Source organism: Vombatus ursinus, unplaced genomic scaffold (genome assembly GCF_900497805.2).
Source record: "Vombatus ursinus unplaced genomic scaffold, bare-nosed wombat genome assembly UNPS02000580.1, whole genome shotgun sequence".
Lineage (NCBI taxonomy): Eukaryota > Metazoa > Chordata > Mammalia > Diprotodontia > Vombatidae > Vombatus > Vombatus ursinus.
Window position 1 is genome coordinate 16,609,365 of NW_020940358.1, and position 107,506 is coordinate 16,716,870.

Consider the following 107,506-nt stretch of genomic DNA (forward strand, 5'->3'; position numbering starts at 1 on the left):
ACCTAGTAGAATATAATCTCTTTGAAAAGAAGGACTTAGTTTAATTTGTCTTTGTATCCTAGCACAATGTCCTTTGATATGGTTTAATTTTTTTTTCAAAGGCAACTAGGGTTAAGGGACTTGCCCAGGGTCACACAGCTAGTAAGTGTCTGAGGCCAGATTTGAACTCAGGTCTTCCTGACTTCAGGGCAGGTGCTCTATCCACTGTACCACCTAGCTGCGCCACAATGCCTTTTGAAAAGTGTTTATTGATTGAATGTCTAAAAGCATATAACCTTTCCCCTCCCCCCAATTTTTGGTAAGGCAATTGGAGTTAAGTGACTTGCCCAGGGTCACACAGCTAATAAGCGTCAAGTGTCTGCCGTTGGATTTGAATTCAGATCCTCCTGACTCCAAGGCCGGAGCTCTATCCACTGTGCCACCTCTTTGCCCACATACAGCTTATTAATGACAGAGAAACCATCCTGTATCTTCCTCCTCTTCTCTCCTAAGCTCCTTGAGAAAGCCACGCCTGGATTTCTCCAAAGTTACCAATAACTGCTTAATTGTCCATCTATGGCCTTTGCTCAGTCTTGATTGTTCTTGACCTCTCTGAAGCATTTGACACTGCTCGTCACTTTCTCCTTTTGAATACCCTCTCCTCTCTCCTGGTTCTCATCTAATCTGTCTGAGCAAGCTTCAGCCTCCTTTGTTACTTCTCCATTCTATGTCAAACTCACTCATCAAGGTTCTGTTCTGGGTTCTCTTAGCACTCTACAATATCTCACTCGGTAATGTCATCAGTTACATGGGCTCAATTTTCATCTCTATGCAAATGATCCATGATCCATATATTTAGCCTTAATCTCTATCCTGGGCTATAATCCTTCCAGGCTACACTCATGACTTTCCCTTACATCCTCCACAATGGCCCAGAAACTTCACCCCAAAAACTCATTCCATATCTACACTTCACACACTGCAAGTATCCTCCCTCTCTACAGTCCCTCCTCTGATCCGCTGGTTGCCCATAAAACTTCCATTTTAAGGAGGAGGCCCAGGCCAGCTGGGTTTTTATTCCTCTTCAGCCTGTACTCTTGACTCTCCCAGACTTTCTCTCCATTGACTAGCTCCTTTCTTTCATCCTTCCAACCCACTTTCAGCTCTGTTTTCTGAGTGGTCTTCCCTCATTAGAATATACATTCCATAGGGCAGGGACCATCTTTCTCTGTTTGTATTTATATTCTCAGGGCTTTGCATGGTGTCTGACACATGGTAGCCACTTCATAAATGATTGTTGATTTGACTAAACAGTCCTGTATCACCAGATGCCTTTTGACTAGCTCAAAAGTCTCAGAGCCATGTTAAATTCAACATACCCCAAAAAAGAATCATTATCTTTCCCCCAAAATCTTCCTACTATCTAGAGCATCATCAGTCTCCAGGCCTCCAAGGTGACTTCTTAGGTGGTATACTTTACTGCACACTCTCATTTACCCTACATATCCCACCCAGTGACAAATCTTCTGGATTCTATCTTTACCACATTGTTCTTATACGTTACCTTTTCTCCACTAACACAGCCACCTCCTTAGTTCAGTTCTCATTGTCTTTTGCCTGGACTACCAAAATAGCCTCCTAATTGGTCTCCCTGCCCAATGCTTGTTGATTGATTGCCCAAGAGTACACAGCTTATTAATGGAAGAGATATCATGCTATATCTTTCCTCCCCTTCTCTGTTAAACTCCTTGAGAAAGCCATGTCTCCATGCCTTGATTTCTTCAAAGTTACCAATAACTTTTTAATTGTCAAATCTATGGTCTTTTCACAGTCTCTTCTATCTTCAAACCATTTTCCACTCAACTGCCAAAGTGACTTTATTTAAGCATTCTTCTAATTATTTTAACCTACCCAATAAACTCTAGGGATTCCCTATTACCTCCAGAATCTGGTATAAAGTGTCAAATAAAGGCAGCTAGGTGGCACAATGGGTAGAGCACTAGACCCGAGTCAGGAAAACCTGAGTTCAAATCAGACCTCAGTCACTTAGTAGTTGTGTGATCCCTGGGCAAGTCATTTAACTTCTACCTGCCTCCGTTTCTTCTTTTGTAAAATAGGAATAATAATAATAATAGCACCTACTTTCTAGGCTTACTGTCATAATATTTGTAAAATGCTTTGTAAGCCCTCAAGTACTATATAAATGCTAGCTATATTACAAAGTCCACCTCTTGGCATTTAAGGTTCTTCATTACTTGGCTCTTTCTGACTTTCCAGTCTTCTTCTTTACTTCCAAGCACTCTACAATCCAGTTACACGGACCTGTTTGCTGTTCCTACAAAAGGACATTTTGTTGTTATCTTCATATCTTTGCAATGGCTGTCCTCCATGCCTGGAATGCTCTAGCTCCTGACCTCAGTCTTAGTTTCCTTTAAGACTCAGATCAAATCCCACTCTCAAGTGGGAGATTTCCTCATTCCCTCCACAGCTAGTGCTTCTTACTCTTTATGTATCTTATATGTACCTAGTTATTTACATGCTGTCTCCTTCATTAGCATGTTACTGTTTTTCTTGGCAAAAATTCTGGAGTGAGGGTTGGTGCTCTGTCCACTGCGCCACCTAGCTGCCCCCCCCTTCTTTTCTTTTCTTTTTTTTTTGGTTTCTTCTTTCTTGTGGTTTTTCCCTTCAGTTCTAATTCTTCTTTACAACATGATTAGTGTGGAGGTCTGTTTGATATGACTTTACATGTATAGCCTATATCAGATTACATGCCTTCTTGGGGAGGGGGGAATGAAGAGAGGGGGAGAAAATCTGGAACCCAAAATCTTACAGAAGTGTATGTTGAAAACTCAAAACAAATAAAATTTTAAAAAATTTTAAAAAGGAAAAGAAAAAAAATAAAAATTCTGGAGTGGTTCATCATTTCCTTCTCTAGCTCATTTTGCAGATGAGGAAACTAAGGCAAACAGTTAAGTGAGTTGCCCAGGGTCACACAGCTAGTAAGTGTCTGAGGTCAGGTTTGAATTCAGGTCTCCTTGACTCCAGGACCAGCACGCCATCCACACTTCGACACCTAATTGCCCCATTGTATCTAGCTGTCATATTTAATTTAATTAATTTAATAAATCCTTGTTGAGCAAACTTGAAAGAAGTCACAGAAACTAAAGTGGGAGGGTAAATGTTTAATAACCAGCTCTTTGTAGGGGGAAATGCAGGACAGAACACTTTTAAGTTTAATCTGCCTCCTTAACATTTTCTCCATCACTTTCCTAAGCCTAACAATCAAACTACCTACTCTTTGCAGAGTGGTCAGAGGTATAAATGCTCAAACTGAAATTTTAATAATTGGCTGTTGAAGACCCATTAGAGATGGCTATGGCACCCTCCCACACACAAGCATTGGTGAGAGCCTGTAGATCATCGTTTTGTGAATGAGGATTGCTTTTCCGGGAGAGTGGCGGGAGGAGTCACAGGGCATTGAGGTGGCACAGCAAATAGAATGTTGGATTTCGTCAGGAAGTTTGAATTTTCCACCAGTAACTCTGGGCAAGACACTTAAATTCTCTCAGCCTCAGTTTCTTCATCCGTAAAATGAGGGTAATCATAGCACCTACATTCACTGGGTTGACGTGAAGGTCAAACGAGATAACGTATGTAAAGTGCTTGGCAAACTTTTAAAAGCGTGGTAAATACTAGCTGTTATTATGAATGAGGAAGAGAGGCACTGAGCGGAGCTATAAAAGCACTTTGAGGAGAACGAGAAGAAGACCGGACTGAGAACAAAACAACTGGAAGGCTTCAATTACCTTTCCAGTTCAGTCGCCCATCCTGGAAAATCCCACTGTAGCTCCTAGAACAAAACAATGACTGAGGAAGAAAGAATGGAGCATTGTTTATGGTACCTCCCTCCTTGGTTCACCAGGCTGGGCTTACTTCTTTTCATTTGCTAATTCACCCCTGAGACACCGACTATACATACCCACTGTGGTCTAGAGATACAACAAAATTCCACTAAGGAATTTCAGTGGGATTGCCAGAATACAATTATGAACAAGAAGGCCATTCTCCTGGGAGAGAGAAAAAAAAAAGTCCTAAATTAAATCCCCATTATATTTTTACTTATGATGAAAATAGGACCCAGCATCTTTTTCCTCTATTCAAGAAATTACAACTTTCGCCTATAGAATAAAATCAAAAGTTCCAAATTCCTTAGAGATTCAACTCCCCCTTCAACCTGGCTCCACTCTATTTTTTTCTTTTCAATTAACAAGTACTTATTTTCCCTCCTACCACCTCCTTACCCCCCCACCCCCCCTTTTTTTTTAAAGAAAAACAAAAGTATGCAGAGTCCAGAAAAACAGATTCTAGGATTGAATGGGTCCAAGAAACTAAGTCCCATTCTGCATATTGAGTCCATCACCTCTCAGTCAGGAGGTACCCCAACCCTACTTCTTCAATGTTATTTTCCATTCACTCCCCAATTTGGAACTCTTCCCTCCATGTAAGGATGGTGTTATTATTTCCAGGTAAATATTCCATCTTTTCTTATACAACAAGCAATTTCCATTCACCGAAATGCTAACTTTTCAATTTGCCCTAGAATCTCAGAGATGGAAAGGATTTCTGAGGTCATCTAGTCAATTCAAATTCAATTTGTTAAGTGCCTTATGATAGGCAAAGCACTATGGAGGGTAGTAAGGATACAAAGAAGAAATAAAATTACCACCTACCCTCAAGGATCTTACTTGGGGGATGGGGATGGGGAAGAGAACCACATATATATGTGTTAAAAAAAAAAAGAAAATTTGAGATGGGAGAAAATATTAATAATTGGGGGGGTTTCCTGGGAAGGAAATCCTGGGAGGTTCCAGGAAGGTGACTGACCTGAATTGTAAAGGTTTGCAAAATGCTTTACATACTTAACTACTTATCTCATTTGAAATTCACAAAAACCTGTAATGTAAGTTCTACAGACTTGATCATTTCCATTTTATAGATGGGAACAAACCATTGGTTAAATGACCTGCTGCATTTAAAAAATTCTTGTGAGTGACTGCCTGAGGTCAGGCTGCTTTTGAGTGTCAGAGCTGGGATATGAACCTAACTCCGCCTGACTCCAGGCCTAGGATTCTGTCTGATATATCACATTGCAAAGGAATTCTAAGTACCGAGTAAGGAGGCAAGAGATGGAGTGTCAGTTTCAGGGAGAAATCCATAATGACTGGAACATAAAATAAGTGAAGGGGAGTAAAATGAAGTAAGGTTGGAATAGGAGATGTCTTAGCCATTTCATGAAGGAACATCTGTTTTATTGTAGAGGAATATAATGTGGTTGGATCATAGGCAGATGATTTGGGCAGCTAGGTGGGGGATAGCTTGGAAGGGGGAGTACCTGGAAGCAGAGAGAGGATTAAAGAAACACCAGGCAAGAGGGACTCACAAAAGATAAAATAGATAATTTTTATTACACAAAATTAAAAAAAGAATAATTGTTGTTGTTATTACTGACAGGTAGCTCAGTGCATAGAGTGTTAGACCTCAAGTCTGGAAGACCTGAATTCAAAAGTGACTTCACACACTTACTAGCTATGTGACCCTTGAGGCAAGTCACTTAACCTTAAGTTTCCTCATCTGTTAAATAGGGATAATAACAGCACCTACCTCACTGGGCTATTTTGAGGATCAAATGAGATAATAATTGAAAAACTGTAGCATAGTGCCTGGCACACAGTGAGTGCTATAGTTATTACTGTTGTTGTTATTATAGAATTAAGGCCCAAGACAAATTCTTTGTGAACATGTCGTACTTAAGAGGTGAGAAGATGGATGATGAAATAGCAAAGGAGAAACCAGTAATTTATTTATTTTGTATATGAACTAATCCAATCTGGAACAAGGAATTTAATTTAGATATCAATCAATATTTTTTTTCTTTTGTTTTATGGATGACCATCTCCAAAAAGTTGTTAGCCTACTTATGATAAGCCTCTCAATAAAGCCAACTCAATTCTGTCATGAAGCCTGGATTCATAGTGTGTTGGCCTCTGCCACAGCTTGGCACATAGTTAGGGAATACAGGGTTACCCTTTTGCCATATCATGGCTCTGGAGTAGAACTTTGTATTCTAGAGCCTCTGAAGATTTAAAACCAAGTAACTCTGGGACACACGAAGGGCTGTGAGCCTGCTACAATGCCTAACAACTAAAGAGCTATAAAGTGTTCTCCAGGATGGAGAGTTGTATGAGCTGATTCAGAGTGAAGTGAGGACCAAGAGAATAATTTATGTAATAAGATCGACATTGTAAATACAAATACACTTAACAGCTTTAAAAATTCCGATCAATATAATAATCAGCCGTGATTCCAGCAGACTGTTAATGAAACATAGATTATTGGATATGGCCAATATGGGAATTTGTTTTGTTCAACTGTACTTATTTGTTCCAGGGGTTTTGTTTTTCCTTTTCATTCTTCTTTTTTATGGGGGTAGGGAGATGGAAGGGAGAACAAAATAAATACTTGATAAGTAGGGAAAAAAATAAAAGAAAACCCAGGATAAAGAATGTCATCAAAGAAAAGTCTTACTTTCTGAAAAAAGATAGGTTGGTTCCATGGAAAGAGTGACATGGCGATGGACAGCCACTGGCATCTTTGTGATGTTACAAGAAATCGAGAAAGGCTCCCAACATGTTGAGTGAATCCCTTAGGCTGAACCAATGCACAAGAGTCCCACAGAATGGGCAGATTGTTGGAGGGAATATCCACATGGGTGAGATCACAGGTCCGTTTGAATATTTTAGACTCTCATAGTTGTGGACAAAAAGCTAAGCACTTAGTTTAACACACAGGAGAGACATATATTGAACTATAGAGCAAGAAGCAAATGAGAGAATATTTGTGAAGCACTTAGCATAGCACATGGCACATGGTAGGCACCTGATAAATGTTTGTTCCCTTTCTCTTGTCTTCTCTAAACTGTTCCCCTTTTACAGACAAGAATAGGAACAGTCAGGGTGGCTTTGTGAATTTGCCTTTACATAATGATGGGCGGGATGGAACCAGGGTGGAACGTTGGACCATGTGTTGGATTGTTGTTAGGTGAAGCTAGAACTATATAATAGCTTTTTCTCAGACCTCATTCACCTGGACTTCTCCTTTCAGCAGCTATTAATAATATTCAAAATATTCCATCTTTCTGGATTATTAGAGGGCAGGATGTTGGACCTAGAGTCAAGAAGACCTAGGTTCTAATTTCATCTCTGACACTTAGTAGCTGTGTAAACCCTAGAAAGTCACTTAATTTCTCTATGCCTCTATATGTTTACCTATAAAATGGACTTACAGGAGATCCCTTCCAGCCCTAAATCCCTAGTTCTATGATTCCTTGGCTTCCTTGACATTGTTCTTACCTGGTTCTCCTCCTACTTCCCTGACTACTCCTTGAGCTAGAATTTCATGTGATAATCAGATAATCAAGACAGAAGAGATCTTAGAGCTTATAGGAACATAGATTTATGAGGTGGCAGGGACGTAGTGGGCCATCTAGTCCAACCTTCTCATTTTACCACTGAAGAAACTGAGGCACAGAGAAATTAAGTGACTTACCCAGGGTCATGCAGCTAGTCTGAGGAGAGATTTGAAGACAGGTTCCCTAACATTAGAACTAGTTCTTTTTCTACTGTGTCAAGCCCCTCCTTTAAAGGTGAGGAGGAAGCAGACCTAGGGAGGGGAAACAACTTACCCCAGAGCACACAGGTAGCCAATGTGACTGATCATTAATGTTGTTGTTGAGTGGTGTCCAACTCTTCATGACCCCATTTGTAGTTTTCTTAACAAAGATGTGAGTGGTTTGCCATTTCCTTCTCCAGCTCATTTTACAGATGAGGAAACTGAGGCAAACAGGGTTAAGTGACTTGCCCCGAGTCACACAGGTAGTAAGTGTCTGAGTCCAGATTTGAACTCAGGTTCTCCTGACTCCGGGCTGGGCTGCTCTATCCACTGAGTCACCTACCTGCCCTGCTCACTAATTCACAACTATCTTTTCCTTTGGAAAGACCAGCAGTTGCTGCTCATTGGAATGGGCTTTTGCTGCCATCTGCTGGCAGAGTCTAGTTTTTCAGTGTGAACAATTATACCTTGGAAATCACCAAAGGCTACATTCATCGTTGTATTGACTCTGGACTTAAGAAAGTGATGGAGGGGCAGAGGTGGTGCAGTGGGGAGTGGATAGTCAGGAGGACTTGAGTACATATATGGCTTCAGACACATGATGCTCACCAGCTGTGTGACCCTGGGCAAGTCACTTAACTTCGATTGCCTTGACAAAGAAAAAAAAAAGTGATGGAGAAAAAGTTAATAATGAACATTAAATATAAAAGTGTGTCATGTGCACACCCCCTCCCCAGAGAGTTGGTTGTTTAGCATTTATCATCAGCACACTACTGGTGACTGTGTATGAAATGGGGGGGGGAGGGAGAAGAAGATCCTAAATCCTTGATAGTTGAGGAAGCAGTAGAAATAAAAATAAACTTGGGGAACAACAACAATAATATTCAGTATATAGCTTGTTTATGCATTTGTTCAGTCATTTTTTAGTTATGTCGGACTCTTTGTGACCCACCCCCCCCCCCCCAACAGGGGTCATGAAGTATCTGGGCAAAGATACTGGGGTGGTTTGCCATTTCCTTCTCCAGCTCATTTTACAGATGAGGTAACTGAGGCAGACAGGATAAAGGGCCGCCCAGGGTCACACAAGTAGTAGGTGTCTGAACCCAGATTCGAATTCAGAAGATGAGTCTTCCTGACTCCAGGCCCTGGAGCTCTATGCACCATGGCGCCACCTAGCTGCCCATTTGTATATAGTTGTTTGCATGTTGTCTCACCCATTAGACCCTCGAACTCCTTGAGAGCTGGGACTGTCTTTTGCCTTCATTTGTCGGCCCAACACTTAGCACAGAGACATTGGATAAACGTTAATAAATATTCCTTTAGAGCTTTTAGGTTTTCAAAGTGCTTTACATACATTATCATTTGATCCTCACAACAAGCCTGTGAGGTAGGTACTGTAATTATCATTTCCATTTTGCTGATAAGGAAACTAAGCTGGGAGAAGCTGTAACTTGCCCAGGGACACGTAGTTAGCACAATTTGAACTCACTTTTGTGTTCCTGACTGTAGGGCCAAAGCTCTGGCGATAGAGGAAAATATTGACTCCACTATTGCTTTTCTGGAAGTGGAAAATGCCAGGATCCCTAAGCTCATGTATGTGTTTGTGTCTCTGTGTGTATCTCCCATGCTTACAGGTGTGAATGTAACTCTATGGATAGACTGAGAAGGTAAGCTTGACGTTGTCTCCATCTCTGCCTTGTGCTGCTTGCTCTGTAGGATAAGAAGAGACAACAGCAGACACTTGATCCCTGCCCTTAGAAAGCTTGATTCTTCCCTTGTTGTGGACATCATAAGCTGAACAATAGAATCCAGTCTCGTTTGGGGAAGAGAAATGCACAGAAATAAGTGATAATAGTGTAACACTGATAGGGTTAGCCTGGTGTAAGGAACTCCCTATACCAATGCAGTTCAGCATCCTCTCTGAAACTTAGAATCTTAGAAAAAAGGGTTCTTAATCTTTTTTGTTTCATGGACCTTTTAGGCAAGCTGATAAAACTCTCAGACAGCTTCTCAGGATAATGTATTTAAATACATAAAACAAAGTAAGTAGGATTCAGAAAGAAACCATTTATAGTAAGTTCATCAAAGTGTTAAAAAAAAAGTTCACAAAGCCAAATTAAAAACCTTTTATCTTAGAGTAGTGCTTAGAGTATTGAAAGTGGCAGGACTTGAACCCAGGTCTTAAGGTTCTGAAGTGATTCAGGCTACCTCTAATAACACCGAAATAAGGGGAAAATTTCACGGATGGCCCATGTGTTCCTCTAGTATCATGCTAGAAAGTGAAGAAGGCCCCCAGAACATTGGGTGGAGCATCAAGGGTGAACTGTGTTCGATTATTGCTGTCCTCTGCCAATGCCCAAGCCTAGATTACACCCACTATCTGCTTTTCCCACTCCTACTCACATGCTAATGAACAAAGCTAGACAAAGTCACACAAACATGTTGACTGGGCAAATTATAAATTTATGTTACATTTCCAATGGGCCCTCATTACTGCAAAGCATTCCTTTATTCTTCCCTAATTGATTCCATCTCACTCTCCACAAAAGATATTTCAAACTTTCTTCTCTCAAGACTCCATACCTCTGGGTGCCGCTAGATGGGGCAGTGGTTTGGCCCTGGAGTTAGGAAGACCTGAGTTCCAATATGGTCTCAGACACTTACTAGCTATGTGACCCTGGGCAAGTCACTTAACCCTAATAGACTAAAATAAATAAATAAATAAATGGAAATAAAGACTCCCATACTTCCTTCTCTTTTTCACCTGAGAACCTTCCTTCTTGTTTTCTGGAGAAAACAGACTCTTCATTATGAACTCCCACTTTTTATTTGAAATAGTATTTTATTTTTTCCAATTACATGTAAAGATAGTTTTCCACATTCATTTTTAAAAAAATTTTGAGTTCCAAATTTTTTTCCCTCCCTCCCATCCCCTCTCCCCAAGATGGCAAGCAATCTGATGTAGTTTATACATGCGCAATCATGTAAACATATTTCCACATTAGTCATGTTGTGAAAGAAGAAACAGAAAAGGGAAAAGCCACGAAAAACAACCAAACAAAAGTGAAAATAGTTTGCTTTGATCTGTATTCAGAATGTGTCTCACTTTTCCCCTTCTCTTTGTCTCAAAACTTCACATCATGTCCCAAATCTCTCCTCCCTTCCCCCTAGTCTTTGATAATGAAGTGACCTTTCTCCTTTCTAAGACCAACTCATCAGCAGTGGCTCTGAATCCATCTCTAAAGCTCACAATCCCAGAGTTATCCTGGACTCCTCACTATCTCTCACTCCCTGTATCCAAGCGGTTGCCAAGGCCTGTCAATTTTACTTTCGCAACATCTCCCGAATATACCCCCTTCTCTCCACTGACGCTGCCACCACTCTGATGCAGGCTCTCATCACCTCACGCCCAGATTAGTGCAATTGCGTGTTGGTGGGTCTGCCTGCCTCACATCTCTCACCACTGCAATCCATCTTCTATTAAGCTACTAAAGAGATTTTCTTAAAACACAGGTCTGACCGTGTCACTCCCTACCCCCTACTCAACAAATTCCAGGGGCTCTCTATTGCCTCCAGTATCAAATTCAACATGCTCTGTTTGGCATCCGAAGCCCTTCATAACCACTTACCTTCCTGATCTTCTTACACTGTACATTCCCCCTACATACTCTTCAATCCAGTGACACTGACCTCTTGGCTGTTGTACAAACAAGACACTCCATCTGTCCACTCTGAGCATGTTTTCTGAAAGTCCTTCATCCTGGAATGCTTTCCTTCTTCCTCCTCTCAGTCTACTGACTCTTCTGGCTTCCTCTGAGTCCCAAAATAATCCCATCTTCTGCAGGAAATCTCCTCCACCTCGTCTTAATTCCAATGCAATCCCTCTGTTAATTATTTCCTATTTATCCTCTACATAGCTTGCCTTGTTTGTTTATTGTCTTCCCCGTTGGATTGTAAATTCCCTGAAGGCAAGGATTGTCTTTTGTCTCTTTTTCTCTCTTTAGCAAAGTGTTTGGCATGTGTGTGCTTAATAAATGTTGATTGATTGATTGATTGGTTGACCCTACCCATCTTCTCTAGCTGATTGCCTCCTGAACTATTTCGGGATGCCGCTGGCTTCTCCACCATACCCAGGAAACTCCTTAGTGGGATAATCTCATCATCCAGTTAAGATCTCAGCAATCTAGGTCCTCTACCTCATCACTACTCTCTGCTTCTCGGATTAGAGGGTGAGAACTTCAAACCTCCATTTTAAGAAGAGAACTAAGCTTAGACTTCTCTTTTCCCACCTGATTATACTATTTTGGGGCTTCTCTGACTGACTTTTCCACCACACCTTTCTGTCAGGTACCCCCTCCACCTCTACCTTTCAGCTTCTTTTTATGCGTTTTCTTCCCTAATTAGGTCGTAAGCTCCTGGAGGGCAGAGACGTTCTTTTTCCATATCCCCAGCCCTTAGCACACAATATATCTGGCACATAGTAGGTGTTTAATAAAAGTTTTTTGACTATTGAATGACTCTCTCTCTCTCTCTCCCTCTCTCTCTTTCTGTCTCCCTCCACCAACTTTCAATCTGTCTATATCTACTGGTTATGCCTCTCCTGCTTTCAAATATGCCCAAATCTCCCCCATCCTTAATTCCTCTCTTTTGTTTATGATGTCAATTCTTTATGTCTAGGTCCTGTAATCATTTGGAGCTTGTCTTGGTATATTGTTCGAGGTGTCAGTCTTATGCGCAGGGGAACCTGTGGTCTCAAGGTCACATGTGGCCCTCTAGGTCCTCAAGTGCAGCCCTTTGACTGAATCTAAACTGGGCCACATGTGGCCTCAAGGCCACAAGTTCTCCAACCCTGGACTCTATGCCTAGTTTCTGCCAGAGTGTTTTACAATTTTCACAGCAGTTTTTGACAAATAATGAATTCTTTCCCTAGCAGCTGGAGTCTTTGAGTTGACCAAACACTAAGCTAATAGGCTATGTTCATTGGCTTCTAAATGTTACATACTTAATCTGTTCCACTGATCACTCTATTTCTTAATTAGTACCAAATCATTCTGATGATTACTATTTTGTAGTATAGTTTGAGATCTGGTACTGCTCTGCCCCCTTCCTTTCCACTTTTTTTTATTATTTCCTTCAAGGTTAAGTTATTAAAAAACCATCAGTAGGCCCCACACATATGCAAGCTATTGCCCTAGATCTCTACTCTTTTTCTCAGCCAAACTTCTTGAAAAAGCAATCTATACTCATTGCCTTTACTTCTTTTTCTCTGACTCAGTTTCCAAATACTTTGCAACCTAACTTGCCATTTTATCATTCAACTGAAACTGTTCTCTCCAAAATTACCAACAATTTCTCAAATGTCAAATCTGATGGTCTTTTTTCGGTTCTTATACATATTGACCTCTCTGTTGAATTTCACACTGTTGAACATTCTCTCCTTTCTAAGATTTTGTGACACTGATGTTTTCAGCTACTCTTCCCATCTTCCTGACCTCTCCTTAAATCTCTTTCATCTTTTTTCTTGAGTCGTCATTCCTATCATACTCCCTAACTGTGGGTGTTTCCCAAGATCTTTCCCAGATTCTCTTCTCTCCTCTCTCTACACACTTTTCTGGTGACCTCATTAGTCCCCATAATTCAATCATAATTATATATCAATTACTCTCAGATCCAGCCCTAGTGTCTCTTTGGAGTTTTAGTCATCAGCAACTGCCCATTAGATATTTCAAAATGAATGTCCAAGTCAAAACTCATTCTCTTCCTCCCCATCTCCAAACTCCAATCTACCCTTCTGCCAAACTTCCCCATTTCAGTTGAAGCCATCACTGTTCTTCCAGTTTCTCTGGTTTGTAACCTCTTCATTGGCATCGACTTCTACTTCATCTCATGTATTATAAGCAATTGACTGATCTTGCCATTTCTACTTTTAGACTGTCTCTTAAATCCATCCTTTTATGCCTATTTACACAGCCCCTACTTTCCAGTCTTCCATCTCCTCTTGCCTAGACTATTACAATGGATTGTTAATTGACCTCCCTTCCTCAAGTCTCTCTCTATTCCAATCCACCCTCCATGTAGCTTCCAAAGTGACTTTTTAAAATTGTAGTTCTGACCACTTCAACCCATACTCAACAAACATCAGTGGTTCTCTGTTGTCTTTAAGATACAGCATATTACAATAAACATTTATTAAGTGCCTAAAATGTGCCAGGCGATGTTCTAAAAAAATGGGGCTACGAATAAGAAAAAGACAAGTCTCTGCTCTTAAGGAGCTTACAGTCTAATGGAGAAGTCAATACACAAAAGGTTACTGAAAAGGAGGGTAAGGTGGGGTGGACCAGAGATGGGACTTGAGAGAGGACTGTGAATGAAGATGGTAGAGTCCATTTTTAAATTTTATTTATTTATTTTACTAGACAATGGGGTTAAGTGACTTGCCCAGGGTCACACAGCTACTAAGTGTCAAGTGTCTGAGGCCAGATTTGAACTCAGGTCCTCCTGACTCCAGGGCTGGTGCTCTATCCATTGCACCACCTAGCTGCCCCAAGATGGTGGAGTCTAAACCAAGCAGAGCACTTGGCTTTGGGAGGTGGTTTTTTGTTTTTTTGTTTGTTTGTTTGTTTGTTTGTTTTTTGGTGAGTCAATGGGGTGAAGTGACTTGTCCAGGGTCACACAGCCAGTAAATGTCAAGTGTACCTGAGGCCAGATTTGAACTCAGAAATTCTTGAATCCAGAGCCTTTCTCTATCCACTGTGCCATGTAGCTGCCACCGAGAGGCGTTTTTTGTTCTGCCCTCCAGCCCTACAATCAAAGGGGCAGAAGCAACTGTGTGTTGATTGATTGTTGTCCTTCTGCTAGAAGAAGACCAAAATGACATCACTATATCAGGGTCAAGGAACAGTGTATCTTACTGTGACTGATCAGACCAATATGAGCTCGGAAGACTACCACAGGTTGGGCACAAATAGTACATATGAACATTTGGGTGGAGATGTCTCTAAATTTGCACATCTCATGTTTCTTTTGAACTAAGGCAATTCTGTTTTGCTCATAGAGCACACCATGTTGGGCAGTCCTGTACCAATGTCTTCCATGTCTCACAATCAGTTCCAAAGTTCTTCCGAGACCTTGAGAATGTCCCTGTATCACTTCTTCTGACCTTTGTGTGACCACTTGTCTTGTGTGAGTTCTTCATAAAATGGTCTTTTAGGCAGTAGAGTTTGAATGCTTAGCAGTTCAACTTGAGAAAGGACCTCGGTGTCCAATACTCTGGCTTTTAGAGCCCTTTTCAGTCTGTCCCTAACTTACCTTTCCAGCCTCTTTATACACTAATCCCCTATCTACACTCTTCAACCCATCCAACTGGAACCCTCAGCCTGTTCATCAAACGTGAAGTAGGTAGGTGTGCTTTCAAAATTGGTATTGTGTTGATCAGAGTTCTGATGCTTATTGGTGTTGTTTTCCTTTGTGTTATTATGATATTTGTATGAATTTTTCTCTTTGTTATGGTTATTTTGCTCTTCACCTTTTCATACAAGTCACTTTGACAATAATAGCAAGCGTTTATATGGCACATTTTTAAGATCTGCACAGCTCTTTACATATGTTATCTCATTTGATTCTCCAACAACCTTGAAAGGCAGGTGGGAACTAAGACTCGGGGAGGTTCAGTGATGTACCCTCATCACAGCTAATAAGTGTCTGAGCTGTATTTGAATGCAGCTTTTCCTGGCTCTGAGTCCAACATACTGTGTACAACGCTATCTAACTGCTTAGACCTATTTCTTGATTTGTTAGAACAGGAGGGTTGTAGCGAAGCCCCTTTTTACTATGATATTCTGTGGTTCCAATTCTATGAAGTCCAAGCACTTTTTCCAGAAAAGAAAAAAGCACTATTAGAAATTTGAGGAAAGAGAGAATACGTTAGTTGTGGGGGATATAGTTAATAAAGGAATTGAACATAAATCTTTTGATGTGTGTGTTTGTGAGGGGGCGAGTGGAGTGTACAGACACAATTAGAAGCAGAAGGAAGTATTTCACACAGAATCTCCAACGTAGATGGGATATCAGAAGCCATCTAGTCCAATCTCTATGTCCCCTATAAGTGGTCATTGTGTCTGTTTGGATATTGCTAGAGAGGGGAACCCATCTGCTCATAAGGCAACCTATTTCATTTTGAGACAGTTCTGTTAGGAAGTTGTTTCTTAAATCTGTCTCTCTACAACACCCATCCATCACTTCCTCTTCTATGTCAAACAGAGTAAGACTAATCCCTCTACCATAGGACTGATAGCCTTTGACAGCTAGCTATCTGGCTCTTCTTAAGTCTTCACTTCTCCAGGCTAAATGTCACTTATTCTTTCACCTGATCCTTCCATCTCAGGATGACTGTGGGGGACTGATGAGGGTAGGTTTGCTAGAGGAAGTGAGATTTGAACTTGATCTTGCCTTTGTCTCCTTTCCACCTATTGATATCTTAAAATATTTATTTGGGGGAGGGGGAAAGGAGGAGGAGGAGAAGAGAAGAATGTGAGCAGAGATATAGAACTGGGAAAGTGCAATATATCAATCAATGAACATATATTAAGAGCCTACTATATGCCAGGCACTGTGCTAAGCACAAAAATAGGCAAAATACAGTTCCTGTCTTCAAGGTGCTTACAATCTAATAGGGGAGACAAAAGGCAAACATCTATACAAAGTGAGCTATGTATGAGATAAATAGATAATTAAAAGAGGGAAGGCACTGGAATTAAGAAAGGTTGGGGAAGCTTTCTGTATTAGATGGGATCTTATTGGGCCTTAAAGAAAGCCAGGGAGGTCAGTGTCAGTTGTCAGTGTTCTGTTGAAGAGGAACCATTTTTTAAAAAAATTTTAAACAAGAAGTTTAATTAAGACAAAACAGGAAAATGATAAATGTTGGAGAAGATGTGGGAAAATTGGAACACTAATACATTGTTGGTGGAGTTGTGAAATGATCCAACCATTATTGAGAGCAATTTGGAACTATGCCCAAAGGGCTATCAAAATGTGCATACCCTTTGACCCAGCAATAGCACTTCTAGGGTTATATCCCAGAGAGATCATACAAATGGGCAAAGGACCCACATGAACAAAAATATTTATAGCAGCTCTTTTTGTGGTGGCAAAGAATTGCAAATTGAGAGGATGCCCATCAATTGCGGAATGACTGAACAAGATGTGGTATATGAATGTAATGGAATACTATTGTGCTATAAGAAATGATGAACAGGCTGATTTCAGAAAAACCCTGGAAAGACTTGTATGATCTGATGCTGAGTGAAGTGAGTAGAACCAGAAGAACATTGTACATAGTTACAGCCACGTTGTGCGATGACTAATATTGATAGACTTAACCCTTCTCAGCAATACAAGAATCTAAGACATCTCCCAAGGCCTCATGATGGAAAATGCCATCCACAAAGAAGAAAGAACTATGGAGTTTGAATGCAGATCGAAGCATACTATCTGCTATTTTTTTTCTTCTGTTGTGTTTTATTTCTTCTTTCTGGTGGTTCCTCCTATTGATTCTAATTCTTACTTATAACATCACTTAACGTGAAAATATGTTTAATAGGAATGTATATGTATAGTCTATATCAGATTGCATGCTGTCTTGGGGAGGGAGGTGGAGAGGGAGGGGGAGAAAAATTTAAAACTCAAAAGCTTATGGAAATGATTGTTGATAATTCAAAATAAATAAATTAAAAAATAAATAGAGAAGATAACAATTAGCATTAAAAAAAGAAGTTTAATTAAACAAACAGATGTTTGACTTGAAGGGAAAACTATTTAGGATCAATTTCTTTATAGTAATTTATCCTTACTGAGAGACAGAGATTGCCCTACATGCAACAGCTACGTACAAAAAAAGTTATAAAGTTATCCTTGGTTTTACAATGATAAAATAAAAACATCGAAATTATCCAGTCAAACAAGGTATGCAAAGACTTTTTTGTTGTTGTTAAACAGTGAGAGCAAAATAACTTACTGGAATATAAAAATAAAAGTTGAATGAGCATGCCACTAATGGCGAAAAGGGATATTTTCACAGAACCAGTTTGTTTTTTCCTCTCCCCATTTCCATTTGATGTTGATCAAAACATACCATCAGCCATTTGGTTTAAAAAAATGTGCATCATGCCTGTGCACATACATCAGGTACTTTATGTCCAATAAAGGAATGGGGGAAGGGAACCAAAGAAAAGAGAAAACTATACTGCAATAGTCAGGATGTGGATGAACCCAATCTTGGCTTTCTAATTGTGAATGTATTTTTTTCCTTGGGAACACAGCTTTGGAGTGGAGTTGCATGTTCTTTTTTTAGTAAGCACTTCCTGTCTGCTGCTGGAATACATCAATTGTATCTTCATCTTCCTTTCCAACTGTGGAGGTGTGTCTGTTTCATTAATTGGTTGCCCATCAAATTGGAATCTGATCTGCCTCATTGACAAACCCTGTCATTCACAATAGGTTTTCATTACTTTACTAAGTGGTTTGTGTCTCTTAATCTTAAAATGTACTACTGAACCATCTTGCCCTCCCACCTTCAAATTAATGTGGTCATTGTTTTTTTTCAATCTTGACTCCTTCCTTTGGCTTTTCATCAGCCATAGTGAGTTCCAGGGGTCTCCTCAGCCACCATGTCAAAAAACAGGCATCAGGATGGTCTGCTCCAAGGGAACGGGGAGAAGCAGCAGTAGAAAGAGCAGGAGGAGGAGGAAGAAGATGATGGTGGTGATAGTGAGAAAGAGGAGGGAGGAGGAGGAGGAGAAAGAGGAGGAAGACTGAAGAGGGGCCATTTTGACCTGAGAGAGTATATAGAGAAGTAGTATGAGACAGTGACAAGACTGAGGCTTGTTCACATTCCTTAATGTCGGAAAGGTAAACAGCTGTCGCTCAGCACTGTGTGTGTGACCTTAGGTTAGTCTCAAACCCACTAAAGCTCAGATCTAAAAAGAACTTTTTTTTAGAAGTGGGAACAAAAAGGGGCTAGGTGACCTATAACTTCTTATGATTTTATTGCTTAACCCTTCAGTGTTTCCCCATTGCCTACAGGGTTTAGTATTTGCTTAGTCTGACATAGAGGTTCTGGGTAGAGATTTTAAAATCAGCTTTGTAAATGGCACCTTGACCACCTTTCCAAGGCAGGGTAACAATCAGGCCTTTTGTGACTTACTTGGCACAAGTCAGCTTCCTGGGCAAGGTAGGCAGGAAAGAGAATCTTTGATATTGAGCCCAGCCTGGCAGCAGATCCTCATCTTCTTGGTGAAAGAGGGAGTGGCGTGAATGGGTCTCTCCCATCACCTCCCTCCTCAGCTCCACTTCACAAATCCCATTCTGGACTATCACAGTTGACCTTTCTCCCTCAAGTCTCTCCATTCTAAGTCACCCTTCACCCAGCTGCCAAAGTGATGTTTCTAATGTGTAATTCTGACCACTTCAACCCCTGCTCAACAAAATAGAGTGGATCTCTATTACTTTAGGATACAGTACAATAAACATTCACAAAGTACCTACTATGGCAAAGCCAACAGTGGTAACACCAAGGAAAGAACCTGGGGATTTGGCGAATGTGGGCCTGGAAATCTTGTGATCAGCAGGCCCACATTTTAGGCTTGAATGACAGAGAGAGGGCCTCTCAAGGATTAAGGCCCCCTTTTTTTTTTCCATTCAGTCATTTCAGTCCAACTCTTTGTGACCCCATTTGGGATTTTCTTGGCAAAGATACTACAGTGGTTCGCTATTTCCTTCTTCTGCTCATTTTACAGATGAGTAATTGAGGCAAACAGGGTTGAGTGACTTGCCCAGGGTCACACAGCTAGTAAGTGGGGTCTGATGCCAGATTTAAATTCAGGAAGAGAAGTCTTTCTGAGTCCAGGCTCTATCCACTGCACCAGCTAGCTGCCTTAAGGCCTCTTGGGTCAAGCTATTACTGCCATAAATGCATGCTATAGAAAGACTACAAGGGGGCAGCTAGGTGGCACAGTGGATGGAGCACCGGCCCTGGAGCCAGGAGGACCTGAGTTCAAATGTGGCCTCAGACACAATAACACTTACTAGCTGTGTGACCCTTGGCAAGTCACTTAATCCTGTTGTCTAGCCAAAAAAAAAAAAAACCAAACAAAACCAAACAAACAAAACCAAGACTACAGGGAATAAGAGCTAGAGAGTTTCAGGCTGACATAACTAGTCAAAAGGCAGAATTCTAAGTTTAATAGAAGGTTCATTTGGGGAGGAATAAGTTAGTCTGGTCTGCATCCCTGGAGGTATGGGAGGTCAGTGGTCATACTACCACTGTGGCTCAGTGGCACCAGCAGCCAGAGAGCTCTTTGGCTCCCAGGATATCCAATTACACCAAAGTCCCTAACACAGCCTAAACCTAATGAATACTGGTTTAGAAATCATATAAAGACCATGGGCATGACCCTAGTAGGCCTTGTCTTCCCTTTGGATGCTAGCTCAGATGTGGTAAGTTCAATTCAAAGAGATTCAGCCAGTGGTTTTGTGTGTGTGTGTGTGTGTGTGTGTGTGTATCTCCTAATTCCAAGTGCTATGCATTGGGAAAGGGATTAGATGCAGGGGAAGGAGGTTGTGATGATAAGGATAGGGACTACATCTGCTGATTCATTGGTTTTTAGAATTCCTGAATGAGGAAATTCTCTTTGTCAATGCAGGTGAACACCTTATTTGCAACTTAAAATTTTAGAGAATTACCCAGATGGAGCACTGAGTGGTAAAGTAATTGTCCAAGATCATACAGCTAGTATGAGGTCAGAGGTAGCACTTAAGACTGGCTCTCTATTTATTATGCCACAGATGCCTCTTAGAAAGGGGCTGGGGTGGAGTGCTTGAGGGATGGGGGCAGAAAGACATAGAAAACCAAATACAGTCATCGCTTGACATTCATGGGCTTCACATTTGTGTCAATAATCAAATAGGAATTTGCTGTATATGCAGAAAATTGCAGATGATTCAGTAAAAAAAAACTAAAACAAAATTTAGTTGAGTAAAAAATACATAAATATTGTATATTATTAATTTTATCATTTATTACCATAAGTATACATGTATACATTTATTAAAAAATTAAAATTTTGTTAAAAGTTTTAGTGGCTAAAGAACTATGGGTTACACACTTTGTTTGAGAAGCCTCCTCTTCATCTTCACCAGCCAGACTCAGTCACACAATTTTCTCCCCCAGTAATTGTTGTGTCTTGTGCTTTTTGTAGAAGGAAATCTGTGAAAAGTTGTAGCAGCTACACCAAGGCTTCAAAGATTCTACAGAGTGCAAGATACTAATGTGTCTCATATGAAAACTGTACCTTTTTTTTTTTCATGGGTGCCGTGTTTTGTTTTACTTGTTTTGTGTGTTAAATAAATATGATCAGAATTATTAAAATAATGTTTGGAGTGGGGCCTAGAGTTATTCATGGTTTTTCACATTCACAGGCGTTCTCTACCCTTAACACCCCCGCATATGTTGGCAGACTACTATCTAAGATCTAGGTGCCTCGTAGCTGTGTTGATCCCTCTTCTCAGGGAGGGAGGAAGGGAAAAATGGAAGGAAGGAAGGGAAGAAGGAAAGAAGGAGGGGTAAAAAGAAAGGGAAGGAGGAAGAAAGGAAAGAGAGAAAGGAAGAAAGAAAGAAAGAAAAGAAAAGAAAGAGAAAGAAAGAAAGAAGGAAAGAAAGAAAAAGAAAGAAAAAGAAAGAAAGAAGTGAGAGAGGGAGGGAGGGAAGGAGAAGGGGAGGAAGAAAGGAACCAATGAAATTTTAAAAAAATACACGGAAGAAAGCAGAGGGAAATTCAGAAGATAACACAAATGAGCATGACAGATTCGGTATTACATTAAAATGTGTGTGTATAATATATGTATATAACACACATATATGTACACACATATATGTATATACACGTGCATAACCTTATATGTGTATAATATACATTTTAAAAAACAGAATGTATTCAATAGATGAAAGATTTCATACAAAACCCCCTCTTCTGGCATTCTTTGTATATGGAAATGTTCATATTTGTTGATAATTTTCTCATTCTTGAAAATAAGTAAATAAATATTAAACATACGTCTTGGATTCTCCATTTCACTGATTTCTTGTCCAGGCTGCCCGTTTTCACACTCAGATTGTATAGTACACTTTGTCCTCCTCTTATGAATCCTTGTGGAGTGCTGGTGACTTTGAGTTCTTAAAAGCCATTCCTCAAAGACTGTCCTGAAGACAGGCCATGTGTCAATCATCCAAGGACCAACTTCAATAGGTAGGTTTAGAGAGGATCCTCATCAAAATGATGGCTACCAATTGATGAAATTTTTGGCTGTAGCATTTCATAAAGACCATCTCCTAATGCCTGGAGGAGGGGTGATCTTGCCCTGGTGGAAAGAACGCTTATACTGATGAAATCATGGATCTTTTAAAATATTGAAGGATTATCATAGATATGAGTCAGTCAAAATAATGCAAGTAATTTTGAAAGGATTCATGGAGGAGGCAGGACTTATAGTCTTAATCAAACTAGGGCCAGGCATAGGCCAATTCTCTAACAGACTTGTCAGTGTGCAATCTCTGGACTGATCTGATTACAGGTGGCTTGTCATGCCTGTTAGGACTGCCTTACACTGTCCCCACATGTCCCTTGGGGTGAGAGGAGTTATGAGAGGAGGGTGCAAGGAAGCAAAGCAAATCAGGCTCTCTTCAAAGCTTGGTTGAGAATCACAGAATTCCAATATAAACTCTTTACCTCTACTTTTGCACTCCATAAGAAAGAATGTTTTGCTTTTAGCCCACAGCTGACTTAATTTGCCTGGTGACAAGAGGCAGAACCCATCTGCCTCAGCTACTGGCCTTAGCTCCATGAGAGCCGGCTTTGCTTTCTAGCCTTGGGGTAACTTCTGCCTGTTTTGGCCCACTTCTGCCCTCTGGGGCTACATAGAACAGTCTCATCCCTTGCTCTCTCTTATTAGAAGCCTTCTTACACTTCCACATGACAGGTTTCCAATAATCTTCCCTCTTTTAGGCTAAATAGCTGAGCCCCGGCTGAGAGAGCTCTGGGTGAGATATGGCTTCCAGACCACTCTCTATCCTCAACACTCTAGGTCAGATAAATGGAAGCCTGTATTTCCTGGTGTGGTGCACAAGTACATGCCTGTCCCATCAGGAACTTCATTTCCTGTAAATCTCAAAAGTTCCAAGATTTGGGCCTTCAAATTCCTGTAGAAAACCGTGCTATCACAAGGAGTAAGTAGTATCACAAGGAATTGGGGAAGAAGGGAGAAAAGAGGAATCACATGGGAGAGATTGCAAAAGCATCCTGACTCATTAAGCTAACCAGAACCAGAGCCAAGGACAGATTGGACAAGCAGGCCACTGGCCCTACTGTGAGGGGGTGAGCTAAACATTAGTAGTACTGTTTTTTCTAGGTAAGAACCTGAAAAAAGGGAAGCTTCCTCTCTGGATTGTTCTAGGAAAGAAGAGATTGGAATTACATTCATGTGTGTTATGGTTATTGAGATGGTTACTAATGTTTGTTTCATTTTCTTTTCCAATTAAGTGTGGTACTAACACATTATACTTATTCTTGTTGAATTTCGTGATCTATTGCTTGAATGCTACGGTTTGTCCAAATTTGTTGTTAGCATAGTAATAACTATCTAGACACAAACTGACTCTAAAAGTTCCTAGTTTTATCCAGGGACTTGAGCCAGTTTAGGTAAACTTATTCTCAAAATGCCTCACATTGAACTCATTAATCTGTGGGAATGCCAGACTTTAGTGGAAAATGGGCCACATGTAACTCTTGGAAGCTCATTTTTTTTAAGGCAATTGGGGTTAAGTGACTCGCCCAGAGTCACAGAGCTAGCAAGTGTCAAGTGTGGTCTGAGGCCAAATTTGAACTCAGGTCCTCCTGACTTCGGGGCCGATGCCTTTGGCAGCTCATTTTAAGAAGAAGCATTGTCACAGCCTCGACATACTCTTGTGAAAACTTTCTATTTTTTTTTTCTATTCCTCTATTAATATGGCTACAAAAAAAGCTAATCTATTCCCTGCCAGAGTGGATGAGGACAGTCAGCTAGACCAAACTTAGGGTATCATAGCATATGGCTACATTTTACTATTGGTTCATTTTGACTCAGAAATCTTTTTGATGTGGACTGGTGTTAAGGGCTGTCTCCCCCATTCTGTGCTTGTGCAATTCCTTTTTTTTTTCCTCCCAATTTAACTGTAGAAGCTTAGCTAAAAATCAAAATCTAGAACTACTGCCTCATACTTCTTCCTAGTGTTTCATACTGTCATAATAGCTTGGGACTACTGCCTCATAGTTGCTTCCTTATTTAAAATGATTTCAATATTCCTTTCTCCCATCTGTGTGCCACAGCAGCATTATTAATCATAATGACTTAGATGAAAACATTCACCAATCTGCCACATTAACATTTTTATCCACCTAGGTGTTTACATTTAGTGGGTTACCACAGGACTCTTTACTCAGCCATGCCCTTGTTCAACAGTCTTAATTGTCTAAGCAATCATATCTAAATGTATTATGAATTTACCTGTTTATCTAACCTACAATTCCTCTTCCTATCCACAAGGCTATTGTGAGAGGCTTTATCTCAATCTCAAACACTCTATGTCTTTGACCTTCTTTGGTACCAATATTCAGTTTTTAGTGAACCCATGTTGACTCTTAATGATCACTGCTTTCATTTTCAATTGCTTACAAGTCATGTTAAAAATTTTGTTCATTCATTTATTCATTCACTCCACAGATTAAGCAACGCTTGTGTATAGATCACTTTGCTGTGCAATGACAGAGATGCATAGTTTAGGTACAAAGATGATCCATGTTGTTATAGAGTTGTTGTTGTTGTTGTTGCTGGTGGTGGTGGTGTGTGTGTGTGTGTGAGGGGGAGAGAGACAGACAGACAGAGACAGAGAGAGAGAGAGACAGAGAGAGACAGACACAGACAGGGAGAGACAGAAAGACAGAGACAGAGAGAGAGACAGAGAGAGAGACAGGGAGAGACAGAGAGAGACAGAGAGAGACAGAGACAGAGAGAGATTCTAGTAGGAGGATGCCACAAGCATAGTAACTACTTTTAACAAGATTTTGGATTTAATTCATTTAGAGAACTCTAAAGAGAGGAAAACCCTGTACCAAAAAGCATATTTGGAATTTGTAATCTGAGAGAATTATCTCACACACCAAGAGAGGCTGAGTGACTTGCCCAGGGTTCACACCCAGTATGAGTCAGGGATAGGGTTTACATCCAGGTCTTTCTGACTTTGAGGCCTTTTCTCTATTCACTCTGTCAGGCTGCCTCTCAGATGATTATAATAAAAAATAAATAAATCATAAGTGCATTAGAATGATGGAAAGTCATTACCAAACTTGTGGGGAGATAGTGGTGGGACCAGAGTGGAGAACAAGTTGGAGTACTGGGGGAAAGTATCCCAAGCTGACAAGTGGCGTCCTCCCTTTGGGAAGCGGTGTTGGACATTTCAATGCCATTGTCACCAGATGGTGGAGGGGTCTGAATGCTAAGCAAAGAAGTTTGAACTTTATTTGGTAGCCATTAAAGGTTGTCATGGAAGGTTTTGGAGTGGGAGTAACATGACTAACATTGCATCATAGAAACCTAGATTTTGAGCTAGAAGGGCTCTTAGAGATCAGCAAATTCAACTCTCTCATTTTCTTGATGAGGAAACTGAGGCCTAGGGAGATTGTGATTTGCTCTTAATAGTAAGAAATACTATTCTTCCAGTTCAGTGAAAAAAAAGGGGGGTTAGGAGAAAGAATAGGGGCAAGAAGACCTCTTAGGATATTGTTGGAATAATCTACGTGGATGTTCAGAGCCTTTACCAGGATAGTGGTTCTTGGATTAGAGAAGAGGATACAGGTACTAGAGATATTGCAGATAGCATCATAAGTGTTGTACTAGAGTTGATGGTACCTGGTAACTGAAGGAAGAGGAGATGAGAAAGGGGTCAAAGATAACCTGGAAGGTTTCTAACATGGGAAACTGGGTGAAAGGTGCTACTATAGACAGAAATAGAGAAGTCAGAAGGAGTAGCTGGTTAAAGAGGAAAACTAATTAGCTCCATTATAGATATGGTGAGTTTGGGGTGTATTGGGACATCCAGGTAGAGATGGAAGGGAGAAAACTAGTATTTACTGTGTGCTAAGTGCTTTTACAAATATTATCTCATTTGATTCTGGGAGGTAGGTGCTATTATTATCCCCATTTTACAGGTGAAGAAACTGAGGAAAACAGTGGTTGAGTAACCTGCCTAAGGTCACATAGCTAGTAAATGTCTGAGGCTTCATTTGAACTCCAGTCTTCCTGACTGCAGGCCCAGAGTTCTATCCACTGCAACACCAAGCTGCCTCTCCCTAACTAGAGACATCATGTGAATAGTTGGAGATCTGGGTAAGGAGCTCAGAAGAGAGATTCAGACTAGGGGTATAGATTTAGAAGTCAGATCTACACAGAAGGGATAGTGGAAGCCATGCAAAAAAAGATTGTGTTTTAGAAAAAGAGAACTTTTTTGATGTGTTGCTCAATTTTATAGACTTTTACTCTTCCTCTTCTCTTTCTTTCTTCCCTTACTTTTTGCCCTTAATATAGGTTTTTAAAAATATTTTGTTTTTTTCCCAATCACATGTAAAAACACTTTGGTTTTTACAATTTTAAGTTCCAAATTCTCTTCAATCCTCCCCATTCCCCCCTGCAATTTGACATGACTGATCATCTGAATAACAACAACACATGTGCAGTCATGTGAAACAGATTTCCATATTAGTCATGTTGTGAAAGAAAACAGATCAAAAAAAAAAAAGAATAAGTAAAATAAGTGTACTTCAATCTGCATTCAGATTCCATCAGTTCTTTCTTTGAAAATGGATAGCATTTTCATCATAGGTCCTGTAGAACTGCCTTGGATCTTAATGTTGCTGAGGATAGCTAAGTCATTCCCAGTTGATCATCTTTCAAATATTGCTGTTCCTGTGTAAAATGTTCTCCTGGTTTTGCTCAATTTTCTTTACATCAGTTCATGTAAATCCTTTAAGGTTTTTCTGAAAACTTGCTCATCATTTCTTTTTTAAATGTATTCTCAAAATTTTATCTTTTTCTTGATTACATGTGAACAAATTTTTTAACATTCATTTTTTCTTAATTCTGAGTTTCAAATTCCTTCTATACTTTCTCCCCTCCTTGAGAAGGCAAACAATTTGATATATATTATACATGTGCAGTCATGCAAAACATTACATTAGCCATGTTGCAAAAGAAAACACAGACAAAAAAAAACTCAACAAACTCAAGAATAATAAAGTAAAAGAAAACGTGTTTCATTATGCATTCAGACTTCCTCCGTTCTTTCTCCAGATAGTATTTTTCTTCATAAGGCTTTTAGAATTGTCTTGGATCATTGTATTTCTGAGAATAGCTAAGTCATTCTCAACTGATCATCATACAATATTGCTGTTACCATGTACAATGTTTTCCTCATCTTGCTCATTCCATTTTGCATCAGTTCATGTAAGTTTTCACAGGCTTTTCTGAAGCCATCCTGCTGCTCATCATTTCTTTCTTTTCTTTTTTTTTTTTTTTTTTTGGTGAGGCAGTTGGGGTTAAGTGACTTGCCCAGGGTCACACAACTAGTGAGTGTCAAGTGTCTAAGGTCACATTTGAACTCAGGTCCTCCTGACTCCAGGGCTGGTTCTCTATTTACTGTGTCATCTAGCTGCCCCGTTCTTTTAAAAAAAAAAAAGTTATTTTTAGTTTTCAACATTCACTTCCTAAGATTTTGAGTTCCAAATTTTCTCCCCATCTCTTCCCTCCTCCCACCCCAAGACAGCATGCAATTTGATATAGGCTCTACATATACATTCATATTAAACCTATTTTCACATTAATCATGTTGTAAAGAATTAGAACCAATGGAAGAAGCCACAAGAAAGAAGAAACAAAAAAAAAAGAAAAGAAAAAAAGAGAAAGAGAGCAAATAATATGCTTCAGTCGGCATTCAGATTCCATAGTTCTTTTTCTGGATGTGGACAGCATTTTCCATCATGAATCTTTTGGAGTTGTCTTAGATCCTTGCATTGCTAAGAAGAGATAAATCTATCAAAGTTAGTCATTGAGCAATATGGCTGTTACTGTGCACAATGTTCTGCTGGCTCTGCTCACTTCATTCAGCATCCAGGTTTTTCTGAAGTTTGCCTGCTCATCATTTGTTATAGCACAATAGTATTCCATCACAATCACAACTTGTTTAGTCATTCACCAATTGACAGGCATCTCCTCAATTTCCAATTCTTTGCCACCACAAAAAGAGTCCATATATAAATATATTGGAGAATGACTTGCATTCTTATAAATTTGACTCAGTTCTTTATATATTTAAGAAGTGAAGTCTTTATTAGAGAAACTTGCTGTAAAATCCTTTTCCCCTTGCCCCCCCCCAACCAGTTTTCTGCTTTCCTTCTCATCTTGGCTGCAATGGTTTTGTTTTCTGCAAAAACTTTTAAATTCAATGTAATCAAAATTATCCATTTTACATTCCACAATGCTCTGTCTCTTGTTTGGTAATAAATTTTTCACATATCCATAAATCTGTCAGGTAAAATATTCCACGCTCCTCTAATTTACTTATGATATCAACCTTTACGTCTAAATCATGTACCCATTTTGACTGGTGTGAGATGTTGATCTATACCTAGTTTCTGCCAAATTACCAATAAAATATATTTTTAAACGTAATAGAATATTACTGAACATTAAGAAATGACAGTTTCAAAGGAACCTAGGAAGATTTGTATGAAATGATGCAGAGAAAAGTGAGATCAATCAGGACAAGATTTTTGTTTTTGTTTTTTGCTTGTTCCTGAGTTAGTTCAACCCTCCTCAGGCACATAGTGCCCCTCACCACCAGAGCGGTTCTCTATTGGTCCATCTCTATTGGTGATGGACTTAGTTTGGACATTTAATCAGCTTCTGTAACTCAGAAATCCCAAACTCAAATGATCCACCAGCCTCAAACTCCTTAGAAGCAGGAACTGTAGGTCTGTACCACCATACCTAGCAACCAGAGAACAATTGTACAACAACACTGTAAAGAAAAATAGTCTTGAAAGACTTAGAACTCTGATCAATCTAGTGAAAAATTACAAATCCAGAGGACTAATGATGAAGGTGCAGAATGAGACAACATTTTTGGACATGGCCAATGGAGGAATGTGCTTTGCTTGATCACGCATATTTGTTACTAAAGGTTTGGTTTGGTGTAAGCAGATTCCAAGCATCTTTTGAATGCAACAAATTATGAATAAGCTAGCTAAGGAGGCACATAAAGTTTGGTAAAATTCTTTTGGTGTCAGAGGCTCTATTTATGGATTGGTTAGTTATTCTATCTGCTCATCTCTACCTGTTCCCCCTCCTTTCTCTGAGGGGGGAGGGCTTAGCCCAAGCAGACTATAGTATAAGTAAATAACCTGTGACATGAATGGAGAGCCTGAGATCACAGCCCCATCTATGTTCTCTTCTAACTTTTGTGGGGTTTTGTTCAACCTATTCCAACTGAAATGAGTTCCTTTCTCCTTGATGGAGATGTAGAGGTCACCCTACATTTTAATTCTCTCAATAGATGATGGAAGCAAAATACAGCCATGGCTTGGGGAAACAATGCCAGAAAGCAGAACGACTCAACCTTCTTTTTGAACAAAACTTTAATAGGCCACTTTGTGCTCAGTTTTTGTAGTCACATTTCAAAGGCTCAAACCCTGAATGCCTTGAGGCCACATGTGGCCCTTTAGGTCCACAAGTAAGGCCCTTTGACTGAGTCCAAACTTCACAGAACAAATCCCCTTAATAAAAGGATTTGTTCTGTAAAACTTGGACTCAGTCAAAAGGCCATACCCAAGGATCTAGAAGGCCACATGCAGCCTCGAAGCCACAGGTCCCCACCCCTGTCCTAGACTCTTCTTTCCATATTTAATTTTATTGTTGTTTTAATCTGAGCTCATTAGAAAGCTCTTTGTGCCCTTGTACTGGTTTCTTCACATTTACCTCTTTCTTTCTTTCCCTCTAATTCATCTTCCAATTTGCTGTAAAATTGATATTCCTAAAGTGCAGGTATAATGTCACTACATTGCCCAAGAAGCTTTAGCAGCTTCTCTTTATCTTTAGGATAAAAATACAAACTCCTCTCTTTGGCATTTAAAACCTTTCATGATCTGGCCCTAGCCTATCTTTCCATGCTGATGACATCTCACTCTTTTTCATGTACTCTTTCTGTGCAGCAGAAAAACTGGAATACTTTCCTATTCCAGGTCTTCTGATTCTACTACTACCTTGTGGAAGTGACTTCCTCTCTTGGTGCCAGTTTTCTATTTGTAAAAACGGGGATAATAATACAGCCTACCTCACAGGGTTTTTGGTAGGATCCAACAAGATGCTAGAGGTAAAGTTCATCTTGGTAAAAACAACAAGATGCTAGAAGTAAAGCATCTTGGTAAAAATTAACTCACAATTCTACATTGCTGAATATTTTTGAGCTCTGTAGTGTTGCACAAAGTTGAGAATTTTGGAATTGTGACATCTCATTAGTTTGGTGGTAACTCTTTCCCAACTCTTATTCTTCCAGTTCCCAGCCAAAGCACAATAAAGTGTGTATACATTTTTATATTATAGTGATTTCACATGAAATTCTCAAAATAAAATTCCTACCACCTCCAAGATTACCAGATACATTCAAGGAAGGGTATATATGAAAGGTTTGGGGTGGGTGGGTAAGAGGGTGGCTTGAAAAAAAATAAGTTGGGATGATTTGTCATATAGGGATTATGGTATAGGTTGGAGCAGCTAGCCAGACCCCCTTCACTTGAGGTCTGGACTGACTCATGAATTGACATAACAAATTAGCATATTTTTTGTAGACAAGAAATCCTAACAAGGATTAAAATTTTAACCAAATCTCTTTGGTATAATTCAGTTTAAAGTTCATTGGCCTTAGAGTTTGAATCTTTCCTCTCATGCTATCCTAGTTATTTTGCCCATCATTTAACCTCTCTGAGCCTTCATTTCCTCATCAGTAAGATGAGAACAATTAATGAATAGATGAAAAACGCATTTATTAAGCACTTACTATGTATCAAGCACTGTGGATACAAGTACAAAAATGAAAACAGTTCCTGCCCTCAAGGCACTTACATTCTAATAAAGTATACAACACATATGAATGGTGACCAGAGAGAGAATATTAAGGGTTATTTTGGATTGCTATGAGAATAGATGGAAGGAAAAATCACTTCTAGCCTTTGCAAAGCATTTTGAACATTTTAAAGCCCTATATACGTTAGCCACTATATATATATTATTGGCTTACTTGGTCAGGTAAGGGACCAATTTTCATGATTGAAATACTTTATCTTTTGCAGGAGTACTCCTTCTCTGTTTTAGAAATGTAGGTGGTGATCTTAGGTTAATGCAGCATGATGTTTACAATTTTATACCTCTCGAAGCAGCAGTGATATCTCATACTCAGTGGGAGAGTAAGCTGGAAGAAAGGTAGCAATATCGAGGTGGTTAATAAATCCCATTGAGAAGTTGAGAGGAAAGGCTGGAAAGATAGACCTTTAAGTGTTATTAAAGTGTCAAGTGCTTCATATACATCATTTTATTTGGTCTTCTCAAGAATCTTGTGAGGTAGGCAACATTATTGTCTTCATTTAAACATATGTGGAACCCAAGGCCCAGAGAAGTGACTTATGGAACCAAGGTAAGGGGTAGAATCAGAAGACCTTGGCTTGGGTTCCAACTCTAACTTCAGTGTACTTGAGACTGATTATCCCCTTAAAACTTCACATTCTTTTTTTTTTTTTAAGGCAGTTGGGGTTAAGTGACTTGCTCAGGGTCACACAGCAAGTAAGTGTACTCTTGACTTCAGGGCTGGTGCTCTACCCACTGCGCCACCTCGTTGCCCCCAAAACTTCACATTCTTAAAATGCCCATATTTTTGTTATAACTACATGAAGTTCAGATGAAACCTTGACATGACAGTGGATTAGATTCTTGAATCACATCCTCATTAAAATCAATTTATGTGGGGTAAGTTAAGTCTAACAGAACAAAAAGACTGACTTCACTCAAATAATATTTCCATCTCCACCTATACATATATACACAGAGAGAATGATAAAAAAAATCAGTCTTATTACCTGGTAAATACTTTGAAAGGACACTATACATTTTCTGTACCAACATCTAGAGACTTATCTACTGGACTGCCCCCAGAGCTAATTTAGGATACACACAAGAAAGCCATTATCATCACTTTATAGCCATAACATCTTGGATCCATATGATTTTTGGCTGTTTCCAAAATTAAATTAACATTTAGAGGCAGCATATTTGCTACAATTGAAAAGACTTAAAGGAATGGGAATTCTCTCCAGGTCACAGGTAGCAAAGCAATTTCTAGACATTCCAATGAGGGATCCATGCCTCAGAACATGTCATCTGTTAAAGGGGACTACATCATAGAAGACAGCAGTCATTTATTTTTAAAAATCCAATTATATATGGATAAATACATAAGAACTCTTAGTCTCATTGCTATAGGATCTAGACCTTATAAACGATTAAGAAAATCCTATTACTCAAAAATGAGCTCTTGCAATGCAACACGTGTAACTTGGTTGTTTGGAATTTGGAACATATTTTCCATCAAAACAATTTTACTGTTTTCTTTCCACTGCTAATCTACCCTTGTTCAGTTGTTACAATTCCCTTCATGATCCTATTTGGAGTTTTCTGGGCAAAGATACTGAAGTGGTTTGCCATCTCCTTCTCCAGCTCATTTTACAGATGAGGAACTGAGGCAAACAGGTTTAAGTGACTTGCCCAGGGTCACATAGCTAATATCTGAGATCATATTGGAACTCAGCTCTTCCTGACTTCAGGCCTGGCTCTCTATCCACTGCACCACATGGCTGCCCATTACTAGTTATAAAACACAAATGTTGGCTGGCCTACCAGGCTTTTCTAGACAATTTTGTGGCCAGGATGGTATGGGGCTATTCTAGGCCAATATTGTAAATCCAGATTTTCAGGTAGCATATATCAAACTCTGCCTCTCAAATTATATACTCCATAATAGAAAGAATCCAAAGGATATTTGCGAATTGAATCAGTATCAAATTCTGTTCACTTTACTAATGCAAAAAATGCTTCACTTTTCCTAAATCAGAGGACTGTGGTATATACACTTTACCAAAATTTCCTCAAATTTTCAAAGTTGTTACTGCTTGTTGTTCTTAACAGTTTACAACAATACTGTTGGCAAAGATCCTTTTTGGTGGGATTTATGATGCTCTTCAATATTTCAGGGGTTACTCATTTATATTCTATTGATGGAAAATAATGGCTGCATTTCATTTCAGTGTAGGAAAAGCTTTCACCAACCAAATGTTCTGAAATCACATGAACTTTATTAAAGGTTGTTGTATTAAGTATTCATAAACAAAAATACATTTGACAATTACTGACTTGGATGGAAATCTACTTCTTCAGCCTCCATAATGTGAAATACAAGAGGAAAAATGATTAAGTGCTAAAGTTTTTTCAGGCTTATAAGATCCACTCCTGAAGAACTTTATAACACCATCAATATCAAAAGACAAGGGGAAGGGAAGAAAGAATTTCCATCTGATCTGGCATTCAAAATCTTGGGAATGGTGAGAAGAATTATAGTTACATAACACATTCTGCAGGGTCATACATTCCAAAAGTTGTATTTGACCTTTGTCCAACTTTAATACAATCTCCCTAGAGATCATAGAAGCTCTTTGTGTAGGCAGCTATATCAAAAGCCACATTTCTAAGATATATAACATCAAAACAGAAATACTCTTCATAGAATATATATTTTTGTAATTGGGAAAGAAAAAAAGTTTGTATGAAAAATTTTGCCCTTTCTACAACAGCATTTTTCTAATAATTCCCCAGATTCAGTTAAAACATAGAAAAGATCATTAACATTATGGCCAGGGAGAATGTGTTGACTACTAACATAATTTTCTATTTAAATAAAAAACAAAACCTAAAGTCATCAGTCTCACATGACAGAGAAGTTAAAAGTTTTTAAAATATTAAAAAAGGTATGAAATGAGGGAATTATTTTCTTGGGAATAGTTTATTAGTTTGTATAGTGTTTGTCAATCATTCAACTTTTTTTTTTTCCTCTCCTACTTTGACATCCAAACCAATCTAATCAGAGTCATCTTCTCCCCATATTTCATATATCGTAACATTGTTGTGTGGATCCAAAGGGACCTCTGAGTCTGGAAGCTTGAGGGAATTATCAGTTGCGATGGCCACTTTGAGACTTCGCACTTTAGACACAAATGTCACCAGATCCATCTCCAGTTGGGTTAAGGTATTCAGTGCATAGTCTTTGTTAGGGGCAGCATTCTGATTTTTCTTTCGTAGGGGGCGGCACAAACTTCCGCTGCTTAGGTCCTTATCCTGTCAAAAAAAAATTTAGTAATGAGTCATATACTTGGGGTTGAGGACGAGGAGTGTGGATCAATCTAAAGTAGCTGTTGTTGTCAAAGTATAACTTAAACACACTATGTCGTTCCCTGTCCGCCCCCCAGATAGCAGGATTACCTATATTATCAGAATCATATTATATTTATAAATATGATCAGAATCATATTGTATTATAAAATTACATTATATGTATATTATAATTATAGAATTATTTTCAAGCTGTAAGTCACTAGGAAAAACATAGCTATTTTCAAATAGATAATGAGCCAATTTTCATTCAAAATAGCTAATGTTTTAATTTTCCTGACTTGTCATTAATGCCTATTATCTGAAGGAAAATCCATCTGAGGAGTTTGTGTATTTGAATCTGCTTGTGGAAATATTTTTTCCCAGTTAGTTAGCTTCAGAACAGGGCCTTTGGATACTCTGTCAGTTAATCACTGAAGAAATGATGGCTCCTTATGTTGTCAAGTTCAGAGAACAAGTTTTAAAGGGTTCATTTAATAAGGGGATTCTAAACCTCTCTTTTTGGTCGGGTTCTCTTCCTGACATATGGTTGTTTTTTAATCCAATGATTTCCTCGACACAGGTATCTTCCATACCCACTGACATTTACCTCTTCTGACACCAATACTGAAAATAAAGCCTGATCAAACTCAGATACAGACAACATGCGACACAAAATGTAAAGGCAACCCAATACTTCACTTCCAATTCAAAACTGGATCCTCACCTTATTTTTGTCACCTTCCCCACGGAATCTTACTAGAGCATAGAGTAGTCCAACAAACAACAGCCAGATCCATTTATTCCCAAGCCAGCCTTTGGCCTGGTCAGATAGATTGTGTCTCACCCGAAAGTGGCCTCCGCAAGGCACATCACCCACAGGTTCTTTGGCTTTCTCTTTCAGAGAAGAGAACATAAAGGCATAACCTAAAGCAGTGCACATCAGAAAGAACAAAAAGCATTTCAGCATATGCATGATGAGCAGAGAGGGGTGAGTATTTGCTCATGGTGAGTGTGTTTCCCCAGGCATCTGGGAAACTGAAAGCCAAATTGTCTGTGTCTTTTGTGACATCACCAACTGCCTGAATCACTAGAATACATCATAACTGTTGGAGGATGGGGGGTGGGGAAGTGTGTATGTGTAATGGCCCATACCACCAGGTCAGAGAGAAGGGCTTAAGGAAAGGGGCAGGCAAGAAAGATGGGGCTGGATTAATCTGAAGCCCAATGTACTTCCTTGTTCCTTCTTTATATTGCCTGTGTACTATAAGCCCTTATTCCAAATACGTCTTCCCATAAAAACAATACTTTGAGTTCTAGGAATATGTCTTCATCACAGATTGTAAACTTTTTTTTTAAACTTACATAAAGAGAAAGACCAAAGACCCTGGTCATATATGGAGTCACATGCCAATCCTGAAGTAGGAAATATTCTATACTTACTGACACAAGACTTTGTTTAGTGCTTAATATCATCACATTTTTTTTTTTTTTTTTTTGCTGAATACTCGCTATGTGCTCAGCCTTGTGTTAAGCTGTGTGGTAGACAGAATACAGATTAGTCTAAGTCATGGTCCCTGCCTTCATGAAGCTCACAGTCTAGTTTGGAAAACAGGACACACACACACACACAACTAGCAACAAGATAGAACAAGATAGGGCATTATCGGGGCAAAATTGCCTAGGGGTAATGATACAGTGGTCTAAGACTTCAGAGAAGGAAAACAAAAGAATCTCAGAGCTGAGAGAACCCTCTAAGAGGACCTAGGCCAACTTGTGTATAAACAAGAATCCCTCTTTTAATATCTCTTGAAGACTTCAGTGATATATCCATGAAGTCAGGGAGACTTTAAGGAGGAAATGAGGTTTTATGGAGAAAGGCCTCATAGAGGAGCTGGTAACTGACTGTGGTCTTGAAGGATATTTTAAGGAATGGATATATGCTGGTCTGGGGGGAGGGGCGGAAGGAAGGGAGTAGTGGTGAATTCCATAAAGCGTAAAAAGTTAAATCCCAATAAATACTCAATTTCAGAATTTTCAGTATTGGCATATACCTACTTACAGAATCCACAACAGGGAAATTATGCTTATTATACACATTTTTTTCCTTTTACTTTCATGTCAAAAAGTACCTTCAGCTGTTAGAACTTTTATTAAAAAGAATAGGAACCAGAAGGAGTAAAACAAGGAAATTTTAGCTCATTGATGAATATTGAAGAGCTGAGTCTAAAGAAGATAAACAATATTTAAGGATAGATTCATTCAATAAAAGCTTAGGTTCTGGTGAAAGAGTATCTTCAGGAATTATACTTGGAATGAACTACAATGATTTCAGGCTATGAAAGCCTTTTATCTGGCATATCTCTGATCTGTCCGCTCACTCTCACAATCACTAGTCTAGTTCAGGCCTTCATCACTTCTCTGTCATAGTAAAACAGAAGCTCCTTGAGGATGGGAAATATTCATTTTTGTCTTCAGATACCTGGTTCTCAGCACATTGGTGCTTTATAAATGTTCGTTGAATTGGACTGAAATCCTGCAAACAGCCTCCTGATAAGTCCCCCTGCTTTCATGTCTCTTTCTCCTCCAATCCAGCCTATGGAGTGGCATTGCCACAATCATTCAGGAGGCAACAGAGAGTCACTGAAAGGTTACCTGACCAAAGCAGCGTCAAAGCCATTGATAATTTGTGCTCCATAAAGTGGCACCGACCTGGCTTCTCTCTATTCCCCTATACTGCAGGTGTACTGGTGCTCCTATAAACACTCTGGACTTTCCTTCCCCTACGCTGCTGAACATGCCATTCAACTCGAACGTTCTCTCCTGAGAACTCCACTCTTACACATCCTTTAAGACCCTTCACAACATTCTCCTCTTCCACGAACACTTTCCCCTATTCCACAAATCACATGTGATTTCTCCTCTGAGCTCCAGGGGCATACTATTTTCTACTACAGAACTGTTAACTTTTAGAATTGGAAAGGATGGTAGTAAACATTTGAGTTCAACTCTCTCATTTTATGAAGGAAACTGAAGTCCAGAAAACAGATGTGACTAACCAAAGGCACAATACTAGCTATAGTATAGCTATCTCCCTACTAAATGTAACTTTAGCTCCTTGAAGGCAAGGCTTCAATTACTTATCATCATTTCCTAATTATTGTTTAATTTACCTCCAGCACCTGGCATATAATTGCTCTGTATAGAATAGACACAAAATCAATGTTGCTGAAACGAATAGGTTATGACAGACAATTCAATTCAACATTTATTAAATACCTAATAATTACAAGGCAGCCATGCCAGTTTTGGACAAAATATGGTGCTGCCCTTAAGGAATTTGTATTCCATTGGAACTTATATCTGCACACCAATCAAAATATTAACCAATTTCTATCAAATGACCATAACATCAAAAAAGAGGACATATACACAGTGATTACGTATCTTTGAATGGAAACATTACAATGAAGCTTATATCAATGGGAAAATTTAGTGTTAGAACAACAGTTTTATAGAAAAAAAAAAATCTTACATAAAGAGGTAGTGTTAAACACCAAAACTGGTAACTAAGGACTAAGACCTTGAGAGGCAGAGATATCCTAGTAATTAGGGGGTTCTTCATTTGATTACGTTGATCAGATTCATTTGGATTATTCCAACACCCGAAGACATTGCCACCCATTACATCAGCTCACCAAAAGATCGCTGTTTTTTCCCCTTATCTGACCCTTCACCCCAGCTGCATTTATATATAGAACACTAGTGTCAAACTATATTCCTTCTCAGATCAAAGACATTTTCTCTAATTATTTTACAGAAGTGCAACTTTCTGGTTTCCTCTATTGCTGAAGTTAAGGGCACGACCTCTTCTGAAATGCCCCTAAGAGACCAAAGCAGGTATTTTTTCTCCTCAACTTTACTGTTGGACACAAAAATCAAGACAAATAAGCGATAGTTTCATCATTAGTGTATGCTTTATTTTAACTTAAACTGCATCTGCAATTTAGGATGAAAAAGGCTGTTGTTAAATTTTAATTATTTTAATGACTAAAATAATTAAAATGACTAAAGTCAAGATGAAATCAAATTTACTTTAAGCATTTGATACTTTAACAGTTTAATATTCTCTAAAAATATGCCTGGAGAAATACTGAATTTCTCAATTATCTGAGTATTTGCTATCTTTCCTACACACTCAATAATTACAACTATTATACTTCATACAGGCAAGGGCAAGTTTATAAACACTTTTCAAAATATAACAAAACAGACAATATTAGATTACAATGACTAGGATATGTGAAAACTATTCTTCCTTGGGGAAGAGAAGCTGCAATCAAACAGAATAGTACTTTAGAAGCAATACGATGTGTGAGTGACCCAATTGGAGGACTCTTCCTTAGAGCGTTTGGCTGAGCTATGTGTTGTAAAAATAGATTTGTAGGCCTCTGATTCTTCACTGTCTGCTATGGATCTCTTAGTGGTTCCAGAAGACTTACTGACTTTTCCTGAAGAACTTCCATTTGTTCCTAGAAAAACCAAAAAACAAAGGCACTAGTTTTAATTCTAGCATATCAAGTTAATATTCTTTTTCCCTTTGAGAGAAAACATTCCATGTTGCATTTACTCATAAATGTCAATCTGTTCCTCAAGTACATTTTCCTTCTATCTTCCTAATAATCACAAATTATATAAATATAAAAATTATATGAATCATAAATTATATGAATGATGATATGATCATCATTGCTAACTCCTCATATTGACATAGCTAGGAAATTTAGTTCTGTGTTTGGGAATTTCTATGCAGTGATATCTTATTTTAATGACAGATTTATTAGGGTAATTCTATTTTATATTGCTTCACATATGTTTTATATCAGGAAAATGTAAACATTTTCCCCCTTAAAATAAAGGATGGACTGCAAAAGAGCACTGTTATTTGCAGTCATTGCAAAGGACCTCGGGTTCAATTTCTAATTGCCTCTTACTAACTGTGTGGTTCTGGGCAAGTCAATAATTTAACTTGAGTTGCTTCATCTGTAAAATGAGTAACAATGATAAAATGGATATCAGTATTGAAGAGATTTGCCCAAGTCAGTAAGTCAGTAGCCATTATCACAGTTTTGTCCAGTCAACATTTTATACTAAATAAAATAGTAATTTAAATCAATACTAATTTCAATTTCAGGTTTTCTTATTTGTCTATACCATTATGCAGTAAGACAGTGGGGAAAAAATGATGTGTTTCTAGTTTTCCCTAAACCAGGGTAGAGTTTCTACCCCCTTGGCAGTCTAGTGAAGTCTATGGACCCCTTCTTAGAATATTTTTAGATGCACAAAATAAAATATATAGTATTACAAAGTGAACCAATTATATTGAAAGAGTTATTAGAATATGTGTGTGTATGTATGTATATACTCTAATCAAAAGTTAACAAACTCCAGGTTAAGAACCCTACCCTAAACCAATAATTATTTTCTCTAAATGAACAAACCTGCACTTTTCTGAGTAGAGTTGAGTTTCTTCTCTTTAGAATTAAAGTTTATTTCTTCATATTTTAAACCCTTAATCTTTGATGGCCCTGGAGAATCTGTAAAAGAATTAGAGACATAAAATTAGGAAGGGGTGAAGGGAAGAGAAAATAGCTTTTTAGCATAATGATGCTATATTAAAAAGTTACCTTCAGTGACCTCTGGTTTAGAAGCTGATTCTACTGCCTTGGGTTTTTTGGATTTCTGGCAAAAAAAAAAGGGGGTGGAGTGAAATCTGAGGTTAAACAGTTAGGAAGAAGCATACTGTCAAATGTGATTTGGAAATAGATTTAAATCTATCAGTCATGTTAATGTGTTTTATACAGTTGATTTGTTCCCTTCGGAGTACACCTCTAAAACTCCAGTAATTCACACAGGGAGAGTTGGAAGGTATCATAGAAATCTTTTAATCTTTCATTTTAGAGGTGAACAGAGATTCAAAGATTGTGGTTGTGATTTCCCAAGGATTATAAGTTAGTTTACAAGAAGAGCAAGTACCAGAACCCTAGTGGGGTCTTGACCTCTGATCTAAGGCTTTTTCCACTAAACACCAATGTATCATTCATTTTACAACTCAGTATGCATCTATTAAACATCTGTCGAATTTCAATCCAATGTTTATTAATCACCTAATTAAGTTCAATGCACTGTATAAGGAAGTAGGGACACAAAGACGAGAGAATCCCTGCCCTCACGGAGTTCAGAATTTACTAGGGAGTGGGGCGAAGACAAAAACCCAAATTACTACAATCAAAATTATAATAGAGTAAGTGCATCAAAGCCTGGGCTGTACTTTTTAGGAAGTATCTTCCCAGCTAAAATTTTCCTAGAATACTTGATCAGGATCTAGGCTATACCTCTTCTATACACTAGCTTGTAGTATGCTTATCTGTGAGTACAGCTGTTCCAAAACAGCCTCCCCCAGCAAAGAGTAAGATTTTTGAGGCATCATAAGACGATAGATTTAGAGCTGGAAGGAAACTTAGAGGCCACTGGCAAACACTGTCTTTTAAAAAAAATCTTTGCCATGTATGTAGGAAGCACTTAAAGGATTGGGGAAAACGGGAGATCCCAGAATCATATTTCCTACTGAAAGAAATGATGACATTGAAAAAGAAAAGATGACTAGAGTCATCTAGTCCAGCTTCCTCGTTTTACAGACATGGAAATTGAGGTACAGAGAGATTAAATGACTTGCCTAGGGCCACAAAGATATTAAATGACAAAACAACAAAACAGAAAGTTGAACCCACATCCTCTGACTCCAAATCAGTGCTTTCCACTGTACTCTGCTGCCCTCTAAATCATCAGGGAAGGCTTCAAGAAGGAAGTGGGCTCTGGGTTGGGCATTGAACATACAGATTTCAAAGAGGGAAATGGAAGACAATTCCAGACTTATGGGAGATACAACATACAAAGCATCCAAAAGAGAAATGACAGGACAACACAGGGAAGCGCTGAATATTTCCAACATAACACTCCTATTGGCAGTAAAATCTCTACATAGATTGATACAAAGCTAGCAGAGTATTCAGGATACTTTTACAATTAAGGTATTTTCATAGACATTTAGAATAAACATGGAGGCCTCCAAGCTAAAGAACCACTTTAATCAATGAACTTAATTTTGCCATCAAATTCCACAAGAGTAAAATACCTGGGTACTTTCTCCCTCAAAACAAAACCACATAAATGTAGCAATATAAAACTTGTAAATGTTTAAATATTGGAATGAATACCAGACTATGAGTGAGGACCCCTGGGTTCTAATCCTGGTTCTTTGACTAGCTGGCTGTGGAATCTTGGACAGACCATCTGATCTCTCTGGGTTTTAGTTTCCTTCTCTGTAAAGTAAAAGGAGTTGGATCAGAATATACTGAATATCCCTTCTAGTCCTACCACTCTACATTCCAGGAATCAACTGGAATGTCACTGTACAAATAGAATTTTATCTTTAAAAGAAATTAAGTACGACTTCATTGGAACCCAGCAGATGGTGCTAAAGAGACATTCCAGGGCATTTTAGGAGGTATCAATCAACCAACCAGATGCATCACCAGCAGAAATTTAAAAATAAAATAAATAACCCTATACAAAAAGGAGAATCTTTGTTAAATGAGAGTTCACTTTTTTTTTTAGATCCTGAGGTCTGCTCACATAAAGCACACTGCATTGCAAATTCAAAGTTGTTTTTTTTTTTTTAAAACTACCTCTGTCCATTTCTCATATAGGAAGCACATACTATGGTGGGAAAAGCCCTGGATTTAAGAAACAGGTTCATAGGCTCATGAAGCTAGACTGGAAGGGACCTCAGAGGAGGAGCTGAGCTTGACACACAGTCCCTGCACTATTTGCTACCTGAGTAACATCAATCACCAAACACCTCTCAAGGGCTCATGTGTAAAATCAATGAGATTGATACTGTATGTCCTTAAAAGCTCTTTCTTTCCAAATCCGAATCTATGATTTATGACCCTCATTGGGGTGGAGGAGAGACACATTCATTTTTTTAAAAAATGAATCAATTTAGTTTTGAAAAGGTCACAAACTTTAAAGATATGTAAGGCTGCTCTGGAAAGTGCTAAAGCAAATATTAGATGACCAGAGGCTCATAGGAACCTAATCAAGTATTCCACCAAGGAGCGATGGTTTAGTATTTTTTAATTCAGTGTTCACAGAAACTTTATAGAATTTAACTACCTTGAATGACAAGAATTAACTGTAATCAGAACTGGAAGGGAATCTTACTAGTCATCTAGTTCAACTCCTTCATTTTACAGATGAGAAATAAATAACCTATTATGGGCTTTGTTCTCGTTCAACCCCATTCGGGGTTTTCTTGGCAAAGATACTGGAGTGGTTTGCCATTTCCTTCTCCAGCTCATTTTACAGATGAGAAACTGAGGCAAACAGAGTTAAGTGACTTGCCCAGGGTCTCACAGCTAGTAAATGTCTGGGGCTGGATTTGAACTCAGGAAGATGAGTCTTCCTGACTCATGATGGCATCTCCTGGGCCACCTAGCTGTCTGGTTCAAGGGTTAAAAAGTTATTAAGTGTCCAAGGTGAGATTCAAAACTAGGTATTCTTGATTTTAAGTCCACTATTTTATGCACTACATTCTTAATTTTTAAATTTGTACTCCATGCTTTGGTGACAACGTAGTAACAGAATAATCATCAACACATCTACAAAAATACTTATAATGAATATCACATTTAACAGCAATATGATTTTTTTTTAAAGAAGTGACACACTTCAGTACAATAAAAGTTCTGGATATCTGGAAATCTCAGCAAGTTTTGTTGGAAAGAAAGCCTCTAGTGACACTTTTCAAGTGAGTGCCGAGCCAGCAAAGGTTGTGGAGGTTAGATTATATGTTTTCTGAAGTTCCTTTTAACTGGAAGATTTTACGATTTTATGTGTCATTCTGGGTGGCTCCCTTTGGGATAAATGGACTTTGAAAAAACTATTTCTGGGGAAAATATTCCAAAATGCATTATGTACTTTTCTGCCTTATAAAACAGGTCACATTGCATTTTTTGTCTTTAAAAAAATTCTTATTTTTATTAATGTCTTGTTTAAAAAATCACACTTGTTTTGTAGGGTATGATGGTCCATATAATCCCTGCTGGTGGGAAGGCTCTTTGCACAGGTTATATACCACCTCCTACTTCTGTGAATATCAAAGGATCTGTGATTTTATCAGCCTTAAGATTCCAGGGTTGGGAACTCTCTCAACTAATGGAGATGGCAACCATTTCAGATTCAGCAGATAAAGAAATCCAGATTTTAAGGAGCTTCTTATGGCATGCAAAGGTTAAATGATTTACTCAGGGTCACAAAGCTAGCAAGAAAGGCTGGACTAGAACCCAGATATTCCTGAAAGTAAGCCTGGCACTCAATCTGCCATGCCATACTGGCTATGTAGATGAAACTGAGGTGAAACTGATGAAGAGTAATTCAGTAAGTAACTCTAAATCCTTGAATTGGATAACTAACCAAATGCTCTATAATTTCCTGGATTACAGTGGAAAGTATAAAGACTTTGACCAAGGTTCACTTAACAGCTATTAAGAAGCTGAGGAATAATGTAAATTGTATTTATCCTCATTAAAAATAGTAGTCAAATGAACTATCATGAATATAATCTTACCAAGAACACATCTAAAACCATTAAAGATAAACACAATGGCATATATGCTGGAGAAGGAAGCAAAGTATATTACCTTTTCCAGTTTCATTTTGAGTCGTCTGTCTTCCATTCTCTTCTTTAACACCTCTACATCCTCTTTATTACCATTAAGCACAATGACATCATCTTCTTGAAAAGGGACACCACACTGGAGTAAAGGGAAAAAGAAAAGTCATCACACCAGTGCTGTGACACCAGAGATTCTCACAAGCCCATTTTCATCCTGTGCTTTCTGACACTTAGCACGTTTTGCTTTCTAAGTTCTTTTCTCCTTTTCCTAAGTTTTCCATTATACATCACTCCAGAACCCAGAGTTAATATATTTCCTTACTCATTCAGCAAATACAAGCATTTATCTAGCATTTACATGTGCAAAAGTAAGCAAGGGGTATACAATCTGGATAGCTGGCAGCGTAGAAAATGAATACAGAGTTTTGCTCAATCATAGATGTCAAGAGTTATTCATCTTTACATAACCATGCAGACATAAGCCCTTAACAATATGTCACAACAACAACAACAACAACAACATTTATATAGCACTTATTACGTGCCAGTCACTGTGCTAAGTACTTTACAATTATTAACTCTTTTGATCCTCACAATGCTGGGAAGTAGGTATTATTATTATCCACATGTTACAAATGAGGAAATTAAAGCAAACAGAGACTTGAGTGACTTGCTCAGGGTCACACAGCTAGTAAGTGTCTGAGATGGGATTTGAACTCACGTCTTCCTAATACCAGGCCAGGCACTCTATCCACTGTGCTGTCTAACTGTCCCTAATATGTATACAAGAAAGGATAGGAGGGAGCACAATAGACTAAAATTCTGCAAGTAAAGTAAACCCAGAAGGAAGGGTAACTCTCTAGAATAAAACTGTGAAAACACAAAAAGAATCTATTCCAATGAGGAAGAACATTTTGAAGGTACCTAAAGATACTGAAACTCACCAACAACTTGAGATTTTAAAAGATGTATAAAATATGGAAACAAGGAAAAGTAATGAATAATAAATAACAATAATAATAACAAATATATCTCTTTAAGGTTTCTAAAGTGCTTTTTATATATTATTTCATTTAAACTTTAAAACAAACCCTATAAAATAGGTGTTATTATCATCTCCATTTTATAGATGAGCAAACCGAGGCTGAAAGAGGTTTAAATAACTTGCCCAGGGTCACACAGTTTTTATGAGTCTGAGGCTGGTTTAGAACTTAGCTCCTCCTGACTCCACATGCAACCCACGTTTTATCTGCTGAGCTGCCTAGGCTGCCAAGTCAAAATAGCATGAAGAATGCTAAAGCTCTGAACAAGCTGGGGCTGACAAGGAAAACAAAAAGGATTTTTTAAAAGCTATACCAGAGAAAAGACAGAGAGGGAGAATCACTACTGTCAGAGAAGGCAGAGCTGTCCATCTGAAGGGCTGTGCAACAGAAAGGGCAGAATGACAAGACCTAACATGGAAGTCACACCCAAGACAAGGAGGTAAGAAGGGAGGCTTGAGAGGTTTTCCAGTCACTCATCCTAAATGAACAGCATCCAGAAAGAACTGGTGAGATTGCTGAGACGCCACTCTCAGTGAACCCCTGTATCACAAAAGGCAGGAAGAGATACACTATCAAATACTTTGCCGAAATCTGGATACATGATATATACAGCATTCCCCTGACTGACCAATCAAATACTAACTGACATTCATAAAGTGCTTTCGAGTTTGTAAAAGGCTTTACATACATCACTTCATTGTTGAGTCAGGCATTACAGGTAGTGTCCCTATGGTTACCTGATCTTGATGGAGCTATCACTACTTTTTCTACATTGTCCCAAACTCATCCCATTCTATAATTTTTCAGGAATGAAAATCAAGCTCATTAGCCAATAACTAAGAGAATCTACCTTTTCCTTTTTTTAAAAAATTAGGGTAATTTCCACCTTCCACCCCCTGAGTGCTGTTCCAAAAACCTAGAGAAAGGAAATTATCAAGGAGGAGAGGTAATCAGTAGTGTCAAAGGCTGCAGAGAAGTTGAAGAGAATGAGGTTTGAGAAAAGGTCATCAGGTTTAGCAACTAATCACTGGCAACTTTGGACAGAGTAGTTTCAGTGGAATTATGAGGTGGGGAGCGAGATTATAAAGACTTAAGAGAGTGAGAGGAGAGAAAGTAGAAGCACCTGCTGTAGATGACCTTTTTAAGGAGTTTAGCCACAAAGGGCAGTTTTGTGTCATCTGCAAATTTGACAAGCATGTCATCTACGTCTTTAAGCCACTGCTAAAAATGTTCAAAAGAACAGAACCAAGAGAATATCTCCGAGTTTCTCTACTGAAATCCTTCAAGCTGATAATGACCCATTAACTATTTAGGTTCAGCCATTTAAGCAGTTCTGAAATTACACTTACCTTTTAGCTCACCTGAGAAGCATGAAGGACTTTATCAAATGCCTTGCTAAAATCTAATTAAAAATATATTCAGAATCCCCTTAATCTTTTGTCAATTTAATAACCCCATTAAAAAAAAGGAAATAAAGTTAGTCTGGCATGATGAAGTCTTGATGAAGCCTTGACGGCTCTCTGTAACCAATGCTTCTTTTTCACTTACCTTCCCTTTAAGACGTTCTTTAATTTTACCAGGAATTTTAAAGTCAAACTTACTGATCTATGTGGTCTGAAGACTTCACTCTATTTCCTTATTAGAAAATCAGGACAGGGTTTGCCTTTTTCCAATCTTGAAGTGCCTTTCTCACTCTTCGTGATTTTTCCTTTTTTTTATTTGTTATTTTTTTTCCTTCATGATTTTTCAAAGATCATTTAGAGTGTTTCACCAATCACATCTACCCATCTACCCTGGGATGTAATTTATCTTGGCCAAGTGACTTGAATTTGTCAAGGGCAGCTCCTGTCTGTACCTACTGATCTTGGGGTTCGGCTCTATGTTAGTCTTTTCTGTCTGTTTTCCCTCGTCCATTGTCCTCCACAGAGAAAAATGAAACAAAATAAGTAAGAAGCTCCATTTTCTGTCACCCATTATCACTCACCCACAACGATGGTCTTTTTTGATTCTATTCTTTTTCTCATCTAGGTTTAAAATAAAAACCTGTTGTCTGTTTATCATGCCAGTCTCAGTTCTGAGCTTTACAGCTTTTAATGCTATTCTTGGAGTACCATGCTTTCCTTTGCATTTATCCTGTTTGCTTCCATATCTTCTTCTAATTTTAAAGTTGGTAGAGAGCTGACAGCCTTGAATTTCTAACTATGACTGTTTCAATAGGTGGTCACAGAGTTCTGCATGTAGATGGAGTCCATTCTAATGAAAGAAAATAGTATGGCAATGGTAATCTTGTAAGCACCAATTTACAAGATGGGTGAAGGTCTACACTCTTACTATTAAGAGCTACAAATAAAAAGATAAGTAGTTCTACATGAGACAAAACACACAGGTTCATCTAAAAGGTTGAAGAAATAACTATTAAAAACAAGGGTAAGGAACAGTTTCGGACAGTGGATTTGCTCAGTTCAGAATCTGTTCCTGATTAAATCAAAGGCCATGGAAAAATGACCTAGTATCTGTTAGCTGAAATTCACAAATAAACAGCTACAGTCCACGCTGCCACTTATTGTCTGTGTGACCTGTGACCATGGACAAGTTACTTAAACTCTAGGCCTCATTTCTCTCATCTGAAAAGAGGGGGTTGGACTAGATGACCTATTAGGTCTCTTCCAACTTTAAATCGATAATCAGACATCCTTCAGGAGTATCTCTGGTGAGTCAGTTCCTCTTTCATCCAGTGTCTGCTTCTTTAGGTCATGTTGAATTCTGTCTTTAAAAATCAAGCTACTGCTATCAGTTCCAGTTTGGGACAGAAACCAAGAATCATTTCTGAGTCATGACAGAATAGCAAGTATCAATCTGTTTGCCAGGAACAGGGAGCATGACAACATACTGTCTACTTCTTCCAGATGTGAAAATGGAGGGTCATGGTCTTGATCCTGAATGACAGTATAGTCCAAGAATGAAAGAATTTGGGGGCAGCTAGGTGGTGCAGTGGATAGAGCTCTGGCTTTGGAGTCACGAAGACCTGAGTTCAAATTTGACCTCAGACACTGTGTGACCCTGGGCAAGTCACTCAACCCCGAATGCCCCCCCCCCACACACACAAAGTTTAAAAAAAAAAAATGAAAGAATTTGGAATGTGCTAATGCCCTTAAGGTAAAACTAGGTCTTACTGTCTTTGTATCTTCCCTAGATCCTAGTCCCATGGCCGCAATTATTAGTAAAGTCAAATGAACACATTTATTCTGAACAGAATTAGGTTAAAAAAAAAAGTTGACTTTTACATTCCCCCAATCCTTTACAACAACTTTGGGTGCTAGACCAAGCTGCTATATCTGGTATGGGATCTTCTCCAGAAATTCAAAGAATGCTTTATAATATCTGAACTATCATTTACCATAATCACAATTTACTTTTCTTGTAATGGAAACCAAGATAGAGAGCAAAGTTGGCAACATTCCCCTTTTCCATTACAAAATTCAGATAGCTCTTATCTAATGCTTTTCTTTCTTAATGGGGGGGGGGAGGTAAAAGCATGTGCAGATTTAAGCCATATTTTTAAATTAATGAAAAATTCCTAATAAATTAAAGATGGAGAGAAATTAAGTTCAAGTGCAATTCTGTTTTATCTTAGTCATTATTTCATTACAATCTAATGGCCTGAGTACATGACACACCTATTAAAAAGTAACACAGACAAAATAGCTATTTTTCTTTCAAATCTTATAGGTCCTTTATTTCTTTCACTAAAGAGAAATCTTCATACGTTTTAAAAAAGTTATACTTCCGCATATTTTTTCATATTTAACTAAAATCCTGCTCTAATACCTTTCTGTTGCATGCAGATGAGTCTCGGTTCTTGAAGGTCCATGCTCTTGCAGGTTCTTTCCCACATGGAATAGTTTTAGAGGGGCTCTTCACCCAAATGCCCACAGGGTACTAAATTCAGCAGCTATGGTAACTCAGAAGATCATCCACTAAATGGTAAAGGGGTTGTAAACTATCAGCACTGATGAAATCAGAAATCAAAGGTTCCTGAAATACTAGAGTAAGCTCAGAGAAGTAACAGGAAGCAGCCTAATTGTCCATTTAGTGTGTCATCACACCGATACTGGCTTATTTCCTACCCAAGCAATGAGGGACAGACCTTGCGTTAAAAAAAAAAAAATCAGACTGGTGTTTAAGCTATTGTTCAGAATTCAGGATGTAGCTCTTATAGGAATATTTTGGGAATGAGGACAGATGTTGAATTATTGCTTATTTTCTTATTTTATTCATTCAGAAGAAGCAGCACAAAGAGTACTGGTCTTGGACCATGAGATTTAGGCTCGAAATGAGTCTCCAACATTTACTAGGAGTGTGATTACAGGGAAGTCATTTAATGTCTTTGAGTTTCAGTTTTTTAAAATGTTTTACAGATACTTTCTCCTTTATATCACTTTCATTTCCCAATAGAACTCTCTTGTAATATAGTCTTAGTTTTCTCATTTTATAAGGAAAAATAATAATAGGGTCACTGTAAATAAAGTGCTTGGTAAACCTTAAGGTGCTTTAAAAATGCAAGTTACTTCTTGTTATCAAGTAACATTTATTAAGCTTTTACTATTTATAATATACTGCACTACAGACAAGCGAATCAAACAAACCAAACATTTCTTCCACAATGCGGACCTTCAAATTCTTGAGGACAGCTATCATGTTCTTCCCTCTTCTAAGTCTCTCCCTCCCTCGTCTTTAATTAGTACTGATAATAGCTAACATTTATACAGCACTTTAGGGTTTGCAAAGTGCTTCATATTATACACTATCTCACTTTTACCACGGAACAACACTGGCAGGTAGGTGCTATTATTATCCCCATTTTACAGATGAAGAAACTGAATCCAAAGGTTAAGTGACTTGCAGAAGGTCACACAGCAAGACTCAAATTTAGTTTTTTCCTGACTCCAAGTCCAGAGCTCTATTAAACCAGCTTGCTGTCTTTCTAAACGCAACATCTCCAGGTCCCTTAAACCCATCCTTTTATAATATATTTGTACCTTTAACATTATTTTCCAAGTCAAAATTAAGCAGTTTAAAAAACAAATATTTAAATGCTCACTCTGTTTCTGTTTCCATGTCCTAAAGCACAGGTGTCAAAACCCACTGCCTGGCAGCCTGAACCAGATTAAAATATAACTGGGAAATATTTAACAAAATGAATAAAAATACAATAAAACAGACAAGATTACATTTTAAAACTAAGTCAATATGGGGCCTACAGGGAGTTGAGATTGGTGGCTCCCTTTTCTATTTGAATTTGACACCACTGTTTTAAGCTCTTTCTCTGATTGTGGTCTAAGGAAGGAATTCTTAATCTGGCATCTGTGAACCTTTTTGTTTTAAATATTTTGAAAACTATTTCAATAGAATTGGTTTCCTTTGTAATCCTACATATTTTATTTTATGCTCTTAGATGTACTATTCTAAAAAGAGGTCTGTAGGTTTCACCAGACTGACAAAGTGGTCCCTAACACATAAAAAGGTTAAACTCCTGGTTTAAAATCTCTTCCAGACATTCTCTGATGTACAAGGCACTATATGCTAGACTTGAGGCTACAATTCCAAACCAAAACAGGCTCTAGCTTCAAGAAGCTCACATTCTACTGACAAGGACACAAAATGCAGACCAAAAATATATAAAGGAAATAGAGAAGAAATCAAACGAACAAGAGAATGAAGCTGGTAAGAGGTGACAAGACACCCGAGCTGGTCTGGGCACAGCTTCTAAGCTTATTACCCAATATCTTGTGACCATATAAAGCTTTGCTTTCTACTGACCTGTGTTTACGTCTTACTAGATGTAAGCTCCATGAAGGCAAGAGGCTTGTCTGACCTAAGCTTTCTAACTTCCCTAACAACTCACACACAGTGTTCAGCTCTAGGCATATTTGTTGGCTGGGTATTTGTTGAAGGAATGAATGAATCCTTGGCACCAAACTTATAAATTTGTGAGAAGTAGGAAGTAGCAGTTCAGAAATAGAAGTAGGGAGCCCTAAAGGCACCAGAGAATGCTTTTGGTAATCAAACTCTACAGCCCACTACAAAGTATAGTAGGGTCAACAGAGATGCTATATGGCACTGCATTTGCTAAAAGCTAGTCTTTTCCATTCACAAAGGGGCCTTTTATTTCTTGGCTTTTGTTGGATGAAATTAGTATCCCACCTCAGAGACTTAAACTTACAACTTTAAAACACTGGACTTACTGGATTTCAGTAACTCTAGAAAAGATATAAAAATATCAACATTATCCTACCCATATAAAAGGAATGTCTTGATTCCTTCACGGAAACATTTCAAAATTTTTCTTCAAACACAACCTAAGTCTCAAAGTCCAAGGAACCATAAATAAGTAAAATCTGTACTCATTAAATACAGGACTCAGATGATTCAGATGCATAAAAGAAAAGATAAAGAGATTATAAAATTATCAACTACTTAGGGCCCATTTTTTGCCTGTTCCCCTATCCCCAAGAGGTCTGGCTATGTAAAAGCAACAAAACACAGAGAATGCCTTTATAACCAGTGAAAGTGGGAAAATTTTAAAGCAAAAGCATCCTGCAGATGAAAGCAAAAGAGACTACATCTTTGCAATGTATTTTGACACAGCTCCACCAACAATGGAGTTTATCACCTTCAGTCCTAGAGGATAAAAACACTGCCCAGGTTTACCAGAGTCACTGCAGTGAGGTACTTAAGAGATTAATGCTGAAACATGAAGTATTTAGATTTTCCTAAATGCTATTATGAAGCTGACCATTTTTTTCTAGTACTAGTTTAGCCTCCTAATGAAATGCTAGATAAGGTCCTAGCACGATTTATTTAAATCAGAGGAATTTTATCTACCCTTGCTCAATATTTCAGCCAAAAGAATGCTTAGCTTACATGAATCATCATCTTTTAACCTCCACCTATGAGAGTTTCCAAATCTGATGATATGAAAAAGAAAAAAAAATTGCTGCACTATGCTGAGCTGATGGTTTTGCTTCTTCTGTTTTCTTCAAAGACTCACAGCTAAGAGACCCACAGGTCAAAATAAATGAGACTGAAATTCTCAGGGGACAAAAGGGCAACAAAACCTGCCAAGCAACTCTGTTCATGTGATTCAAGCTGGATCTGTTGAAAGAGAGGACACTGATAGAAGTCGAAAACAAATCCAGGAATGAACCCTGCTGTGATTCTGCTCCGTGGGATCTGAGAGTTGCCTTTTAGTGAGTGTTTCCTTTAATACTGTGGGGATATAAGTGGCATGTGTTAAAGCTGGTACTAGTTTGGAACAAAAATGTTTTTATTTGCTCCCTTCTTTGGATTTAAACCAGCCATTACGGCAGTTATATTTTGAACTGAAGGATCCTTGGGCATCTCTTTCCTCACAGAGCAGCTGTTAGAATTCTATTTAAACCCAGGAAAATGAATGGGGATAAGTCAAAGTACTGGAACAACTGTGCATGAAATGTATCAGCATTGTTTTTAAATTCAGACATAGAAAAGAGTTATTAAAGCCACATATAAAGCTCTCTTGTCCCATACTGTGCTAGGACTAAAAGCCAATGGTTTCATTCTGTCATACCAGTCATGCCTAAAAAAAAAATCTTGTTTCTTTTAAAAAAAATTATGGTCCTAATAATTCAATAAAACTCTAATATAGATTTTAATGGTACGTATCCTTAACTGGTAACATGAAGTTTCAGTCATAAACATGTTTTATAGTTAATTTATTTGATTTTGAAGTACTATGGCATTCTTTTAGGGTATCTTCAATATTATTTTAGGACTAAAAAAACAAATTACAAATGTACATTTTTCATTTCTGTAGATATGTCGATACCTTAGAGTTTTTTCTGGAAAAATAAAAATCAATATTTCCATCTACTTCAGTAAACAGAATATTTAAATATCTAATATTTAAAATTTAGTACTGGGGTAGAGAGAGTGAGCGTAAGACAGAGGAAATATTCAGCTTTATATCACCATATTCTTAGGTTTTTAAAGTTTCTAGACATTCCATCAAATTGAAATCTATTTTTCTGGCATTACATATAAAAGTTAACGTAGTAAACTCTTAAAATGCCTTAAAACTGTATATGATATCCCCAAAGCCAAGGAGAAAAAACGCCTAAAGAATACCTCTATACTTGTACAGAACATATTCATCACCAGTCAGGGAGGTACAGCTAGCCTGAGGGAAAAGCAATGAGTTTAGAGAGAAAACTACCAGTGCCTCTGGTGGAAAAAAAAAAAAAAAAGCATTTGCTACAAGGGGAATCCCATTTAAAGAAACTCAAAAGGCCTCCTCCTTCCATACAATTTTCTACAATCAAAAACTGTCTACATGAGCTACTGACATTAATTTTCAGAGACCTCAGGGCAAAAGTAGTGAGACAGAACTTAAAATACTGTATATCTTACTGGGTCCACTGGTAAAATGACTTGAAATTTACCACTGTGACATAGAAAAACATATATTGCTACTGGGGAAGAATAGCATGCCTCATTAACCCTTATAACCAGTGTACAAAATCAGATACAGAAATGCTAATAACTATAAGCAGAAATCATCTCTGTAGAAGTAGCATTCCAGGTGTTATATATTTTAAAAAATGAACTAAATTAAGCAGATCTCATTACAAGGATTTTTTTTTCTATAAAGTATAGGCAAGCAGTTGAGAGGATTCATGGCTCCTAAGGGTATTGTGAGATATTTTTTATTAGAAATAATTACAGAAAACTAGCTCATCATGTAATCTACCATTCCTAAACTAAAATTTTTACAAAACTGAATCACTAGAGGAATTTATAGGTTCAGAAAGAGAAGAAGAAAAATAATTAGAGTTTATGAAAGAAAATTAAAAATCATTTACAGGGGATTGAATAGGATCATAAGGTCATAGACTATCAAGATGTTTAAGAATTACTGAACTTTAAAACTGTTTCTAACAATTTTAAATTTACAAAATGCTGAACTGACAGAAATTGGTTTGGGCAATAGACTTAGATCCTATGATCTATAAATTGCAAAGCAAGTTATTTATTCTGTAAGGAATAAGGAAGGTAAGGTCAGGTTACATGTACATTTGAAAAAAATTATGTATCAATGTAAGTCCTATCAAATACTTACTATATAGATCCAAATATAACCCACAATTTCCCCTGAGAATCACACTGTATAAAACACAAGAGTGAACTAAGAAGTGATGTTTTTTTAATCACTGAATACATATATACATAATATATATTATATATCTTTCCTGTGAAAAATATTTTATATTAGCACCAATACAGTATTCTAAAAACATATAAATCATCACTGATTTCTAGGCTCATTCACCTGGCCAACAAAAATGTATTGTCTACCAAGTAAAGTATACTATGATCGGTAAAGACAAAGATATAAAAATAATTTAAGACAAATCTTGCCCTTAAAGACCTTACAATTTAATAAAGGGAAAGTAACACAAGGATACAGATAAATGCAAATCAGAGTATAAAAGTGCTAAGTCAGATGAAGAAGAAATAATTTCTAGTTGGGAGCATCAGGAATGGCTCCATGAAGGAAACAGCATCTGACTTGGGTCTTGAAGGATGGGTAGGACACAGTCAGAGACAGGAACACTAGACCTGGAGTCTGAAGACATAGATTCTAATCCTCTCTCTAACCCTTATTGGCATGAGGAGGCCTAACTACCTGGGCCTAGTGTTGAAGCACTTTTTTAGAAAACAGAGGAAGGAGAATATCCCTAGTGCTTACTATGTGCCAGGTACTGTGCATGGCACTTTCCAAATATTATCTCATTTGATCCTCACAACTACTTTGGGAGGTAGGTACTATTATTATCTCCACACTAAGGCAAACAAAGGTTCTATGACTTGCCCAAGGTCACAGAGTTACTAAGTGGCTGAGGTGAGAATGAACTCTGGTTTTCCTAACTCCAGACCCAGTGCTCTATCAACTGCACCACTTAGCTACCTAAGTTAACAGTGAAATGGTGAGAAGACTACCTTTTTCCTGACTCTGAATCTTTGAAAGCTGCAGTGTCTCCCTGGTTAGAATATAAGCCTGTTGAGGGCAGGGACAGTTTCCCTTTTGCCTTCCTGTCTCTGGCTCTGTCCTACCCATCCTTCAAGGCCCAAGTCAAATGTGGTACACAGGCAACTAATAAATGTCTGTTGAATGAATGATTGTAACATATACCCTCATCTCTACATTCCTCTCTTCCTTCACAGTTCAACTGAGATATTATTGTCCCATGAAACCTTCCCTAATCCTTCCCCCACCTAAAAATGTTCTGTCCTTCCTCATATTCCCATAGAGCACTTTGCTTGGCACATTAATTTGTGCCCTGCATTCCCTACCTTACATTTTATTAGCTGCATGTTATCCTATCCCCATCCTCCAGGAGAACATAAGTTTCTTAGGGGCAGGTACCATGTAATTTCCAAGACCCAACATGTTTTGTGCTTAATAGGCTTTTTCCCCCAATAGAAATAAGTGTTTGTTGAATTGAAGAGTAGTGGACCATTGGAAAGCGAAGGCTTCAGAGCCTCTGGCAATAGTTAAGAAGTCGGGGAGAGCCCTATCTCTAGTACCCATCATCTCTTCTCTTCTCTACTAGAGAATCAGAGTTAGAATGGTTAGGCCTACATCTCTAATGGATTAGACTATTAAACCAGCATCCTAAGTGGCTTCCTGCCTCCAGTCAACCTTCTCAGACCATTCCTTGCATAGATGAAATAATAATATTTCCAATGCTCAGGTGTGACCATATCATTCCCCTACTAAAAAACTTTCATGGTTCCTTTATTTTCTATAGGCAAACTCCTTAGCTTGGCATTTAAGATTCTCCACAATCTGACTCCAATCTTTCCATCACACTGCTCCCTTTCACAAAACCTATATGAGAAGAGCCAAACTGAAGATCAGTTGTGTTTCCTTGATTTTATCATTCTCCAAGCCTGAAACATACTCCTATCCTCATGTCAAACTGCTGAAATCCTTAAATGCTCAGCTCAGGTACCTTTCCTCACGAACTCACTAGTCCTCAGCTGAAAAAGTTCTCTTGCTCCTTAAATTTTCCTAAAGAATTTGTCTGCCTCTCTCCTTTGCCCCTATCACATTCTGTTTTACAGTGTATTTATCTGTCTTCTATACACACAATCCCCTCCCTACTTTGATTATAAGTTCCTCGAGGGCAAGAACAATCATTCTTTTATCCCTACTGCCCAATAAATGTCTGTGGAATGGACTTGTAGTCTTTTAGGAATAAATTTAGTTCAGTTTCTCTCTTTTAGTCAATCAACAAACATGGCCATGTGTTCCACTGCATCAAGCTTTTACTAGCACCAGTTTTGCTGAGAAGGAGAGCTTAATGGGCAAAAGCAGAGATATTGAGATTAGAAATGCATTTGATTTTGTAAACCTCATAGGCTTTAACAAGCATATTTTGAACAAAACAAAAACAATTACAACCACGTAATTTAGGTACATTCATTGAGTATTTTTCAAAAGTTATTCCTCAATGTTTTTCAAAGAAAAGCTAACTGCCTGGCCACGAAGAGTTAAATCCATTGGGGATTTCCATATTATTCACTAGATCTGTTAGCAATCTAAAGGTTAAAGCTGCAGCAAGACTATTTATAATCAACAGCAATGCAGTCTTCACAGTTCTCAATTACAAAGACTGGCTTTGCTGCCTTAAAAGGGTTGTACTGGAACAATGACACAAAGCAAAAATCTGGGGGCCAGCAGGCTTCCACTCCATATCGCATCCGAGAGAGCATCAAGTTCTGAATTTTTAAAGGACTTTCAACTGAACAAAGTTTCTACGGGCAACTTAGTGATGCTGGGCTAATCCAACTAAGCAGAAAGGTACAGATTAATATTTAACTAATTTCATGTGACTCTCTCAGAAAGGTATAATGAAACCCTCAGCCTGAGTATTGCCTGAAGGATAATGGATTACATGTGGGATTTACCTTCATTTAGTTATCAAAACTACTGAAAAAAAAATACATGTATGTAAATTCCCTAGGCTCTTTTATAGGAGGTATGTTTAAATATGCTTCAATTAACATTCAAAAATTCTATACTTTATCAATTACCTGAGTACGAGAATCTTACAGTACTATGAACTGTTGTTATGCAGTGCTTTGAGAATGGTGTCAAAGAAGCCTTTTTATTTGATGTTTTGAGTGAAAATATTTTAATATACAAAAACAATAAGTGTAAAATGTAGCAAATCTACAGCATATGGCTTATTTCTTATTCAAAACTTTGAGATATAAATAGGAATAACTTTCTTAAAGGGGGCTTATTGATACTTTAGATTTATGAAAATGTCATGCAATTAAAAACCAAAACAATAATTTGAGAATGTTTTTAATGTAAAGAATCCACATACTTGATATTAATCTATGAAATAAACAAACCTACTGCAAATCAGATAATCAAACTACTTACTTTCTTTAAAAAGAAAGTGAAAAAAAAAGAAACTGAGAAAAATCTTAAAACAATGCTACTTACACACATTTGACAATGCTGAATTCTGAGTCCATGAAAAAGCTTTTATTTCTAAAATTTCCCCCTTTTATGTCTGTTATATATTTATACTTTGATTTTATCATGCTTAAGCCAAAGAATAAGCCCAAAACTGCTTCAACTCACTCTTTCAAATGGCATTAGTTTTAGAGATGTATGAGGACTTGGAACAAACTGTCAGATTTCAAATAAAACACAAATATGCAAATATTGCTTTTCCCCTTCCATTCAAGTAATAAAAAGCAAGATGACGTAAACTTATTCAGAATTAGAACTGTGAGGTAAGATTAGCTTATTACCTTTAAAAAGAACTTTACTTATTACATATGGGTAAGGGGGGGTTAGGGGTTGCAGAGAAGAGTAGCAGGTGCAATAAAATGATTAGGTTTTCAGGATGATAGTGTAAATTCCCAAATGACTTAGATTAATAGCAGGAAATGATGGAAATGTGCATTCATTCATCTATTTCAGTCTCATATACCCCCTGACACTAAATAAATATAATTGATAATGATATTAGATGTTTCTTCCAATTTAATAAGTATATATTATTGTCGCCCTAGTCTTCAGTAAAATAAATTATCAGATCACTCCAAAGAGTAGCAAGAAATTAGGCAAAAGCTCATCTACATATGAGTAATTTAATATGAGTGATAAAAGCTGTTTTGTATTGCTGATAGTGCCCTTTCCCCCTTTATAAGTTCAAAGTCAATTCCTGTTTTTATATGCCCACAAACTTTATCACTTAACTTCAAAAGATACTATGTAATAAAAACAATACCTGTAGAACTCAATGCTTGATGATTGACATGGAAAACTTTCATCTCCACAAATTGATAATTATGAAAATAACTGTGTTATTTCATGACCCTTTTAAATGGAACAAAGTTCGATTCACTATGCAATTTTCAGTCCAAATTTATCACCAATATAACTCTCCAAAAATGATTTGACTAACAAACATACTTACAGTCCAGGTTATACAAAGATTTGTTTTAAATTCTACTAGTAATAAATGTCCTAGAATATAGGAAGATAATCTATTGTCAGAATAGGTGCTTTGAATTTAACTCCTGGTTATGATGGACCACACGTACGTATTCACACAAATTCTGACCAGAGATATACAACTAGGAGATGCTGGCCAGAGCAAAGGGTATAGATTAAAGCCATGAAACAGCTTTTCTTTTAGCTAAATCTAGTGGCCTGTATGGCCATAAGTAATATTTTCAAAATGGCACTCTATCACACCGCAGGCCCCCAAATTGAGGCCATATTACAAACTAATTAGTCCATCCCTAAACTTGCCTTGATAGTATATGACTTTTCTCTCCATACAAAAGAGAATTTTCTTTCCATCTTAAAAGAAAAATAGAAGGCTATCAATTTGATGGCTCAATTTTTGCCACCTAAAAATCTTAATTTGCTCTTAATTTTGTTTTGATAAAATAGGCCCTTTTTGTAATGAATGCTGGAAATTTGATTCCTTGTTTATGTAATATTTAATTTCCTCATAAGGAACAGTAAACAATCACTGTGATTTACCTTACATGTCATATCTAATAATCACTATATGCATTTGGAAAAAAAATACTATCATCAGTCTTCATTTCCTAAATAACACCAAACTTTTAAAAGACATACATAAGTACACATGCATATCTATGTCTATATGAATTTTTATACCCTGGGAATGAAGTAAATTCTCTAAATTAATATTTGTTAATATTATAGTACCATAAAATTATACAAGCCATATTCTACTGCAATGAACCCAAGCTATCAAATTTCTTATTGTATAAAAATACTGCCTGAAATTCATGACCTATTACTTGTCAGATTTCTGTTATGTTATTCAGAGCAAAGACACATGACCTAAAGTTACATTTTTATTTAGTTTTGAATTTTTAAAAATTTTGCAACAAACACCACTTGGTGGTTTACCAAATCAAAGTAACATTTTTTTTTCTTCCTGGAGTATTCCCTATTGAAAGGCATTATCGTATTTTAGTCCCTCAATGCACGCATATGCCTTCTCCCCTTCCCTCCTGGGGCTTGGCTACTGGGTACAGAATGTCCACCAGTTCATTTATTTTTGGAAATGTTTTGTTCCTCAAGCAGAATGATGAAGAGCCCAAATAAGCCTATCTCAATCTTGCTGGGGAAAATATATGGCTAGCTTCCAAAAGCTATTTCTCCCACATTTCCCAAGTTCAAACCTTGAAAAGGCAGAATCCGTATAGTGGATCAAATACCAGACTTGAAATAAGGACAAACTGGGCTCAAACTCTATATCCAACATTTTCTAGATGTGGGATTCTGTTCATTTAACCATTCTATGCCTCAGTTTCCTCATCTGTAAGATGAGGGAGCTGAACTCAATGGCCTCTAAGGTCCCTTCCAATTTTAGACTATGATCCTATGATGACTCAATGTCAAAAATTCAAAATAAGGGGAAAAAGCACAGAAGATTGACTAGAACTTGTCAACATTCCATATTTATTTGTCTTGCCACAACGTACTAAAAACAAAATGCCTAGAAAGCAACATTTTTCCTTAGACGCATGCCAAGTTCATAATGCTGCCAAATGCGTAGTCACAACATAGCATCAAATGGGTTCAATATCTAAGGTTGTTTGCAACAATATTTCACAAGTTTAAAAATGGCATTTCCTCTGTTATCTTGTTACAGAATTTCTTTTAAGGAAGGACTGTTAGCACAGTCTTTTCTCTCCAAGGCAAAAGCTGAAAAAACTTGGGAAGGAGTCTCTTGATACAGTAAGGGGTTAAATCTTAAAATCTTCCCCAGCTAAATCTGTTTTCCTATTATACCAGTATTTCACTTATGTGGAGGTCACTTATTTGGCAACAATACAGCAGTGAACCATTAATCATTACATTATCCGTAAAGCACTTCTTTTTCAGCTCTAAATTCTATGATTCCATGAACCAGAAAGTAATGCAAAAAAGCCTCTGAGCAACCCAAACAGGCATCACTGTCTATGTACTGGAGCACCTAAACATTATGCTCATAGAAGAGCCCCTCTGGTTCTCATTTACAGACTATTTATCTTTATTTTGTACACAATTCCAATAAGCTTGCTTAATTGGTTTCATAGCCCAAAGCAGGTCAGAACCAATAAATTAGAAAAGAGAAGGTAGGGCCTAGCTAGTAGCAAGCACACTGCGGAGAAAAAAAAAAAACCAAGACAAGAAGTGACAGCTTGATAGTAAGGGAAAGGATAGAAAAAGGATAGACAAAAACTAAAAATTTAGAAGCCAATTCAGAGCTTTACAGTGTGGGATAAAAATAGCCCTATGTTACCCAAGGATACTACTACATTGCATCAGATCATAACATTTTATTTTTATAATGACAATCTTGTGTTATTAAACATTATATTCTAAGAAGTCAGATAGATTTAGAAAGCTTTCCATTAATTTTTTTTTAAGTTAGGACATTTAAAGAAGTAGTACATTTAAAGTTATGTAGAAATTTTATCTGGAATACACATTATGCCAGATAAATTAAATGCCACTGTATTCTTGCTATGTGATTCTTTGTTAATTGGGGGAGGGTGGAGAATAAACACCCTTTAATAAGAGATAATTTGGATCAAAGCCTCCTAAGGAAAGAAGCTACTATGATTTATAGTAGTACTTTTAGAATATAAATATGAACTGGTTTGAGGTGGAGAGGGAGAGGGCATCTGATAAAGGAACTGTATTCAATTTAATTGAACAAATCTGTATGAAACACACACTGTATGCTGACTGTACTAGAGATTCAGAAATGACCCTGAGGAGCTTGTAATACAGGAGGGAAGTGAGACATCTACAATGACGATAACACAAAATTCATAAGGTCATAGATCTGCAGTTGGAAAGCAGCCAAGGGGCCGCTTCGGCCAATTCTGAATTTTTATAGATGACAAATCTGAGGTTCAGGGGGGTTGAGTGAGTTTCCCAGATTTACACAGGAGAGAAGGCTGAGATTGGAAGCAAGGGCTCTTTCTATTGCTCCAAGTAATAATGTAATGAAATGAGTAGAGGAAGTCACACATCAAGGCATAAGAGATTCAGGGGGGGAAGAACTGTTTCCAGTTGAGTGAATCAGAGAAGGCTTTATGGAGGGGGTAGTAACTGGGCCAGGCCTTGAAAAAAGATGATGAGGGGAAAGTATGTTCAAGAAATAAACAAGAGAGTGTGCACTAATACATCCAAAGGCAGGAGATATCAAGATGATGGGAGGAACAAAGTAATCTAATCTGGTCTGCATGTAGATAAGATGAACAGAGTAGGGGGAAGTAAAGCTAAAGATAGGTTCAAGTCAGATTGTGAAAGGCTGTGAAATGTTTGTAAGAAATGTATATTTTATCTCGTAGAATATGGAAAGTTCTTTGGTCCTGTGTATTTCAGTACATTACTTTGGCAATCTTGGGAAGAATGGGTCAGAGGGAGATCTAGAGACCAAAAGACTAGTTGAGAGTCTGGAGTCCAGAAGTCTAGTTAGGAAGGAGATGGGGTGGTGGAAATGTAGGGGGATTCTTAACCTTTTTGTGTGTCATGGACCCCTCTGAACCCCTTATCAAAATAATGTTTTTAAAAGCATTAAATATATACAATTACAAAGGAAATTAAAGGCTAGTGAAAATAAATATGTATTTTTTTCCCTACAAACCCTAGGTTAAGAAACTCTGAGTTAGGAGGCCATTTATTGGTACACATTAGAGCTGATCAGGGACTTAATAGGAATAGTGGAATTTTAAGTGGAAAGGAAGGAATAGATATTATTATGATGTTGTGGAGGTATATTCTATAGTCCTTAGTAATTCACTGGAGTGTGGAATGAGGGAGAGGTAAATGTCAAAGATGACTTGGAGAAATGAAAATTGCATCACCAAAAATATGGAAGTTGTGAGGAGCAAGCTTTCCCTAGTTGGGGAAAGAACATTTAACTATCTGAAAGAGCAAAGTATTTTCACCATAATATATTAAAAGTACTTACAGTACAACTCTAAAACAAAATAATTTTACTCAACTTTAAAAATTTAACTTCATTATCTGTAAAAAAAAAAAAAAGAACACCTGATCTACTTACTACAAAATGAAATGATTAATCAGAATAATTGTTTTTTCTTCCCTTTTAGGAGAGAATTCTGCTTAAGCCAAAATTTCAAACATAATGAAATAGCATGGATTATGTAAAAGGTCAGCACTCAGAATACACGGATCCTATCTAATGTCAAACAACAGATGAATATTTTTTAATGTAACCTTCTAAAATTTCTGAAAAAAATTTGATAAAGTTAGCTGAAAAGAGGTGCAATTTGATTAATTTGGGACAAATCATAAGAAAATAAGACCTATCAAAAAGTAGTATTTCCCAAATAATGGTATTTTCATACTGAAATTCAGCTAACCTCTAATACTTACAGAAAACAATAAAATAAGATTTAGGGATGAAAGGGACCCTTAGGGACCAGTTAATTCAACAGCTCCATTTTCTTTTTTTAAAAACGAATTTTACTGATGCTTTTGTTTTCACATGAGTCACTTCCTGCCTCCCTCCAGACTGAATCTTTCTTTGTGACAACAAAAAAATAACTAAGCAAGAATATGCAATACAAAGACCACATCTGATAATGTATGCAATATTCTATTATGGCAATTCCTCACCTACATTGTGGGAGGAGGAAGTATGTTTCATTATATTTTCTGAGACTGTCACTGTTCTGTCATTATGCTTTTCTCTTCAGTTACCCTGCCCATACCTAATCAGTTGCTAAGTTTCATCAATTATACCTCCAAATTACCCACATCCACTTCTTTCTCTCCATTCAGCCAGCTAGTACTCAAGCCCTCATCACCTCTCACCTGGACCACTATAATAGCTTTCTAACTGTTCCTTCTGCTTCCAGTTTCCTTACCTCTTCTGACTTTAAACAGCGGCCAAAGTGATATTTGTAAAGCATAGGTCTGAGAAGTTTGCTTACTCTGCTCCAAAATCTTCAGGCACTCCCCTTTGTATCTATGGTCAAATCCCTCTGCCATTTAAAACCCTTCACAGCCTGGATCCAATCCATGTTTCCTGAATTGATTTCACATTACTCCTCTTATGCACTCAGCCAAACTGGCCTACTTCCTATCTTCTATTCAAGACAGGACATTTCACCCCATATGTGTTTGCACAGGCTACTCTCTCCTCCGGGCCTTGAATAAGCTCCCCTCTCCTCACCTGCAGCTATTGGAATCCTGAGCTTCCTTGAAGGCATAGCCCAAGTGTCACCTCCTACAAGAGGAAGCTCATTCCAGTTCTTTCAGCTAAGAGTATTTTCCTTTTACTCCCAAAGTACTTCATATGTACTTTGTATTGATTTATCTGCATATATGGTGTTTCCCCTCACAGACTGTAAACCCCTTGGTGGCAGTTTTATTTTTGTCTTTGTATCCTTAGTGTCTGGCAATAGTACCTGGTGCATAGTAGGCACTCAATAAAGAGAGTTCAGATTTTTATTTTACATTGTTATAATCATGTATATAATTGTCTCATTTTGTTTATTTTGGTTTGCATCAGTTCACACAAATCTTTTCATGATTCACTGAATTTCTCATATTTTCCCTTCTAACTGTACAATATCTCATTATAATTATATACCATAGTTTTTCCAGCCATTCCTCAATCGATGGGCATCCACTTTGTTTCCAGTTCTTCGTAACCATGGGGAGTGCTGATATGAAAATCTGCAACTTTCTCATTTTACAGAGGAGGAAATGGAGGCCCAGAGAAGTTAAGTAACTTACCCAAGGTAATACAAATATAGAAGTAGAGAAGAGCCAGAGTTTAAACCTAGGTCTTTCTTTTTTCAAGTACACAAAAAATCAATTTGAACATCTTCAAATTTATAAGATAACAGAATTATTTACATTTCCATTTAGACAATATGTTTTTACTCCCTAACATAATAGGATCATAGATGTACAGCTGAAATGGACCATGGAAGGCACAAAGTCTAAACCCCTCATTTTACAGATAAGGAAACCAAGGTTAAGTTAGGGAATTCCTGAGGATCATGGGGCTAGTGTGTGAAGTGGGATATGAACCCAAGACCTATACTTCTCAAAAACCACTATATCCTTTTTTCTAGGTACTCCATAAGAACATTCAGCAATTAATTAAGGTGACATCCAATATTCAAAATCAGTAGCTAAAACTGATCTTTACCACTTCTAAGAAGCAAAAGGAAGAACAGCAAAGGCATGGTGGTGGTAAGGGAAACAAGGGTCTGGGTAATCTACTTTGGAAGGTCTTATCGTGAAATGAGCTAAGTATATCATGCAACCTTCTTTCCCTACTTTTCTCTCACTTCACAGTCCCATTCAATCCTCTTAAGAAAAAATGTATTATACTTTGAATTTTTCAGTTGGAAAGTGCTGGATTCTTGTCTCTGACAACTCCAGAATATGTGTATATGAACCAAGATGTTGGACTCCCTGACCAAAGGATCCAAATTCTAAGGTTAAAATTGGAATATACTGCCTAACAAAACCTGGGCAGCACATATATTCTCTAAATACCTCCTCCTGCTTCTCATTTACTAAAGGACAGATTCTTGGTGTGTTGCCTATACACCCTTCTGCTGATCCTTATCCCTGTACTCCACACCAATTTTACCCTGGGCATCCAATTTGGGGAGTTAAACCTCAATTAACTTGGGTAGCATAAAAACACTTCAATGAAACGACTGAGACCTGCAAAGGAAAGGACAGACTGATATACACTAGTAATGATGAGAACAAAAACACAGAACCTTGTCAAGCTTTTCCTTTTCATCCATTAGAAGGCTAAAAGGACTATTTGTTACAATCTTCATCTTAGCAATTTCCCATTGGCCAGCCACTTTCCTTACGTGGCTGAAAGATAGAAAGGAAAGGGAGAATACTCAGCTCAATTCCCCTTTATTAAACCACCATGTGACTACTTCCATCATACTTCATCTAAACCTAGAAGATCTAGATAGGCCCAGCCTCACTGATTAAAAAACATACAAACACCCCCAAACCAAACATAGATCCCTTAAAGCTGGTAATTTTTAAAAGGGGGACTTTCATAGCCTAATAGGGCCTTAACCACTACATCAGTAATATGACTTTAAAATTCAGGATTTGGTTCGCTGTGAAAAACAAACAGTACACAGGGTGTGGGACTGCTTCCTCACCGTTTCCTTTAAACCTTGAAGCCACAAGAGCTTTTTAGACATGTTTTCCCTCCAAACTCATAAAAGTTCCTGGGCAATTTTGGAAGCACTGGAGACAGCACATGTGTGTAGGTTTAGACTAAGAAGAGGGGAAGAAGAAAGGGAGATAAAGGGAAGATTTTGGTTTATTTTTAAAAGGAATGGGCATTTTTTTCCAACCACCTAAGCAGGAAATCTTTCAGCTATAAGAGGCCTCATGACTGAACAAGAGGCCTCAGGACTCAATAGAAAGGAGTGGCCAAAGAAAAGAGGTAGGAATTCATGGGAGAGGTATCAGATGGTTTAGTATAGGCAAAATTAAGTAAAGAGTCAGCTCTACCTACACCTCATATAGCTTTGCTGTGAGTAAAATTAATTTTGCTGTAATAATATGAGTTATCTCCAGGTGAAAGAAAATGAGTTTATTCTAGGAAACTAATTTGCTAAATGACTACTATTATAGAAGATATAAGCATTTAAGATAGAAAATTAAGGAGACATCAGGGAAAAGCCTATGATAATATGCTCATGCTACATAAGCCCCCTTCCTACTAGACCAAATCTTGAAGTTACCTGATAACCCTTTTGTATCTATTTTAAGGGCCCTGCCATTTTGAAACACCTAATACACCCCAGGGAAGAGAAGGAACTCATCTACTGAGCAGTAAGGAAGATTATGGCTCCTTATACCTGTAACCATTGGAGGAAGAGAGAGGTAAAAGTGGTTTTTTTTTGGGGGGGGGGGTAGGTACTGTAAAATGGAGTACTCTCTTTCCCTGTTTCTCACTTGATTTTTTTTGAAAAGAAAGACTGCCAGGAAATGACAGAAAAAATCTAGAGAATCCAGGGGAAAAGAAAAAATTTAAATAAAATACAAAAATGGCAAAGTTAAAAAGTAACAAAAATATCTGAAGCATGTTTGAAAGTAAAAATCTGTAACATTTCATAGATTATTCTGGCCTATGTTAATTCAACTAAAGCAAATTGATCATTTTTTCAACTCATCTCTTTGTTTAGGGCTCTTGCTAGAAAAAAAGCCAAAATAGGTTGTATTAATACAATGAATGGTTCTTGGAATAAGAAAGTCTCTTTTGATATATATAGCATTCTGCAAATTTTCACTGTCTTAACATACTCCACATTCATTAGTTTTATCAGGGTTATCAGTTCTCAATTATTCAGAGCCCGTTTATTTGTGAATATCCTCCCTCCCCTTCACCATTCCTCTCATTAGCATCTTTAGGGAGTGATCAGGTGAGGAGTAATCAAGACAGATCAAAATTTGTATTTTTCAAACTCTTCAGGTCCATTAAATATGCTTTTGGAGGGAGAGAATGGAAGGGAGGAAACTAAATTATCTAAAATCAGTCTTTTGCATTTTCTTTAAATTACTTTTAGTTTATCCACTGTTAGTCTAAGAGTAAAATTTTGAAAGTATGTCTCCAAAAGACGCCACAAAAGCCATAGAATGTTAAAGATGAAAGGGACCTGTGAAATCATCTCCAACTTTCTGATTTTACATGTGAGTAAAGTGAATTTATACCAAGTTTAAAAAACAAAATGAAGCAGGGAACTATGTTTGATTTGAAAGAAAAAAAAAGTTTTACTTTGCCCCTCTTAAGAGCAAGCCTTTATATAATCTACAATGTGATTCACTGATTTTCTCCACAATTAAAGCCTAGCTTAATAAGAAATGGCAGGTTCCTCCCCTCCCCCCCCAAAAATTCTCATTACAGATTAAAATATTTTACAGCTCAAGTAAAAGTTCAATGACCTTTTAAAAATTGACAAAAATAAAACATTTAAATGTAATCTCTATCTTATAGAGACAGTAATAAGAGACAGCTTGGTATAAAGGACAGGGAGTTAAGAACACCTGGATTTAAATTCCTCTTCTGAGATATATTAACAGTGTTACTATAGGTGAGTCTCTTAATGTGTCATCCTCCCCACCCCCACTCCCACTATAAGTTGCAGAGAGGCAACAGAATTCATAGGGAGAGGCAGTTTCCTTACACTGGATTCCATAAATAAGTAAGGCACAATGAATGGTTCTCAGAATAAGAATAAGAATTCTCAGAATAAGAAATTACAGGTCAGGTTTAGTAGGGCTGAGAGGTACCTTTGACTGTGAATGTTAATAGTCCAACATGAAGAAGGAGCCCCAAGGTGTATCTGGGAGGGGTCCTGGTGGATTTCGACTGGAGGATTCACAGAAGTTCATATCCTAGGGTTATGGCTAACAGATCCTATGAGTGTGAGGTAGGTCCCCCAAAATGGCCAAAAAGGGATATGAGTTGTGGCTGTTGAGGCCTGGATGGGGTGTGGTCTGGAAGAGGTCCTGGGTTATAAAGGTCAGTATTTCTGTGGAAGGTGGCCTTGTAAAGCTTTGGCTGGGGTGCCTGTTGCTCTAGGATTGTGGCAAATAGCTTCTGGGAAACAAAGATCATCACTCAGTTGTGGGTGGTGGCTGAAAGGGGTCCTGAGCTATAACCCTCCATTCCAGTGGTAGAATGTAAGCTCCTTGAGGACAGGGACTATTTTTTTGTTTTGTCTTTGTCTCCTCAGTGCTAAAGGACAAACAACAACAGCCTAGCATATAGTAGATATTTAATAAATGTTTGTTGGATTAGATTGGTCAGGACAAAAACCATTTAAAAAAAAGAGGAGTGTAAAAAAAGGTCATATGACTATAAAATAAGACACATCCCCTTTAATATCTATATCCAAAAGAGGTAACATGGTATAGTAATGTTAGATGACTTGGCTCTTGATAGGTATGTGAGCCTGGGCAAATCACTTAATTTCTCTAAGTCTCAGTTTCCTCATTTACAAAGCAAGGATAGTAATATTTACATTAGTTACTTTACAAGGTTACTACAGTAAAGAAAGTGCATAAACTATTAAGATGTTAAATAAATGATTTACTATTAGTATCTATAAAAGTATGGGCTGGCATACACATACATGTTTTATACAGCTTAGGTTTTCGAGCAGTTCTTTTGCATTTATTTTATTTCTGTAACTATTTCCGTAAAAGTAAAGGAAAAAAAAACAAAACAAAACCCAAAACCTTCCTTTTTAAGTTCACTTTTTAAAAGCTACCCTTAAATTTCATGTACTTTTTTTTAGGAGGTTTAAACAAATATTTGTTCAAACTATGGTGAAGAGAAAGTGCCTGGAGGATAAAAAATGAACCAGCTGGATGCAACAAAGTCAGGATTTTTAGTGTGCATTGGTATTTGCATTTTTATCTTCATTTTTCTTTATGTGAGGAATACAATTCCAGATGAATCAAAAGAAGAACCAACCTACCCAGAATCGACAGACTGTGGCTTTTATCCAGATGAAATATGTTCAGCCCTTTTTGAAGGGAAAGGGGCTGCCCCTCAAATTGGACAACTCTGTCAGCAAAACACTCACCAACCTGAAATAACCCCTTGCCTAGGGACACCAGGCACCTGTAACTGCTCTCTGATTTTTCAGGGGCTGCATTTCATAACAAGACCCTTGTCTGCAGAAGAGGGAAATTTCTCCTTGGCATATATCATAACCATTCATAAGGAATTAGCTATGTTTGTGAAACTTCTCAGAGCTATTTACGTCCCTCAGAATGTTTACTGCATACACATTGATGAAAAATCACCCCAGAATTATAAAACTGCAGTGAAAAACCTGGTTGACTGTTTCGAAAATATTTTTATTTCATCAAAGAGAGAGACTGTGATTTATGGTGGATTTTCAAGACTACAGGCAGATATTAATTGTATGAAAGACCTAGTGAGCTCCACATTTCGGTGGAAGTATGTAATAAACCTTTGTGGGCAGGATTATCCAATCAAGACAAACAAAGAAATCATACAATATATCAAAAGCAAATGGAATGGTAAAAATGTGACTCCAGGAGTAATTCAGCCCGCGCATATGAAATACAGGACACACCAAAGTTACAAAGAATATGTTCATCAGGGAAATTCTTATGTTTATCCAACTAAAAAAGAAAAAAAGGATCCCCCGCACAATTTAACAATATACTTTGGAAGTGCTTATTATGTACTGACTAGGCAGTTTGTTGAATTCACACTGACAGATGTCAGGGCAAAAGACTTGCTTGAGTGGTCAAAAGATACATACAGCCCCGATGAACATTACTGGGTTACACTGAATAGATTAAGAGGTAAGATGAATGCTGGGCTGTCTGGGTTCTAGGGGAACAAGAACTGATAGTAGGAAGCAGTTCAGCTCCAGCTAAGTTTCATTCCATTTCAAACTTTATCCATTCCAACAATTTCTCCAAGAGCTCTTTAAGTTGCTGCCAAATGTGATGTGCATCCCATGGTAGGAGTAACAAGGCGCATCTCTTTATCAATGGTATAAAACCAGCCAAGAACAAGGCTTCAAAACCTTTGGAGTTGGCTCTCCTCCCTCCTTTTCCCAAACAATTATACAGAATTCTCAAAAGCCTCAATTTAAAAGTTATGAGACTACCCTAATACAAATCTTCTGGAATGCTATTTAGAATAGAAATGCTATTTATAATAATGTTTGTGGCTATTACTTTCTTTGAGCTATGTTTTGGGAGCTTCCAAATTTAATCAGCTATTTAGGAAAAGGAATTTAAAACAAGGATATTAAATTTATTTTCCTCTATATTATCTTTTAAAGAAATCTGTTTTACAGTTTTCCCAAGTCTCAACAAAAGAAAACTGGCACATGATAGTAGACTTAAAAAGAAAAATCCTTTTGTTGCAACAGTTAAGGATCTATTTTGTGTTCAAGAAGCAATTTCTCTTTAGTAAGGCTAACTGGTCCATATTGGATTTAAATTGGAATGACAATGACCAGTTGCTCTGATCCAATACCAAAAGACAACATTTTAGAAACTCAGAGGTGATAAAATAATACACAAAATGTATCATTAACTTGAATGACAATCTTGGATTTACTCCTCTCTCATACTAGTTAATTCTTTTTCAAAAGATTAACAAGCATTTGTTTTTTTCTGTTTTTTTTTGTTTTATTTTTTTTAACAAGCATTTGTTAAGCACTTACTATGGGGTGGGCATTTGTTAGGCTCTGGGAATACAAAGAAAAAATGAAACAGTAACTGATTTTTAGCAGACTACTATGGAAAACACATTATTGGGCAAAGTGCTCTATAAATGTTATGTGATAAGGGCAGAAGAAATGAAATCTAAATACATAGCTATGTTATTTGGTGAGGTCAATTATTTTTTCTTCTACCTTGGAAAAGTTAGACATCGTCATTTTGGTTTTCCTTTAGTAAACTAAAGGACTCCTAAGACTCCTAACAGGCATATTCTGTACTATTTATGAGAGAGTTTAAGAAAATAATTAGAAAAATAGCCATTCTGTTTATGCAGCTAAAATGGATAAAATGCAAGTTTAATGGATAAGCATTATGATGATTCTTCATGGTTTAAACTAATGTTAAGAAAGAATATTAACTACTGAGTTCTTTTAGTGGTCCTGGACCCTCATATATCATTGTCAGCTGTTAACAAAAGGGGCTGCAAGTTTGATTTCTTTTTCTCCTTTGCAGAAGCAATGATTTCACTTGAGGGCAAAACAAGGCAAATATTCCTTCTTAATCCTACAAAAAAGAGGAAATGAAACTGATAGAGAAGTCCTTAAAGGGAATAATGTTTAGTTAGGATTCACAGAATTCAGGGTTGTGATGAACCTTAGTGATCATCTAGTCTAGCTTTATCATTTAACAGATGAGGAAACTGAGGCCCAGAAATCATTTGATAACTTGTTAATAGGTCATATGGACAATAAGAAGCAGACAGGGTTCAAATCCAAATTCTCTTAATTCCAAATTTAGCATTCTTTCTATTAGACCATGTGGTATTTTTTAACTCCCTCGCCCAACAAAATATAAACAAAAAATATAAAAATACCAACTACTGTTAATGACTTCCCACATATATCTTTAAATTCTGCTCTAAAATATCAATTCACTAGTTCTTGAATTGAGGAAGGAAAAGTATTCTTTGGGGATAATTATGGTTATTTTTAATCTTCCCCAACTGAAATTGTCTTTTTTTTTCTTCTTAGATGCTCCAGGTGCTACCCCAAATGCTGAGTGGGAAGGACATATTCGGGCTATTAAATGGAAAGATATGGAAGGAGTTGTTCATAATGGCTGCAAAGGTAATATTAAATGTCAAATTATACTTAAATATACAGTTATCTCTGAAAGATTGTGGAGAACATAAAAGTGGTATAGAAATAGAAAGAAGGGCAAATGTTCTGACTTTAAGTGGGAAAACTGTAGGGTCTATAACCTATAGACTAGTAAATTTGATTTCAAATTGCTACTAAAGTTCTAAAATACACTATTATGAGTCATTAAGAACAGGTCAAGTCAGACTAAACTCTTCTGCTTCTTCATTTTTTTTTTTAACAAGGCAGAGATACTGGTAAGCAAGGAGAATGCTGTGTATGTAGTTTAGCTGGATTTTAGCAAAGTACTAGCCGAAGTTTCCCTGTGCTCCTCTCATGGGAGACATGTGAGAGAGATGGCAGAGTAGGTATGTGGATTTAGAACTGGCTGAATGGCTGCTCGCATTTCACCTTGGAAAAAAGCTTGAGTTATCAATGTCTGGGACTAAAGTAAAGACAGCATGTTTATTAAATTTGTAGGGGTGGGAAGAGGCATGAGAACTGTGTTCAAGTATTTGAAGTACTGTCATATAGAATAAAATACCATCAGACTTCCTTTGCTAGGCTCCAGAAAGTCAATAGTGGATGCAGGTTACAGAAGTAATAGATTCCAACTTGAAAGAAACACTTCCTACAAATCAGAGTTGCTTTGGGAGTTGAGGTTACCTCTCACTATAAGTCTTCAAACAAAAGTTGCATATCCACTTCTCAAATATGTTATGGAAGGGTTTCTTGGGAAGGCATGTGTTATGCAAGGGAGTCTCTGAGATCCCTTGCAACCTTGAGGTTCTGTAATATTCTATAATCTTCAAGTGGCACGAGAATAATAAAAGCACCGACTCTTAAATAGTACTGTTACACTTGCCAAGAACATCTAATAAATAAATTGCATATCATCTTATAAACTAGTGTTTAATATTTAACTAGGATAGATATAATTATTAAGGCTTTATAATAAAGCAGTTGTCAACCTGTCTCTTCTAGTTCCCTTTATGTGTATCAATACTGCAGAGAAAGAGTAGAATATGATTTTAAAATTAGGTTTAAGGTGCAATATTGTTTAAATTTTGGTTCAAAAATTTTGATTCAAAATGTTTAATGTGCAAAATTCAACTTCCCACCAATGACATACTGCAAAGTTATGTTTCTGTCCATTAAATGAATAGTCAGTGGCATTCTTAAGGAGGAAAAAAAGTCAAATTCATTTATTTACCTGAGTTAAACATGTTAAAAAGACCTCAAAATGGATTGAAAAGAAAAAAAAAATTATTCCTGTCTTTAAAGGAGTTTACTATATTTAGTTGGAGGAACTGATACAAATATAGGATATAACAAAACAAATTTCATTGTGTATGAGTTATTTGAGCAAGATGCCTGAGAGAGAAAATTCTACCCAACCAAGGACATCTATAGACCATTTATACACTAAGCATTTTTTAGAGTCAGCCATTTCTGACTATAGTTAATCTCCTATCCATAGAAAGGAAGGACAACATAATAGTAGCTAACATTTAGATAGCACCTTAAGATCTACAGAACACTTTACAGACACTAGCTCACTTGATTCTCCCAACAACCCTGTGAACTACATAGTGCTATTACCATCCCCATTTTACAGGCTGGGAAACAAGCTCTGAGACTCTGAGTGGCTTGTTCATCATTGTATGAGCACTCCCTACGTGACAAAGCAAGATGTGAATCTGGGTCTCCTGACTCCACATCTTGCACTCTATACATTATAGCACACTGCCTTTCACCATGATGTAAATAGCCTATTTACTTATTCTTATGTTACACAGAGTTTGATTTGTATATGTTGAATCAGTTCTAGAGAATGAACTTGCAAATTCACAAGTTCAAATTCAGTGCTATTCTTCATTTGATTATGATACACTGGTCATGCAAATGAATCAGGTGCACCAGGCCAAGGAGCTGGAAGAAAGCCAGGCCTGTCTAAAACAAACAGGCTGTGTACTTAGTAAGAATTTTAATCAAACAAGAACATGGTTTCATAACGAGGAGGTTGTCCACCTGGTGGATCTTTTTTTTTTTTTTACTCACAGCAATTTATGAAAACCATCTACATTAAGGCTTGTGATCTTAATAGAGGAAGTATATTTGCTGATGAAAATTGCTGATTTTTTGCAGTATTAGAGTAAGAAAAAAAATATTGTCTTCAAGCAGTAACATTCAATGGCCTGATCCTTTGACAGGTAAATGTTGAAGATGTAGGACTACTAAATTTACAGCTAGAAACTGAGGACTAGGTAAAGTAAATGACTTGCCCGAGATCACAAAGGTAGAAAGTAACAAAGTGAGATTCTTTTGTAGGTAGTTTATTAAGGTTTTATTCAATAGCTGCTTACGTGTAAGCCTTTAAGAAGCTAGGGTCACCTTCATGCCATGTGGGGGCATTAGGGAAGAGGTGTCAAAGTCAAATAGAAACTGGCAATATATATTATTTATTGTATTTTTAAATTTATTTTGCTAATGTTTCCCAATCATATCTTAATCTGGTTTGGGCCACACTAGGGAATGTTGTGACTTGCACATGGTGTGAGTCTGACATCTCTGCACTAGAGGCTTTGGCGGAAGGCTCACATATCTAAACAACATTTAACTATTTCCATTGCAACTGTGTAGAATTATTGTGTTTACAAGAGCTTGAGGGACTTCAGTTTTATCAGGAGAGGTTGGGGACTAATACTTATACTAACTTATACTTAATGCCAGTTATCATGTAACAGAAAAGATGGTATATAAAGTTATAAAGCATTGTTACTATTATTAGTAAGGTAATAGAAAGACAAAACTTCAATGTTTGAAATTGCATGACAAAATTATTTTTTCTTCCAAAAGTTAAACTTTTACTAGTAATATTCTGCTTAAAATTTGAAATACAAAAAAAAAGTTATTTCTATTTTAACCACATATTTCGAAACATCTCTATTTAAACATGCATGCACATTCCAGGGAAACTTAATTCATTCAATAAACACTGTTTAAGCACCTACTAGGTGAAAGACACTGTGTGAGGCTCTAGGGATAAAATGATAAAAATGAGTTACATATTTAAACATCTCTCAACCCTCAGGAAAATTATCCTCTTCTGGAGAGGATATGACATGCACACAGGTAAGTACAACACAAGGTGTAGAATGATGGGTACAAAAGAGATTGCTCAACAAAATGCTCTACAAAAAATTTGAGGAGGAAGAGAATTATTTTCAGCTGCATGGGGCTGGGGAAGGAAAGTTTAGGGAAAATATTGGAGAGGTAGTGCCCTGAGCTGAGCCTGTAGGAAGAGGAGATAAGAACATATACTAGGCCTGGAGAATAATCTTCATGAATAGTAGGAGGCTGGAGATTACAAATGCAGTTGAGAGGAATGACTGACAATACAGTTTGGCTGGAGTGTAGAGGGCATGAAGAACAAAACATGAAATAAGGTGGAAAAGATACCTGTATAGGAAAAGGCTCTGGTCAAAATTTCATGAAAAATCTAAAAGTAAGTACTTGACAAATCAATGTCCTTCATAAGTCCATTTACTTACATCTGTGACCAGAACACAATGAAGTACAAGTTATTAGTTTCTTGTGTTACCATGACACTATAATTTAAATGTAAAAAACCAATGCAACTTCACTATTATGCTTTAGGGCTATAAGTCCTAATTTTTTTAAAATTTTATTATGCATAATAAAATATTTATGTTCTCCATTTGAAAATCGCCCCTTAAAAATTTAACATATTAGCCCATCTAGCCTAACCCAGTAGAACACTACACCAGGCCTTCAATCACCAAATAACTCTGCAGTGCCTTTAGAGGAAGCAGTATTGGCTTGTCTTATTTTTGTAAACTCTCCCTCATTTTTTTTTTCCCAATCCAGTTCCCTTGTGCTTTTAGCCAGGCAAAGGATTCCACAGCATTCACCCATGGCAGCCATTAAACTTTGTTCAAAAACTATAGTCAATGGGAATAATAACTTCCAATTAGCTATTTATAAGCCAAACTCTAAAAGCCCCTGCCATCAAAGCTACTATGGAAACCTAAAGTAACCAGTTTAATTTCAATGCACAGCAAGCAAACCAACAAACTCACAGGTGATGTCCTATAACAGAAAGTTATTTTTACAGAACTAGAATTTCATTGTGTAAACAAAGGCAGCTGAGCTTATACTAACTATGGTTTTAATTTATCTTAACAGGACATTATGTTCGAGATATCTGTGTATATGGACTGGGAGACTTACAGTGGATTATTGAATCCCCTCACTTATTCGCCAACAAATTTGAGCTCACAACATATCCACTTGTGATGGAATGTTTAGAGAGAAGATATAGACTTAAAGTACTAAATCAGGCAGAGGTCCCTTTAGAATCACATTGGCATTTACAAGAGACTTGCTATTTTAATATGAAAATAAATATTTGATCAGCAAATAATGCCTACTGTCAAAAAATAAAGAGAAAAATTATCAAGCCTTCTAGTTCACTTTTTTATTTCTAGTATTCTGTTCCCTTGATTGAAAGTAAGGGAACACAGATCCAAATAAGAAGGAATGAGTACAAATACTGAAAATGTAGGATATCACTCCTTGATACAGTTTAGGCCTAAAACCATTAAAAATTGAACAATGGATTTAGAAATGCAGAACGTTATATACTAAAACCTCATAAATTTAGAGGAGAAAGCAAAGGAAAAACATACCACATTATTTATTGAAGAAATCCTCAAAGTTCAAATTGCTTTATATGATTCACTGAAAACTAAAATAACTCTTTAACATAGTTCTAGAATTATCAATTAATAAGCACTTACTAAGCATTTGCTATATGATAAGCACTGGTAATACAAAGAATGTTCAAGAACCAATCGAGGGAGAACAAAGGCTACATAAAATGGGCAAATCACATTTCAAAATTCTGTGCTATCTTACAGAAAGCTATAAAGAAACAAATATACTTTATTTAAAGTAGTTTGTCTATAGTTACCCTTAATGGTGAAACAAGCAACCTTATTATAAGAATCCCAAGATATGATGAATACTGCTACTTCTCTGAAGTAAAAAGGAATCTATTATGGTAAACAGTCATTAAACAGCTTGTCATTTATCTCAAGATTGTCAACTAACATTTTAATATCACTATTTGACCTAAATCATTCCCCAGGTCAATGATATGTTTTTAACCAACGGCTATCAGCACCCTAACTTAGGAGATATAAAGTCATAAAGTTTTGGAGTTTCCTCCAAAAGAGTTCAAAGCACATTAGAACAACAAAAAATGTGAATATATATATGTAATAAAATAACATCACAATGAAAAATAATAAAGGAAATAAGGAAAGAGCGAAGATAAATGGCATAAAAAGGAAGGGCATCATAAAAAAATATAAAATGTATGCAAATTATGAGAGCCCTCAAATTGGCAGAAGCATCCAGAATGGTGGCAGAAATACAGGAAATTTCCCTTGAAAGCAAGTAGTGGAAAAGAAAAAGGAATAATCTACCAAACGAAGAAAAACCAAGGTAATCTTAAAACACTACCTTTTGAAAACATTCCTATAAGATGTGTAGTTCCAATGAATATTTAAGTATTTAAAGGTTTTTTAAAAGAAATTTTTAAAAATTAATTTGATTACATTTACAACAACTCTCCTAAAATTAACATATTGGAGATAATACTTTGTAAAAATTTTCTTCTGAGTCTCACTCAAATTTATTTGAGGTTGGCTGCTTATAAAGCTCAGATTCACCATAATTATATTCCTTGGGTTATCAACTATAAAATTTTTAAAAAGTATAAACCTCATTAAAAAGACAATCTTTCCAGGTTAAATTAAGTTTAATTAAATTAAGTTTGGGCAGGTGACAAGAACCTTCTGAGCAAATTTTTAAAGGTTAGACAGTAAAGTCCTGCTTAATTATTTCTTAATTCCCTTTGATCACCTAGGTGAATTATGGTGGTAGGGGGTGGATGAGGAAGGGGAATGATAGTATCTAGAAAGGCAAAAACTGGGTCCTGACAGCCAAATAGGTAAAGGGATTAATTTCTAAGTTGGAAAAAAGAGATATGTTTGGTCTGAATGCTTTCAGCTTGAAAACAGAAGACAAGAGGCAATGGACTTGGAAAATAGACTTTAAGTGGATAGCATAATAGATGAACAAAAACCCCTTTTATACTTTCTGTGGTACAGAATACAACCAACTACCTTCTGTTATATACAGAAGTAGGGAAAATGAATTTTAAAATTGGAGAATGTTAGAGCAGAAAGCAAATTAAGAGATCTAATCCAACACCCAAATTTTAGAGATAAGGAAATTAAGATCCAGAGAGGTTAAAGGTCATACTGCCTAAGGTTGTACCAAGTTAGTAAGTATAAATGAGATGGAAAAACCTGGTCTCCTAATATACTGCCCTCATGCACTTCTCCCTGACCCTCAAAGTCTCTCAGCTGATAAGAGTATTCCACTAAGGGCGCAGTTTGACACAAGACTACAAAAGCCTTTTTCTTTTTAAAGAATGATACTCAGGCTACTAAAAGAACTAGCAATTCTAGTTGCTAGTTAGAACATAGAAGAAAATAATTAAGTATTTTCTGAAAAGCAGCTATAAGCAAGGCAAGTGGGATTCATAAAGTTAATGGAAAAAAATGAGCATTAGATGTTACTCAAGAGTATAACAAACACTATTAAAAAGATTCTGTATATTGGGTATTTTCAGGATTTTTTTTTTTTACTGAAAAATGTTCTTCTATGGTTAACTGGGTGACCTTGGTAGAAATGTAGGTTTCTATCTTGCTTTGAAAATGTCATCATGAATTCATAGAAAACAGATGTGTCTTGTTCATTTTGTTACTGGAAAAAGCAGGACTGGAAAGAGTTAACAGACAGTTTGGCTCTGGAAGTATTGTTTAAAAGAATCCCAAACTCAGACTCACAAAGACTAAAGCGAGCTGGTCATCATGCCCTTGGATAATAATATTCAGTACAGAACCTGGAAATTAGAATAAGCCATACATCCTGCAGTGAGGTTTCATCTCTTCTCTTATTTAAAACAAATGCACATACACCTAACACCTGGCATCCATATGGTTGCAGTTTATTTGTTGTTTCTCTTAACAATGAATTCACCTATAAGCTGTTGTTAGAGCAGGACTTTCGGTAATACAGAAGACATCACTTACTTTACAAATATTTCACTTTCCTAACCTAACCAGTCTGGAAAACTAGTTAAGTTTACTATTACTAAATACACCACTAATATAACATAGAACACTGCCTTGTTTCTTGCTGTGCAACTTACATTCACCCCAATTTGTTTCTCATTACTACATGAGGCATAGAACACTGTGGGGAATACAATTAAATTTTCTTTTTAATATAAACAAATCATTAGCAAACAGAAAACCTAGCAACCACATCTCTTAGGAACCCATTTTCTAAAACCAATGCTCAACCTATCCGCTTTAAAACATGAAACCAGGACAATTTCAAACACTGCAGCCATGTGTTTTAAATTGGGTATTATCAAGATAATCAGTGGTAGAATGGATACAAAAGTTGTCATTCCTAAGTCTGGATTCACCTGTCAAATATCACCCATGTTCAGACCCTCAGATGGAGTGGTGGAAGCTTCTCTGGCAGAGGTAACCAAATAAAATGGCTCACTAATTCACTGTGTCAAAGATAAACACTGTAGCCTACGTGAGGCACATACATATATGTAGTACTCACAAAGATTAAATCTTAGAAAAAAAACCACAATGACTATTACATATTTAGAGTTAATAGGAACTGGAGTGATACACTGAAGTCTTCCCATTTCAGTGAATTGAAAATTTGGAAAGACCACAGAACTAGAAATTTGGTTTTTGGAACTAGAATTGGCATTATTTGAAAGAAAATACTGTTTAGATAAATTAATTTTCACTTTCATAGAAATAAAGAATTTCACAGTTGGCAATCTAGTCCAACTCCTTCATTTTACAGTTTAAGAAACTGAGGCATAGGGAGGTTGGTTAAGTGGCCCAAAGTCAAACAGATAGTGGTGGAGACAAGATTAAATTCCACATTTCTTAACCTTTAGTCAAGGGCTTTTTCTATTCACCATCTAGTCATTTGCAAAATCTCATCAATTTATGAAAGTAATATAAAGATAATTATAAATTGTACTGAGACCAAAAGAACAAGAAATTATATCCAAAAGACACTTACTTTTTCAGACTTTTTCACTACTTTGAAGTACGAAAGACCACAAGTGTTTAACACATCCTGCACTTTTAAAAAATGTAAATGATTGAAAAGATTAAAAAATTTTAAAATCCTTATATCTAATTTGCCTTCTGACATAAATGCAAACAATTTTATAAATTAAGTTTTTCTCTTCTTTAAGATCTAACTGGAACAAATTAAATCCATTCTACTTAGAGAAATGAATACTTAACCCCATTATATTCATTAGAGTAATATGTGAAATAAAAATCTATAAAGATTGTTCTGCTAGATATTTCTCCCTATTCATCTGTAAATTCTATAAAGAGAAGCACTAAGTCTTATCTAAATTGTGTATCTTTCCCCCTACCAGCACCTAGCACTGTTCTGGGCACATATTAAGCGTTTAAAAATATGTGTTAAATGAATGAACTCATGTGAAAAAAAAGTCAACCAACGCAAAACAACAGTTTTATATCAATCTAAAATAAAAATAAATATTTTCTGTAATGTACCAACATACTATAGGCACTAGATACGGCAAGCACCAAACAGTACCAAAAAAATGAAACTGACTATATGGTTTTTTTTCTTTTAGGCAATTGGGGTTAAGTGACTTGCCCAGGGTCACAGAGCTAGTGTCAAGTGTTTGGTCTGAGGCCACATTTGAACTCAGGTCCTCCTGACTTCAGGGCCGGTGCTCTATCCACTGTGCCACCTAGCTGCCCCGAAACTGACTATATGTTAACAGACAGAAAAGGGCTGGTGACTGTTGATAATGATCAACAAATTTCCCTTCATCTTTAAACCTCTTCCCTTTATGCTCCTTCCATCTACTGGTGTTCAAAGAGAACCACCTCTGCACAGAAAGACATTGCATCTCTTGCCACCCTTCCCAATGCCGAGTGTACCTTCTCTCCTGCTCTCCCACAGGTCTGGGAGGGAGAATCAGCAATCTTTCTTCCCTTGCCACACACTTATTCTCCCATCACTCAGCAACCTCTCCTCCTCACTCTATCCAGAAATATCACTCAATCCAAATCCTGCTGCTATCAGTATCTGCCAGACTCCAGGTCATGTTCTTTTCTTTCTCAAGGAGTTCAGTATTAGGTTCATAGTCTCCCCACTCACTCCAACCACTCCCCTTGTACAAGGGCATTTCAACATACATGTTGATGTTCCCTCAAACACTGTGGTACCCTGGTTCTTTAATCTTCTCGATTCCTATCACCTATTTCTTCACTATTTCAGCCAAAAACAAAGACTGTCATACTACTGATCTCACCATCACACAAAAGTGTTCCACTTCCATGATTAAAAGGAAGGATGGAAGAAAGGCAACAAGCACTGAGCACTTACAACGTGCTAAACATTGGGAATACAAATACAAGCAAAAAGAAAGACAGTCTGTTTGTGACGACCTTACATTCTAATGGGGAAAGAAAACAAACGAGGCACCCAGCACAGGCATATGGTTTAGAGTCCAGCAGCCAAGAACAGGGCTGGGAGGGGAATAAAAGTCCCCTTCAAAAAATGGAGGATTCAGGAGTAACATATTAATGGGAAAAATGGGTGGACTTACAAAGGGATGTTCCAGGCTGAGAAGGCCTCAGGGATGGCTAAATGTTCCAAGGCAAGGAGGCTCCAGGCACTGTTGGAAGTTCTAAGATGAAACATCATGATTTGGAAGATCAGGATCTGGAGGACTGAATAAAGTAGTACAGTCCAGGGCCCCTCACAAGTGCTCCAACAACAATTTAAGAACACTAGATCAAGTAGTCATTGGGAAATAGGAGAAACCATAGTAGGTCATCTTTCCATCCCAAAATCACAAATTAAACTTACAGGCAAGTAGTAACCAAGGCAATTCAAAAGCTTGAAAAATAGAAGAAACTTCCAGGAACCTTACAGATCAAAATGCATAGCTATGGTCCAGATCAAAGAAAAAAATACTACAAGCAGCCAGAAAGAAACAGTGAAAGGACTGAGGAACCACAGTCAGTAGCACTCATGATTTAGCTGCTACAACTGTAAAGGAGCAGAGAACATGGAACATGATATTCCAAAAGACAAAAGATATAGGTTTACAACTAGGAATAACTTGCATAGCAAAACTCAGTAAAAATTATAGGAGGAAAAAATGAAATTTTGATGAAACAGAAGACTTACATGCATTCCTAATGAAAAGACTAGAAACTAAAATATAAGCACAGAAGTAAAAATAAAAATTAAAAGGTAAATACAAGTGAGCACTCAGAAAATACTTTATAAGGATGAAGTAGTGGAGAAGGGGGAGAAGGAAATGATACAAGCATATCCTAAGATCCATAATATCATCAGGGGTCATAATAAATAGAGGTCTTGGGAGTAATTTTTATTATGTTTTGATGATCTTAAAAGAAGAAAGGAAAAGGAGGTGAAAAAATATACACTGGGGAAGAAAAACAGAGGAATGGGGGGCATTTATTCTCTCATATAATCAAAGAGCACAAATAGAAATCTATATAAATGAGGAAAGGGTAAGGAGGGCAACAGGGTTGAGCATTACTTGAATCTCACTTTCACTGAACTGTTGAGGGGATGGCAAAAAACACATACATACACATGTATGAACAAACACATGCACACATTTTGGTGCATAAATACATCCAGCTTAACAGGGAAACAGAAAGAAACAGGAAGAGAGGAAAGGGGAAAATAAGAAGGGTAGATTTAGGGAAAAATTAGTCATAAGCAAAACAAATCCTAAGTATATAGAGAAGTGATCTGAAGAGAGGTTTAAAGGGAAAAAAAGAACTGAAAGTGGGTGAGGGGAAGGGAACAGGGTCAAGGGACTGGAAATTGTTTGCATCAAACAGAACACTGGTGCTGAGCACACTCCTATTCCATGCCCCTCTTCTCCTATGTAAAGAGGGAGGCAGGGAGCAAAGAGAGGAAAAAGTATAATAGGATGGAGGGAAATAAAATTACAAAGTTTTGGCGTAAACAAATCAGATGTTGCTAAGATTCGAAAGGAAACAGTTAACTGGGGAAAAAAAATCTTTCTAATAAGTTTCTCTGATAAAAGTTTCATTTCTAAGATATATAAGGAACTGATACAAATTTGTAAGAATAAGAGTCACTTCCCATATGATAAATGGTCAAAGGATATGAACAAAAAGTTTTCTTTTTCTTTTCTTTTTTTTTTTAAAGGCAATTAGGGTTGAGTGACTTGCCCAGGGTCACACACCTAGTAAGCGTCAAGTGTTTGGTCTGAGGCCAGATTTGAACTCAGGTCTTCCTGACTTTAGGGCTGGTGCTCTATCCACTGCGCCACCTAGCTGCCCTCATAAGAAGTTTTCAAAAGAAGAAATCCAAGCTATTAATAAGCAAATAAAAAAACTGCTCAAAATCAATGATTTAAAAAATGGCAATCACAGGGCAGCTAGGTGGCACAGTGGATAGAGCTCCGGCCTTGGAGTCAGGAGGACCTGAGTTCAAATTCGGCCTCAGACCCTTGACACTTGCTAGCTGTGTGATCCTGGGCAAGTCACTTAACTCTGACTGCCTCAGCCCCCCACCCCAAAAAAAGACGGCAATTAAAGCAACACTACGGTTCCATTTTACATCCTTCAGACGGGCAAATTTGACAAAAAAGGAAAATGACCAGAGTTGGAGAGACTGTGAGAAAATAAGTTCACTAATGCACTAATGGTGGAACTGTGAATTGGCCCAGCCACTCTAAAAAGCGATTTGGGAACTATGCCCCCCAAATCATTCAACTGTGCATATATGCCCTTTGACTCAGAAATACCACTACTAGGCCTATACCCTAAGGAAATCAAAGAAAAAGGAAAAGGACTCATCTGTATGAAAACACTTATGGCAGCTCTTTTTGTGGTGGCTAAGAACTGAAAACTGGGGGGAAACTGAGAGATACCCATCAACTGGGGAATAGCTGACAAATTGTGACATATAATGAACGTAATAGATTACTCTCGTGCTAGTAATATAGTTTCAGAGAAACTCTGAAAAATATGTGTGGATAAAGGCAGAGTGAAGTGAGCAGAACCTGGAGAATAATTCACGTTACAATATCAATACTGGAAAAACAATTTGGAAGGACTTAACTGAACTTAACACATAAATCTAGAAGATTAATGAGGAAGAATCAACTTCCTTACTGAAAAGTAATGAACTAATATGCAAAATGAAATACACATTTTTGGACGTCGCCAATATGGGAATTTGTTTTGTTTGACTATGCAGTACACAATATCTCACTTTTTTATTTCTATCTCCAGTGCCTGGCACAGTGCTTGATACATAGTAGCTACCTAGTAAATACTTTTGCTTATAATGAGTTTTCCAAACTGAATTGTCATACTAAACCATATAGCTAAAAACATGGTTATCTATCAGTAACCTCCCCTGAGCTTGGACCACATATAGCACTTTACAACTGTTTAATGCGTTTATCATGTAATACTGTATATTATCACAATCTGTCTTTACATCATGGTTACCTCTATGAAGGCAAGGGCTTATTGTGTCTTATCAAAACTTTGTATTCTCTCAGCATGTAGTACAGTTTTCCTTGCGAATAGCAGCTACGATAAATGGATGTAGAATAAATGAATAGGAAACAAATTGAGGTTATTTTTTCTGGCAACAGCATTATAACAATAGTCTACTAAAAACTTCAGTCTCTCATTTCCAACTACCTTTTAGGCATCTCAAAACTGGGATGTTCAGTAGACATCCTAAACTCAAATGTGCAAAACAGAACTTATCTTTCCATCTAAATCCTCCCCATGTCTATTTTCTCTATTACTACAGAGGCCAACACCATCCTCCTAATCCCTCAGGCTCAAAACCCAGAAGTCATTCTGATTTCCTCATTATCTTTCATATCCCCTTCCACCCCTCCATATCCAAGCTGTTTTCAAGGCCTGCTGATTTCACCTTTGCAATATCTCTTGAATATGTCCTCTTCTCTCCAACAACACTAACACCATAACCTACTGGAGGGTTTGCCTGCATCAAATCTCTCCCCACTAATCCTCCATTCAGCCTCCATTCAGCCACTAAAATAATTTCCTTAAAGCGCAGGTTTGATCATGTCACATACCCTGCCCCCCAACTCAACAAACTCCAGTGGCTTCCTATTGCCTCCAAATACAAAATGCTCCATTTGGCATTCAAACCTTCATAACCCCACCCCCTCCTACCTTTTGAGCCTTCTTACACCCTATTCTCCAACACATACTCTTTGATCCTGTAACATTGGCCTCCTGGCTATTCCACAAACAAGACACTCAATCGCTTGGCTCCAGGCATTTTCTCTGGCTGTTTCCCATGCCTAGAATGCTTTCCTTCCTCTGTTCCAACTACTGACTTCCTTGGCTTCCTTTAAGTTCCAACTAAAATCCCACAGGAAGCCTTCCCTAAATACTCTTAATTCTAGTGCTTTACCTCTTTTAAATATGTCCTATTTATGCTATATGTAGCTTGCTTTGTATATATTTGTTTGCATGTTCTCTCTCCCATTAGACTGTTAAGCTCCTTGAGGGCAGGGACTGTTTTTTGTTTCTTTTTATATCCCCAGTGCTTAGCAGAGTACCTGGCAAATAGTAGGCACTTACTGTTTATTGACTGATATCACCACTATCAACACTTATGAACTTTCATAGCTCACCACACAGCTATTTGTGATTTCTCAGTTAACTAAAGTTGTACAACCATGCTTTGTGTCAAATCAAATGCTATTCTCAACAGACTATATGGCAGAGATGATGGATTTCATAAAACTTACTTACCGTATGACAAACTTCAGCTTTGATTTCTTTCAAGGCTCGTTCAGAAAATACACAACCACAGCAGCGCAAGAAGCAAAACCTTTAAAATAAAATACACATATTATTTTAGATATTATTTGTTATTAATATATTAATACTTATTATAAATAATAACAATATCATTATGTTATAAACTAATATAGCATGTTAATTATTACACAACTATATTGAATATAAGTTATATATACAATATAAATATATGTTATAAATTAATAATTATATCTATTAGTACCTAACATTTGTTGAACATAATTTCCTTTCCTGTAATATAACCACATATATTGTTTTACAGTATCACAGTTTAAAGTGACTGAGTTCTATACGTAGAAAGTTAACAAGCCCTGTGAAAAGCGTACAGGTCAAAGGGACAGAACATTTATCTCCTTTTTCTGTTTCTTCTACTTTTATTCTGTGGAACCTCAGTTTCTAAACTTCTGAATTAATTGTCTTTAAAATCTTCGGGGTTAAATGCTTTTTAATAATCTTGCTGGAAAAGACACTGAATCCAAAAGAAGATTAATATCTTAGAATAAGAAGTTAAATGCCTACTTTTCACATGACCCCTTGTGGCTGTTTGGGGGAAAGGCATATACCCAACAAGACACAATATAGCCTCAAGCACTTTCCATACGTAAACCACCCATCCTAGATTTTCCACAATAATCCTCATTTCAATAAAAGAATCTGTACTTATAACAAGGCATTACAAACATTCATAGTTACCCATCTCTACAACAAAGGGGAAGGGACATGGGTTTTATTTTTACTACTCAATGAAATGCTAATTAAGGGGTCAACCAATATTGAGAGTATTTCAGCTATTTGTCCTTAAACTTTTCAGACATTAGACTCTGACTGCACCTGGAGAATGGGAAGCTAAGTGGGCATTCACTATGTCACGGCAGCAAGGAATGAAGCAGTGACTTATACAGACTCAAGGTAAAGGGCCAGAGGCACCCGGAACAAAATAAACTTAAATTTAGAATGAAGTATATATCTTGGACATGAGACCTTTAGCAGAGAAACTTGCTACAAAGATTTCTTCCCCCTAGTTAACTATTTTCCTTCTAATTTTAATGCTTTCTTGTTTGCACAAAACCTTTTAAATTTTACATAACTGAAATTAGTTTTTTAACTTCTGAGCTGAGCTTCTGTATTTCTTGCATAGTAATGAATTCTTCCTGTATCCGTAGTTTTGAAATGTATTGCCCTCCTTTTTCCACAAATATATTTGTAATGTGAACTTCTGTTTAAATTGTAAATCTGAAATAAAGTATAATTTTTTTAAAATGTTGCTGGGAAATTTTCTTTCTAATTAAATTTTAACAAGCTATTTATTGTTGCTTGTGAAGGAACATTTGATTGATAACACAGTATTCATTGCCTAAAATATATCAAATATCCATACAAAAAATTTTGTTACCTCTATTTATTATAAGGAGAAAAGACAAGGCCAAACTCTTCTTTTATCAAACAAGGGCTTACATATTACTAAAACAGATCTGTCATTTCATTGATATGGGCATTCCCTCCAACAAGAGAAATGGCTAACCATCCAATGTGAATGTTGCCATATCCTCCCATAAATTAACCACAGGGAGTCCACTCAGTTCTGGAGGCCTTTGCTGCTTTTTTTCCCTTTTTTTTATAAGTTTATTTATTTTTAGTTTTCAACATTTACTTCCACAAGATTTTGAGCTCCAAATTTTCACCCCATCTCGCCCCTCCCCCCACCCTAAGATGGCATGCATTCTGAATACCCCTTCCCCTAGTCTGCCCTCCCTTCTACCTCTCCCCCCCCTTCTCTTATCCTCTTCCTCTTCTACTTTCCTGTAGGGCAGGATAGATTTCTGTACTCCATTTCCCATATTTCTTATTTCCCAGTTGTATGTGAAAACATTTTTTTTTAAAAATGTGTTTTTAAAACTTTGGGTTCCAAATTTTCTCCCTCCCTCCCTCCCCACCCACCCTCATTGAAAAGGCAAGCAACTCAATATAGGTTATATATGTGCAGTTATGCAAAACACTTTCACAGTAGTCATGTTGTGAAAAACTAACTCTATTTCCCTTAATCCTATCCCGCCCCCCCCATTTATTCTAGTCTTTCTTTTGACCCTGTCCCTCCTCAGAAGTGTTTGCTTCTGATTACCCTCTTTCCCAGTCTGCCCTCCTCTCTATCATTCCCCTGCTCTCTTGCCCCCTTCTCCCCCTATTTTCCTGTACGGTAAGACAGATTTCCATAACCAATTGAGTGTGTATGTTATTCCCTCCTTAAGCCAAATCCTATGAGAATAAGATTCACTCATTCCCTCTCACCTTCCCCTATTTCCCCTCCACTGTAACAGCCTTTTCTTTTCTGGTTTTTTGTGAGATAATTTACCCCGCTCTACTTCTCCCTTTCTCCTTCTCCCAGTAAAATCCTCTTTCTCTCCCTAATTTTATTCTCCAAACATGACGCCTTCATCTTTAACTCACCCTGTGCTCTCTCTCTCTCTCTGTATATAAATATATATATATACATATACATATACATATAATTTTTTCCCTTCAACTACCCTAATACTGATAAAGGTCTCATGAGTTATAAATATCATCTTTCCATGCAGGAATGTAAACAGTTCAACCTTAATAAGTCTCTTATGATTTCTCATTCCTGTTTACCTCTTCATGTTCCACTTGAGTCTTGTATTGGAAAGTCAAATTTTCTATTCAGTTCTGGGCTTTTCATCAAGAATGCCTGAAAGTCCTCTATTTCACTGAATGACCATTTTTTCCCCCGAAGGATTATAATCAGTTTTGCTGGGTAGGTGATTCTTGGTTGTAATCCTATCTCCTTTGCCCTCTGGAATATTATATTCCATGCCCTTTTGTCCCTTAGTGTAGAAGCTGCTAAATCTTGTGTTATCCTGACTGTATTTCCACAATACTTGAATTGTTTCTTTCTGGCTGCTTGTAATATTTTCTCCTTGACCTGGGAACTCTAGAATTTGGCTACAATATTCCTAGGAGTTTTCCTTTGGGGATCTCTTTCAGGAGGTGATTGGTGGATTCTTTCAACTTCTATTTTGCCCTCTGATTCTACAATATCAGGGCAGTTTTCCTTGATAACTTACTGAAAGATGATGTCTAGGCTCATTTTTTGATCACGGCTTTCAGATAGTCCAATAATTTTTAAATTCTCTCTCCTGGATCTATTTTCCAGGTCAGTTGTTTTTCCAATGAGATATTTCACATTGTTTTCTAATTTTTCATTCTTTTGAATTTGTTTTACAGTGTCTTGATTTCTCATAAAGTCATTAGCTTCTAATTGCTCTATTCTAATTTTTAAGGAAGCATTTTCTTCAGTAAGCTTTTGTACTTCCTTTTCCATTTGGCCAATTTTGCTTTTTAGGGTATTCTTCTCCTCATTGGCTTTTTGGACCTCTTTTGCCATTTGGTTTAGGCTATTTTTTTAAGGTGTTATTTTCTTCAGTATTTTTTTCGGTTTCTTTTAGCAAGCTGTTGACTTGTTTTTCATGATTATCTTGCATCACTCTCATTTCTCTTTCCAGTTTTTCCTCTACTTCTCTTACTTGCTTCTCAAAATCCTTTTTGAGCTCTTCCAAGGCCTGGGACTGATTCATATTTTTCTTGGAGGCTTTGATGTAGGAGCTTTGACTTTACTGTCTTCTTCTGGCTGTATGTTTTGATCTTCTTCGTTACCAAAAAAAGATTCTATGGTCTGACACTTCTTGCGAGGTTTGCTCATGATTCCAGCCAATTACTTCAGTTATAAACTCTTTATTAAGGTAGAGGTCTGCTTCCAATGTGTAGAATGTACTGTCCCAAGCTTCAGGGGTTTTGTGCAGCTGTTTTCAGAGATACTTCTAGGGACCTGTAAATTTTCAGTTCTTCCAAGGTGGTATGATAAGGGGTGAGGTGTTTACTCCTTTCCTGGCCTGGGCTCTGGTCTGTGAGTGACCACAAGCACTCTTTTCTGCCTTGGAACGGTGAGGAGGATTCCCTCTCCACCCCCTACAAGCTCCAACACACCAGTGCTCCTCCTCGCCCCAGGACTGTGACCCAGAACTGTGACCCAGATCCAAGCACATGCAAAGTAAGAGAATCTTGCACCAGTAGAGAGATCCCTGCAATCCCCCTCTGATCAGCCACTCGATTCCCCCTCAGTCTGTGGACTGGAAGCTCAGGAAGCAGCTGTCGCCCCAGGGCCATGCTCAGTAACTGGGGCTGAGACCTAGCTTCTCTCTCACACCAGAAACAGACTTTTCCCACTGACTTTCTAAGTTGTCTTTGGCGTTCGTGGGTTAAGAGGTCTGGAAACCGCCACAGCTGCCCATGACTCAGTCCTCTGAGGCCTGTTCCAGGTTCACTACGACCTGCGCGCCCATGCCAAACTGCACTCCTCTCCCAGTCTGGAGCGATATACCTTTCTGATCATCCATCCAGGTTGTCTTGGGCTGGAAATTTGCTTCACTCTGTCTTTTTGTGGGTTTTGTTGCTTTAGAATTTGTTTAGAGCCATTTTTTATAGGTATTTGGAAGAGTTTGGGGGAGAGCTCAAGCAAGTCACTGGTTTCACTCCATCTTGGCTCCGCCCCGTTGCTATTTCTTAACACTGAGAAGACACTTGTAGAGTACAAGGTCTCTTCATAAGTTATACCCTCCTTTCAACACATGACCAGTTCATCTTTTTTTTTGCTCATACATTTTTGATAACATCTTTTACTTTAGTTCTCTTTCATAATGATTTGCTTGCAATGTGTTGTAGTGTACTCACACCCACCTTCTGCCTATTGGAATATGAATTCAACTGTACAAATCTAGATTAAAAGATCTATGATACCAAGGTTCCAATGAATTCAAGGTTCTCCATTAAAGTCCAACTTCAGTGCCTCATTGTGACTGGGAGGTGACTCTGAGTTATCAAAAACTATATCATCAGAATGCAAACTCTGGTGTAGCTTACTAAGCTGAAAACGTTTGGCCTGCTGTCCAAGGATCAGCCAAGGGAAGTTCAAAGTGCCACAGTCTGGTCGAAGGGTTATGAAGATATTTGTCCACAGCAATTAGGAAAGATATTTGACTAATTCATTAGAGGGGATGTGATCTGTGTCAGTGGAAAGAGTATCCACATGATGAAAGAAATTACTATCTTTGAAATACTGAAGTGAGAAGAAATTCAAGGCTATTTCTTTATCACTGTCTGCTGGGCATAGAGCCAACGAATCAACCACATACTCCGTAACATTTTTCCACTGTGGTAATTTGTAGCTGTAGTTACAAGGAAAAAAGACTCACTTTATGGGAAACATTTGCCTCTCACTTCCTTTCCCAGGCTCAAGTATATCAGGCAACCAAACTCAGCTTTAAAAGTGTCACATGTGGAAACTAGAGCACAGTAGAGAACATTTTAAAATACCCAAAGATTTCTTTAAAATCCCACATTAGGCTTTCCTACAACAAAATGCTGACCTAAATACCTGTTTGTGACTTAATAGCACCTTTAGAAGACAAAGTCCAAGGCAGGACTTATTCCAACTATTTGTGAAATACTGACCTGTGCCGACCATTCATCTCCAGACCTACAACAGGGCAAATAAATCGGGCACGCTGGAGGTCATCATATTTATCACCTTTTGTATTTCCCTTATCACCACTCCAGGCTGGATTATCAGAGAGCTTCAGCTCTGTCACATTCTAGGAAAAACCATAAACATTTTAGATAGCCAGTTTATTTGCTGACCATTTCCCCTTAATAATTCATAAAATCAACACAGAAATTATTATTTTACTTCAAACTTTTCATTTATCATTAGTTTTTTTAAGCCATCTCCTACAAGAAGACTATGCTGATCTCCCAGCTGCTAGTGTTTTCTCTCCATCAAAAAAGTACTCCGTATTTAATTATGTTTGTATGTTGTTTCTTTGAGGAAACCCTCCTCGAGGGTAGGGATTATTTTGCTTTAAAAAAAAAACTTCATATCACCAGGAAATAATAGATTTGGAACATACTAATTGCTCATTAAATGTTACTGAAATGAATGAATGAATCAAATGATTTAAGTAACTCTAAACCTGGAGAGAACATTACTTTAAAGTTATCAAAGTAGGGTTTCATTTATCTACAGATGAGCTAATAAATATTTGATAATTTAAAATTTCAATTTTCAGTCTAATTCAACCAACACATATTGAATACCTGCTAGATGAAAAGCACTATTTTACTGTATCTTGAAAGAAAGAAATAAACTTCTTAATTAAAATTTAAATCTTGAGACAAAAACTACACTGATCCCAATGATAAAGGTAATTTTTTTCTCTTTATGAAAGAAATATCACTAATGATAATTTCCACAAGACAAATTAAAACACAGAGCATGACATAATGGAAAAAGAGTCAGGAGACCTAAGAATCAGGAGACCATCCAGACCACCCCAACCCCAAACCCAACCAATCAACTAGTTGTGTGACCTAAAGGCAAATCACTGAATTCCTACACCTCAGTTTCTTCCTGTGCAAAATGAAAAGGAACCACTTGATAATTGTTATGTTCCATTTCAGATCTAAAATTTCATGAAAATTATTTTTCACATCTAAAATAACAGGAACTGTCCTTTAACAGTTACAAATATTACCTTATATTTGTATGATAGTTTATAGCTTTAAAAGGTTTTTTGACATTCATTATCCGATTTAATCCCTTACAGACACTCTGTAGAGAAGGCAAATAATATGCCCATTTTAAAGATGAGTTACCCGAGGCTCAAGGACATTAAGTGGCTTGCTTAGAGTTACACAGCAAGTTAGTAAAGCTATTACTGGAACTTACCTCTTATGATTCCCATCTTTAAGTATACTAGTAACAAAGCAAACATTCATGACACTTGAATTATTTCAGAATAATTAGTATTACCTTAATGCTCTTAATGTGAGATGCTGCCTGCCCAAGGGCTTTGTCGTTAGATTTGTCCAATAAAAACTCAATGACTGCATCTTTGTTATAAAGTCTGTAACAATAAGAAGTAGTGAAAATGTTTTAATTATAGACAATAAAATGTCTGTGCTAACGGAGGCAGAATTCATCAAATGTTTAAAGCAGGGATAAGGCTGGTATAAACTGTTTACATTTGACAACGGAATGCATTACATGATGTTTCTTTTAAGTGTATTTCAGATAAATATAAACAAGAATGTAGAGTTGACTTAGATATGTGTAGTGTGTACAAGGAAGGCAACTAATTTTATAAGTAGGATTGGGCTTGAATAATATGATCCAGATATATACTTAGAGGAAAAAGGAATGCAGAATGAAGATATTTGCTGAGGATAATCTACAAATGGATAATCACTCTATTTACAAATAGAAATTTACTTAAATTCATTTTAAAAAAAGAGTAATAATTCAAATAACACAAACATACCTGCCAAGTTCACAAGCTACTATTGGTTTTCTTAGTATTTCTTGGCTTAAAGTACAATAGTTCCATTGGGCCACTAATTCAGCATTTTTGTCAACCTAAGAAATGAAAAAAGAAAAAAAAATATATATATATATATATTTGCTTTTAAATTACTTCCATTTTTTGTTTGATATGTGGTTCAGATTTTTTTCCCCATTATTTACTGCTTCATTCCACTTCAACCACATGTAGGATGGTCAAGTATTTCACTTCCTTAATTAGAAACTCTGACATTTCTCTATCTGATTATAACCTTCCATAATTCCATCTTCTTTTATGTTTCACCCTTCCTAAACCAATTCTTCATCTTCACTGACATCTCCAATCCCTTCACTTTCCCAGGCTATTAGCTCTTCTTTGACTTCCTTTTCCAATTTCAACCCTATGGTGAGCCATTTGAACTCCATACTCTCTTCTGCTCTTGAATCCCCTTGTCCTACCCCGGCTCATCTCTTTCCAAACCTCAGCACTGGATTGCTGTTCTTCTTCCTCTGTTCTTTCTCACAGGTAACTAAATGGAACTGAACGAAGCCACACAACTGCGCTGAATAAGTCCATTACAAATTCATAAATTCATGTTAGCCAACTTCAACTAGGCCCATTTCAGCAAGGCAGTGCTTTGATTTCCCCCTAATTAAATTCCTCGTCTCATTCCCCACAGAGGCTTTCCTAAACCTTTTCTTCTCTCCCCAAATCGCACACTTGCCCTCCCTACTCTCTTTTAGCAGAAGACGTCACCTCTTACCTTACTAAGAAAACTGAGGTCATTTGACATGAGTCCCCTCTCCTTCAGTTCTCTTCATTTCAAAGCCCCTTGACGTCATCCTCCACTCATGCCCAGGCATGACAATAAGGTAGACCTCGTCCTTGCCAGGGCCAACCTTTCTACAGGCGCACTTGGTCTCATCCCTTCCCCTCTTCCTCTCTCACTTGAATCTCCAACTTCTCCTAATCTAACGGTTCCTTCCCTACAGCCTTTCAAACATGGCCAAGCCTATTCTACCTTGAAAAAACTTACACTGAACCTAACCACCCCCTTAAGCTGTCATCATATATGTCTCTTCCCTTCCTTAGTCAAACCAATAGAAAAGTCAGTATATACTCACCACTTCCACTGCCTCTCTTCTCATTTACTCCTCAGTCCTCTGATATCAGGTTTCTGACTTCATCACTCAACTGAAACTGCTCTCTCCAAAGTCACAAATGATTTTTTTACTTTCCAAATCTTACAGTCTTTTCTCAAGCGTCATCCTCTTAATCTATCTTCTCCAACTGACACTGCTAACCACCCTTTTCCTTGGATCCTCTCTCAAATCTAGGTTTTCATGGCATTACTCTCCTGTTTCTCTTCATATCTGCCTGACTGCTTTTTCTTCATCTCCTTTGGTGGTTCACCATCCACATCAAACCCCATAAGTATGGGTGTTCCCCAAGGCACTGACCTACGCCCTTTTCTCTCTCTACAATTTCTCTTTTGGTAACCTCATCAGATCATATGGGCTTAACAATCATCCCTATGAAGACTCTCAGCTCTATATATCAAGCCCTAATATCTCCCTGAGCTTCAGTCATGCACCACTAATTGCTCACTAGACATTTTAAACTACATGTCTTGGAGAAGTCTCAAACATTTTGGACTTAACATGTCCAAAACTAACTCATTATGTTTTCCCAAACCCTTTCCCCTTCCAAACTTCCCTATTTCTATGAAAGATTCCACCACCCTTCAAATCTCCCAGGTCCCAAACTTGACATTGTCAATATCTCACCCCACCACACACATCCAATCAGTTGCCAAATCTTGACATTTCTACCTTCACAACATCTGATTCCCTCTTTCTCTCTCACAACTACCAGTTTCATTCATGCCCTCATCATCTGTCACCTAGATTATTGCAATAGCCTTATAAAAGGTGTCCCTGCCTTGAGTCTTTCCCCATTCTAGTCCATTCTATATAACACTGCCAAAGAAATTTTCCTTAAATGCAGACCTGACCATCTGACTCCCCTATTCAATTAACTCCAGTGACTTTCTATTGCCTCAAAAATCAAATATAAGTTTCTCCACTTAGCTTTTAGAGTTATTCACAACCTGACCCCAACTACCTTTCTAGCTCCACTGGAATGTAGTCAAACTGGTCTTCTCTCTAGTCTTCACATAGGAGACTCCATATCCTATCTCTGGGCCTTTGTATTAGCTGTCTCCCATGCCTAGAATGAACTCCCTCCTCACCTCTGCCTCAATATATTTCCCTCTTTTCCTTCAAGACAAAGCTTACTCACCACCTCTTATATGAAGCCCTTTCTGATCCCCCAACTACAATTGGTATGCCCTTTCTCAGACTATCTCCATATTGAACTACTTTGTATTTATTTATTTTTACTCTCTTCATATTTGAATGAATGAATGAATAAAGCATTTATTAAGTATTTACAATGTGTAAAGTACTGTGCTAAGTGTTAGGGATGCAAATATAAAAGTCCCTGTTCTCAAGGAGCTCACATTCTACTGGAGAGACAACTGAGGAGAGAGTTTCAGCTGCAAAGGTTCCACGGTCTTTAGGAAGCAGACGGCAATGCCTCTTCTTTAATGTCATTTCCACTGATAAAAATCAGACCAGTTTCTCATGTTGAATCACTTGACAGTGCCAAAGGTTTTGTTGATGAGAACTTTGTTTTCTGGTTCTTCAATAGATGTGGCTGTAGCACAGAGAAGAGCAATTGCTAGGCCTCATCTTCACAGAGGTTGCTTCCTTGCATCAAGCAGTGGCCTGAAGCATTGCTATTCCCAAAGCTCTTAAGTTTAGGATCCTAGGCTGTCTCCATTGGGGGACAAGGGGAGATAGTGCCAAGGTGGTGGTAGTAGTTTGACAGCATATGCTGACTCCTGTCTTTCCCTGGGGGTGCCCTGATGTTTCAGCTAGGCTGGCTTGTCTGCCTGTGTGTGGCAATTAGTTGGCAGCCAGTGGGGATGGCTGGCCCTTCTCCACAGAATTTGCTTCCCCAGTAGCAAATGAATATTTATTCTGTATATACTTATATATATATATACTTGTTTTCTCCCACTAAAATGTAAGCTCTATGACAGTTTCATTTTCTGTATTTATATCCTCAGCATAGAGCAAAATGCTTGGCACATAGAAGTATTTAATAAATACCTGTTGATTGATGGATGGATACAAAGACTTGATTATAGAATTTTAGACCACAGAATGTTTGAGCTTAAAGGGATCTTAGAGGTGGCCCTTTCCTTGCCAAGGCCAACTGTTCTTCATGTACCTGTGATCTCCAGAAGACTGTCACCATTATAATTCTTACTTTCCCTCTAATCTTATATTTCTTCCTATCCCTTCCACCTTTAAAACTCTCATTTGACTTTACCATTCCCACTAGCTATCATCTTATATCTTCCCTCTGCATCTTAGTTAAACTTCTTGAAAAAGTCATCTATGTATATACCCAGTGCCCCCACTTCTTCTCCTCTCCCCCATTTCCTCTCTTATAAACCCTCTGCAATTTGGCTTTTGACTTTGCCATTCAACTGAAACTGCCTTGTTCTAAGTTATCAATGAACTCTTAATTGCTAATTTTAATGGCTTTTTTTCAATCCTTAACCCTCCTGATAGCTCTACAGCATTTGACACTAGGACCACCTAGAGTCTTTGTCCCTTCTAGGTTTTCATATACTGCTTGGTTCTTTTGATTGATCCTTCTTAGCCTGGATGTCCCCTATGTCATACTCACTAATGGTAGATATCCCCTCTAAGCCTCCTCTCTACACTCTTGTTTGGTGATCTTATGAATTCCCGTGGGCTCAATTATCTTTATGCAGATGATTCCAAGATCTATACATGCTGCCTTCACCTCTCTCCTGAACCCTGGTCCTGCAATATCAACTGTCTTTCATTAATTTTGAAATAAAGGTCTCACAGGCATTTCAAACTCAGCCAAACAGAACTTACTGTCTTCCTCCCCAACACCTCAAACCTCCCCCTCTCCTAAACTTCCCAAAACTGCTGAGGTTACAACCATCCTTTCAGTCACCCAGATTTGCAACCTTAGCATTATAACAGCCAGAACTTATACAGCACTTTAAAGTTGACAAAGCACTTTACATATGCTATCTCATCTGATCCTCCAACAATTTTGTGAGGGAGGTACTATTATTATCATTCCCATTTTACAGACAAGGAAACTGAGGCACAGGGTGGTTAGATGCCTTGTCCAGGGTCACACTGCTAATAAGTGTCTATGGCAGTTCTCCTGAGTATTCCTGACTCCGCGTCCTGTGCTCTATCCAACACGCCACCTAGTTTCCAAGGTTATCCTCAACTTGTCACTCACATTCATCTGACATATCCAATCGCTTGCCAAATCTTGTTTGATTCTGCCTTACCACATCTCTCACATCATTCCATTTCCCCCATCACAAAGCTACCACCCTAGTTCAAACCTTCCTCACCTCTCACCAAGACACTAGGAGTAGTCAAATAGATACAACAGTTTCTTAAAACAGTAGAGGGAAAAATCTTTATTATCAAGCTATTCCTTTGCACAGAGGACAGCCTAGAATTTTACTTCCTCTTCACCTTAGCTTCTTAGTATGAGAGAACTCATTTAGATGGCACAGGGATCCCTTCTAGTGCTAAATCTATGATCCTGTAAATAGTTCAGAAAATGGAGTAAACAATAAAGTGTATGAAAACAAAAAAGAGGCAAAAAGAATAGATTTTAAAGATCAAAGAATAAATATACCATTTGCTTTCAGCATAACTCTTTTAAGTGTCTATTAAAATCACAAAAATTATACTATCAATTTAATTAAAATAAATGTATCATATAATCTGTCCACTAGGGGGCATATGATGCCATTAAATTTGGATTAAGGGGAAACACTGAGCAGTAGGCCAAACACTATGAAATACATAAATACACAAATACAAAATCCTGAGTAAGATTGAACTCATATAGCTAAGCTGATGTTTCTAAACATGCAGAAAACAGCTATATAAGGCTCCATGTCCCTAACATCAATCCTTACTCTTTTGAGAGCAGCTTTCATTCTACTTTTTAACTTTCACACTGTCATTCATTAGACAAACAATCCAAGAAGAATGAATAGATTACTGGACCTCAAAAATGAATCTATCAGAAAAACAACTGGCAGAAGACGTATCAAAAAAGCCCTCTTCCCATACACTCCCCCTCCTGGTGCCTGAAACTTTATCATAGGCGATATATCTCTGTTTATTAAGTATTCTTCCATGATGCCTTTTAAAATTAAAAAACTCAAAAATTGTTAAGGCATTGTTTCAAACTTCTTAACATCAGAGCTCAGTAGAGACCAGTGGATTATATGGTCAAAGGATGGCAAATGAAGGAAAGGCAGAGATGCTCAAAATTCTTCTTTATCAGTTAACAGAGAGAGGTTCAATACACAGATATGCATAACAGTCAGGAGACCTAGATGGCAGTCCAGTGTCTACCACTGATTTGTACAAGTGTGACACCAGATGGGTAGTTTCCCAGATCTGTGCCGAAAGCCAGGAATTCAAACCAGGTCCTTGACTCTAAATCTAGTTTGTTTTTCTTCCCCTTCTACAATGTTACCTCTTGACTTCATACAGGATTTTAAAGTCAATTAATTTCCATTATCTCTGCTTCTTTGTTAAATGTAGGCAATAGTAGTTGCCTTTTACCCACCTCATAGCAGTTTGGATAGATTGCTGAGTTAATGTAAGCTGACTACTTTAAGCATTTCAGGCAAAAGTCACTATTTAAATAGGGATAACAGGGACAACAATATTGGAGTTAGTGCTTGTGGGGTATTCTCCTCCATTAAAAAAGAAGCTTGAAGTGACTGATCTCTCAGGCTTCTCCAACCTCTGAGATTATATAAATAATTTTGCCTGCCATGTCAATAATTTTACACAGATTTTAATCTCAATTGAAAGTGTACTCTCCCTCCTCAAAATTTTCTGGATCATTTTGGTTAGATATCTCCTGTCTATATACAATCATCCCTGACAAAACTTAATCTTTGTTTATGGTGTATTGTCCCCCTCCCAATTCTCAAACCACTCAACCCCCATGTACAAAATAAATTCTTTGAAGGGGGAAGTGGGAAGGCTGTATCATTTTAAAAAATCATACAATCCCCTTTAAACATCTCCAACAAGTTTTCACTATAATAATAATAATAGCTAACATTTATATATCCTTACTATGTGCCAGACACTGTGCTAAGTGCTTTATAATAATTATCTCATTTCATCCTCACAACAACCCTTCTAGGTAGGTGCAACTATTATCTTCATTTTACAGATAAGGAAACTGAGGCAAATAAGTTAAGTGACTTGCCCAAGGTTACACAGCTGGTAAGTGTCTGAGACTAGGTATGAACTCAGATCTTCCCGACTCCAGGCCCAGCATTCTATCCATTGCACTGCCTAGCTGTCAATACTCCAGATGGCAGGACTATCACATCCCTTGTTCTGAATACCTAACACTCTTATTGCAGCCTAAGATGGCATTAGCTTTTTGGTCATTCTGTCACACTACCAGCTCAAATTGAGCTTTCAGTCTATTAAAACTCTCAGATCTTCAGGTGAACTATTATCTATCTAGCTACTTTCCTCTCCAATCTTATACTGGTAAAGTTGATTTTTTTGAACTAAATGTAGGACATACTATACTTGTTCAAACCTATTACATTTCATCTATTAGATTCAACCCTATCTGGTAATACTATCACTATCTACATCACAGGGATATTCAACAAACATTTACTGGACCATTACATCGGTAAGGGACTGTGCTGGGTATATAAAAACAAAAAAACCCAGCCCCTGCTTTTGAGCTTTTTACTCTTACATCATGTACACAGATAACACAACATAATTTGAATATGGAGAACACTAGCAATTACTGGGGAAGGGGAGGAAGGCTTCACCGAAGAGGTGGTGTCTGAGTTGAGCCCTGAAGGAAAGTCAAGGCTTTCAAAGGCAGAGATGAAGGAGATTGGGGATGGCTTATACAAGGAAGGGATAGATGGAAGGTCAAGTTTGGGGAATAGGTAGTAGCCCCGTTTGAATGAAACAGTGCTTGAAAGAGAATACTGTAAAATAACACTAAAAAGGCAGGTCAGAGTTAGACTGTGGAGGCACATGAATGCCAGGCTCTGGTGTTTGTGTTTAATTTTTTTTGTTGTTTTTTGCTAGGCAGTGGGGTTAAGTGACTTGCTCAGGGTCACACAGCTAGTAAGTGTCAAGTGTCTGAGGTCAAATTTGAACTCTTGTCCTCCTGACTCCAGGGCCAGTGCTCAATATCCACTGCAACACTTAGCTGCCCTATTTGTGTTTTAATATTGAAGGCAATAGTGAGCCACTGATGATAATGAGTGGAAAGTGATTTGGTTATATCTGTGCCTTAGGAGAATAATTTTGGCAGCTATGTGGAAAATGGATTGGAGAGGGGAGACAAATGATGTTGGGGTAACCAGTTAGGAATTTATTACATTTCACTGAAAGGTGATGTGGGTCTGAACTAAAGCTAAGAGTAGAGCAGAAGAGGGCAGATGCAAAGGACATAGACATAGAAGCAACAAGACTTGGCAAAAAAAAATCAGATAAGGGATTTAAGGGAGAGGAAAAGTAAAAGATGAAGTGGAGATTATGACACTTGACAACTGGGAGAATGGCAGTGTTCTTAACAGAAATAGGTTAAGTTTGGAGACGAGAATATTTAGAGGGAAAGAAATGAGTTTCACCTTGGAAAGTGCACGTTTGTAGGACTCCCAAATGGAGATGTCCAGCAGGTAAGTAGAGGTGTGGGTGTTGGAGACAGCTGGTGGCAAAATGGAGAAAGCATGGGACCTGGAATCAGAAAGACCTGAGTTCAAATGTAACTTCAGACACTAGCTGGGTGTGACCCTGTTGTAAGTCACTCAACCTCTTGCTTGCCTCAGTTTCTTCAAATGTAAAATAGGGATAGGAACAGTACCTATTTTCCAGGGTTATTATGAGCTGCAAATGAGATAATAATTGTAAAGTGCTTACCATAGTGCCTGGCACATAGTAAGCACTATACAAACATTAGCTATTATTCTGTGGGGCTGGGGTCCTGCAGTGAAATTAAAGCTAGATATGCAAATGTGGGAATCAGAGAGAAAATTGAATCCATAAGAGAAGATGAGATCACTAACAGACATATATATATATATAATTTTATTATATATGTGTCTATATAATAAAATTATAAGGCCCAGGACAGAAACTGGGGTTCTCTATAAAGACTTGAATGAAGGACACCCACATTGACAGCAAATGATGATCCTGAAAAGTAAACTGGGAAAAAAAGGCAAACAGGAGTAGAAACAGTAGGAGGAGGATTATAAAAGGTAGGAGACAGTATTCAAGAAGAGAGTGGTCAACTGTGTCAAAAACTACAGAGATCAAAGAAGATGAGTACTGACAAAAAAGCTTTTGAATTTAGTTATCAAGAAATCACTGGTGACTTTTGAGAAAGAAGTTCCAATACAGTTAGTGAAGGTGGGGTTAGATGCCATATTAAATTGAGGATTGAAAAATAGGCGGGACGTGAGGAAAGTTGAGGCTTATAGACAACTCTTTCCAGGAATTTGGCTATGAACGGACGAAGAGATACACGATGCCAACTGGAAGGGTCAGCGAACTCAAGTGAGAGCTGTTTATTTTTTCAGATTTGAGGAGACCAGGGCGTGTCTGCAGGCCAAGAAAGGAGTCAGTCCATAAGGAAAGAGGAAGAAGTAGGGAATGATCCCAAAGGGCGAGATCCCGAAGGAGTCAGGAGGGGCTGTTGTAAGAAAATTACGCTAAAAAAAAAGAGAGAGGTGGTTGTTACTATTCAGCTCAGTCCCCTAAACCATTTCAGAGCCTCCCCTCCCATAGGCTTCCCCGGGAAGCCGCACTTCACGTGATCCTCCTCCCTGACTCGAGGACCCGGCTCTGACCTTCTCCACCTTCTTCGGCCCCTTCACCAGCTCGTGCCTTTTGGGGATCGTTCCCCCATCGCAGCCCATCTCTCCTCACTCGTTTCCGCAGTCTGCCTTACCGGTCGTCGCCAGAATCAACAGGAGGAACTTCCGGCGCACCGAGATGATGCAAGAGACTACCGTTGCTGTGACGACACTGATTGGCGGCGAGGGCGGAACTCGATGGTGAGACTGTGGTTCCCATGGAGACCGTTGCCAGGGAGCCACGCCTTCCGCCGCTGGGCAGCTGGGGCGGAGGAGAAGTATCTGCGGTAAAGAGGTGGCGGGAGGCTCTTCCCTCGCCCGGCCTTTGATCTTCTTTCCTCCCTGTTCTGCCTCGCCCACGCTTGTCAGGGCCTCGGTTTCCCTTTCTTCCAAGTCATTGCCACCCTCCCAACCTGCAGGAGGCTCTTCAGCCCCATCCTGAGGGGCTAATCTTTTCATCCTCCTCTGGGGGAACCTCGGGTAGCTCCCTCCGCTCTTGGGGAGATCCTGGGTAACTTAAGGCTCAAACCGCCCCTCCCTGTCAGCCTTAGTTTCCCCAGCTGTAAAATGAGAAGGTTGGATAAGCCCGGGGGTCCTTAACCTTTCTTGTTTCATGGACCCCCTGGCAGTCTGGCAAAGCCTACCAACCTCTTCTCGGAATAAATAATGGAAGGAAATGCTAAATAGCAATGAGAGGCTAGTGAAAATAAAGATTTTTTTTTCCCATCCAAGTTGGTGGATTCTTGGGGTATGGGGAGCCCGTGAACTCCAGGTTAAGAGCCCTTGGACTACAACTAGATGATCCCGAGGGTCTCCAGCTCTAATAATCGCACACAGGAAATAGAAAATAGGGAGCATATGAACCCCAGACAGAAAGTGAAGAGATCTAGGTTTTATTTATGGCTGTGCCTCTAATTGTCTTTGATCTTAGATGAGTCACCTAACCTCTTCGAGCCTCAGTTTTTCTCCTCTGTAAAATGGGTTGAACTTAATGATCTCTAATGTTCTTTTAGCAATGAAATTCTATAATACAAATGATGATAATCAGTGCCTGCCTACCTCACAGAATTGGTATGAAAATCAATAAGCATTTTTTTAAATTTTTTTTTTTGGTTGGGCAATGGGGGTTAAGTGACTGGCCCAGGGTCATACAGCTAGTAAGTGTTATGTGTCTGAGGTCAAATTTGAACTCAGGTCCTCCTGAATCCAGGGCCAGTGCTCTATCCACTGCGCCACCTAGCTGCCCCTGTAAACAAGCATTTTTAAGTACCTACTCTGAGCCCATGGCTGCTAAACTAGGGATAAAAATACAAAGAATGAAACTCCTTAGTCTCAAGGGGCTTACATTCCAGTGGGGTAGAGAACAAGTACTTATGATTGAGTAGGTACTTATGTATTTCCTTACTGAAGGAATGAATAAAAAACATCAAGTGTTTACTTTTGTGCTAAGTACTGTGCCAAGTGCTAAGCATACAACTGGAAAAATAAGACAGTCTCTGCTCTCAAGGAGCTGGCATTCTAATAGGGGCAGACAACATCTATGGAAAGTTTCAGCTACAAGTCAAATGGAAATGTCCCATGGTCCTTAGGATGCAGCAGTTAAACAGATGGTAATGTCTTTTTTCTTCTTAAATGACACATCCACTGATAAAAAACATACTAGTTTCTGATGTTGAGCTATTTGACAGAGCCAAAGATTTTAGTGACAAGAACTTTCTTTACTGGGTCTTCAGCCGATGTGTCTGTAACATTGACAGGAACAGTTGCTAGTCTTCATCTCAAACAGGGAAAGGGTCCCTGGAATGATGGCTGTAAGCAGTAGCCTGGAAACATTGCTATTCCCAAAGGTCTTAGGTTCAGGTTCCTGGGCTGTCTCCATCAGGGTTCAAGGGGAGATTGTGATGGAAGTGATAATTTGATTTGCATGGCACATGCTATCTCCCATATCTCTCTCCAGGTGTCTTGCTGCTTCAGCTAGGCTGACTGGCTTGCCCTGTGTATAGCAATGGTTTGGCAGTTGCTGGGGATGACTTGGCCCTTCTCCATAGGAGTTGCTTCCCAGGATTATATTTGTGAGGGCTCGGATAGAAGCAGGACCCAATGATTGTGTAGAAGGTATAAGTATACGCTTAATAAATATGAGAATGCAAAATCAATACAAGCCATTAGGGAAAGCAGGCAGTAGCACTTGGAATAAAGAAAGGTTTTTAGTAGAAGCTGTTGATTGAACTGTGTCATCATGCAAGAGATGTAGTCTGTGAGGCAGAGAGAAAGAGGAAGGAATGCATGCCTGACACTGAGAAGGCTAGTGTAAAAATATGGAGGTGGGTGATAGTGGTCCTGCAGGAGAAACAGAGAGAAGGCCAGCTTGGTTGGACTGTGGAACATGGAAAAGGAAGAAATACACAATAAGGCTGAAGATAGTTTGGGAGCAGTTTCTGAAGGGTTTCAGAAGCTAACAAGAGGATTAAAGGGTAAGTAAAGGATCTGTGCTTTCATTGGTATATGCAGAGGTGTCAAACTTACAGTCCCACTCTCCACTCCCAGCAAAACTGTCGAGTAAGGCCCCAATCAGACTAAAATATAATTGAGAAATGTTGAGCAAAATGAATAAAAATACAATATGACATAGATAATTTTAATTTATGGTTTTCTAAGTAAATATGTAGCCTAGGGATCTGTTTCTATTTGAGTTTGATATTACTGGTAAAGGGAATTCCCAGATAAGGAAATCATTTCTACTTTAAAATGATAAGTAGTATCTACATAAAACCAAAAGCAAGCATTATCTGTAATGGGGACAAAGTAGAAGCCTTTTCAAATAAGATCAGAAGTGAAGCAAAGATGTCCATTATCCCCATTAATATTCAATATTGTACTAGAAATGCTAGTTTTAGCAATAAGACAAGAAAAATAAATTAAAGGAATAAGTATAGGCAATGAAAAAACAAAGCTATCACTTTTTGTGGTTGATACCACTACTAGGCCTGTATTCCAAAGAGATTAAAGAAAGAGGGAAGAGGCCCATGTATACAAAAATATTTATAGCAGCTCTTTTTGTAATGGCAAAGAATTGGAACGTGAGGGGATACCCATCAATTGGAAATTGATTGAACAAGTTATGAACAAGTATGATGAAATACTATCGTGCTGTAAGAAATGATGAAAGGGATTATTTCAGAAAAACGTGGGAAGACTTACATGACCTGATAGAAAGTGAAGCTAGCAGAACCAAGAGAACAATCTGCACAGTAACAGCAATATTGTAATGATAATCACTTGTGAAGATTTAGCTACTCTGATCAGTACAATGACAGAACTCAATTCTAAAGGACTCATGATAAAATATGTGATCCAACATTAGATAGAGAACTAAAGGAGACAGAGTACAGATTGAAGTGTATTATCTTCCTTCCTTCTTTCCTTCCTTTCTTTTTCTTTCTTTTTGCCTTATCTTTTTTTTTAGAACACAAATAAATTTGTTTTGTGTGACTATATGTATTTGTAATAAATTTTATTTTCCTTTCCTTTGCATTGGTAAGGGAGGAAAAGGGGGAGGGGGAGAATTTGGAACTGAAAATAAAAGAACAAAAAAGTGTCTGCACTTAAAAAAAATGTCCAATAGTTGGTGATGCTGAACTGAATGAAACTCAGGAGAGGGAGGCTGAATATGTAGATCTATAAACTATGCAGAGATGATAATCAAATCCATGGGAGAGGGATGTAAAGAAAGAGACAAGGGTTCAAGACAAAACCTTGGGCAACACCAATAGGAGTTAAATGCAGTTAAATGAAATGCTATATTATTATTTTTTTTTTTTAGGCAACTGGGGTTAAGTGACTTGCCCAGGGTCACACAGTAAGTAAGTATTTGGTTTAAGGCCACATTTGAACTCAGGTCCTCCTGACTTCAGGGTCAGTGCTCTATCCACTGTGCCACCTAGTTGCCCTGAAATGCTGTATTTAAAAGTGTTTCATAAACTACAAGGTACTTTATAAAACCAAGTTATTGTTGTTATTATATTATTATGGTCTAACAGATGCCCCCGATACAGCCAAGCGGTTGGTTTGAGGGATGAAATAGGCAAGGGGAATTAAGGGGAGATTTGTTATTATTAGGCATTTATAATACTATACTTTTAGTAAGTAGGTATAAAGTGTTTTCTAACATTTTAGGGGTTGAAAGCATTTGGGAATTTAATCTTATCCTGTCTTTCCTCATCCCCCATCCTCTGGAAAGCATAAATATGGATATATATATATATATATATATTTGTTTTTTAAGTGAATGAATTTCTTCCAGGCTTGTGATTTCATTGGTGCAGGGCTTTTCCCTAGTAAAAAGTCCTACCAACACAGATCTATATTTTTTTCATCTTGTAGAGTTGGCTGGGGGTACTGAAAAGTAATTTATCAATGAACACAAAGCTATTATGTGTCAGAAGGTAGACTTCTTCATCTGAATTTTTCAGATTAAAGTTATTTTTTTAAAAAGAACTTTATCCAAAGAATAAAGAGGGACATTTCAGTACTTTGCCAGTATAGCTTCACTTGCCCTTTCTTCACAAGATGATTAGAACATGGATTTTAATTTGACTGATTTACAGACATGCTGTAAGTTGCAGAAGCAGCACTTGGGAGAGAAAAGGGACAAAAGGGATGGTGGGTGGGTACTGCATTGGAAGATATAGTTAGAAAAGTTTTATCTTCCCACTAGAGGAAATGTGTTGGCAATTAATGTAGCCACCCAGCTCTGACAGGAATTACTTGTGCTTATGCCTAGGCAGTGACATGATACTGAGCTCTCTCTATTTCTGGAATAGGGCAGCCTGTTACAGGCATAGCAACAGATTCCCAGTCTTCTGGAATCAGGAGAGGCAGCATCATCAGTTACAGCCAATTAGAAGAACAGTGTAGCAGGCTGGAAAGCACTGACATTGTAGTCAGAGGACATGGTTTTGAAT

General features: G+C 37.7%; 3 protein-coding genes across 8 annotated transcripts; 1 reads left to right on the forward strand and 2 right to left on the reverse strand.

The window, feature by feature from the left end:
• Positions 1 to 33,811: 33,811 nt before the first annotated feature.
• LOC114036456 (protein FAM209A-like) lies at positions 33,812 to 35,517 on the reverse strand. Its single transcript, XM_027852939.1, has 2 exons — positions 34,979 to 35,517; positions 33,812 to 34,218 (listed from the first exon to the last, which is right to left on the reverse strand). Exons 1-2 carry the CDS (start codon positions 35,225 to 35,227, stop codon positions 33,961 to 33,963), a joined length of 507 nt encoding a protein of 168 aa, XP_027708740.1. The 5' UTR covers positions 35,228 to 35,517; the 3' UTR covers positions 33,812 to 33,960.
• A 2,687-nt stretch (positions 35,518 to 38,204) lies between these two features.
• Positions 38,205 to 102,669, reverse strand: RTF2 (replication termination factor 2). Its single transcript, XM_027852837.1, has 9 exons — positions 102,537 to 102,669; positions 93,509 to 93,603; positions 93,001 to 93,094; positions 91,644 to 91,783; positions 86,049 to 86,127; positions 44,016 to 44,129; positions 39,939 to 39,993; positions 39,753 to 39,848; positions 38,205 to 38,783 (listed from the first exon to the last, which is right to left on the reverse strand). Exons 1-9 carry the CDS (start codon positions 102,603 to 102,605, stop codon positions 38,608 to 38,610), a joined length of 918 nt encoding a protein of 305 aa, XP_027708638.1. The 5' UTR covers positions 102,606 to 102,669; the 3' UTR covers positions 38,205 to 38,607.
• GCNT7 (glucosaminyl (N-acetyl) transferase family member 7) lies at positions 52,088 to 76,494 on the forward strand. Of its 6 annotated transcripts, none has more exons than XM_027852779.1 (8): positions 52,088 to 52,283; positions 62,758 to 62,818; positions 64,271 to 64,416; positions 64,756 to 64,876; positions 66,446 to 66,559; positions 68,977 to 70,021; positions 71,926 to 72,021; positions 76,243 to 76,494. In XM_027852779.1, the coding sequence occupies exons 6-8, from the start codon at positions 69,037 to 69,039 to the stop codon at positions 76,467 to 76,469; spliced, it is 1,308 nt and encodes a 435-aa protein (XP_027708580.1). In that variant the 5' UTR covers positions 52,088 to 52,283; positions 62,758 to 62,818; positions 64,271 to 64,416; positions 64,756 to 64,876; positions 66,446 to 66,559; positions 68,977 to 69,036; the 3' UTR covers positions 76,470 to 76,494. The 6 variants fall into 6 exon arrangements, with proteins under 6 accessions (XP_027708580.1, XP_027708618.1, XP_027708599.1 ...); XM_027852817.1 differs by having other exon boundaries at positions 64,271 to 64,397; XM_027852788.1 differs by lacking the exon at positions 52,088 to 52,283 and adding an exon at positions 56,785 to 56,938.
• Positions 102,670 to 107,506: the final 4,837 nt, after the last annotated feature.

Coding starts and splice junctions, on each gene's coding strand:
- LOC114036456 (XM_027852939.1), bottom strand. CDS start 35,227: ATGCATATGCTGAAATGCTTTTTGTTCTTTCTGATGTGCACTGCTTTA. Junction 34,219..34,978: donor GGGAAGGTGACAAAAATAAG/GTGAGGATCCAG, acceptor TTTTTTTGACAG/GATAAGGACCTAAGCAGCGG.
- GCNT7 (XM_027852779.1), top strand. CDS start 69,037: ATGAACCAGCTGGATGCAACAAAGTCAGGATTTTTAGTGTGCATTGGT. Junction 70,022..71,925: donor TACACTGAATAGATTAAGAG/GTAAGATGAATG, acceptor TTTTCTTCTTAG/ATGCTCCAGGTGCTACCCCA. Junction 72,022..76,242: donor TGTTCATAATGGCTGCAAAG/GTAATATTAAAT, acceptor TTATCTTAACAG/GACATTATGTTCGAGATATC.
- RTF2 (XM_027852837.1), bottom strand. CDS start 102,605: ATGGGCTGCGATGGGGGAACGATCCCCAAAAGGCACGAGCTGGTGAAG. Junction 93,095..93,508: donor GTAGCTTGTGAACTTGGCAG/GTATGTTTGTGT, acceptor TTATTGTTACAG/ACTTTATAACAAAGATGCAG. Junction 44,130..86,048: donor AAGCTGAAGTTTGTCATACG/GTAAGTAAGTTT, acceptor CCTTTACTCCAG/TGTGGTGTCCCTTTTCAAGA.